The sequence below is a fragment of the Lycium barbarum genome, chromosome 7, assembly GCF_019175385.1.
Source record: "Lycium barbarum isolate Lr01 chromosome 7, ASM1917538v2, whole genome shotgun sequence".
NCBI lineage: Eukaryota > Viridiplantae > Streptophyta > Magnoliopsida > Solanales > Solanaceae > Lycium > Lycium barbarum.
In genome coordinates, this window is record NC_083343.1 from 14,991,880 (window position 1) to 15,124,024 (window position 132,145).

General features: G+C 36.0%; 6 protein-coding genes and 2 long non-coding RNA genes across 17 annotated transcripts; 3 read left to right on the plus strand and 5 right to left on the minus strand.

Moving 5' to 3' along the window:
* Positions 1 to 11,021: 11,021 nt before the first annotated feature.
* On the plus strand, positions 11,022 to 11,633 carry LOC132601311 (uncharacterized). The gene has a single exon (XM_060314411.1). It carries the CDS (start codon positions 11,022 to 11,024, stop codon positions 11,631 to 11,633), a length of 612 nt encoding a protein of 203 aa, XP_060170394.1.
* A 5,692-nt stretch (positions 11,634 to 17,325) lies between these two features.
* LOC132603191 (purine permease 3-like) lies at positions 17,326 to 21,892 on the minus strand. Its single transcript, XM_060316128.1, has 2 exons — positions 21,089 to 21,892; positions 17,326 to 18,185 (listed from the first exon to the last, which is right to left on the minus strand). The coding sequence occupies exons 1-2, from the start codon at positions 21,833 to 21,835 to the stop codon at positions 17,838 to 17,840; spliced, it is 1,095 nt and encodes a 364-aa protein (XP_060172111.1). The 5' UTR covers positions 21,836 to 21,892; the 3' UTR covers positions 17,326 to 17,837.
* Positions 21,893 to 26,008: 4,116 nt separating this feature from the next.
* Positions 26,009 to 26,671, plus strand: LOC132601312 (uncharacterized). The gene has a single exon (XM_060314413.1). It carries the CDS (start codon positions 26,009 to 26,011, stop codon positions 26,669 to 26,671), a length of 663 nt encoding a protein of 220 aa, XP_060170396.1.
* Positions 26,672 to 37,624: 10,953 nt separating this feature from the next.
* On the plus strand, positions 37,625 to 40,686 carry LOC132603192 (uncharacterized). Of its 5 annotated transcripts, none has more exons than XR_009567999.1 (5): positions 37,625 to 38,067; positions 38,376 to 38,441; positions 38,709 to 39,886; positions 39,997 to 40,059; positions 40,184 to 40,686. It is a non-coding gene; the product is annotated as an uncharacterized LOC132603192 (long non-coding RNA). The 5 variants fall into 5 exon arrangements; XR_009567997.1 differs by having other exon boundaries at positions 37,628 to 38,067; positions 38,709 to 38,798; positions 39,341 to 40,059; XR_009567998.1 differs by having other exon boundaries at positions 37,628 to 38,067; positions 38,709 to 38,798; positions 39,397 to 40,059.
* A 3,201-nt stretch (positions 40,687 to 43,887) lies between these two features.
* Positions 43,888 to 78,037, minus strand: LOC132603193 (uncharacterized). 4 transcript variants are annotated; one of them, XM_060316130.1, is made up of 26 exons: positions 77,856 to 78,036; positions 74,056 to 74,210; positions 73,458 to 73,707; positions 73,307 to 73,374; positions 73,083 to 73,152; positions 72,621 to 72,944; positions 70,521 to 70,600; positions 70,317 to 70,368; positions 69,871 to 70,024; positions 68,139 to 68,226; positions 59,552 to 59,654; positions 58,269 to 58,359; positions 57,837 to 57,934; positions 56,226 to 56,399; positions 53,801 to 54,049; positions 51,791 to 51,886; positions 51,591 to 51,685; positions 51,161 to 51,224; positions 50,982 to 51,072; positions 50,825 to 50,889; positions 50,460 to 50,711; positions 50,244 to 50,317; positions 48,877 to 48,983; positions 47,909 to 48,027; positions 46,749 to 46,826; positions 43,888 to 44,913 (listed from the first exon to the last, which is right to left on the minus strand). In XM_060316130.1, exons 2-26 carry the CDS (start codon positions 74,178 to 74,180, stop codon positions 44,707 to 44,709), a joined length of 3,174 nt encoding a protein of 1,057 aa, XP_060172113.1. In that variant the 5' UTR covers positions 74,181 to 74,210; positions 77,856 to 78,036; the 3' UTR covers positions 43,888 to 44,706. The 4 variants fall into 4 exon arrangements, 3 of the variants coding, with proteins under 3 accessions (XP_060172113.1, XP_060172115.1, XP_060172114.1); XR_009568001.1 differs by having other exon boundaries at positions 44,868 to 44,913; positions 47,928 to 48,027; positions 77,856 to 78,037; XM_060316131.1 differs by lacking the exon at positions 47,909 to 48,027 and having other exon boundaries at positions 44,721 to 44,913; positions 77,856 to 78,037.
* A 15,125-nt stretch (positions 78,038 to 93,162) lies between these two features.
* Positions 93,163 to 97,112, minus strand: LOC132603194 (uncharacterized). The gene is made up of 3 exons (XM_060316133.1): positions 96,855 to 97,112; positions 94,290 to 94,490; positions 93,163 to 93,510 (listed from the first exon to the last, which is right to left on the minus strand). The coding sequence occupies exons 1-3, from the start codon at positions 96,963 to 96,965 to the stop codon at positions 93,475 to 93,477; spliced, it is 348 nt and encodes a 115-aa protein (XP_060172116.1). The 5' UTR covers positions 96,966 to 97,112; the 3' UTR covers positions 93,163 to 93,474.
* Positions 97,113 to 98,367: 1,255 nt separating this feature from the next.
* On the minus strand, positions 98,368 to 105,901 carry LOC132603195 (pentatricopeptide repeat-containing protein At3g14730-like). 3 transcript variants are annotated; one of them, XM_060316135.1, is made up of 4 exons: positions 102,518 to 105,901; positions 100,771 to 100,896; positions 99,080 to 99,307; positions 98,368 to 98,941 (listed from the first exon to the last, which is right to left on the minus strand). In XM_060316135.1, exon 1 carries the CDS (start codon positions 104,747 to 104,749, stop codon positions 102,836 to 102,838), a length of 1,914 nt encoding a protein of 637 aa, XP_060172118.1. In that variant the 5' UTR covers positions 104,750 to 105,901; the 3' UTR covers positions 98,368 to 98,941; positions 99,080 to 99,307; positions 100,771 to 100,896; positions 102,518 to 102,835. The 3 variants fall into 3 exon arrangements, with proteins under 3 accessions (XP_060172118.1, XP_060172119.1, XP_060172117.1); XM_060316136.1 differs by having other exon boundaries at positions 98,368 to 99,237; XM_060316134.1 differs by having other exon boundaries at positions 98,368 to 99,307.
* Positions 105,902 to 109,044: 3,143 nt separating this feature from the next.
* On the minus strand, positions 109,045 to 114,867 carry LOC132603196 (uncharacterized). Its single transcript, XR_009568002.1, has 3 exons — positions 114,421 to 114,867; positions 109,840 to 110,004; positions 109,045 to 109,467 (listed from the first exon to the last, which is right to left on the minus strand). It is a non-coding gene; the product is annotated as an uncharacterized LOC132603196 (long non-coding RNA).
* Between the last annotated feature and the right edge of the window lie 17,278 nt (positions 114,868 to 132,145).

Below are 132,145 nucleotides of genomic sequence, written 5' to 3' on the forward strand. Positions count from 1 at the left end.
TTCATGGGTTGTGATGGATGACTTTAAAGACATTCTGAATACAGAAGAGAGAGGGGGAAGGCTTGTGAGTTGTGACAATGGCTTAAATTAGAGAGTCCATGCAGTGTTTTGATGTTTGTATGTTGCACACGGATCTTCTAGCGAATTCTTTACATTGAACAACAAGCAAATGGCAAAAGACAGAATTCTCATTAAAATATGGCACAGTTCTACAAAGCTCATGCTTGAGTTTGTAAACAAGTGTATACTGCCAAGATCTGAAAGAAGGCATGAGGCAAACTCTAGTAGACTTAGCAGTGATGCAGCTTTTAGATATTAATAAGCCTATCAATCTTAGTACTGGCCTTATGATCAAATATATGGCATGAATTGCTTACACCAACAAAGATTATCATGGCATGCCTTTGGAATAGGCCCTATAACATTCAATCCTTTGTTGTATTTGGTGACTCTGAAATGGCTAATATCCTTTAATTGATGTTTGATTAATATGCATTTTTTGGGCTTGTGATGTAGTCCCAGCGGTCATGAGTTATGCATTAACTATGTTATTCATGTCTAGCTCTCAGCTTTGCAGCTTTTTGATGATGCCAAAAGGAGGAAGAAATATTGTAGGTGTACTTCTGTTGGTAACGATTGTAAAGCTCCTACTATTTTCTTAAAGGTGAAATCAACTTGTATGTGTCTTGTGTGCGTCTATACAAAAACAACTTTGAATTTAATGATAAAAGGAAGCATACAAGTACATGTGTTTGTCATCATCAAAAAAGAGAAATATATCGAGTATTCTTATATGTTGATGATTAATAAACACAATGTATACTCTCTGAGTGTGCTGAGAACTAGATCCTTAATGCTTATGTGTAACAACTGCAAAGGCGTGACTGTACAAAGATATTTTAGGTAAAATATGTCTATATATCTTCACTGTTATATTTGCAATATATTTTGAATATTCAGAAGATCTTCCTTAAGTAATTGAGTTGTAAAAGACTGTCTGACCAATTTTGGAGTTAGTTTTGGTAAGACACGGTTTGAGAACCCTTATCGGTAAAAGTCTCTAATTTGATTTGGTTTTCTCACTTGATAAGACATTAAAAATAATGATTTCTTTTTTTGTGCTTACCAACGTGTTTAGTAAATATTGTACACTACTTTGCAGGATACTCATTCACACAAATTTAGAGATTGGCAATCAGTTTAGAGTTTTCAAGTCACTCATCTAATTTCTTGGAAGTATGAAGGTTGTTCATCTAAGAGTGCGTGAAGAACTGGACTGAAGACTCTGGTCCTTGTGTCGTTGTTTTTAAGTCGTTAAATCCAGTTCTAATAAGTCGCCTGTAATAGGATTTCGAGTTGTAACTATATGCTTATTAAGAAACACTGTTATGTTGTTGTTTGATTGTTAAGAGAAACATTTTTGTTGTGTCAAGTCAGTGTGACTTGACGGAGTCAAGTGACTGTTGATGTTAAAGCTTAGAGTTAAGTCTTAAATTGCAAGTATTGTAATATGAATTTTTGATTCACTTTGTTTTTGCACCTTTTGAGCTGGATATTTTTTTACGTTAAATCCAGTGTTTTAACTGAATATCATAAGAATCCGGTTCTTTAGTTAAATTAGCAAATTTTAGGAGGTGACGAAAATTTGGAACGACCCAATTCACCTCCTCCTGAGTCGGGAAGGTGCACCAAACTAATAACGAGACAGAGCTAGAAAGATGGATTGAATCCCCTAAAACTATACATAAATTGATAAAAATATAAATAAATTGATTATATATAAATTGTTGGACCACCTAGGCATAAAAGAAAATTTTAGTGTACTAATAAGGGGGGTTTTCAAATGTTGTTTTTTAATCACAAATTCAAATCTCAACTATAACATTCTAACATTTTTTTAATTCACTTGTAAAAATTCCCAACTCCGTCACTAATACGCAGAATAAACATTCCTAATCTTTTTGTTACCCTTCAATAAGCACAAAGAAATTTCAATGTATTACATGTATTGGTTTTTTTTCAATCACGGACTACAAGTTTTTTCAATCATCTCTTGTTCTGAAGATTGATTTTCTGTCTTCTTGCTGCCTTTTACATCGCCATAGATATAAGAAAGGCAGCCCATATAGAAAGTACAAGAGAAATACCTTTTTCTGCTGTGAATTCTTCACCATAATAAACAACACCTAAAATTTCTGTGATAGGAAGTAGAACAATAATTAAAATGCCAGACACCAATGATAAGAAGAATAGACAACTCCAATGGCACCTAAGAAGAAGCATTGCCAAATTATTGCAGAACATACTATAACTATATAATATCTGCCTTCTCCAAGTTCAAATCTTTTTGCCTCCCTTGAAATAGCCTTTATGTTTAATTTAAGTTATTAGGAAACACATTTAAAATAATTGGCATGTTCAACTAACGAATTTAGTTTTATAGTATCAGGTTATCTGAAAAATGACGACTTGTAACTATTCATAATAAGTGAAACTAGTAAGTTGAAGAATAAGACAAACAACCGGCTATACAACATACAAATGTCGGTTGTAGAGCTTGAATTATCACCAAGTGATGTTAAAATATAAAAAAAGAAACACATGAAGAAGTGTATTATGTACACATGAAAAAGTAGGAGTATTTACCTATCTAAACAGTGTAATTTTCCAGCAAATGGATATCAATTGACACTTAGACAAGGATGGCTCCGACAATGACTAATTAAATTAAACTGTATATAAAGTAAATCCTTAACTTGTATATACGACTTTAACCTTAGAAGTATACTCTACTTGTCATGCGTATTAGCCTATATGATCAAATTTTATTGTTTGATGTCTTGACTCTCTATTTCAATTCAACCAAAAATTGGAATTAGCATATTGGTTATTGCCAGAGGCGGATGGAGCACTATAAATTGGAGTTCAATTAAACCCCAAACTTTCGATGAGGGATATAAATTTATGTGTAAAAATTTACTAAAATTATAATAAATAGTAGATATGAACCCATAACTTTAGAAATATAATGGTTTAGTGCTAAAAATTTAAGATGTTGAACCCCCAGAATTTAAATCCTAGATCCGCCTCTGGTTATTGCAGCTCATGATGTCTTCAAAAAAAGGGAAACTAAGAAACGAACTTCACTACTGGAAAAAAAAAAAACATAAATTGAATTAGCTCACAATTCGTTCTAATTTGTTGTTAAATATCCTATAACTAACATGAGTTTTTATAATCCATCATTAATCTATTGTTAAATAGGAATAGCGATGAATTTTTATTTTTTAGACACAAAAATTGTCAATCTTTAATTATGTTTTCTTTTTGTCGTTTTTAAATAATTGGTATAAAGGCTAAAAATAATTTCTCTCTCTTCACAAATGCTCTCGGTGCACGTTAACAAGTGAAGTGCTAACTTGCGCAGGTGGCCGTGAAAAATGGGGAAAATTCGAACACGGAAGCAAGCTAACACCAATACAACACCGGTAAACATGTAGCGACTGGCGGCGATCATCGAGCAACCACAAAAAGCAAAAGAAGTAAGTAAAAAGATGACCCAAAAGGGAGCGATACAAGACACAACGCCGGAAAAAGGGGAAACTCCACTGGACGTCGAGGTCATTACAGACCAAAGGGAACTGAACCTCGCACATGCAAATGGCAATGGCAGCAAGATGACGAGCCCAACACCAAACCCCAAGGAACAAGGCAAACAGACATCAGATCTGCAAACACCAAAGGAAAACCCTGCTCAAGTGGCTACGCCGACATCAGAAAATTCGCCACCAGGAATAAAGCAGACCTGGGCTAATGTAGTAACGGGTAAGATGGCATCGAAGGGAATGGATCTGAACTACTTTGCACCCACAATCAACGAAGGGGAAAAAATAGTCACACTCAAAGAAGAGGACATCGAAGAAGAAGCTGAAAAATGGAAGTGTGCCCTTATACTATACGTCATCGGTTACTCACCAACAATAGGAGCAGTAGATCGATTCCTAGCTAGTCAAGGTAATTTTGATGCAAAACCCCTAATCTTCTATCACAACGACGATTACTTTATTATTCGATTCAATAATACGGAGGATAGAAACAAAGTGCTACTAGCAGGACCGGGTACAATAAACAATCGACCAGTAATAATGAAAACTTGGACGAGCAATTTTCTGTTCAAGGAGGAAGTATTGCGCATTGTTCCGATCTGGGTAAGGTTCCCAAACCTACCATTGGTATGCTGGGGTAAGAAAGCACTTGGCAAGATAAGTAGTGGGCTTGGAACACCAGTCTATGCAGATGACTGTACCACGACTGGGGCAAGAGTGTCCTATGCTAGGGTACTGATAGACATGGATGTCACTAAGCCACTACCAAAGTGCGTAAAAATTCATGTACCCCGAGAAGGAATAATCGAGCAAGAAGTAGCCTATGATTGGGAGCCTGAGTATTGTGAGAGATGCTTAAAAATTGGGCACAATTGTGCAAACTCTCACCATACACAGTCAGTAGTACAAGGACAAACAAAGGCAAATGCTGCAGTGCAAAAAACAAGGCCTCCCAGAGCTAGACAACTGTGGAAGGACAGAGGCAATGGGAATCATCAAAATGCTGCAAAGAATCAATACAATAAGGACAAACAACAGGATGAAAAGAACAGGAAACACACACAAAATATGCAGCGAGGAACACAGATGCAACAGAGAGACACCACAAATGCAACAGAGGGATGGGTAGAGGTCAGGGGGAAATCCCCTACCAAGACCATGCCAGCAGCAACAGATCAAACAGTACAGACAGGCAATACTTTCCACATCCTAAATCGTCAAGAAGGAAATGCCAAGAATAATGATGGGATAAATAATGCAAATGAGAAAGGTAGTACAAGTAGGCAGAATTATCATGAAGTTCCCCCCCCCCCCCCCCCCCCCTCTCATATCTAAATGAAGATAGTCGCATGGAATGTGAGGGGTATAAATAAAATGTATAAGCAAAAGGAGATGAAGGAGTTTATTAGGAGCAACAAGCTATCTGTCTTGGCTATACTAGAACATAGGGCTGAAAATAGTAAAGCTAGTGCTACCATAAATAAAATAGCACCTGGATGGGATTGGCTATCAAATGCAACAACAACAAATAAAGGCAGAATTTGGTTGATATGGGATCAAAGGCAGGTGACTATCACAGAAATTGAGAACAACACCCAGTTTATAGTAGTAAACATAAAATATCCTAGTGGAATGCAAATCAAACTGGCAGCTATCTATGGCTTACACACTGTTCAGGATAGGCAAAGCCTATGGGAGGAATTAAGGGAGCTAAACCAAAGGATCCACTCACCATGGCTACTGATGGGTGACTATAATGCAATCTTGAGTGTAGAAGACAGAATCAATGGAAATGCAGTACAGGACAGTGAAATCAAAGATTTTAGAGAATTCACAATGGATACAGGAATGACAGAACTACCTACAAGGAGGAGGAGCTTCACATAGACAAACAACCATGTGAGTAGCAAAATTGATAGAGCACTGGTAAACACTCATTGGATGCTGAATATGGAGCCAATGGTGGTACAAGTGCTAGACCCACTGTTCTCAGATCATTCACCATTGGCCCTGATACTAGGGAATGACACAAAGAAAGGAGCAAAACCATTCAGATTTTTTAATTGCTGGGCAACTCACCCATGCTTCACAGGAATAGTCCAAGGAAGCTGGAACACTGATGTAACAGCAACAAATATGCAGGAAGTTTGGGCCAAATTAAAGGAGGTGAAGAAGGGATTAAAAGATCTTAACAATAAAGAATTCAAAGGGGTTGCAGCAAAGATTAAAGAAGCAAGGGGTCAGCTACAAGAACTACAAGGAAAAATGAGGGATCCTACATAAGCCATCAATACATATGACACAGAAAAACTGTTAAAAGACAAACTAGAAAAATGGAACATCATTGAGGAAAGTATATACAAGCAAAAGTCAAGGAACAAATGGCTGAAGGAAGGAGACAGCAACACTGCCTACTTCTTTGCTAGTGCTAAAAGCAGGAAAGCCCAAAATTTGATCGTCACACTCCAGAATGAAAATGGGGACACTGTAAGTACAGAAGCAGGCATAGCAGAAGAGGTCCTGGGCTTCTACAACAATCTCCTGGGGACAACTAACCAAGATATACCAACTATACAACCTCACATGCTGAATAATGGACCAACACTGACCAGAAAACAACAAATAGAGCTCATCAAGCCATTCAATGTTGTAGATGTATACCAAGCCCTCAAATGCATAGATGACATGAAAGCACCTGGTGTGGATGGGTTCAACTCATGCTTCTTCAAAACAGCATGGCCAACAATATGAGATGAGGTAACTAAAGCAGTCCTACAATTTTTTGATACAAACAGCATGCCTAAAGCCATAAACTGCACATCTGTTACTTTAATCCCCAAAGTCCAAAATCCAACCTCCATAAAACAATACAGACCTATTTCTTGCTGCACCACCATCTATAAAATTATCTCAAAGATGCTAACCTCTAGAATGCAAGGAGTAATGGACAGTATAATAGATAAGGGGCAGGCTGCTTTTGTACCTGGGAGGGTGATTCATGATAATATCATACTTAGTCAGGAACTAGTTAAAAGGTATGGGAGGAAGGGAGTATCACCTAGATGCATGATCAAAATTGACATGCAAATAGCCTATGACTCACTAGAATGGGTGTATCTAGAACAAATTTTGTGTGGGCTGAATTTCCCTAATGTCTTTGTTAGATGGATCATGACTTGTGTGTCAACAGTTTCCTACTCCATAGTGATAAATGGAAACCCATCCAAGCCCTTTGATGCAAAAAGAGGGGTAAGGCAGGGTGACCCTTTATCACCATTTCTCTTTATAATTGCAATGGAATACTTGAGCAGGATCCTGAAAAAGCTCAAACAAAACCTTGACTTCAACTGTCACCCCAGATGTGAGAAGCTAAACCTTATACAGTTAGGATTTGCTGATGACCTTTTATTATTCTGTAGAGGGGAGGTTGGGTCTGCTAAACTATTGATTGATGCCTTCCAACTGTTCTCAAAGGCATCAGGTTTAATAGCTAACCAAAGCAAAAGTTGTATCTATTTTGGGGGTGTAGACCCTTCTGACCAGCAAGACATCACCCAAACATTAGGTTTCACCACAGGCACCTTGCCTTTTAGATACCTAAGGGTCCCTCTAAGTTCTAAAAGACTTACCATTGGTCAATGCCAACCCATTGTCACGTCCTTAGTCTTCAACTAAGCGCACGTGCAGCACTTGACAACTCGCTCACGTTCTTGCACAACTTGCTCACGATCTTGCTATGCCAAGTCAGCCTAGATTACTACACTTAAGATCACTAAGGGAATAGTAGGTGAATAAGACAAGAGAAATTTGCTAGAAGGACGCTTTTTATTATAGAAGAGTTGATTGATTTTTTCTTGATGGTTTACAAATGAATGACCCTCCTATTTATACTACTCACCTAGGGACTAGTATGTAAATAATAATTATTATACAAGTCCCTACATATTTACAAATAAGCCCCTATTCTAGAAATCTCTACACAACTAGATTATTCTAAGGACTTTCCATGCAATTCTATAAGGTTCTAAGGTCTTCCATGAGAATCTCCATATTTCTCTAGAACCTTCTCACATAAGCTAGGCTCCTCTCCATGTAAGCTTCCTACATGGCAAAAATAGTTCCACATGGCGCCTAGGTGGCATGATGATGTGGCGGGTCATCACACTCTCCCCCACCCGATGTTGCGACGACCGCGGCGCAATGCTACTGTATAAACTCTCGAATCTTGTCTTTAAATTGCCACAAGTCTTCGTACCGCCCCCATGCGGCCTCCTCCGGTGATTTCCCTTCCAATATATGAGGAACATGGCAGTGTCCTTTTTCCCTTGTTTTCGCATGGCCTAGTAGTCAATGATAGCCTCAATCTCGCTATCGTGTGAGGCGGTGACGGTAATCGGTGCATGGCTTGACCCTTTTCCGGTTCATGATCCAACTCAATCTTGTGATCCTGCTCACGCTTAAGAGGCAAGCTCTTAGGTAGCTCTTCGGAAATACCATCTTTTTTTTCTTCGAGCAAATTATCTATCCAAGGCGGCGGTGTCTCTTGGGTACCATTATCTTCCTTCGGACTTGTAATGGTTGCCATGAATGTTGGCTCCTCTTTCTTGAGCCCCTCGACAAGCTGCATAGCTGAAAGTTGTGCATGGCCCTGTTCATGCGACATAGTCACTGTAGGCACCATGCAAGTGCCTTCTCTCTCCATGACCAAGAGACGTTGGAGGTAGGGATCGATCATCGTGTGGCAATGTCTAAAGAATTCTTGCCCTAAAACAATGTCAAGGATATCCATAGTAGTGGCGGTAAAATTTGTCGTACCTTTCCAATCGCCCAATTTGACACCAACGCCATTAGCTACACCACGAGCATTTTCTGGCTTAGCATTCACGGTCTTGACGAGGGCGTTAATTGGAGTGAGCTTCAACTCTAGTCTCTTCGCAGCGACCTCGGTCAAAAAATTATGAGTCGCCCCAGTGTCTACCAATGCACGAGCGGGCTTGTTATTGATGGTGAGATCCACGTACTGGTTTTTATTATCATTGGTTTGACTATCTTGCTTCGCGACAACGCCACATAGTCTAATCGTCCCCAACTGTGCGATTCCCGTACTCTGTGTTTGCGTCTGCTCGTGACTTGCACGTACCATAGCGCTAATGTTCTTCAGGTCAGGGCAATTTTTGAAGTTGTGCAGCCCTCCACATAAGTAGCATCCCTTCTTCTCGTTCTGCTCCTTCTTTTCAACATAGCCCTGACGACCACCTGACTTCTTGCCGTCGAACTTATTTGCATTTTGAGTCTTGGAGTATTGTTGTTGCGACTTCTTGCTCTCGCCACGGTCTCCCCCATCTTTGGCATCGCTACCCCTTGACTCATTGCCTTGGTCTTTGCCGTGCTTGTCATGCCTGAAGTCTATCAAAGACTCGGCCTCCACTATGGCTTGGTCTATGTCTGTGACTTGACGGCGCTGCAACTCCTGCTTAGCCCAATTTTACAACCCGTCTATAAAGTGAAACAACAAGTCATCACTAGTGAGATTGGGAATTAGAAGCATAAGGGTGGCGAACTCCTTGACATAGTCGCAGATGCTCCCTGTCTGCTTCAACTCTCTAAGTTTGCGCCTTGCCTCGTACAAGACATTATTTGGATAGAACTGTCGCTTGAACTCATTCTTGAACTGATCCCACGTGTTGATTGTGCATAGACCTCTGTCAGTATCTGCGACCTTTCTTCTCCACCATAGCATAGCAATATCTGTTAGGTACAACACAACGGTATTGATCTTGGCCTCATCGTCCCTTACTTTGCCATGCTTGAAATAGTTCTCCAAGTGCCAAAGAAAGTTCTCCACCTCTTGTGCATCACGAACCCCTTTGAACACTGGTGGCTTAGGAGCCTCGATCTTAGCCTCCCTCATCATGACAACATTGTTGGCTGCCTCGGTCACACCAACGTTGACCTGCTCTTCGAGTGCCACTATCTTTGCCTTCATGGCATCAATAGTACTCAACGTCTCCATGAGTCTGCACTCTAAGGCAATGATGGTTTGCTTTACCTCAATCTCAGCCTGCATGTGCCCTTCCAAGTCATTTCGGATGCTTTCAATCTCTTCAAGAGTATGCCCCTCAAGAACGCTAAGAGTGCCCTCCACCTTGCCCAAACGTTGGCCAAATATATCGATGGCGTCCATCCCCATGTTAACCTTCATAACCCACTCTTTACCGAGCGAAACGTCCTCGGACAGGACCTCCACGTCATCCTCGCTCGCCTCAGTGGTAGATGGTTCTTGGGATGTAAGCCCTTCATTTGGCACAACCTCTGGCGGCACCTCCTAGCTTTTGTTGACGTCATTCCTCTTTTTGTTATGTCCCTTCTTGCCAGCAGCATCCTGGATGACGTTGGCTTGGGTTTTAGCAGCGTTGATTTCTCCGTCGTTTGCCATTCCCTCAGTCGTAACCTTCGCTCTGATACCACATTGTCACGTCCTTAGTCTTCAACTAAGCGCACGTGCGGCACTTGACAATTCGCTCACGTTCTTGCACAACTTGCTCACGATCTTGCTATGTCAAGTCAACCTAGATTACTACACTTAAGATCACTAAGGGAATAGTAGGTGAATAAGACAAGAGAAATTTGCTAGAAGGAAGCTTTTTATTATAGAAGAGTTGATTGATTTTTGCTTGATGGTTTACAAATGAATGACCCTTCTATTTATACTACTCACCTAGGGACTAGTATGTAAATAATTATTATTATACAAGTCCCTACATATTTACAAATAAGCCCCTATTCTAGAAATCTCTACACAACTAGATTATTCTAATGACTTTCCATGCAATTCCATAAGGTTCTAAGGTCTTCCATGAGAATCTCCATATTTCTCTAGAACCTTCTCACATAAGCTAGGCTCCTCTCCATGTAAGCTTCCTACATGGCAAAAATAGTTCCACGTGGCGCCTAGGTGGCATGATGATGTGGCGGGTCATCACACTATGCTGGATAAAATGCTAGGAAAGATCACCAGTCAGACTGCTAAATTCCTTTCATATGCTGGTAGACTACAACTGATCAAAAGTGTCCTGCTAGCTATATACAACCTTTTGGTCCCAAATCTTTGTCCTTTCTAAAAAAGTCATCCAACAAATAGAGTCAACCTGTAGGAAATTCCTCTGGACTGGAAAAGCAGAACAGTCAAGGAAGGCCTTAGTTGCTTAGGAAACACTATGCCTACCAAAGACATCAGGAGGCCTAAATATCACTGATATACTTACATGGAACAAAGCTGCTATTCTTAAACACCTATGGAACCTGTGCAAAAAGAAGGATAAAGTATGGATACAATGGGTACATGCATACTACATAAAAGGAGGAGACACATGGTACACAGAAGCAAAACAGGCATCATGGGTCATAAGGAAAATCATGAAAGCACACAAGTATTTAGAGGCTGCTGGCATCAGTCAAGCTGATTTTTTACAAGGACCAACATTCTCCATCCGGAAAACTTACAACAAACTGAGAGGTGATTTCCCAAAAGTGCAATCGAGGAAAATGCTATGCAACAACCAGGGATGCCCAAGGTGGATCTTCATCCACTACCTAGCTATATATGGCAGGCTAGCAACCAAAGATAGACTTATCAAATGGTCCATTAACTGCAACCCAACCTGCCCACTATGTGAGAACTGGCCAGAAAGCAACAACCACCTATTTTTTCAATGCCCAGTAACACATGAGGTGTGGGAAAAGATACTAACATGGCAGGGGATCCAGAGGCAGATATATACATGGGACCAAGAGCAAAGATGGGCAAACAAACATGCACACGGAAACAATGCAAGAGCTGAAATCTACAGGATGGCCCTATCAGGATGCATATATTACACATGGAAGGAGAGAAATATGAGAGTGTTCCAACAGAAGAAGAAGACTACAGCAGTACTGGTCAAACAGATCATACAAGACATACACACCAAAGGAGAGAAGAAGCCAAGAAATGCAAAGAGACTGAGAGAATTGAATTTTTATCCATAAGCTATAGCTAACAGGAACATGTAAAAGAGCAGAATTATTTCGTTTTTGTGGCTTGATGAACTAGAAGTTGGGGCTCAATGTCCAACTCTAGAGGGTCCTGATCATGAACTGTGTAAATATTTACCCTGGTAATATAAATCAATAGTTACCAAAAAAAATAAAAAATTGGTATATCATATCTTTACCTAAAATATAGGTGAATCTTAAGATTTCTTCATCTGGTGTTTGGGTACCCTTATAATAATAGGGTATTTCAAGAAATATATAAAACCAACCAAATAAAAAAATAAAGGGAAAAGGATAGATTAACCAAAAAAAAAAAAAAGATGAAATAATAAAGTTGTCAATTAGCTGGGAGTCTATTTTGTTGAATCAGTGCTTTAACTTTTATATGACCAGTCAGCTTATTTGTTAGCAGTCAACAATGGCTTGCTAGTTCAAGCACTGACTCAAGCTCTTGGATATCATCAATTTTCTTGGTATTATTCTTAATATTTTTAAAAGGACAAATTTGCATTTGAAATAGGTAGTTGATATGATGATGTCAATGAATAAAATATCTGCTTGTAGGTATTGATAAAAACAAAGACTTAAGGCACAAGCTAAAAGTTAATAATGTCACATCAAAAATTATATAGACTTTTTTTTCACAAGCTAAAAGTTAATAATGTCACATCAAAAGTTATATAGACTTTTTTTTCTAAAAAAAAATAATTTTTATTACATAGGCGGTAGGGGAAGGGGAGAAATTACAATGTGGGGATTCGAACCCTCACCAACAACGTAAAAATTAGGTAGTCAACCAACTGAGCTACTAAGTCTCTACAAAATTATATAGACTAAATTGTAAGCGAGGATGTGATTTACAAAAGTGTTATGAAAATAATGAGAACCAAGATTCAAATCCCAAAAGAAACAAAACATGCTAGGCATTTATATTTTCTATTTGCCGATATGTAGTAGACAGAGTTAGTGGGCCAAATCAAGATTTTCACCTGGGCGAGATTCAAAATATAAAAAAGGTAACCAACACAAAGAAGTCATGAGAATTAATGCATCTACTGTATATACTCAAAAAACTAATTTTAACTTTGTTTAATATAATTTTCTAGCAAAGAAGGTTTGGACGAACACTTTTTCTCCCCTAATTCTATGCCTAGAGAGAATTATCTAATACATGTGCTAATGAAAGGTAATAAGTGACAAGTAAAATAGTCAACGTGCATGTAAGTTGATCTGGACACTATATCATTAAAAGAACATAGATAAAGTGCAACGCAATGAGAAGTGACGATAACATCACCTAAACGTAGGCTGTATGAGTCTTTGTATAATTGTATGCATGTCACTCTGGTCAAAACAATTCGATCCAAAATATTTGTCATTTTAGAAAATTGAGAAGACAGTTGGATTTTTCTCCACCGTTACTATCTTAAGATAACATATGATTTAGTACTATGTAGCGAAGCTAGAGATAGCATAATTTAGTCAAATATTCCTTTTGCTTAATGTTGCAAAATAACTTTTTTAATAGGTATGTCAAAAAACTGAAAGATAAAAGGGCAGTATATTGCTAGTGATCTATAACCAAGTTTATAATTCTGTCATAAACGAACTAACTTATAAACCTTAAATTTTCACGAACATCACCTACTTTAGTTGCCAATGATGATTTCAATGACTTAAAGCAAGCACAAAAATCTTCAGAAAGGGAAAAAAAGTTCAATCACAACAAACTAAAATGATGAGAATTTCTATTGTGAGATAACCTATATGGTAAATGATTACTTTAAGAGGTCCGGTCTGTTTAAGGTTGGTGGACAGAGTTACCTAGTATTCCATCTGCGTTGGTGTGGGAGGGAGCATGCATGTACCTCATGGATTAGTCGAGGTGTATATACTAGCTGGGGCACCACGATTATAAAAAACAAATAATGTGTTAAGAGGGAGGAAGAGACAGACCTTTTTTTTTTTTTTCCAATCGGCCTCTAAGTTCCATGACTGAAACTTAGATGGGTTTTCTTATTAATACTGCCAAACTTAGAGTTGTTCGATAACACTTCTTGATCAGAAGTTTATGGAAAATATTACAAAAGTTGTACAAGCATTCAACCATAATCTAAACTATAACAACCCTTCTTTGGTTTGACCCGAAAGTTTGGCCATTCTTCTTGGTCCTTCTTGAGTAATGCTATAACTCCATTTGGTAGAGAAAAAGCATCATTGAAGATGGTATGGTCTTCATCTGCTCCCCTTTGTTAGCCATGAAATCAGCTGGTGTATTCCCTTCCCTGTAGCAATGTTGAAACTTATAATCTGCTTGTTGCGCTATCTGCCAGATTTGAGCAAAAATATCCACGACATCCCATGAGCATTCAAACTCTTTCCTAGCACTCTTGAATCTTGATAGAAACCATAGAATCTGATTCAATGATTAGCTGGTTGATACCATTATCAAAACACCATTTAACTCCAAACAATAGTGCCTTAGCTTCAGAAATATTGCTTGTGGTTACCCCAAAGACTACAGCAAAAGCCGTCTTCATATCTCCTCTATGATCCCTAAGAACTCCTCCCCCACTTGAACTTCCTGGATTTCCTTTTGTACACCCATCCACATTAGGTTTCCATGCTGGTACCATTGGTTTGACCCATTTGATAACCTTGACTTCAATGATTTGCTTCAGCGTCTCCACCTGATCACAGAAAATTGTCCATCCACTATGGATTTTAACCTCAGGAATTCAGACCTCTTCAACAAGTAGATTAAGCCCATTATCTAACCGCTAAGTTGAGTCATTGATGACTTATAGTCATCAAACCTGCAGGTGCATCTCGGTTTCCATAAGCCCCAACATATCACACTTGGTAAGACCGGCAAAATAAATGCATGAACTTTGTTTTTGGGCTTCATAACCACCATTTCATTATGTTTTGCCTCAGCCTTAATTCCATATAGTTGTTCCCCAACGAAGCATGGAAATATTTCCAAGTTCTACATGCAATAGAACTGTGAGCAAAAAGATGCTTTAAATCCTCTCCACAGTTAGGCTTATAGCAGCAGCTACAAATTGATGGTCCTTCAATTCCAATTTTATTCACCTTGTTATCAGTAGGGAGTCTATCCTTTAAAAGTTTCATCATGAAGAATGAAACTTTAACTGGCAACTTTCTATGCCATATGTTCCTTCCAGAAATTGTACCATTTCTCTTCTTTCTTATATTCCACCATGCAGTTTTGCAAATAAACTTACCATTTTGAGTTGGTATCCATCTGCATTTGTCCTCCTTTTTTTTTCCACTTTCTTCACCAGATTAACCAAATTCCTTGGCAATTTGGTATTTAATTTATCTATGTCCCATTTGCCATTCAGAATGAATTCAACAACTTTCAGTTTAGCATTTTTGGGAGCATCTTGAACTCTTTCTGCTAAGGCACCACTTCCAAGCCAATTGTCCCACCAAAAGGACATGTTTCCACATCCCACTTGCCATTAAATAAGTTTCTCACATGTGACTTTGCTTGCCAGCATCATTTTCCAATTATGAGACTGGCCAGATATCCATTTCCTAGCTACAGAATGTTGCAATCTGCAATACTTCTTCATCAGTAAATCTCCAAGTAGTGACTGCTTGGATCTGAAGTTCCACCACAACTTTGCTGAACTACATATATCCTGGATTGATCTAAATCCCACCCCTTCTTCTTCTTTAGGATAGCATGAAAGTCCTTGTTTATTATCATCCTAATTGTGCAAACCACAGTAGTAAAAAGGCAATACACAGCCTGAGTTTCCAATACAAGTGTGTAAGTGATACTTTGCTTTACCTTTTTGTACAACAACTCAAACAAAGGTAAAATAAGCGAATACAAAGCTGCAGCTCCAAGTGTCAAGATAAACCCTAGAGCATACTCCCTCTTTGCTTCCCCTTTCGACCTGTCACCGTTCGCGTGGAGGTTCAATACCACCGCGCCAAGTGTCAATAGAAAAATGGAGTTGATGGAGTAGACCGTAAACTTTTGCTTCACAAAGAGGAAGGCAAAGCCCGCGGTGAAGGCAAGTTGAGAAGCAATAAGAAGTGCTGACGTGGAGACAGGTAATTTAGTCACGCCGTAAGCATAAAGATAGTTTTCGAATCCGGTTAGGACTCCGATCCCGATCGAAGCTATAAGAATCCTAGGAGTCATTAGAACTATCTTTATATTATTGTTATTGTTATTGTATTATTATCGTCTGTTGCTAACATTTTGTCTTGGATTTGCAACGGTTGAAATAGGAGATGGCTAAAGGGACGAAAATAATTGGCCAACCAGCTGTCTCTAGCCCGCTTGATAGCCATATTCTTTTGCCTCCTTTGATGAAGTAAAGGCATGTGATAAAAGGGCCACCACAATTTCCTATTGCTAGAATTATACAATTTATAACTAGAAGAAGTTTCTTCATTCTTGATCTTACTTGAGTTTCCATTTTCTGTGGAGGATTGATTTTTTTTTTCTTTTGTTGAGTTTATAATATGTTTGTGGAAATAATATAGTCATTTCGTCTTGGAGTTTTCGACTGGGTCAACGTCTTTTCTGTTAGGGTTTTGTCCTGATTTTCTTATCATATTTGAATTTTACCTTTTCTTGAACGAAGGATAAAGAGTTTATCATAATTGATTTTACTTTTTCCAAAAGGAAAATATAAATCTTCCATATTTGAGTAACCCTTTTTTTGGTGGAAAAGTTTTGGACATCTATAAATTGACCTCCTTCTCACAACTAGAGAACACAGAAAATCATTCACAATGTAATCATTAAAATAGTTTCATTTAGGGGGAGATTATTCTCTCATAGTTTTAATATTTTTCTTTTTATATTAGTTTTTCAATATGTAGGTCACTTGACCAAATCATATTAAATATTATGCCTATTTTCTTTGTTGTCCGATTTATCATCGTTCAAGGTTTACAAATTATTAGCTTCTGCATGACGCCTTGATTATTTCGATCCCAACATTGTCTTCAAATTCGCTTAAGATATATTAAGGAATAATAACTATTTCCCTCTAATTTAATATATGTGTAAACAGTAAAATATTTATTTCTTTTATCGTTTAGAAATATCTACAAATTGTGAGTTCACTGAAAAAGAATAATTTTTAACCCATGCTTATTTTTAACACTTGGGTTCCAATACCAATTTTCAACCTATGCTTATTTTTTAACACATGACTATTTCAATCAATATCAATTTTTAACTCGTGCTTATTTTTAACGCAAAGTTATTTTCAACAAATACCGATTTTTAATTTATTTTTAACCAACATCTATATTTAAGCCATATGATTTTTTTTTATTTTTTTTTACCTATTTTGAACTATGCATTACAAAAGTATCAATATTGAGAACCTTCATCAATGAGAACCATTAGATTTGGACGGCAAAAATGAAGCTAGAAAGCAATTTTACTAGGCATTTGCTCATGCACATTTTAACTCGAAAAAGAACTTGTTGGCAAATTCTAAAAATAGACTTTTTACCATAATTCTTACCACCATAACAAACCAAATTTAATGACCAATACCCAAAAATCAACCCCAACAAGAGCAAAAACTTGTCACTACCTAGGGGAGTAGGGGGGACGGGGGCACGGATAAGGGGGAGATAAGGGAGGAGGACATCGAACAAAGAAAAATACTAGATAGGATCGTACGGAGAAAATATGTTGAATTATATTTCTTCTTCTATGTATTACAATGGCTACTCTACATCCATTATATAGAATGTAAGCTAAGGACTGAATATAAATACCATAAAAATAAATTGTGTAACATAAAAGATACACCCATACTAGTTCTAGAAGAACCTACTTTCTACTATGCAAAGATCATTATGTTTAGGACTTAAAACCAAAGCTGTCACACAAAGATATATCAAGGACTATACGTGTCAATAGGATTTATCAGGGTCCAAAATGATCGTCTCCATACATGAAGGAACATTTTGGCCATTTTCTAAGAAGTAATGTCAATATATTCATAACATCACATGTACTGGTCTTGGCAACAATTATAAATGACTCTTTTAATCTGAATCCGCCTCTGGACTCTTAGGGAACCCCACCCATACAATCTGTTTGCTACCTTTCAATAAGTACAGTGAAATTTGATCATAAAATTACATGTACCGGTCTTGGCAATAATTATAATTGATTCTTTTTAATCATGGAGTACAAGTTTTATCAATCATTTCTTGTTCTGGAGATTGATTTTCTGTCTTCAACTTGCTGCCTTTTATATCACCATAGAGGTAAGAAATGAAGCCCCATATAGAAAGCACAAGAGAAATACCTTTTTCTGCTGTGAATTTTTCACCATAAAAAACTACACCTAAAATTTCTGTGACAGGAAGTAGAACAGTAATTAAAATGCCAGACACCAATGATGAAGAAGAATAGACAACTCCAATGGCACCTAAGAAGAAGCATTGCCAAATTATTGCAGACGATACTATAACTATATAATATCTGCCTTCTCCAAGTTCAAATGTTTTTGCCTCCCTTGAAATGGCCTGCAAGCTTAATTTAAGTTATTAAATAACACTCTTAAAATAATTGGCATGTTTAACTAATGAATTTAGTTTTATGGTATTAGGTTATCTAAAAATAACGACATGTAACTGTTCATAATAAGTGAAACTAGTAATCTGAAAAATAAGATCCATAACTGGCTGTATAACATGTAAAGTTCAGTTGTTGAGGCGTTGAGCCCAGTTTTCACTAAGTGATGTTAAAATATAAAAAAGGAAACACATGAAGAAGTCAAGGAGATTTGACGTATAGTATGTACACATGAAAAAATTATTTACCTATTGAAGTAGTATAATTTTCTAGCGAATGGATATCAATTGAAACCTCTCAGACAAGGATGGCTCCGTCAAACTAAATTAAACTGTATACTATATAAGTTAAATCGTTAACTTATATTATACGACTTTAACCTTAATATAAATGATACTCTACTTGTCATGCCTATTAGCCGATATGATCAATTTTATTGCTTGATGTCTTGACTCTCTCTTTCAATTCAGCCAAAAATTGGAATTAATATATTGGTTATTGCAGCTCATGATGTCTTCAAAAAAAGGGAAATTAAGAAGCGAACTTCACTACCAAAAAACAAATTGAATTAGCTACCCAATTCGTAGCTAATCTGTTGTTAAATAGTCTATAATTAACATGATTTTTTATAATATGTTGTTAATTCATTATTAAATAAGAATGGCGATGAATTTTACGGTTTAGAGACAGAAACTATCCATCTCTAATTCTGATTTCTCTTAGTAGTTTTTGGATAATTGACATATCATATGTTTACTCAAAATACAGGTGAATCTGAAGACTTCTTCATCTAGTGTTAGGGTACTCTTGTAATAATAGGATATTTCAAGAAATACATAAAACCAACCAAATAAAAAATGAAAAAGAACGAGAAAAGGACAGATTAACCAAAAAAAGAAAAAAAGATAAGGGAAAAAGATGTAATAGCAATAAAGTTGTCGATTAGCTAGGAGTCTATTTTGTTGAATCAGTGCTTTAACTTTTATATGACCAGTCAGCTTATTTGTTAGCAGTCAACAATGGCTTGCTAGTTCAAGCACTGACACAAGCGCTTGGATATCATCAATTTTCTTGGTATTATTCTTAATATTTTTAAAAGGACAAATTTGCATTTGAAATAGGTTCTCATCCGTCCAAAAAGGTTATTCTAATTCAATTTGGCATTGATTTTAAAAAATAAAAGAAAACTTTTAAAATATATAATTCAAAATAAACCTTAGATATTTATGTGGTTATAAATTATTTAATAAATTTAAATTATTTTTAAGTATAGAAAAATATCAATTTTTTTGAGATAAACTAATAAAAAAAATAGAATAATCTTTTTGGAACGGAAAGAATAAATAAAATGATGATGTCAATCAATGAAATATCTGCTTGTAGGTAAGATGACAAGAACAACAACTTAGGCACAAACTAAAAGTTAATAATGTCACATCAATAATTATACAGACTAAATTGTAGGGGAAGATGTGATTTACAAAGTGTTATGAAAATTATGAGAACCAAGGTTCAAATCCCCCAAGAACCAAAACATGTTAGTCATTTATATTTTCTATTTGCCTATATGTAGTAGATTGAGTTAGTGGACGAAATTAAAATTTTCACCAAGGAGATTCAAAATATAAAAAAGTAGTCATACGAAGAAGCCATGAGAATTAATACATCTACTATGTATATGCAAAAACAAATTTTAACTTTATTTTGTACTATAATTTTTTGGCAACGAAGGCTCACATGAACTTCCTAATTGCGCCCCTAGTTAGAGTTATCTAATGTGCTAATGAAAGGTATCAAGTGACAAGTAAAATAGTTAATGTGCATGTAAGTTAGTCTGGACACTACTATTATTAAAAGAACATAGATAAAGTGCAAAAAAATGGGTAGTGACGATAACATCACCTAAATTTAGACTATATGAGTCTTTGTATAATTGTATGCATGTCACACTCAAATTGTGTGTTTGTGGGAGAGGAAATAGTTTTCCTTTACCATCTTATACGGACATAAAGTATAACCTGTAACATCTAGATACAAATTTAGCTACCATGTGGTGTGGGCTTATGTGCGCATAACTAAAAGTAATTGATCGAAATCGAAAATTATGCAATTATGAAATTCCGTTCAAATAAAAGGTTTTTGGCAAGAGACGAAGAGGATTTATCATAGTTAATTTCTGTCCATTTACTATATACATAACTGTTAATACTCCCTCTTATCTGTTTTATTCGTTACTCTGGTCAAAATAATTCGATCCAAAAGATCAAAATATTTGTCATTTTAGAAAACTAGAAAGACATTAGGCTTTTTCTCCATCCTTACTATTTTAGATAACATATAATCATTAGTTACTCATTTAATGAAGCTAGAGAGTTAAATATTTCTTTTGATTAATACAATTTTTTTTTTTCAATAGGTACGTCAAAAAATTAAATGAAAGATAAAAGGGAAGTATATTGCTAGTGATCTATAACCAAAATTTATAATTCTGTCATAATAGTAAACGAACTGACTTATAAACCTTAAATTTTCACGAACTTCTCCTATTTTAGTTGCCAGTGATGATTTCAATGACTTAAAGCAAGAAAAAATCTTCAGACAGGGAAAAAAAAACTGCAATCACAACAAACTAAAATGATGAGAATTTCTATTGTGAGACAACTTATATAGTAATTGATTAATTTAAGAGGTCTCGTTTGTTCAACCGTTGGTGAATAGAGTTACCTAGTATTCCATCTATATTGGTGGGAGGTGGCATGCATGTACCTCATGGATTAGTCGAGGTGTATATACTAGCCCAGACACCACGGTTATAAAAAACAACGATTGTGCTAAGAGGGAGGAAGAGACAGACCTGGAAGTCCTTGTTTATTATCATCCCAATTGTGCAAACCACAGTAGCAAAAAGGCAATACACAGCCTGAATCTCCAATACAAGTGTGTAAGTGATATTTTGCTTTGCCTTTTTGTACAACAACTCAAACAAAGGCAAAATAAGCCCATACAAAGCTGCAGCTCCAAGTGTCAAGATAAACCCTAGAGCATACTCCCTCTTTGCTTCCCCTTTCGGCCTGTCACCATTAGCGTGGAGGGCTAATACCACCGCGGCAAGTGTCAATAGAAAAATGGAGTTGATGGAGTAGGCCGTAAACTTTTGCTTCACAAGGAGGAAGGCAAAGCCCGCGACGAAGGCAAGTTGAGAAGCGATAAGAAGTGCTGATGTGGAGACAGGTAATTTAGCCACGCCGTAAGCATAGAGATAGTTGTCGAATCCGGTTAGGACTCCAATCCCGATGGAAGCTATAAGAATCCTAGGAGTCATCAGAACAACCTTGATATTATTGTTATTGTTGTTGTTATTGTCGTTTGTTGCTAAAATTTTGTCTTGGCATTTGCAACGGTTGACATAGGAGATGGCCAAAGGGATGAAAATAATTGGCCAACCAGCTGTTTCTAGCCCGCTTGATAGCCATATTCTTTTGCCTCCTTTGATGAAGTAAAGGCGTGTGATCAAAGGGCCACCACAATTTCCTATTGCTAGAATTATACAATTTATAACTAGAAGAAATTTCTTCATTCTTGAGCTTGCTTGAGTTTCCATTTTCTATGGAGGATTAGATTGAAGACTTTTCTTATATTTGAGTAGTGATTTACAATGTGTGGACAAATATATATAGTCGGTTGTCTTGGAGTTTCCTACTGTACCGTCAACGTCTTGTGTGTAAAATGTGTTAAAAATATACTCATATATTAAGGAATACTTTACAATAATTATTTTTCTTCTACTTTAACATCTACAATAATGATTTTACCAAAGCCGAGGGCCTATTGGAAACAGTTTCTCTACCTCCCAAGTTGGGGATAAGCGCTTTGTACACACTACCCTCTTCAGATCCCACTTATCAGATTACACTGGGTATGTTATTGTTATTGTTGTTGTTGTTTAATATAAATATATATTTCTTTTATAAGTTTAGAAATATTCTATAGATCTATAAGTTCACAAGAAAGAAAAAATTTAACCCTTGCTTATTTTTAACGCGTGAGTCTCAATACTAATTTTCTCAACCAATATTAATTTTCAATTCATGTTTATTTTTTAATGCAGGGCTATTTAGAACAAATACCAATTTTAGTCCATAAGAATTTTTACCATATCTATATTTGAACCATGACAAGTATCAATATATTTTTGATGCCTCCACAAACATTCATCTATAAAACCATTAGATTTAGTCAGTGAATATGAAGTTATAAAGCGATTTTACTAGGCACGAGAAGAAGCAGGAGAATCAAGTGCATGTTTATAATGATTAATTCTCTTCTACTTTAATATCTACGCTAATTTAGAATTTCTTTTAAGTTTAGGGATATTCTATAGAACATGAACTTTTTTTCAAGTTTAGGATCTACACTGATATAAAATATTTATTTTGATTTTAGGTTAGGATCTATAAGAAAAATAACATATTATTTTATTTCTGTCCTTGAATTCTCTATAAATAGTACTGATGTACTCTTCTATCTTGATTAAATGGAAGGAAGAATTGAATACAATAAAAAATATCTGGAACAAGGTCCAATCGATTCGAATCGGTCAGTCAAACAAACAAAGACTATATAATTTGTGATCAAGTCGTTCACTTGTATAGCGGTTGGAAATTTCTATTTTTATTTATAAAGTTGCTCAATTGATATAAGCAGGGGCTTCTTGACGGAAAAAATCCGTGAAACACTGGTGATTTAGTGAATTCGCGTCTACCTTATTTTTATAGTGTTGACAATTAAATACGGTGCAAAAAAGGGCATAATTTTGCCTTTCATGGTGTAAAAAGGAAAATTGACGTACAGTATAATCTTTTGCCCTTCATTATTAATTTCAGCTGATGCTGACTACAGCGCTTAATTATTTAAAATTTGATTATTCAATCCTTTTTTCCATAATCATATAATCCGTGTGTATGTTTTTTGTGCCGATTGAAGGATCTTTTTTAACGATAACTTAGAACGTGTTAAAAAAATAATTAATTAATTAAGACAAACAAAGAAAACAAAGTTCAAAATGCTTAAATTGTACTCTATCACTCTATGTGCGCAACAATAATCTTCACATAATGTTGAATGCTTTTACATATATATAATTTGTATTGTTAACTCTGAACATGAATTATGAGTATGAACGTCGAAAGTCATACTTTAACTTGTAGGAAAGACAAAAACAAAATGAAAAATATACTTTAACTTAAGGATATAACAACATCGAGAAAATGTTCACTTATGACCACTTACAATTTTGAACAGAAGAAAATGATCTTTTTAAATTTTATGTGTGTTATTATCGAATATCTTATATGCAAAAATGAACATCGACATAAAAGTAACAATAAATTTGCAAAGGATTACGTTACCCCTTGGCCCCCAAAATCAGATGGCATACTACAAGGTAATGTTTTTTTCCTTTTGTAGTTGAAAAGAACGTAAGAAACCAATTTATTTCGTAGATTATCACAATTCTAAAAGCATATGAGATGTGGCAGACAATCTATCTATATATTTTACTTTAATATCCCATAATGGTCTGAAAGGATGAGATAAACGGACTAACAGAGAGAAAATGACACATGGGCAAGTTGGCAAGATTGAGCAACTAGATCAATCACAAAAAGTAAGTACCAAAGAATGAGTCTACTTAAAATTTGCGTCAAATATTTAAAGAGAAAAAACACACCACGTTCAATTTGAAGAGGTAGGACCAATTTCAAGATTTGTAAAATGGTGGTAGCCGTTCCAGAGTGTAACCTATCATGACTTCATGGAAATTTAATAGCTTCTTTTTTAGTTATTGCAATATCCATAAATATTTGATTGTGAAGGCAGCTATTATTGTATATTAACTGGAGGTCCTACTACAAACTCGTAAACTTCACTTAGATTGTGTGCGCATAATGTTATCTTATCTTTGAATACTTCCTTTAGACAACGAGAGAAAGATGCTATTTGTGTGATTTGTTCGAATGACAACATTTCAATTCTATTGTATTTAGCCGTTGTTTTTGCTTAATTTGTTTGCCGATTTGCTACGCTTTCTTTTCAAAAAATCCTTCCTGTTAAGTTTGTGGGCTGACTGGGGGTTGCAGGGGGCGGCAACCCCCTGCTATGGACGAAGCAAGAGGTTGAAGACACCCTAAGAAATTCTAGGGCTAGGGTTTTTTGGCAGCCGATATAATTTTAGTTTTTCGCTATATTTTGTAATTATCTTTCATTGAGAAATAAAAAGCATTGGTGATTGGCCGTGGGTTTTCTTCCCCTTGAGGGTTTCCCACGTAAAAATTGTGTGTTTGTTACGTTCGTTATTATTGCTTTCACTTATCGTTATCTCAGAACACTTTTCTCATAGGTCGTTACATTTCAGGCCATTTATAATCGTTTAAAAGGATCCTAGATTTGTCGGATATTGTATAATTAAGACATTCATACTTTATGATAACGAGTCATGACTCGTGAGACTCTCCCAAAATTTATGTGGCTATAACGTTGAGCATTTCTTAGAGTTATGTGAGTTTTTTATGAATAACAAACGAAATTCATGACTTGTAAAATAATTTGTGACTTAATTAGGCCGAGAGTAAAATTTTAGTTACCAAGTTAATTGGGTAGTAAGGTTACAGAGAGATATGTATATTATATAGGTAAATAATTAGCTCATCCGACTGATAAATTAATGGATGTAGTTATCATGGTTACCAACATCACCACCTTTAATACAAACTATCATCCCTTAGTGCACGATAAATATAGATATGCTCACGTTTATAAAATGTTAAAAAATTTGACCGCTCAAATAATTTGTCATTCCTAAAAGAAGAAAAAGACGTAGAAAAAGTTATAAGCTTACTTTTTTAGTTCAATAATTATTTGCTAAATTGACATGATTCTAATTATTCATGTTTATTATTTTTACATCGTCTTGCTAAATCACTTTCAACAAATCAGAATTGCTTTTAGAATATCATCTCAGACAAATTAAACGGACATTAACTTTATTATGTTTCATTTTTTTTGGTCTTACATTAACTTTATTATATGCTATCTCTTGTCATGACACTTGATTTCCCTTTCATCTTCGCCATCTTTATAGACCAAATAGTCTTATCATACAAAAAGCAAATTAAGAAACGAAATTAAAGTTAACATTTAAGGAAATGATGTTGTCGTTAAGTTATGTTTGTAAAGGATGGCCGGAGAAAAGAAATTAAAATTGGACAGGGTTGAGAAAGAAATATTGTAGATCTAAAATATAAATTTAAAAAGGAGAGAAAACTGTCAAATCAAAATTTTGAATTTATACGTATCAACTTTAAGTATTTGGCCAAGTAAAACAATGTCAACATAGTATAGATTAATAAAAGGTTATTGATAGATTATGTAAATATTAATTAGAATATTTTGTAGTCTACTATTTTAGGTTAGAAATATTTTGTATATTGTTTAATCTCCTATTTAAGATTAGAATATTATTCTCCTATTTTGTATATAAACCAATTCAAGTAATGAAAGGACTCAAGGAAAATATTTCATACATGGTATCAGATTAGGGTTTCTTTCTTCTTCCTCCTTCCGCTACGCCCTAATCCCTATTTTTCCTCCACTAAGCCGTCGCCCCCCTTCTCCTCTTTTTCCCATGGCCGACACACCTACCACCCCGGCTAAGCCCACGTTCTACCCGACTCTCGCGGTCTCCAATATCAAGAATCACATCTCTGTTACTCTTGAGATGGAAAACTCACAATACGGTACATGGGCAGAGCTTTTCAAAATTCATGCTCGTTCTCACAAGGTCCTTCATCACATCATTCCTCCACCCAAAGGTAAGGAGAAGCCGGCTCCCAAAACTGATGAGGAAGTTGAATTATGGACCACCATTGACGCCACCGTGCTTCAATGGATTTATTCGACAATTTCGAATGATCTGTTAAACACTATCATCGAACCAGACACTACTGCCATGAATGCTTGGGATCGCTTGCGTGATATCTTTCAAGATCATCAAACTTCTCGTGCGGTGACGCTTGAACAAGAATTCACAACGCCTCGTATGGAGGATTTTCCCAATGCCTCCGCCTATTGTCAACGTCTCAAGAGCCTTGCCGATCAACTGAAAAACGTCGGGGCTCCAGTGACGAATAGCCGCCTTGTCCTTCAACTGGTCTCGGGTCTCACTGAAGCGTACAAAGGGGTTGGGACACAAATTCGCCACGCAAAGCCGCTCCCCCCATTCACTGAGGCTCGGTCTTCCCTAGTTTTGGAAGAACGTGAACTTGCGGCTATGGTGTCTCACGGGTCTAGTTTGGCTATGGTGGCCTCGGTTGACGACGCGCCACTCCCCTCAGACAACACAAACTCACGCCGAGGGAAATCAAAAAATTCCCGCGGCTAAAATTCTGGAACTGGCCGTAAGGGGGGCTCGGGCCGCTGCTCAAGTAGCGGAAAAGTCACCAGTGGCCGCGGTAATTCTGCCCGAAGCGGCGGCGGTCAGCAGTAGTGGACTGCCGGCAGTGGCGGTCAGCAGCAGTTTGGCCACTGGCAGTGGGTCCCCTAGCCCCGCTGGGCAGCTCCTCCCCCCTGCCCGTACCCGACATCCTCTTGGGCTCGTCCGCCGCCAGTCCCGCCACGGCAGCAAGGTATTTTGGGCCCTCCTCCAGCTCAGTAGCTCTACACGGCGGCAGTGGCTTTTCCCGGGTCGTATGTTCCAACCGACATTGAGTCCGCAATGCACACAATGTCATTGAACCCGCCCAATCAAAATTGGTACATGGACACCGGGGCCACTTCTCATATGACATCCTCGGACGGTAATCTCTCGTCTTATTTTAATTTGAGCAATCAAAATAATGGTATTGTTGTGGGAAATGGTCATTCGATTTCAATTTGTGGTTGTGGTCATACTAGTTTGCCTCCCCCAAACCCCCCTTATCCTTACGAAATGTCTTACATGCTCCTAAACTCATTAAAAAATTAATCTCAGTACGGAAGTTTACTACTAATAATTCTGTGTATGTTGATTTTGATCCATATGGGTTTTCTGTGAAGGATTTCAGACGGGGATGCCACTAATGCGGTGTGATAGTCGGGAAGATCTTTATCCGGTCACCACCATCAAATATCCAACCACTACTCCATCAACCTTTGCGGCGTTGTCCTCTCCTTTTTGGCATGCTCGCTTGGGTCATCCGGAAAATTCTATCTTAGATTGTCTTAGGGTTAATAAAAGCATTGAATGTAATAAATCTAGTCTTTCTAGTATTTGTCGTTCTTGCGTTCTTGGTAAACACATTAAGTTGTCGTTTGATTCTTCTATTTCGGAAACTTTGATGCCATTTGATATTATTCATAGTGATTTGTGGACCTCTCCCGTGTTAAGTTCATTGGGTCATCGATATTATGTTCTGTTTATGGATGATTTTTCGAAATTTTTATGGACTTTTCCTTTGGCTAAGAAATCCGATGTTTATCCGAAATTCTTAACTTTAAAAACCCACATTCATACCCAATTTGAACGTCATATTAAAAATGTCCAATGTGATAATGGGAGGGAATATGATAATGGTCAATTTGGGAAATTTTGTGAGTCTAATGGGATGTCATTTCGTCTTTCTTGTCCACATACGTCTTCACAAAATGGGAAAGCCGAAAGAAAAATCCATTCTATCAATAATATCACTCGGACTCTTCTTGCTCATGCTTCTCTCCCCCCTTTCGTTCCGGCATCACGCCTTACAAATGGCAACATATCTTCTTAATATTTTACCAAGTAAATTATTAGGTCACGTTTCTCCTCTTCAAGTGCTATACCAAAGAAAGCCATCTCACTCTCATCTTCGGGTTTTTGGGTGTTTATGCTATCCCCTCTTTCCTTCTCCAACTATCCACAAATTGCAAGCCCGATCTACACTGTGTGTCTTTTTGGGGTATCATACGAATCACAGAGGGTATAAGTGTTATGATTTATCGTCCCATAAAATCATTATTTCTCGTCACGTGATTTTTTATGAGAATGTCTTCTCCTTTTCCAATTTCCATTCTCCCACTTCTATTACTTATGAGTTTTTGGACGATGGCATTTCCCCATTGTGGTTGCATCACTTGGCTTCATCTACCCCCCTCCCACCGTGACCCAGCCCGCTGCCCAGTCCCCTCCCACCGTCACCCAGCCTGCTGCCCCTCTCCCATCCGTTGGCAGTCCCCTCCCACTGTCACCCCAGCCTCCCCCTTCTACCAATCCGTCCCGAATGGTGACCCGGAGTCAGCATGGTATTTTTAAGCCAAAACGCACGTTTAACTTGAATACCATGGTTACGAAATTCCCTCTCCCTCGTAACCCTGTGACCGCCCTTCGTGACCCGAATTGGAAAATGGCTATGGATGATGAATTTGATGCTCTTATTAAAAATAAGACGTGGGAGTTGGTGCCCCGTCCACCTAATGTGAACGTTATTCATTCTATGTGGATTTTCACTCATAAAGAAAAATCTAATAGTGACTTTGAGAGGCATAAAGCCCGTCTTGTAGGTGATGGTAAGACTCAACAGGTTGGCATTGATTGTGGTGAGACATTCAGTCCAGTGGTCAAGCCAGCTTTGATCCGTACCGTTCTCAGTCTTTCCCTATCAAAGAAGTGGCCTATTCATCAGCTAGATGTCAAGAATGCTTTCTTACACGGTGAGCTCAAGGAAACAGTGTATATGCATCAACCTCTGGGTTTCAGAGATCCTACTCATCCAGATTATGTATGTTTACTCCGTAAGTCCTTATATGGGCTTAAGCAGGACCCGAGAGCATGGTACAAGCGTTTTGCAGATTATGTCTCTTCTCTTGAATTTTCAAATAGCAGATCTGACAATTCTTTGTTCATCTACAAAAAAGGGTCCGATATGGCATACATGCTACTTTATGTTGATGATATTATTCTTACTGCTTCCTCAGATTCTCTCCGATGCTCCATTATGGCTCTCCTTGCCTCGGAATTTGCTATGAAGGATTTGGGTCTTTTGAATTATTTCCTTGGCATTCATGTCACTTGACATAAGGATGGCATGTTTCTTTCGCAACGCAAGTATGCCGAAGAAATCATTGATCGAGCTGGGATGTCTTCTTGTAAGGCTACTTCTACTCCGGTTGATACTAAACCGAAGGTAAGCGGCACATCGGGTGCTCCTTGTGATGACCCAACTCACTATAGCAGTCTCGCAGGTGCCCTTCAGTATCTTACTTTCACGAGGCCGGATATCTCTTATGTTGTTCAACAGGTATGCTTACACATGCATGCACCGCGACAGGTTCATATGCATGCACTTAAGTGTATCATCCGTGACATTCAGGGTACACTTGACTATGGTTTGCATCTTTATCCGTCCTCAGTTACGGACCTTCTTTCCTAAACAGATGCGGATTGGGGGGGCTGCCCTAACACACGTCGGTCAACGTCTAGTTACTGTGTCTTTCTTGGGGATAACTTGATATCGTGGTCTTCGAAACGCCAACCTACCCTCTTTCGTTCGAGTGCTGAGGCGGAGTATAGGGGGGTTCCTAATGTTGTCTCCGAGTCCTGCTGGCTTTGCAATCTTCTGTTGGAATTACATTGTCCTATTCATAAGGCTACTATGGTATATTGTGACAATGTGAGTGCCATTTATCTTTCGGGAAATCCGGTGCAACATCAACGCACCAAACACATTGAAATGGACATTCACTTTGTTCGTGGGAAGGTTACGCGCGGACAGGTTCGTGTCCTTCATGTTCCTTCCCGCTATCAGATTGCCGATATTTTCACCAAGGGACTACCACAGGTCTTATTTGAAGATTTTCGGGACAGTCTCAGCGTTCGTAAACCTCCCGTTTCGACTGCGGGGGTGTGATAGATTATGTAAATGTTAATTAGAATATTTTGTAGTCTACTATTTTAGGTTAGAAATATTTTGTATATTGTGTAATCTCCTATTTTAGGTTAGAATAGTATTCTCCTATTTTTTATATAAACCAATTCAAGTAATGAAAGGACTCAAGGAAAATATTTCCTACAGTTATCACTCTTGTTTTTGTCTAAAGACAAGGATTCATATAACCGACCTAAATCACCTTGTTAACCCGTAAAATCCGTACAGTTAAATTTGTATATGTGGTCAAGGACACGTGGATCAATACGATCAAAATAATGAGATAATATGTAAAATTAAGCAAGATAATTATAAAGAAAGCTAAGCCTGAGCCTTGACGAAATGATGAGCTAGAGTATTCAGGCAAGCTATATGTCAACGCCTTCTCTAGAACAATCAATACCAAGAATAAAGAAATTGCTTTAAGAATATTTGTTTTCTATTAGATTTCAGACGCTCCTTACAATGAAATAAGAATCTTTATTTGTACTTGAGCTATGGGATACAAGTTTCATGAATCGCGCCCTCTTTACTACGAGTCTGTTGCATTTTCGACCCATAATTATGTCCTCTTTTGCAATTGACACCCTAGCTATCCTATTTTTTTTTATGATTTGCACCCTAACCTCCTTATTAATTTTTCAAAACAACGAAAGCACTCTTTAAAAAAAATCACAAGGGCAAAGTTGAAAAAATAGATAATAAAAAGAAAAGGCACAAAATTAAACTACATTCTTGTGAATTTACTTGTTGAAGCTGCTTGAGCAGCTCAAGCAGCTGATCTATGTTGGATTCAAGATCGCTATCTTAGCATTACCAATTTTGTTTGAAACGAACTTACGATACAAATGTATCTGGTCATCCAGCCAGAGGCGAATCCAGGATTTTTAGAACATGGGTTCACTACACACAAAAATAAAAAAAATAAAAAAGAGAGAGAGAGAGAGACAACATATTAAGTGGGAAATGATCCCTAATCCTCTAGGTAAATAAGTCAACATTTAACCAAGTCTACCAGTTATCTTTTTGTAGCATGGACTCCAACAGATAATATTATATTAATTTTAGAAAATATATACATAAAATAGATAGTTTTACAGAGATACCATGAGTTCGCAGGCTCCAAAATTACTACACAAATTCGCCCCTACATCCAGCTGAACTTCAAGCTTCCTCGAGGCATATATATATATATATATATATATATATATATATATATATAATTTTATTTTTAATTTTTAATTTTTTTTTTTTTTACTTTTCAAGGTAAACTTTTAGTTATGCCTTAACTAAAAGTGTGCCTTATAAGACATAACTAAAAGTATGTCCCATAAGGCGGAACTTTTCCTTAAGGAATAACTAAAGTTATGCCGGACCCGGCATAACTATAAGTTCCGCCTTATAAGGAAAAGTTTATGCCTTAAGAAAAAGTTCCACCTTAGGGGCATACTTTTAGTTATTCCTTAACTAAAAGTCTGCCCCATAAGGCATAACAAAAAGTATGCCCCATAAGGCGGAACTTTTCCTTAAGGCATAACTAAAAGTTAGCCTTATAACGCAAAGTCTATGTCTTAAGGAAAAGTTATGCCTTATGAGGCATAATTTTAGTTATGCCTTAACTAAAAGTCTGCCCCATAAGGCATAACTAGGAAAAGACTTTTAGTTAAGGCTTAAATAAAAGTCTGCCCATAAGTATGCCGCTCCGGCATACACTTGTTAAGGAATAACCAAAGTTATGCCGGACCCGGCATACTTATGCCAAGTCTGCCCATAAGGCATGAGTATGCCGGGTCCGGCATAACTTTGGTTATTCCTTAAAAGGTGTATGCCGGGTCCGGCATACACGCAACCCAAACCCTGCCTTGTGATTTTTTTTAATTTATGCTTGAGCGAGGGTTTGAACCCAAAACCTCATGATTTCTGCGCCAGGGTTGCAACGTGAAGGGCAAAAAATAAAGACAACAATATGGGGGGCAAAATTTAAAGACCACCCCAAAAGAAGGGCAATCCGCGCAAAAAAAATGAAACTAATTCAATGAGGGGACCCAAGTAGGTTTGATATTAAAAGACAAGATGGCGACAAAATGGAAGCATGCAAGAAAAGTCAACACTAACAACACGTGTAGGGGAATATCTAATCCAAATCATCAAAGAATGAAATTACTATTTTAACATTGTGAGGACTACAAAAAAATTTATATCGTCACTTATATATAGTAGTAATATTATATTAAAACACACTTTGACATAGAATACAATAAATATCAAATACAAGGACAAAATTGAAAGCGTAAACCATTTGGTTAGCAAGCTCCCTAACAAGAAAGTTGAGAACTAACTAAGGACGACAAAACACATTACATTGTCACTTATTATATATACATATATATATATATATATATATATATATATATTGTTGTAAATAAACAAGTGGATGTCCATGTGGGGCCGTTTCCACTGTAGCACACATCTTCCCCCAAGCAACTACACTATGTACCACTGTAGCAAACATCTTCCCCCAAGCAACTACACTATGTAAAGGTTTATAAATAGCCCTATGTAATAGATGAGAAAAACAGATCAATATGGAAAGAAAACTTAGTACTTTCTGTTTCTCTCTCCCCTCATTTTTGCTACTTTAATTTATTGCACTGCTTTTATTTTATAACACGTTATCAGCACGAGACTCTGTCATTTTGAGTTTAATTTTCTATCTAGCTCGTTGTGCAATTAATTTCACAAGTGAAAGATTATCAACAAGATGTTATGATATTAGCGAAGAAGCTCTGGTCTTAGTTAACTGTAAGGCTCGGAGGTATAAGGTATGTGGATTTTTAAAGAAATCACTACCCATGTGAGGTATGGACACCTAGCACCCTCAAATATGTGCTTGATAATATTGCCTTTGCTGTAAGTTCGTTGCTACAGTTGTTAGCTTATTTTGCAAGCATGCATATTTTGGTCAAATATTTAACATATGGGTACACTCCATGTTCTTTATTTCTAAGAACTTGTGATCCTTCAAAAACGTACTTGCTATTAATTTAGATGAATATATCAAATCATATTTAACATTAGACATATGAGCTTTTGGTGCTAATTCATATTTCAAAGAAGTGTAGATCTTGCAGTGCTTCATATTGGCAGCAATTGCTCCGAAAGCCAGGTGAGTAAATTATTACTCCACTTGTTTTTAATCTTGTTATACTAATGATATCACTTTGTTGGATTCATCGGATCTAAGAGAACCTAATTAGTTCTAGACCATTTATGCCTCAAAGTGTTCCTGAAGACCAATATTGTTACAAGGGATTATGGTGTTAATTTTATATCCCTTAAATGACTAAGAATGAGAGTTCACAAGACACTCGAAGTGATAATATTTATTAAATCTCGTTATGATTAAATTCATTTATGTCTATAACCACCAGAAGTGGGATTATTTTTATAGGCTTATTGTTGGGACTAAATATGTATGCCTTAATTTGCTCCAGAAGTAGCAATATCTTAAAAGAAATTATAAGCTATCACGATTTGATATGCTTAGGGTACGTTCCGAAAATTATGTTTTATTCCTGAAGAATGAAAACTTCTGATAAATGTTGTAAATACAGATCCATTCTCTGAAGTGAATGCGATAGTATGTAGTAAGGCCTATAAATATGAACATGCATTTGATTATGAAAGCATCATGATTCATCTCCAGAAGAGGTAGAATAATTGAGAAGAAATACTCTGAATATTGTACTAAACTCATAAATTTGTTCCTCGAGTGGCAAACTTTGAACTCTACTCCCGAAGCAGTAAAACTTTGAGCTCTACTCATGGAATAGTAAGACTCTGAATTCTACTCCAGAAGTAGTAAGCCTATGAATTTTACTCCTGAAGTAGTAAGGCTTTTAATTCTACTCCTGAAATAGTACAACTCTGAAATCTACTCCTGAAGTAGTAGAATTCTGAAATTTACTCCTGAATTTGTAAATATTTTTAAATCACTCCTGAAGCAGTAAGGCGTTGAAATTTACTCCCGAAGTAGTAAACCTTTAAACTTTACTCCCGAAGTGGTAAAACTTGAAACTCTACTCTTGAAGCAGTAAAACTCTGAAACATTACTCCTGAAGCAGAAAGAATTAGTAAAATATCTGAGAAATATCCTGAAGCAATGTCTTCTTGTGTTTGAGCAAAATAACGAGCTATTGATGAACGTTGTATTTCAAGCACATTTAAATAATCAGGTTTCGTTCCCCGAAGTGAATGAACAAATACCACAACCTACCTCCTGGAGGGATAAAATACAAGGAATGTAGATGTTATATTTTTGTGGTATGAAATTCAGACATTGCTACACGTACCTGTCGTACGTCGAAACATATTAAAGTATCATTCTAAGGCAAACGGAAGCAGAGTAGAATGATTTCTCCTATAACCACATTAATACATTATGGTTAGTTGTTATTGATTTCCTTGAAGGAAATAACAATTAATGTATCTCTTTATGAAGGATTTGATTATTATGTGTTTGAGCTTAGATACAAAATACTCAGTTAATGATGAATTTCCCTGAAGGAGATGTTTGAAAGATTGAAGTTTAGAATTCAATGTTTATTTCGTGACACCAGTAGTGTCGAAATTTGCTTTCATGGTACCAAAAGTATTTAAGAAATATTTGGTAATAGAAATTAATGATCAAAGGTTCCAGAAGAGCTAATTATTTATTTGCAAGTATCATGACACTAGCAGTGTCCAAATAATATCTGATTATGATAAATAAATTGAAGTCTCTTGAAGATGTTATATATGATAATACCATTCATCGTAGATCGTAATTGGTACGATCGGAACACTGTAGTAGACCTGAAGTTTACTAACAATAAAAATGGTTATCATATTGAGACTACAAATGATCGGAATACTAAATATCTTCGAGCATGATGAGATCACATACCACGATAAACCATAAGTTTATTGATATACAATTTCATGCAATAGTAAACCAGAAGTTTATTAAAAGAAATAACACTCGTCATGGTAAACTTGAAGTTTACGGGTACAGATAATTTTATTAGTTGACAAGACCATTTTGATCGTCCTGATTTAAATCTGATGTGCTAATTGAGTATTAAAAACATATTGAAGAACTAGAAGATTCTTCAAGAATTTGTTTGTGTTGCTTGTTCTTATGATAAGTTGATTACACCAGCTAATGTTGGGACTGAATCCCCAAAATTCTGAAAAATATAAAAGGTGAATGTGGGCCCCTTCACCTGCAATGTGATGTCTTAAATAGATGCATCTATGAGACGGTCACATGTATGTTTATTGTCAACTGGCAGTTTGACATTTACAAAGTTGTTTGCTCAAAATAATTGAGTTGGAAGCACAATTTTCAGAATATATAATCAAGACAATCATTTTGATAATGCTGGTTTATATCTAAGTTGGTTTGGTATTAGATGCCTCCATAATACAGCTAAACCATTGCTTATGAGAACAGAGCTTCAGGTTGGTCTGCGATATGATATATTGCATACAACAGCACTTGTATGTTTCAGATCAATAAATTTTGATAAATTCTCCCCTCATATTTGGTTCAGGGTCAGGAACTAGATATTTCCATCTTTTAACATTTGATGTGCGGTACATGATTAATGGGTATACCATGATGCACACAGATGAATTTTCCCAAAGAAAATGGGGACATATGTCACTAAAATAAGGGGGAGAGAATAAGCATCTAAGAAATATGTTGTGAATTATCATCAGTATGATCCTCAAATAATTCAAGTTAAATGCTGGAAGCATTTGCTGACCTAACTATTTCATATTTCATCTGCAAAATGCTCTTAATGTCCCTGAAGGACAAAGTCTACCGCGTGCATGGAGCATGATAGACCAATCGGTTCCAAATATAATAATCCTTGAAAAAAAGAGGAGCAAATGATCATAATAAGGAGGCAATGTGCTCTTGAAGAGCTACGACATAACACTTCATAAACCTTATGAGAGGTTCAGGTACCTGAAAATAATGAAGTGTTGAGATCTCAGTAAGTTATGTCGAATTGCGAACCGATACGAGATGATATCTCATCGACGATATCTTTGATATGGTATGGCGCGCAATATTATATAAGATTGTGAGGATATGAGTTATACGTCTCTTAAAACATGCTGACGTAGAAATAATTACCAAGTGATATGATGCATCTTGGTAAGCGATTGGACCTGTAGTCCAGATATTAAAAGATGTCACAATTTATAATGATGGAAGTTGTCATAGCCTATAGGGCTTACTTAACAAAATTTATACGAAAATTTTTGAAGGATAAAAAAAATGCTTGAAGCATATATAAATTCTTGGGAAACTGGTTTATAATCCTTAAATGGATTAAATGAATCAAGGTTGATGTACTGAAATCGCCTTAATGTATATTCATTGACAAATGGTACAAATATACTATGTTTACCCCTGTCTCTTTATGATAGTCAGAACCTTTCATATGAATATTATTGGAGCTCTTGAAGAGTTTACAAAAGCAGTACATTATCTGCTGAAAGAAGTTGAAATAAAATTGGTCCTGAAGTACCATATCTTTATGCAATTGATGCACTTATATATCTCGCTATAACTACAGGCATAATATAATCCAACATGGAGTTATTGAAATCGATCAACTGCATATTGCAAATGAAAGTCCTGACATGAATGTATTTGTCCTAACCAATATTGTCAAGTGTTTTGGACGTACAGGGCATTCATCTGATCGACATAAGAGTTCAATCCAGATGTGTTATCTATTTCCATGAAGGATTATTGTCATGACAGTCAAATCATAGAAAGACAACAACAGATTATGAAGCAAGTCATAATGTACTTGTCCTGATTGCAACAATATTATACGGCGATGATGCAACTCTATCTGAGAAAGGAAGATGCAGATCATCAACCAGTTCGTCAAATGATCATCTGACAGATCTGATAAAGCTCTGTCAATCTCAAGATATGATAAGTTGGTATACAAGATTTGTTACATCATCGTCAAGAATTATGTGATGCTTTAATCAGAGGGAGCAAATACGCACTGTACTCTTTTTCCCTTGACCAAGGTTTTGTCCCATTTGGGTTTTCCTGGCAAGGTTTTTAATGAGGCAACTCTCAAAACGTGTTACTAGATATGTGTACTCTTTTTCCTTCATTAGGACTTTTTCCCACAGGGTTTTTTTCTAATAAGATTTTAACGAGACACGTCATCTATTAATGAACATCCAAGGGGGAGTGTTGTAAATAAACAAGTGGATGTCCATGTGGGGCCGTTTCCACTGTAGCACACATCTTCCCCCAAGCAACTACACTATGTACCACTGTATCAAACATCTTCCCCAAAGCAATTACACTATGTAAAGGCTTATAAATAGCCCTATGTAATAGATGAGAAAAACAGATCAATATGGAAAGAAAACTTAGTACTTTCTGTTTCTCTCTCCCCTCATTTTTGCTACTTTAATTTATTGCCCTGCTTTTATTTTATAACATATAACTCAGGTTTCGACCTGTCTAGTAAGTGGAATTTCAAATTCAAGCTGAGGGCAAATTAGTCAATTTTTATACAACCCTGCATACGTGTAAAATACCCTGCACTTAGAGGCCACATATCACCTCCACTAATCTTCTACGGTTTCTAGACCTATCGCTTATCACTTTTTTGTTTTCCTGTTACTTCTCCTCTGTTTGATCATCATTCTTGCTTCCTTTGGCTTAGCTTTTCTTCTTTATGCCTTTGATTATCTTGGTGTGGTATTTCCATAAGTTAGAAGAATCAAGTTAGCTTTCTGAGAAATCTTTGAGACGTGAAGTTGGGTTTTAGCCGGTTACTTTCAAGTTCCATTTTTTGCTCTATTCAAGGTAACTTCATAGTTTAAAGTTAGTTTTATGATCTATTTTATCGCTATATATTGAACCTGATCTGCTGACTTCTAAAGAATATATAAAAGCTAATTCCCCCATATTAGTTCAAAATTTTTGGTTAGCTATATTTCAGCTTATGAAGCTTGATTATCATGTGAATATTTTAGATACAATGTTCGTAATAACCTCTAATGTAGGGCTTCATCATCATTGCATTCGTTAACATAGAGTCGTTTTCAGCAACTTAGCTTTGCAATTGTGATTTAAGCCCGTGGGGTGCCTAATGCATTGCCTTTCCGTTTCAGCTTAGAATAGGAAAAACAAACTAAAGAGTTTGGCGCTTACAAGACATTGTTCAATGATGGTACGAGGTAACTTCTTCCGTTTTTTTGGTTGATTTATTCCAACTCTTGAATGATGAAATATACAATTTTCCTAGAGTTAAACAAATAGATTTTTACTTTATCAGTTTTCTACAGGGTGGCTGCAAACTTACTATTTGCAAAGTATATCCTATCCAGATTTTATATATGCATGTTATGTTAGCATATTGGAGTTGTATTAGTCACCTGTATTCTTACATGCACATGTGCTCTTACTTTCTGTGATTTGTATTATATTTTCATTGTTTGGTTTAGGCTTGAGAACGAAATAAGAAATAAGAAGATGTAAAGACTTTCAGTTGAGTGATTTGTGAGATGCCACCAGAGAACCCCAGAGCACTCCAGGTAAGGCTCGTGGTCATTTTGTTCGTTATCTTAGAGTCAGTTCAGCAACTTAGCATAGCAATTTTAATCCTACAAATTTCTAGATGTGCTATTTCTGTCCATCATGTTTATGAAATACTATTTACAAGTATTCTTGGATAAATGTAGAAATATATTATTCAAGAATCAAGATGCAGACCTTGATAGCAATATTGTAGATTTGGTAGAACTCTTGCCAATTAGACGCCAGATAGTTGAAAGAATGAAGAAATAATTTAGGACTACTTAACCTCATATGTCGCTACACTGTGATAGAAAAATTAAAACATCATGTGATAATAGCTAAAGTTTCACACAGCGTTTACGTTGTAACAAAGGCTGCAGAAATAGTAATAGCAAATTCTCTACATTGACATCTTAAGCCACAATTGATGTCACAAAATTTAGACTACTCTATTATGGTTCAAATCTTTCAAACTTTATAAATATTTTTGCACCATTGATATAAAATTATCTTGCTCATCGCAAAGCCCAGATTGATACTACTTTAATGTATTTGTCAGGCTGTTACATTTAGCTATTGCTAGCAGTTTGACTATTGTGATCAATTCTACTGTAGAGACCATGGTTCTTGACAATATTATGAACTATGAATATGGGATATGGGAGCAACTTGGATTGCGTAAAAAAAGGTTTGTCAGCCTTTTCCCTTTATGAATTAGTGTATTGGGGAGGGTATAGGATAGTTTTAATTTTACCTTCACTTCTTACTGTAAGAACTTGAGATAGCAATAACGACATGGATTATGTTAAAACTTTTTTCTCCTCTTGTATTTCATTTTTTTTCCTTTTTGGTGTTCAATCTTTTTGCCGCGTTAAATCAGATTTTAAGTGCAAGAGTCGTAGCACATGAGCCCTATCTTAGAACAAGTGATAGAATTATTATCATCATCTCTGGACATACATATGAAACACAAGCAGCTCAAAATCTATAATCAAGTAATTGCTATTTTTGTTTAATCACCGTGTGTTTACTCTGTTGGATCTTACTATCATTGCACCAAGTTAGACGACATTGTGTATGCTGGAACTCGAGCAATGTGATTAAGGTATGGCTTTAATCAAGCTTTATAAAAAGATATGGTTTAATTAAGGTGGATTAAGGTCTAGCCTTACTCAAATTTAACGGTGTCCTAACTCTTTATTCTTACAATCCCAGGATTTTGGTCGTTTCTGGTTTCAAGGTCTTTGAGTAGAGAAGATTTAGACGACGATTAGTAAGGTCTGGTGTTCAATCTTTTTTCTCCTCTTGAATTTCATTTTATCCATCGTCTCTTAATTTATGAGTGTTTAAAGCTTATAGTCTTCCATTGTAATTGCGTATTATTGAGCTCAATGTCTTGCAGTACTGTGGTGAGAGGCAAGGTCCTGGACAAATTTATTTGAACGATTGTGATCAGAAGATGCTCCCTTCCCTCCTGCAGATTTCTATGCTTTTGACTCTCTTTGCAAAAACCTTTCTTCAAGGGAAGTTTAAGGACTTACATCACGTAGCATCCCAATAAAGATTTTTTGCTACACACAACCTTCAAATATTAGAATTTACCTTCAATAACTCTAGCGTTATCTTCACTCAGTACCTTGAAAAAAGTTTGTTATCTTTGTTTATTTTTTCTTTGAGATTACAAGTCTAACAATTGATTATTACTTCATAATTGTACAGGTACTTTATGGTCAAAAGCTGCTAAGATGAAGGCTACAAAGAAGTCTAAATGCAGGACAGAATACGCACCACCATTTCCAATGTGTAAATACAACCATTTTCTGATATGTAATGCAAAAAATGCAATCATAGATGTAAACAATGTAACACTCGCCAACTATACAATATACAATATTCATGAATGAATACTTTTATCCCAAATGTGTAAATAATATTTACTAACAAGCAATTTTGTTAAGTTCATTAGATGCCAGCAGAAACAATTTGCTAAACACTCATACTTGCATGAAGAGTTTAGAATTTAGACTAGGGCTAACAGATACATCAATTGATTGTGCATATGCTTCTCACCATTGGGCCCGTGCTGGCACGGGCAATTTCTACCTAGTGTGTTAGTGTGTGTGTGTATAAAAGAAAGAAATAGAAGCAATTGAAATTGAGATTTCAACAACTTCATAGCATGACCAACAAATCATTTAAAATGATCCCACCACATGCAAACTTTTTGTCATGATTCTTGGCATTTAATTTCGACACCCTATGCAACTCCTCTCCAGTACCAAATCCGTCAAGTTTGTCCAGTGCTCTTCTACAATGACGGAGTCAAGATTTGCGATAAAGGGGTTCATAATATGAAAAAGTACACACACGAAGAAGCCCAAAGGGGTCACTATTTACACATAAAAAATAAATTTAATCATATATAAATAGTGTAAATTTTCACCGAAGGGAGTTCCCTTAGCCGTATGTGCCTCCACCCCTGCCCTTCTAATATTAATACACCTGTCACTTCAGAGATCTAAGGGTCTAAATTAATTTAATTAAAGAACCCCAAAACCATGTTTAAAACAAAGTTGGCTTTTTGGATCATTACAGCTTCTGAAAATATTGTTTTATCTTTAATTCGGAATTAGAAAAGACATTGTCTTGCCCTGGATAGAATTCATTTGAGAGATCCATAAAAATGGTGTCTACGGATTTTGCCCTATACAGAATTGCAATATAGTTATTGTTGTTATTGTTGCATATTCGAATGCAGAAACAAGTTGTATGATTATAATTAGAGTTAGAAACTTGAATGGTCACTCAACTTGGGTAATTGGCTATCATAGTCACTCAAATTTGTTTTGTCTCCTCCAAAATCACTCAATTTTGGATAATTGGTCATCATAATCACTCAGTTTTGTTTTGTCTTCGAAAAGCCACTCAACTTTGGTTATTTAGCTTACATGGTCATTTTAGCGAAAATATAATTTCCGGTACTTATTTAATGGCGTCGCAATTGTAAATTTTTATTACAAAAATACTTTTTAAAATTAAAATCACTAATTAAAATTATTTAGGATCTAACTCATCATAAGTAGTGCATATAATACTAAAGTTTAGAATATTATTCATCATTAATACGTAAAACTAATGATCAAATAAATATATGATTAGACGAGGTATCTCAAGTAATATTGCAAGGTATAAATAATAAAAGAATTTATTCTAAGAATATAAAATTTTATTGATTTCATAATAATATTATTTAAAGATGGAGAGAGGTTTCCCTTTGGGGGAACCCCAGAAACGACTTCTTAAACTTGGAAACTTATTCTTAAAACTGCTACTATTTTACAAGAAATGTTTATATTACAAGGTTGAAAAGTTGGAAGGTGATTTTTGGCATTAGTGAAAGGAAAGGGAATATAAACATTCCTATATGAAACAAAAAAGCACGAAATATCGGCTATGTTCGAGGTGTGGTTAAAGAAGAGAGTTATTAAGAACAAACGCTAAGAAAAAGAGATGAACAGAGTAAGTAGAATCCGGGCTTAAAAAAAAAAAAAAAAAAAAACTGGAAGTGTCAACAACATTTTAGTGGAAGAGGTGAAAAATATCAGCGACATGCAATTATGTTTTATGTATGTGCAATGTTTTAAGAGGCGGGGTCGCGAGGCGAGGCGTTTTACGCAGCACGGAGAGAGGCGTAAGCCCCGAGACACGGAGGCATAAGCCCCATGGATCTACGGGGCCTATGTCAATCTTATATATCTTCAATTTTATAATTTTATTACTAAAAATCAGCAAAAGTTAAGTTTTAATTAGTATTCTGCAAATAAATTCAAATAAATCATCAATAATATAAAAAGAATTACTATAAATATTATTTGAGAAAGGTAACAATACAAAAAATGATAATGTCCTGGATAATCTTTAAAATGAAATCTTCATTCACTTCATCATCAATCTCCGGATCTCTTAGTCCTTCCCGACCTCAACTAATATTTGCACCGACTTTTATTTATATATTCAAAGAAGGACAAACGCAAAATGTATAAAAGCAATGACAAAAAATAGATAAAGCTGCTTCAGGAACATAGTGTCATGCAATCTCTATCATATCAATTTTAGGCATAATCATCTAATAAAACTATTAATAGCAGCGTTATTTTCTATGAGAGTTGCTTTCTTTATTTAAATATTTTAGGAAAAATCACTACGACATGATAATATAAAGTATAAATATCATTATACCAATAATAAAACTCATAGTTTATAGCAAAAATACCTTTAAAACAATAAAAATCAAATTTAACGCCGAGGGCGTACCCTTTTGTGCCCGAGACTTACGCCCCAAATTCTAGGGTGTAGGCCCTATGAATCTAAGCCTTTCATTTGCGCCCCGGAGCGTTTTTGGTACCCCCGAAAACGCCTCTGAAAACACTGATCGGGTGTAAGTTATTTGTATGTCCATGTATTGGTGGGCATACAGTAACATGCAAACGGCATACAAAATACATATAACATAATTACATTTTTTTATACCAATGGTATGTTTTTACCGAATTGTATAAATTTAGTAAAATAACCGTTATTAATTTTTGGAAAATACGTTGTTCCTCTTAGTCGGGTAAGTTTGCCTCTAGTTTTGCATTTTTAGGTAAAAGTCCCTTTATTTAAACCCTTTTACAATTTCGATCAAGGTAACACGCGAGTATATAAATTTCTCCCCAAACTAATTTCTTCTTCTATCCTTGTATTCTATCTAGTTCCCTCTTTACTTGTTTGATTTCCTTATTTTTGCATCTTAGTTGCTATCAACCACAACTTCAGATCCCGAAGTGTGAAGTTTCGAATAGAGAGACAATGCTCAGTTTCAGTCTCTCGAGTCTAAAATTAATTTTGACGTCGTTAACTTTATAAACTTCAGCTATTCTTTAAACAAGAATCCAAAATACAGCTCTTTCTGCAATTGGCCTTAGTAACTCGTGTAGCATTTAAAAGATGACTTCCCACAAGAAACATTTTCTTAGATAGTAATATCCTTACCAACATACCTTTGAAAATGACTGACATTTAAGTTTAACGATATGTACTTTGGGTACCACAGCCTATCGTTACACAAGGAAAAAGAGGGATCACATCCACGAGAAATGTCTTTTGCAGGTCATGTTTTAGCTGTAGTTAATTCAATACAAATAGACTGCACACCGTACTTTATAGATAATATATATCACGGCGAAAACTACGCGGTGCCAGTCTTAAATAATAAGAATGGAAACTGACATTGCTACACAAAAAGTACAACAAATACAGGACTATCTCCAGATGACTAACATTGCTTAAATAGATTAGCATATGACACAAAATATAGAGAACGTACAAGTTTCTCCTGCACACCTACTGAAATGTCCATGTATTGAATAGCCAGCCACTCAAATCTCTTCAGCAAGTGAAAGACCAGAGGATACTGGGAACGTTTCTGTTCATCCTGTTGCTATAGGACCATTCAAGCATCGGATGAGATGCACATCCAATGATAACTTATCAAGTTGTTCATCAGGCTAATTTACAGGTTATCATACTGATTTTTTGTGCTCATAACTTCCATGGAAATGCACATCCCAAAGAAGACGACCGCTTTGTTCTCACACTAATCTACACGTAATCATTGGGAGCTTTTGCGCTCATCCTTTTGTTAAAGGCAGCCATTTTGGTAAAATGCACATCAAAAGACAACCACCACTTTGTTCGGCAGACTATTCTGCAGGTCGTCATTTGTGTCATTCAGCCTGAGTGAAATGGCAAAATTACAGAGCTAAGGTATAGCGTCGACTGGACAGGGGCAACCAGCTCAAGCAGCAGCAGCAGCAGCAGCAGCTGGAGAAAATACACACAAGACCGACCAAGAAAAAGTAGGAGCCAAAACTGGAAAACCCGTTATAGGATGTTGGTTAGCTTGTGAAACCTTTGTACAACAGCGTGAAGATCATGCGCTTCATACACCTCAATAAGTGATCTAACCGCTCTGAATATTACATCTTTCTTGTGGTTAACAGAAGAGTAATATTCGGCCTCAAACTGGTTAGGTGATTTCTCAAGAGACATGCAGACCAACTTAAACCACTCCTCGAAGAAGGATGATTTCTACATGAATATAGACAGAGAATGAGACACGATCTTAGGAAAGAGATAGTAGAGCAAATACAGATTTTTTAAGGACTAGAAGCCTGAAAGAGAACATATACAGAAACCTCCACGTTAGCAACTCAAGTATTTCGGTATAACCTTGTTATTCAGATTCTTCATTTATTTAAGTTTTCTTTGTGTTCTCAACCCCACTGCTGCAATTACATATCACCCTCACCCCCCCCCCCACCCCACCCCAACCCCAACCCCCCCAACAAAATAATTTGGAAATCTACAGAAAAGACACTAAGACATCTATTGTATATGTATTTATATGAGAACATAGATACTACTGGGTATGAGTGGAAGATTCCAATGTAAACTTTTAAGTACTTGAGTCTTTAGTGAAGTGAAATACTACATTTTGAGTAAACATATTGGAAGACACTGCATGCAACACAGTATAAATTTATGAAAGGTTAAAGGGCCAAATATGTACATGTGCATGTTTATCTGCTTCCATAATAAGGACTATTCTCGCAAAGCAGTTATCACCATAGTGCTTACTCTAAACTGATGAGTCTAGTGATTGTTACTAACACATTTGACCAATTTTTTTTTATGTCCACCCAAAAACGAAAATTCATGTATTATGGGCATAAAACTTTTTGCTCCAATACATTTCTCAATCATGTCTGAGGTTAGACGCTAAGCAAATTCATGAACAGACTGATTCTACCATCTTAAGAAAATTCAAGTAGCAAGAAGACCCAATTGGCAACCCTCACTTGGTTATTCATGAACAGACTGATTCTACCATCTTAAGAAAATTCAAGTAGCAAGAAGACCCAATTGACAACCCTCACTTGGTTAAGATAGACATAGAGAGTCAGTGTATCCACCATTCAAATATTGGGAGGCTGCAAATATAGTTTCAGAGGCCTTAATATATAGACACTTTTAAGCAAACAATCCTATCTATCAGTGAAGCTGCTTTATCGAATGAAAGCAGATAGAAGAGAGCAATACAAGCATCGTGTTGCTAGGTGAAGCAGCCTGCATGCTGCACTCTAGATAGCGAAAGTGCAGTAGCCGAAAGCATCACAAGCTTACGCTCTTACCCGAGTAGCAATGGGCACAGAGCTATTTCAATAATTCCCATTTTTGTAGATCGAAAGAAAAGGGATTCCAGGAAATTTATTCGAACCTAAGTCTTCCTAGATTTTCTATTCCAATCACGGCTTCTTACTAGGTGATACTTGTAATAGTCCAATTTATGATTCTGACGAGTCTTATCGGAATAATACAGGGAAAACAGAAATTATAAACTGCAACTGCTTGATAAACCTGGGCACAACTTCAGACAGAACAGTTAGAAAAACATGCCCATCATTATTTCAGTCTGTGAAGAAAGGTTAGAGGTGGTGGAGTAATCGTATAGAGATTTGGCATATCAAAAGAAACTCAAAATGTGGCAGAAGTAGTGGGAAATTGGGGATACATTATGGAGATTGGAGAAAGACAACGTAGTGATGCAGGAGCATCATGTGGCATTCCAAGTGAACACCCAAAAAGAGCAAGCATGTCAGGAACTTTGGGAAAGCATAATTACAGCTCTCAATATTGGTGCAGAAAACTTGAATTCTAAAACCTTTATACTGCATATACAAAGTAGCAACAGCTATACACAGAAAGAAGCAAAGTGGTACAATATCACCACATAAATCGTCTGCCAGGAAGCCTCTTTAGAATACAAAGTCTTTTAAAAAAAAAAAAAAAAAAAAAAATTGAGGTTTTCTTAGGAGAAACAAATTGTAGAATCTTAAGCACTGAATTAAGACTAAAAGTCTTACCTTCATTAGGAACTCATGGACATGGCGATCATCTGTTTTCGAAGTGAGGCCAAGCAAATGCAACATAGTTGAGGTCAGCTGCAGAAGAAAAATTCAGTAAAAAGCTGTTCGTGAAAAATAAATGAAATGCGAGTGATCAAGTTTGATTAAGAGGAGCGAGTTTGTCAATACATTGAATTCATGACACAAGATTGCTGCTATCCACCAAACACAGGGTGAAACACTTTTAACAACACCTATTAATCTCAAGTTTAAGAGGGTGTTTGGATGACCTCTTTCTTTTTAATAACCGTGGTGTCCGGGCCAGCTTGCGCGCACCTCGACTTATTCCAAGGGATACCTGCCACCTCCCACCAGCACCAGGTACTAGGTAACCAAGGGTAGAACTGATGGGAAGAAATTACCTAATGTTTTAAGTGCTTTTTGGCGAAAATATTTTTTAAGCTCTTTTGTGGTGTTTGGGAAACGTAAATAGTGTTTGTAAGCACTTACTTTTAGGCTAAAAAGGTTCAAAAATAGGCTAAAAGCTAAAAGTTGGGTATCCCCAACCTATGGCTTTTAGCTTATAAGCTACTTAAAAAAAGCCAATCCAAACACCCCCTAAGAAGATAAGTGTTCAGCTTATTAATTTAATATAATAACCCTTTAACTGGCAACTTCAACATATGCTTCGGAAAAATTCCAAGTCAAGAAACTACACCACCAAGCTACTACTGCAACAATTTCATATCGCAACATTAATATATGAAGGTAGTCGGGACAAGAAACGGTACACAACTTTTTCATTTTCGGTAAGAAGGGGTATAAAACTTGTACTTCCTCTGTCCCTATTTGTGTGACAAACTTTCCTTTTTACTCTTACCACAAGAAGAATTTCACCTTTCTATATTTAGAAACAATTAAACTTTATCATATGATTTACAGCCACACAAATATCTAAGGCTTGTTTTGGACCACAAATTTCAAAAGTCTTCCTTTCTTTCTTAAACTCCGTGCATAGTCAAATGGTGCCACACTAATTGGGACGGAGGGAGTATCTGTTTTATATGAAAAGATAACAAATGTTCGGACATTTCAAAGCATACACAGATATTCGTAATCTCCTTGTTGGCTATACTTCTAATTTCTTGCTTGTCTAAGTAAATGGTTAGGAGCTCAACCTGCTTTTCAAGTGCCAACCTATATTTCAAATTTGATGGTGATGAAATTTCATCAGAACTCAGACTCTCGACAACATGCTGCACACCTTGAAGGACACTAAAGAATGATCTGCCATAATCTGCACCAAAAGGGTCCCACAGACCATGAAGTCAAATCGAAAATAGGCAATAGCTTGAAGAAATACAAACGAACATGACCGACAGTTGACTCCAAGAAAACAAGAAGAACCCCCCCCCCCCCCCCCCCCCTGACCTTTCAACCTCTATCTGCACCGGAACTAAATATGTAAAATGACCACAAACTTCTCCTACTTTAATAATTTCTTGCACTAACTGTTAGCATGGGCTTGTCCTATAAGAAGTTTTTTTTTGGCTCTGACCTATTGGGTTAGTCCTACTTGTTAAGTGGCTTTTTGCAGTGCCAATGAGCAAGTTTTAAGCAGTGTTATCAAAGGCGCGCTTAAGCCCTGAAGCGAGGCTCAAAACATGTTGAGCGCTTCGTCTCACTTTATGTGCGCTTCAGTGTCGTCATCAAGGCTCTAAGACATACTTTTCCTTGCCAATGAGCCTCTCTTGGAGAGGTGACACTAGATGATTGATATTTCACTTCATCGTAATATTTTTACAATTTCTTTGTCCATATATTCATTATTCATGCTTATTATTATTAATCTTGAACTAAACATATATATATATATATATATTTGTATTCTTGCACCATTGCGCTTTTTTTCATTAAAGCTCACGCTTTATTTGCGCTTTGTGCTTAAAGCCCCAGCTGACCTAAGAGCTGTTTTGCGCTTTTCGCTTTTCATAACACTGATTTTAACTACTACCACTATGCCTCAATCCCAAACTAGTTAAGAGGAAGAAATGCAAACATGTTCTAAAGGAACAGAAACAAAAACCTTTCTATAAGCCAACTGTAAGATGAGATAAGAAAACGAAAGGTTAAAAAGAGAATTCACCATTTAAGGTTGCTGGAACAGCCAAAGCTGCAGCTGCTTGTATCCTGATCTTAAAATTAGAGGAATCACGGAGGAGTAGCAAAAGAATGCTAAAAACTGATGACGCCCTGCAATATTAACTTGCTATTCAATATATATCAGACAATATATATGCATAAACAACATAAACTCAAAAACTGCAAACATATAGGAGTAGATTGAGGCATGTCTGTACATGGGAATACCAGGAAAAAATTTCAAACTTATCAAAATCAATGCAAAATGGAGTAATGCACCACTCAAGAACCGAATTCAGTTGGTGGATTGCATTTTGTGACTGTAGCAACAACCCCGCAATAAGAATTTTCCAACAGTCAAAATAAAATAAACAAAAAAGAGAGAAAAAGAATTATGTATGCATCACGCAACAACCCAGCTATTTGTTGTTTACATAATGCATCTTAAAACTTTGTCAATAACTGAAAGTGTCAGTATCCTTCCGAATCCCTTCCTATTTTCTTTTTGAAACTGTAAGCATAGTTTAGTAAGATGACAGCTCCTATAGTCCTACGCAACCTATCTGCTTCAGACTATCCTATTTTAAAACAAGTTGTGAGTGAATATTAACACGGCAAAGGCAACAAAGATTACAAGGCGGCAGGTAATATAGTTTTATCAATGGTATGTTTCAATGTAGCTCTTAATAGAAAGGGATTGCCATAAATCAAGATGCAACTATTGCTAGCTGGACTGCTAGCTGGACTGCTAGCTGGACTAGGTTAATATAGGTCTTGAACTGGATTTTTCATTTGTCTCCCAAAATGTTTTCTTTCCATATAATGTCTTCATATTTTAGGGAATCGAGGATATCACCTCTCTCATTATGCAGTCTGTTCTGATCCTCAGACATGCCCCTGCACCTGCATCATCTTTTTACTTTTCTTAAATACTTTTTAAATGGTGCTTGAATTTGTTAATGTCCACTTATGTGATCAGACCATGTAAGTAACCAGGTTCTCTCTTATGCCACTTGTATACATTATTTTCATTTATACTCTCTTCTACTTATGGCACTGCAAACCCAATAGGAGCCCTTGGATGAGATTGATTAAGCAACCCAAAAGATGAGATAATCAACTTGGTCCTCATCTTCATCCTCTTTCGCTCCTCAAGTTGGATATACCCAAGTAACTCCCAGAACTTGAAACAATTTACCTACCAATGCTTCTTTTAAGTTGACATGGATTTCTGAGGACCAGGATTTCACATACTGAATCATGTAACAAAAGCCATCCAACATCTCCAGGCACAACGACATGGGCATCCAACATCACTAGAAAACAAAGACGTGCTAAATAAGGACTGGAACAAGGTTAGCAAGTACTTACCAAACCATGTTTTCCAGCTTCAACGTTGGATTGGAAAACAAGTTGCTCAATGAGTAGCAAACATTCCACTGTACCTGATAGCAAGGCCGATCTTTTAAGTATGCAGTTAAGGTGTACTTGAAGGACCCGTGTAAAATTCAAGGTTTGATTTCTACAATTCCTCTTTTTTCCCTTTGCTTTTTTGTCTGATGCACGCTATGAGGGAGAAGAGAATACCTTAACGTTTCCAGTTGTAACACAAGAAATAAATGCCTGCACCATCTTCTCGAGCCATTTAAAATTTTCCAAGGGAGCGGCATGTGGACTTCGATTTTCTCCCAGATCCTCGCAAATGGACAAACCTTTTGTGGGCTTGCCCCCAGAAGATCCGACCATTGAATCTGCTTGCCGGGCATAAGAAAATGATTGACTTGAAAACCTAACAACTCTTGAAAGGTTACCCAATGCTCTCACAGCATTTGCTTTGACCTGACATCACAAACATGAGAAGTAAATTATAGAATACAATATCTAACTTGACCCCAAAAAAAAAAAACAGAAAAAAATGGGAAGTAGCCGATATAGCTAACAGCATGGCTTACCTTGTCATTATCGTTCGTAAGTTGTAAAGCAGAGTCAATCAGCAAGGAGATACACTGTGAGCTCACTGTTGAATCATTCATATAGAAGAACAATAAGACATATGAAAGTATTTTACACAACAAACAGATCTAAAATCATTCAGAAGTTTCATAGGACCTGAAGAGAATTCCTCAAATCCATGTACATCAACGTGGTGGCGAAGTGCATCACATATATTAGCTAAAGCCCACGAGGCTGTTATGCGAACCTGAAAGTTATCACATCAAGATTTCATGTACCTTTTTTGCTAGGTAAATATGTTGGAAATATACGCAAAAACGAGTATTGAAACCAACCGATACTGAGGAATCATGACTGTTGTCCACAGCAGGAGATATGAACTTGTCAAAAATCTCTGCACTGCCATATTTGAACATATATTTACTCACTAACAAAGAATTGCCTGAAGAGTCAGCTTAGACAAAATATAATTAAGTAAATAAAAAATATTCTCATTAACAGTTTAAGCTTAGCTTAAGCTTTTAGATGAGGTGGGCACACAATTCAACATCGTATCCACTTAAGAAAAAAAACATTTTCACGTGTTTGGCCCACGAAAAAGAATCAGGCTCACATAAGGGAGCATGTTGAGATAAAATATGATGAGTAAATTAAAAGTGTGCTCTGACATTATAAGCTTAAGCTTTTAGATGAGTTAATCACACAATTCAACAGAGTCCAAACAATGCCTCCAAAGAGAAACTAAGGCTAGATGAATCTGCGTACCTTTGGAAAATGTGTGGAAAACAAGCAATTACACCAATAGCACGACAAGCAGCTGATCTAACATTCGGAACCTCATCACTTTTTGCAGTTTTAACCTGAGAAGATTTCACAAGTACAACGTAAATCCATGGTATCATTCTGTACACGTGAGAAAAGAATAAAGCACCAATGCACTAATCAGTTATGTAGCAAAAACATACACAAGAGCTCAGGATGAAGTCTTGTTTATCCTTTGGCAGAGAAAAGAAAACTGTGGAAGTTATTCCAGCAAAACAAGTAACTGATGCAGCCCTCACCTAAAGGAGCAAAGCAAAGTAATAGAATAAATGAGTCATATAGCAGCAGGCTGGCAATACCTATGAGAGAAACCAATACAAGATCTCTATGCATTAATTGATATTGAAGATTAGCATGCATGCTCTACAATATTCTGGGAGAACAAACATTGTTCAATTGTGTGGTCTCGTTAAAGATTGTATTGTTAGAAAGGGAACACCATTATGTATTTCATTATATCCCAAAACGGTCCATCACGTATGAGTCGGAATCTTTTACATGGCCAAGAACGTGACAATATTTTGTTGATGATTCATTCTGAGAAATGAAGCTAGAATTCTTGCTTGCTCTGTTACCAAATTATAGTTTGTGAAGCGCCTCAAGTAAAACCTTGAGCAGTTAAGAGAGTAGATACATAAACATTTATTTAATTCAGATTTGCAGTATGCATCCTCATATGAGGGCTGATATGTTCTTGAACCAAGTACTTGAAATATTTTGTATGTGTATTTCGTTAAGGCTAAGCATTGAGACCACTTTCTGATTTGATAACACCTTTATTTGTGTGGACTGCTGCATCTAAAGTTTAAACTGTAAAAGGGGCCATATTTATTAATGCAATTATGTCTTTACACGCCCTCTCAAACTGGGCCAAAAAAAAATTCTTCCAGCAAGCAGGTTGAAATATTTTCTAGAGGCTGGTAGTAAGACTTGAATCCAGGACCTTTGCATGCACATACTACGCTGACTTTTGTGAACCCTCAACTAAAAGCTTATGCTGTCAAAGCGGACACTTCTCTTTACTTAGTAGATCTTAGGATCCAACATACCAGGTTTTTTTTAATAACCAAGACATCCATCGCTTCTAGCTTCAAAACTCGATAGAATGTGGGCCTGCTCATCTATCCTTCTTCACTTAAATACTAAACTTGGTTCACCAGCCAGAATCTACCACACATCCTGCACTTGCTATCTTTTCCCTTGAACCAAAGCCCTGGGCACACACAAGTATCTTCAGACTAAGCTCAAACATAAAATTTCACTTTCTCCTTTTTACCCAACCGGAAGAAACTCAATAAAGAAAAAGAATTGCTTAACACCGTAATGAAGTAGAGTATACGGAGATCAGATATCATGACTGTGAGAGCAACATGTGAAGACTCATCTAAATTTACTAGCCATAAGAATTCAAATTTTCTCCTTGTCTAAGAAAATGTAATGAACAACCCAAGAATTGAGATCTTTCCATTTACCAGGAAAAGATCTGTGAAAAAGAGAATTTGAAACTATTTTCTCCTCGTCTAAGAAATTGTTACTAAGTGAATATTTATAAAGAAATTATGTATATTTTGGAAAATTACATGAAGTTGTTTTAGGTTCAACCTCTATTTCTATTGGGATCTCTCTTCCATCTCCTTTCACTTCGATTCGAGCACAGTGCAAGTGATTTTTTAGGGTTGTCCTCCTCATTTCAATCCATCCTACACTTTAGTCTCCAATTTCTTTGAAGACTTTTTGAGACCATAAGTTTAATGGTATATAATTTTAGGCATATTCAACTTTGGGAGCTGGCGTTGTGGGAATATGTATACATCTCCCTATGAGAGCAGCAAACAAGTCCCTTCACCACCATTCTGAACATCAACAACTCCAATTCATACAGTTACCTAGCAGCTTTTATCGGTTCTCCAATAACAAGGCAACAATACTAATAATGAGTTGCTTGAATTTTAAGAACCGTAACTTATACATGAATTCTATAAGTACTTGAGTAGGCAGTACACGTAATTCAGGGGCTACTTTTGTAGCAATCACAATTTAAATAAACCTTTGAAATGTGCAACTTATTTTCTTCTTTTCTCTACTTCACTAACTTCTTATTTATGGAAAGTAATAAAATCTAGAGAAAATGGAGAAGGTATCTACGAACTAACCATTGGAGAAGAATGCTGAAGGATAAGAGGCAAATGCCTAACAATTGCTTCCAGCCACTGCTCACTTCCTGACAGCTTTTCAGCTCCATCACTATTTACAGCACAATCATGTCGCCCATAAGATGGAGCCGACGAGATTGTTTTTAACTTGACATAGTCAGATGTAAAGGGGCTATCAAGTGATATATCACTCGAAAGATCTTCAGTTCCCTTAAATCCAGAGACTGCACGAAGACATTCATCCAAAACCTGCAGAACAGTCATGTCACAGTAACATTCAAATAACATAGGACAATTACAAAAATAAGAAATAGACCCCTTCTAAACGAGCATTTTCTTCTTTCTTGTTTTAGGTAGAACTTAGAGCTGCTAACGCTAAACATTTATACAATAAAATGACAAATTACAACTAACAGATTTCTGAAACAAGGATCAAAATTAACGAGCACTTAGATTCTAATTAACTGCACATCCTTTTATCAATTCAAATGTAAATGGTTTCACAAAGCCTCATGCAGATTGATGCCTTCTCTGACTATCCTACCCAGCTGTGCTTTTTCACCTTTTGCGCTTCACACCTACAAGCGTATAGTGTTACTTCTTCTATCCCAATTCATGTGAAGGGGTTCGTAGTACGAGGGTCAAAACACTTAATTTTCTATGTGAATTTGGGTGCTAATTCTTCAAACTATTTAATATAAAATTTACATATTTGAAAACTACATGAAAAGTACTATGAGTCAAGATAGCTAATGATTCAAAATATTTTTAAAAGGTTTGAGAAAATCGTAGTCAAAGAAAAAACTGTTCAACTCCTCAAATATTAACACCTTCACATAAAATGGGACGGAGGGAGTACATTATTTGCTGGCAAGCAGAATGGGAAGAGAATGATCATCATGTTCTTGCAACACAGCCGAAAGTGTAGGAGGAAGAAAGAGAGGTCAGACTATGTTGAAACCTAAATTGGACGAACAGCAACCAAAGAAAAAAATTACAAGGGAGTAGACCATGAAATCTTTCAAAAGAAGCCAAAAGCATCTGCAACCTGGAATTTAAGATATGCAACTAACAAATGACATGTTAACAAGAAAAGACAATTGGACCCAAGCAAATAGGAATTCTATTGCTGGAGCACATTAAGCAGTTTTCCCATTGCTCATCCTAACTGTCAAGGAAAGGTATAAAAGCACCTGAATTGGGAGAGGCCAAGCAACAGAATCTTCACAGTAGAGCCCTATAGAGCTTCACTAAAAAGAACTACCAGGACTGTTTCCTAGGTCAAGGTTAAAGTGTAGAAAACCCCTATAAAAAGAACTTTGGTGTGCCATATAAACAGCTGAAAATGTATGAACGATAACTTACATATGTTTTGGTGCGTCATGTGCAAAGACGGTGAAAATGTGATCACCTTCAATTATATTGCAGCATAGCTAATTGCACAATAGCGATTGTGAAGAAATGGACCCTAGGCCCAACTCAACCCCAAAAGCTAGCTCATGAGGAGGGAATTTTCCAAGTTCATACGAGGAACCTCAAACAGACCCTCAACCAACATGGGACTTAACACCGATAAAGATAACTTCTTGTATAGCTGGAATGTTAAGAGTCGGGAGAAAACAGAAACAAGCACTGCTGGTATCACTGGAAATAATTTTAAAATTTTGGAGAGAAGAAAACGGAAAATAAGAGCACTTGAAGGATACAAAATTCTTCTTTTCGAGATTCAAAGATTGTCTTACTTTCCCCTACATAAATTTTTGGAACACCCATGATATCCCTATTTACTTAGAAATTGGTTGAACTCTCAGCTCAGAACTACTTATACGAAAGATTCTCAGATAGGACCTTCTTTGCCGTCTTGCTTATGCATATACACCTTGAATCTGGGATTCATCCTATGTTTTCTCACAATAAAAAACCTTACTAATCATCAAAAAAAAAAAAAAAAAAAAATTCTAGACTAAAGTAATCAAGTATATTAAAAGCCACCAATGGCTTACCAAAGCAAATAAACTTCGTATTTTTCCTTAAAATGTACAAATGTGAATATTGCTTTTAGAAAATAATATCAAAAGTGAATATTACCTAACGATTGCATTGCGCAATGAAGTGGTAACCCCAAAAAAGGCGTATCATTTGTGACTCTAGCCTATAGGTCATTTGCATCACATTAAATTTAAGGAGAACAAAGGATTGGGATAAGTTACCTAAATTCCTCGTCTTTTCATTTTGTTTTCATCCTATTGCAGGAAAAAATTACTTCAACCCCCAAATAAAATGAAGTAGAAAAAACAGAGAAAAAGAACTTTGCATTCAAAGAAAATAAACACACCAGGGCTTTCAGACCCATAGTGTAACACAAGCAAGATGGAAGAAGCACAAAAGAGGGTTAAAGAAAACCAAAACATAAGCAGGCTCTCACCTTGATTGAAGCGGTTATGACTTTGTCTCCAATTGGCTCATTTGAGTTTCCAACATTATCTCTCCAAGACCTTGTCTCAGGAGAGAATGTCAAGACTCCATGAACTAATTGGGAAATCTTTTCCCAACACAGCACCATCACGCTAGGATAATTGTGTGCCACAGCTCTGATGGCCTAGAAAAAGTACGAAATAGAAACATTTCAATGAAGTCAACTAAAGATTTCAATGGTGTTAACATTGTTTTCATTTCAATGCCAGAAGAAACAAAAAGTAATCAAAAATAGAACCACCAAACAGGCTAGTTGCAACCACCAAATGACAAATGAAAACCTTTATGCATGTCAAAGACAGAAATAGGGAAGAGGATTATCTTTCATCACTAGGTGTTTTGCTTTGGTATTGTTTCTTTTTTCTTTTTCTTTTTCTATTTCTATTTCTTTTTTTCCTTTTTTACAAGGAATATTATTTAGATGCACAAGAATTGCATTTTTGCTACTACATTTGACATTACTTGTTCAGCATCTTCAAAGTGGTGCTTCCCTCAGCTACTCCTAGATCAATTGATTGTGGAAGAGTCCTGATTGATTATATAGTAATTGCATACAGAAGATAGAGCAAATATTTCATAATAGAAGACCAACGGGACAATCAAAAGACAACATTTACAGATTGGACCCCAAGAGCTCCCGAACTGGATGTCAAAACATCAGCCTGCAAGTCATTACAAAGGAGGACAGACAGTCTTGTAGTGCAATTCACAAAAGTTTGTACAGAGTTCACATGTTCTATACACGAGACGAATGTAAGCAGCTGTAACAGTAGCCTACCAGAAAAATAGTAGTTGTAACAGCAACATGTTCTGTTAATGTGATTGGAGGGTAAGAGTATAATGGAAGGTCCAAAAGCAAAGAATATATAAATTTAGCTTTTAAATTTTTTTGATTACTCAAAGCTGCTATAGCAACCCGCAGTCTGCCTTTCTTTTTCCCTTTTTCTTTTCTATTTTGGTTTGGGTGAGAGGAATAAAAAGCAGAAGAGTAATGAATGCTAGTTGAAAGGGGCCAATAATACTCGGTTTACCCTCTAAATGCATGGATTACACATCAACAATTTGCTAACTTCACAGTGAAAAAAAAAAAAAAAACAGATAGCACACAAAAGTGTGTCAAAAGAAAAGCCGGCTTACATGAAAGATGTATGCCTTGACATGGGGGATACCTTTTGAATTAATGGAATGACTCCACGGGGATGACGCATTCAAGCATCAGAAAAACAGTGCCAAACAAAATAAAACAAAAATATAACATCTTTAGGGGACTTTAATCTTTTATAATTATCTTTAGGATATCTTTTCTCTGTTTTGGATTATATTTATTAAGTAAAATTAGAGGAGACAACAAAATTAACCAAAAGAAGAAAAGAAAAGGGCGCAGAATTCGTAGAATTTCATACAGGACAAGAAAACCTAAATATCGCTGATGCGTGAACCATTCTCCAATGAAGCACTTATGGTTAGGTTCAACCGTGAAAAACTTATTTCTGTTCTTTTCCTGCTACTCCATCTTTCTTGAAAGACTTTTGGATTCCTTATAGCTTGACTGATCCATTACCTGAAGTGCCTCAAAGCCTACTGTTGGGCTTACTCCTGGTTCACAATACCGAAACAATGTAGACAAAATGCCCGACTTCGATTGAGTACTGATAAAACCTGAAAGGCCATATACAGAGGCATACTATCAATAGTCGAATTGATAACCAGCCAGTTAACTGAAATTAAAAAAAAAAAAAAAGGATATCCTGAGCGATATTCGACGTCAGAAAATACATTTTAGCCAGGTAGAGGTTTAAACAACGAATTAGCTAAGGAACCACTTGCACTGTCTAACTTAAAACAGAATTTCCAATATTTTAACAAATTAGATAGCCTACAATGTAAAGCTCTTGATTATAACGGATTGTAATAAAGCATACTACAGTAGTTACCACCTGAACCCATGCAGATTGTTTTACTGATTATTCAGCCAAGGGAACAATGAGATTACCTGCCGATACTTCTGCCACAAGCATATCTTTGACTTCAACTGAAAACGGTGAGACTGACAAGGCTGCACTCAAGCAGTTGATTGCAGTTGCCTGCAGACAAAACCGTGCATTTGATTTGAATAAAGCAGCTACATCGACACATTTGTTTTTTATTCTGCAATATATTATTATGATAGCCACAGTTTCAGTAGACTATAAAACAACAAGACGCTCAAATAACTCCATGAAGCTGTCTGTCTCAACCTTAAACTGGATTCCAGATAATGCATTTAAGGAGCAACAGAGCGTTATATATCAACAGAATATGTCCAACTGAGCTTCTAATATAGCATACTGTAACAAATTTGAGAAAAGGAAGAATCTGGGGATGCTGCGAATGAAAAAATAATGCATGCAAAGGTTAGAAAAGGTTTACTACCACCCTAAAGAAATTTGATTTGAAAGAGCTTCACTATTTTCTTCAATTGGGTTAACAGGTGACAAGAAACAAACTGAAGAACTTAATTGTCCAAGGAGGGGGGCCACAAACACCTGGGATCTCAAATTCTGTTAGTCTTTGGAGTAAGTCTAAGAAGGTAACAGTAGAACTTAGAGAAAATGCACTATATGGTCATTGGTAAAATGTGCATGCGTGAACGCAAACTAATAGTATTACACAATCCAAAAGAGCATAAACCAATAAGTGCAATGGATAATATAAGGTGCCAAAGCTCGAATATTAATTCTCAAGTGCCACTAAATCATGAGGGTCACAATAATCCGTACATACCCTTAGGATTGAGGATATTGTAAAGCAGAAGAATCCAGTAGAGTAATTCTATCTGAAGGTGAATGTGAATATCAAAATCAGAAAGGTACATTTTGGAATCACTTGTGTGCGTTGATGGGCATCAAACAAAGTTAAACAACCTACGACTTTAGAAGATTATAGAACGAGACATGACACTCAGGAATACAATAGTACCCCTTTTTCAAAAATAACAAATAAATAAACAAAAACCCAGAAAAGGATAAAAGGGGAAAAAAAAAACACATAAATACAACTTTGCAAACAGAACTACAAGATGCACTAGGTTAGAAATGATTGAAATAAGACGCTCAAGCTCCAATATTCAACTAAACAATTCCTAATTGTTCCTTGGATATCATTTTTGGCAAAGCCTAGCTGAATCTAAATTATTCATCATCAGTGCCTGTAAATTGACATCCCGTAATTGATTTTCAGCATTCTTGGATAAGCAGATCCTCAAAAATCTACAGCTCACAACTCAATGGGACTAACCAATAGGATATTCTGGTCACTTCTGGACAAAAAGCCTTCTTCAATCCTAGCTTGAATAGAAGAGATAACTGTTGGCAACAATTCACGAGGCATTCTAGAATACCTGCAAAAGGATCACACGGACAAATTCAAGTTTCCACATATTAGAAATTCCTTGGTGTTAGACACATATACAGATTCATGAAGATCTCCTCATAGAGAATATGTTTTATATCAACCCAAAAGGGCAAAAATGCTAACCACTTCAATTTCCTAGACTTCAAATATTCACAATTGCACATTGAACAAAGAATAACACCATGACTGAACTCCTGCTATAGGTTACAATACCCTCATTTTTTCCAGGATAGACACTAAATACTTTTTGATAAATAAAATATTAATGCCTATAGTACTTATTAAAAATTACCAATCTCCTTATGTGAAATTTCCTATTTCAAAAGCACCCTTTAACTAAGGACATAAAATATCATAGGAGGACCCCATGTATATAGGCCTTAACTTAGCAGACCACTCCCTCTCGGTTGCGAAGTGGCGGTTTGATACTCCAACCTGGTTTCATTATGAGGGCAAACAAGATACTTCCACCAGCATTTCTTTGTCCATCTTTTTTCTATTTCCTCCATCATCCCGCTGGTAAGCGTAGTGCGCTCTCTCCAACACCCCACCCCACCCCAACCCCCACAAGAAACACCCTCTTCTCCCCAACTCTGCTGCCATCCCCAGCTCCACCCTCCTACTAGCTTCTTCGATTTCTTATTTCCCTACTCTGTGCCCACACCTATCAATAAACCCTCCTATTTTGCCTCAGCATCAAATCTTCTTACACACTCCTCTCCAACCTCCATCCTCTCAGCATTCAGATGTCACCTCTCCCTCCTTCCCACTGCTGAGCGTGAAGAAGAAGGGAACAGAGAAAAACAAAAATGAGAAGGAGATATTAACATTTATGTTACTAGTACGAGAAAAGGCTAACGAAAGAGAAAATGGTATGCGAATAGAATGTATGCCTGGACAGGAAGCAAAAGCAGGATAGAGTGGAAGGGGTCAAATTGCAAAGAAGAGAAAATACACAAGGATTATAGAACTTGCCACTCAAAGAATTTGGTGTATTACAGCAAAAGAAGTAATCATAGCGATGGTGTGAATGCTATTATACACCAGACATGATGCCATGGCTGTTCTGAAAACGCTATTATGCACCAGATGTGATGTCTCTCTGATGGAAAAATAGAAGGATGGGCCTTGTTGCTATTTGAGGCAGAAGGGTCAGAGCAAAGAAAAAAGGTTTGGGTTTTAAGTATCATATTCCAAAGAATCAATAACTAGAGGGGCTCTAGAGCACCTTATTATAAAAGGCAATGTAATATAAACAAAGACAAGATAACATATTTATTATTTTATTTTTTGATATCGGTAACGACTTGTATTCACAGTAAAATTCAGCTTCAACTGAAGCTGAATTGTAATCTTTACAGCAAAAGTATAAGGAGCATCCAACAAAAGCGTACACTTGTCCTATTAAATCTACCAGGTCTCCTATCTCCCCCCACAAATTTTGTTTACACCAAAAATAGAAGAGATTTAGACAATTTATCCTAATTTCCTGGATAGAGCTACTACTACAACAACAACAACAACCCAGTGAAATCCCACATCGTATGGTCTGGGGAGGGTAGAGTGTACGCAGACCTGACTCCTACCAAGGTAGGACGGCTGTTTCCGAAAGACCCCCGGCTCAATAAAAGCATAAAACGAAGTCAGATACTGTTAGATAAGGTTAAGAGATTCGGATTCGGATAAGAGATTTAAAGCGATATGGAAATGAAATAATGCAAGCGACACAGATAATACAGGATAATCAGAGCACAGAAAATAACCGATAATAGCAGAAATCAGAGCAGATGACACAGGATAACCAAAGCACAGGAAATAACACATAATAACAGATAATAGCAGAAATCGGAGTACAAGAAATTATATTGCAATAATGCGACTACTACTAAGAACGGATAACGAGACTATCTACTAGCCTTCTACCCTAATTTGGGTCCTCCAAACCCTCCTATCTAAGGTCATGTCCTCGGTAAGCTGTAATTGCGTCATGTCGTGTCTAATTACCTCTCCCCAATACTTCTTCGGCCTACCCCAACCTCGTCTGAAACCATCCATGGCCAACCTCTCACACCTCCGCACTGGGGCATCTGTATCTCTCCTCTTCACATGCCCAAACCATCTCAATCTCGCTTCTCGCATCTTGTCTTCCACCGAGGCCACCCCCACCTTATCCCGAATATCCTCATTCCTAATCCTGTCACTCCTGGTGTGGCCACACATCCATCTCAACATTCTCATCTCGGCAACTTTCATCTTTTGAACGTGAGAGATCTTAACTGGCCAACACTCCGCCCCATACAGCATAGTCGGTCTAACCACCACTTTGTAGAACTGGATAGAGCTACTAGTGCCCTCAAAAATTCTAGCGTTCCTTTCCTTCCATATTGTCCACCAAACACAAGCTGGGATGATCTGCCACCAATCTTCTTCTCCACCTCTCTTCCCTACACTCTTCCAGCATCTGAGAAGCTCAACAGTAGTATTAGGCATAGTCCAATTGATACCAAGGATACAAAAGAACATGTTCCACAGATTTGTAGTTATCTTGCAGTGTAAGAAAAGGTGCTTATTGGTTTCACCATCTTGGCCACATAAGAAACATCTTGAACAAATCTAAAAACCTCTTCTTTGTAGTTTCTCATGGGTCAGGCATGCCCTCCTCACAACCAACCAAACAAAACAAGAGACCTTGAAAGGGATTTTTACTTTCCAAATGAGTTTCCCAGGGCCAAATCTCCATCAGGATGGTACTATGGTTGAGCTTCCAGTAAACAGACTTAGTAGAGAAAGTTCCTTTGTTGTTCAATTTCCATCTTAGTCTATCAGGATAAGCTGAAGTTCCTCCAAAAGAGGCTAGGAGCTGGAGCATATTGATTAAGCTTTCAATTTCTCAATCATTGAGAGCTCTTCTGAAAATAAGATCCCATCCTTGAGGGCTCCAAACTTGACTGATTTGTGCTTGAGCTTGGAGGCTTATTGAGTATAAGTCAGGGATGGGATCTTTGAGAGCTCTTCTGAAAATAAGATCCCATCCTTGAGGGCTCCAAACTTGACTGATTTGTGCTTGAGCTTGGAGGCTTATTGAGCATAAGTCAGGGAAAGTCGATTGAAGGTTGTTATGGCCAATCCACTGATCTGCCCAAAAAGTAGTTTTTCTGCCATCGCCAACTATGATATTTACATTAGCCCAAAATTCATTCCCGTGGAACCTAATAGATTTCCATATACTAGTACCATAAGGGCCATTAACTTCTTTAGTAATCCATTGATCTAGCATCCCATATTTCTGGGAAATGAATCTTTTCCATAAAGCATTGTCCTCTGAATTGAATCTCCATAGCCATTTCTGCAACAAACTTTTGTTGTGCAACCCCAAGTTCTTAATGCCCAGCCCACTCTCCTTCTTGTTCAAAATGATTGAGTCCCATTTGACCAGGTTCTTGCATCTCCTTTCATCATCAACTTTATTACCTTGCCAAAGAAAGTCTCATCTCAGTTTGTCAATCTTTTTCTCTACTCCTCTGGGAGTGGGAAGAAAGACATCATGTATGTAGGGAGGGCATCCAAGACAGAATTAATGAGTGTAACTCTGCCACCCAAAGAGAGGTATTAGGTAATCCACCTTGCCAACTTCTTGTTAGATCTCTCCAAAACTTCATCCCAGATTTCTTTGGATTTGTTTTTGGCACCTAAAGGCATCCCTAGGTACTTAGTGGGGAGGGTTGGGGAGGGAGCCCACTTGACAGCCTAGGTTCCATGCTAGATTCTGAAGATCATCAACTTGATTAATTGGATAGAGTGAACATTTGCTCCAGTTGACATGAAGACCAAAGAGGGCTTCAAAAATGGTCAGGATTGCTCTGAGATGTCTGATCTGCTCCACTTCAGCATCGCAAAAAACTAGTGAATCGTCAGCATGTAGTACATGAGTGATCTCCAGGTGGTTGCTAATGGTGGACTGAGAGTCGAAGCCCCTAATCCAACCATTAGATTTAGCTGTCCTAACCATGTGATTAAGACCTTCCATAGCAATCAAAAATAAGAAAGGTGACAATGGGTCACCCTGTCTGAGACCCCTCTGAGATTGAAAGAAACTTGCTGGACAACCATTTATCATAACAGAAAATTTGACACTAGAGATGCAAAATTTGATCCAGTTTATCCACTTGTGCCCAAAGCCCATGTCTTCCAGGATCTTCAGCAAATAGCCCCAATTTACATGGTCAAAAGCTTTTTCGATATCCAATTTACATAGAATTCCCGGCCTTCCTTATTTGAATCTGGAGTCCACTAGCTCATTAGCTAGTAAGGCTGCATCCATAATCTCTCTCCCTTTCAAGAAGGCCATTTGGTGTTCATCAATCAACTTCCCCATGACTGTCTTCAGTCTTTCTGTGATGATTTTAGAGATGATCATGTAAACCCCTCCGATAAGGCTTATAGGTCTGAAATCTTTAAGTTCTTCTGCCCCATTCTTCTTTGGTATCAATGCAATGAAAGTAGCATTGAAGGATCTCTCAAAGAATTCATTGTGATGAAAATTAAGAATGGTTTGCATTAGGTATTCCTTTAGAATATCCCAAAATTCTTTAAAGAAACCCACTGTAAAGTCGTCGGGGCCCGGAGCCTTGTCAATTGCACATAAATTGATGGTATTTAGCACTTCTTCTTCAGAAAAAGGTCTTTGCAACCATTGACTTTCCTCCTCAGTTATCTTGGGACAGCTAACATAATTCAGAGAAGACCTCCATGATTCGATTTCTGAATACAGCTTCTCATAATAATCAACCATAACTTCCTTGATATCAGCCTCAAGTACCACTTCTTGACCTCCAACTATTAATCTGTCAATTGTGTTATATCTTTTGTGTGATGTTGCCATTGTTTGGAAGAATCTAGTATTTCTATCACCTTGTTTTAACAATAAGACCCTAGATTTTTGTCTCCAACTTGCTTCTTCCAATTCAGCCATAACAGTTGCCCTGATCCTCTTTTCCTCTTCATTAAGCTCCCTATTATCCTGACTATGGTCTAGATCAGCTAGTTCATTCAATAGGCTGTTCTTCTTATTGACTAGATCCCCAAAGTTTTGCCTGCTGCATTCTTTAAGCTTGTACTTCAGCATCTTTAGCTTGCTGCTAAGTTTGAAATCTGGATAGCCATGTACCTCAAATTCAGTCCACCATTTTGAAACGAGTTCTTTGAAACCATCAACCCCAAGCCACCAATTTTCGAACTTAAAGGAAGAACCTTTGCGTTCCCAGATACAGCACTCGAGAGAGATTTGAGTGTGATCAGATTCAGTTCTGGGCAATAGTCTTTGCCATATATCCCTAAAAGCCTCCTCCCATTCCTTAGAAAAAAGGAACCTATCAATTCTGGCAGCACTGTTGTGATTTAGCCCCCTGAACCAAGTATATTTTCCTCCGTTCAAAGAAGGATCATGAAGTTCCATGTCCTCTATCCAGCTTGAGAAATCAGTCATCACATTGCTGATTCTGTGACAGAACCTTCTTTCAACCATGAGTCTGCTTGTGTTAAAATCCCCGCAAGTGACCCAAGGGCCATCCCATAACCCTCTGATTGCTGAAATTTCCTCCCAGCATTCTGCCTTAGCCATTCTGGTGTGGGGAGCATAGACCCCTGTAAGACACCAATTCAAAGAATGATAAACGGAAGCAAAGCTGTAAGTGATTGAGTAGGAGCCCTTTTCAACTAATACACTAGTCCACACTCTACTATCCCAAAGGATCATAATACCACCACTGCTGCCTTGAGCTTCAAGAATTCCACACTTCATCCATCTACATGCCCATAATTGTTTGGCAATAAGATCCCCCTCTTTTTCAATTTTGGTCTCCTGAAAACAATAGGCATCTGCTTTCCAGTTCAGCATCAAGCTCTTAACAAGATTTCTTTTTGATAGCTTGTTAAGTCCCCTAACATTCCAAGATAAAAGTTTGACTTTCATTGATGAGTCAAACTTAAATTCTTCCCCCTGTTTCTCACCCATACCACCTCTTTATTGAGCTCTGATTGCAAATTCTTCAATTCATTTCTGCTAATCCCCTTGTTCCTAGGTGTTTTGATTTTGCTTGGTGCTCCTTCCTTTTCCAGGATCTGTTTCCTTTTGTCGAGTTTAATGAATAGTGCTAGTGCCTCTTCCTGACACCCTTCGAAAGCAGCCCCATATATGTTGCTTAACTCCAAAATATTGGACTTCACCGAATTGGAGGCCCTAGTTTCAACCTCAGAATGTTCCAGATGCTCACTGGTTCCACTTCGTGAACTTGCATAATTTGCAAATTTGTGCCATCTTGTTCTGCTGAAATTACTTGGTCCGTCTCATCCTCGATAATTGTCATTGCATCAATATCCTTTTCTTTTCCAGTTTCTTGGGGTTCCTTGTATTCTTCCTGGTGATTCAGAAAAGAAGAAGAGGGATGATAAGATGGGGTGACTTCCTTGCACGTCGTATTGGCAGACTCCCAAATTGCAAAGCTTTCCAAGAATTTAGAGGTATTCATATCTTCTAAAAGGTTCTTTTCAGTAAGTGGAGCCTCACGTGCTGCCTCACTTAAAGGCTGAGGGAAAGTTTCTACTTCATCAGTCTCCTTTAGGCCCAAACAATTAAATTGATTTGGGCCCAACATAATATGGGCCTTTTCCCTATTAATTTTCAGGTCCCAGTTTGAATTTGAAATTTCCACTTGAACAGCTGTCTCTTGAGGCCCACGTGACGTGCCCACTTGGTCAAAGAAAATCCCCTTTTTCTGCATCATATCTACACATGGACCCTTTGTCGGGGTTTTAGATATCTGCTGGACAAAACCTTGTACTCCTTTACCTTCTCTGATGGAAAAACTTGCCGGAGTTTCAACCCAAATTTGGATGGTGAAGAGGATGCCCCCTTGCTCCAAGGTTACTTCTCTGGGAATCTCTTTCCCCTTTCCTGTAATTTTGATTCTAGCCCATTTTAAATAATTACGGAGTTGTGTCTCTTCTTCCGTCTCAATCCAACCCCCGCAGTAGTCTCCGATGGCCTTGAAGACATTTTGAGACCAAAATTGAAGTGGTAAACCAACTAGTTTGGCCCAGACCGAGTTGGGCAACTCATTGTGGTCAACAGCTGGTGTCCACCACTGGAACTTGACCGGTGATTTCTTCCAACACCATTTCCCCTCCATGATCTGTTCAACAGTGGTTCTAAAAGAAAATTCAAAGAGAAATTTTCCATCTCCCGTCTCATATATGTTCAATCCATGAGCTTGCTTCCACAGAGAGCTGACCCGACGCCTAACTGTTAGAAGTGTGGGAATCTCCGATGAGTTCATAGGGAAAGTACCAACTAGACATTTATTGAGGACTTCATTTTGGAAGTCTGGGGCCTCTTTAATATGGATGGGTTTTTCTTTCATTAATGACTTGCCATCAATAACTACTTGATTAGACCAGTTAATGTTTCTGAGAGCATCTGTATATGGAAGATCCTTCAATGCCAATCTTGGCTCTACAGCAGTGATTCGGCGTCTCTGACTGCTTAAAAATCTACTAACCTTGTCAGCCAAAAAAGTCCAACCTGCATTAAAAGCCACTTCTGGAATAATAAGCACTGATCTTTTCATGGTCCTTTTCACTAATCAATTCATCCAGATACTGCTCAAGAAAAGGTAATCACTTCATCCAGATTGGGAATATCAAACTGTGAAGCGTGGAGTAGGTCGGTTTTACTTAGGACTCCTTCACCTCCTGCACATTGAAGTGAAGAAACGGAAAGTTGTTCCCAATGTCCTTCTCAGGTCATTTGATTGAATGACATGGCCACCTCTCCCCCACCACCTTTCTTCTAATCTCCAACCAATAGCTTCTCTCAGTAATTGCAATTTTCATAGCAGCTAGCGCAAGCCTGCTCTCTTCTTCATCTTCCCCTCATCCTCTGTTCATCTCTTCATTATCATCTTCAACTTCTATGGATTATTATAATCTTCAACTTCTATGGATTATTATAATTGAAGTTAGAGCCAAATGAAAGATCCAGAAAAGAGGATGAGTGGGACTGAGGGACAGTGAGCGTCCTGTTAATTAGTTTATTGCTCGATACCTGAGGTAGTTCATGGATGATGTCTACTTGTTGATCTGTCTTATAAATATTCCCATTTCCTATATCTTTACAGTTCTTATTGTTCAAAAATGGTAGTGCTAGAGAAACATTTAACTATATACAGACTAGAAATTGAAACCCTGCATCTCAAATCAACTTGGCACCTGAAGTGTGAACTTTTATGCTTTCATCTTTTACAACACTTGTGTTCACCAAACTCTATTAATTCAAGACGGCATAGCGGATCAGTTTTATTGGTACTAAATATTAATATCTTCCAAAAGACGTAGTGAATATAAGAGCTGATAAAACTGAATGCTAAGGCAGAAGAAAATTAAAGGCCGTGTTTACATTAGAAGAGACTCTTACGGTGTGGATGTTATCAAAAGCATCAAAATTTTGAACAAGGACGCTAGCAATCCACTGTGCGTTTCACGTTTGATTAAGTATAAAGTCCCTACCATCAGACATTGAAAATAAAATCAGTTAAATTCAATTAAAAAGGGATGCCAAGAGCATCTTGAAAAGTTGAGATAAAAACAGAGACCTCCCATAAAATCTCCTTAGTAACATGAAATTTGGATAATAATCCACTTAATTTAACTTTTTGCCCACCCTAAAAGGATAAAGCATTCACCCCACACCCCCCGCCCCTTTGGTTCAAATCTATTCTTGAAGTGTGGTGACCGCCTCATTTAAAGCTTAAACTGTTAGAGAGAAAACACTTTCATTTACTGAATTATATCTTCCACAAGCCCCCTCATGTATGTATTGATAAGCACGTGTACAGTCTAATTCTTTTTGGGAAACTTACGTAAATGTATCCTTCGGCCATCCAGTTTACCAAACATGGCCGAAGTATACACTGCCTAAATACTTCGGCTGTATATGTTGTGTATAGGTATGCATAGGTATGTACATTATATTATATGTATAGATATGTCTATGTTGTGTATAGGTTTTCTTTAAATTGGTAACATGTATATGTTGTGTATAGGCATGTACAGTATATGTATACTTAGTATAAAGTATACACTCCCTATACACTATACATATTTTGTAGTAGATGGCCGAGTGGTATAATTTTCCCTTCTTTTAATGGGTCAAGGACGTGAAAAACATTCCTAGCGAAGGGTGATGGTGAAACTTGAACTCAGGACCTCTGCTTGTTTAGATAGCATGTTGAAGTGTGTGAATTCTTAATCTTAAATGCTAAGCTTTTAGAGAGGGCACATACTTTTATTTAGTTAAATATCTTCAACCTTATAAAACCCTCCCTTATTTTGAATTTTATGTAACCAAACTTATGTTTCTTACATAAATTGACTGCTTCCTCTTTGGATAACAATAATTTAGAAACTGAGAGGACAAGAAGATTTGTTGAACTTCGCTGCATGTTTAAAAAACTTCTTTTGTTTTATATAGTGGTCAATGAAGTAGGTAAAAACCTTTGACACCAGGGTTCAAATCCCAGCAGAGACGGAAAAACTAGGTGAGCTCTTCTCATCTGTCAAAACCTTGGTAGGCAGAGTTACCTAATACATGTGCTTGTAGGAGGTAGTAAGTACCTCATGGAATACTCAAGGTGTGCACAAGCGAGCCCGACACCACTATTATCAAAAAGTTATATATAGAAAATTTGTAAGCATCTTTTTGGTTACACACACACACACACTCTCTCTCAACAATGTAAAAGTATGTGATATCTCATCGAAAAGCTTAACCTTTTAGAGAGAGCAGACTTTTAATTAATTAATTGTGTTATATCTCAACAACATACATATGTGTATGTATGTGTACGTGTTATTGGGTTCTCTTATTTCTTTGCATATGTTTTAGAACAAATTTCCTAGAGATATTTTCTATTAAATCCAAAGGGCAAGTTTTTCAATTCATGTAAAATGCCTTTGGTTGCTGAATTTAAGAAGGAAAAAAAAGAGAGGGGGTTCTATAATATTTAAGACGACATGGGAGGTATCTTCTTATAGAAAGAAGCCTTAGAGAAGTTCGCTAACATAACCTAAACAGTAAAAAAGAAAACAAGTCGAGCGCAAATCCAAATCAAACTGAAACCCCAAACCAAGCAAAATTTATGATGTACCTGAGTGCAGTTGCACTAAAATCTGTCCAAGGGAGCTGGAGAGCGCCATAAATGAGCCACATTTAGTTGATTCCTTGAATTCTGCAACCTGAAGAAAAACAGATGATGGAGCATCCAGCATAGCCCTGATGGCAGAGGCAGCTGCAATCCGTGCCTAGAACAAACACAGTACGCAATGTTAGTAGCAAACACAGTGCTAAAATTCAGTTGATACTTTTTGTTTAATAAAAATTCAGGTGATACTTTGCTGTACAGGTTATGAGAAACTAAATTAACATGTAGCTGTAAAATAATTATATTTCTTTTACAAGAATAAATTATACTTATCCTTTAGTTGCAAATATTACTTCTCCTTTTGAGGAACCCCTCCCTCCTTAGCAGTTAGCATAGGACGGAGCTGGTAAGAAGGATAAATGATAGCAAAAAGTATAATAAAGTAGAAGTACCTTTGGAAATGGATCAAACAGCAAACAACTCATCAATGTTGCCTCATACCTCCTACAAATAGCAACAGAAAAGGGGTAAAGCAAGGGCAGGTACACCAAACAAATTAGGAAAGTAAAGACAGAGACATGAGTAGACATAATTATATAAATTACTTGACGGGATATATCAACTCACTGAGCAGATGAAAAAACAAAAATCTTAACCTTGGCTGTAGGACATCACTAGATGGTAAAAGCATTGTCCACTGAGCCGTAAATGATTTGGGATCAGCAAGACAAAGGTCCTTCAAAAAAAATTCAATTATTCAATAAAAAGCATTATGCATAACCCAAAGAAAAAAGATTCATGCTTAATTGCCAAATTGCTCATTGTGATGTCCCACACACAAGGCCTTGTGAACAGTACATCAATTAAATAGGTACTAGCAGACTTCATACAAGAAGCAAATTCACCTTGGAGATATCACCAACTTATATGAATAAAAACACATGTCTGGAAACTATTGCACAAGCATACTAATTACAACATAAGATATTGCTGACTTACTCTTTACTTATCAAAGAAGAAAAAATGATATTGTTAAACTTACTCAAATAATTACATGAAAGAAAGAATTTTACAAATAGGTGATACTTTGACCCATGAAGCACTTGAGCCATCGCATCGGCTAACTTGCGGAACAAAAGTACATGTACAAATCAGAACTGTCAAAAATAGTCTGATTAACCGGCCAAATGCATCCCTCATTCACACACATTGGCACTTGTTCACCAACAAAGAAACAACGAGGATTAAAGAGGGGCATAACTTAGGATTATGTGTTCCAAAACCTCTTTTTTATACATAAGGCAAAGTTTTATATAAGCATCAATGCTGACATATACAACAGAGTACATCAAAACAAGAACTTACAAGTTGTGTAAAGAATGTGCTCCAAACTTTTAATAGTGGTAACCTGCTCAGTTTTAGTGAATATTAGATTTGCAAATTTTTTAGTTAGAGGACTAACCAGAATTGTAACCTAAAAGGGTTTGATAGAAATTGCTAAATTGAAAAAGAACAAAGGAAGTCTGAATTAAAGCAACCTCGTAGAGGTAGCAAGACAGTAAAGAAGATCAAGAAATCCAAAACGCTAAATTAAGAATAATTACACATACCAATTAATTTAAGGAGAATTTACCAAGAAACATTTATTGATTCATTTTGTAGTTATCAATTAGATGTATCCAAACAAACCCAAAGGATGTATCTTTGTATGTATAATAGAAAACAAAATCAACGGAACAGGTCTGCCAAGCTATCCCTAATACTAACACTATCCAAATTGGACTTCTGTTAATAATTACAGGTGCATTGTACAGTAGTTAAGTTCTATTTCTCCTACTTTATGATCCGATCAAGTTAAGCTTTGGATAGAACTGGTAATCATAAATGCTTAGGACACCCTGATACAACAACACTCCAGAGCAAAGTTCCACAGGATGCTGATCTTAGTCAATGAGCAGCACATCCGGGATCTTGAAGGTCAATCACTATACAACAACAACAACAACAACCCAGTGAAATCCCACATCGTGGGGTCTGGGGAGGGTGAAGTGTACGCAGACCTTACTCCTACCAAGGTAGGACGGCTGTTTCCGAAAGACCCTCGGCTCAGTAAAAGCATAAGAATATTGAATAAGTTAATAGCCAGAAACTGAATACAGTTTCCACTGTCAAATTACTTGTAGATTTTCTTTTCAATTTTTTTGGTACGTAAAATATTTCATTACAATACACCAAGTTGGTGTCAGAAATATATATCACTCAAAACTAATTGATCCATTGGACTCTCTAATTTTCCAGCTATCTGTACAATTTAATAGTTAAAAAATTTTGCACTGTCAAATTCCATGTAGATTTTCAATTTTGGGTAAGTCAAAATTTCATTACTATAGACGACCAAGCTGGTGTCAGAAATATATACAAAATTATTTGTATGACTCGAACCGAGTCATCTACATTCCACTGGCATCTCACAAATCTGCTTGCACCGAAAACATTGCTGTGTAGTAATTGAAACTGTTTGTACATTTTCTTATTATTACATAATAGCTATAAACATGCAGATGATGCATACCTTCCATGTATTCTCACTTATTACTTTCCAATATCATTAATATATATGTTCTTTCATTCTGTTCGTTAGCAAAATCTAGTAAAATTATAAGGTTCCAGAAGTAGAATATGAGAATAAAAGAGTCTCTTTCACAAATTTAATTGGAATTCAAACCATTCAAACAAGTAAGTTAGTTTGGAAATACCTGGATACAGATGATCGCAGCTAATCTAGTCTTGGCATAGAGTGTATTGCAAGCACCCCGCCCTGATCCATCACTATCACTGTTTTCTGAATCAGATGACAGTGTTAGTGATTTCTCATCCTCCAACTGCAAACTTTTTAGATTTTTATTCCGTAAGTGTGGAGGCATATATCGACCGGTCTGTGATTTTGTTGATTCTGTCAAATCGGGCTTCATGCTCGCAGAAGTAATCTGCTTCTTATCAGCGATGGCAAACATTTCGTGTGATTTATTCGTAAGGCCATAATGAATAAAATTCCTCAAAGCCACAACAAGACCTGCCACCTAAGAAATAGAAGTACATGGATTACACCTTCGAAAGTCGCTATCTATTAAAACGTTGTCTTTGTCTATCAAAGAAAGGGGGAAAGTAAAATAAAAAAAGAATGTCTTCAACATCAAAGAACACAATGCAGTCCTTACATGGCCAGACAACGGTCCCTTGGAATCTGTAAGAACCAAGTGCATGCAATGTAGAAGCGAGGAATAAAACCTGGAGAAAAGATCTACCATCATGTTATTGATAAGAAAATCAAGACATTATATACACATAAGCAAATACTAAGCAAGGAACAAACAACCCAGCCCTGCACCCTGGTCCCCCTGAAACAAAGAAAAAGTAAAAAAACAACTGAATAAGAGGATACCTGGCAGTGGCTCCATCTTCCTTAATAAGGGCCTTAGACGCCACCATTTCCAAAATGTCTCTAAGGATCTAATTCACAACACAAAATCCCAAATAAAAAACTATTAGTGAATTTTAAGAGGCATATAAAGCAGTATAAGTAGAATACCCACCTCAATTGTTGATTGCCAATTGTCAACTGGTAAAGAAGATCCAAATCTCGAATATAGTTCGCCAATCATAGTAAAAGCGACCATTTCAACTTCCCATAAACTGCTGGAACCAGATATTTTTTTCTTGCCTCTTGAATTTGACAAATTACTTGCCTCTGGTTGAAGACTGGAAACAATTCTGAGCAAAAAATTTAGCAGCTGCATGTGATCAGCTAACAGACCTGTTCTTTCACTTGCAGCCAAAAGGCATCTGAAAATAGTAGATGGCAGATCCAAGAATCAGAAACATCAACAATCAAAAGCTCAAATGTGGTGCATTCGAAATAACAGAATTTGTATTAATGAATAAGTGAATCTCTACACAACCCCTAAAAAAATTGGAAGTAACAACGGCACAGAAGAAAAAGCAAGTAACGAAGGCACAACAAAGCATTCATGCAGAAACCAAATAAGTAAAACTAAGCAAGTGCTTCCTCTATTCCAAATTTGATAAGTGACGAAACTGAGTATCTGTCATTTGAAAAGTACAGATTAAGGGATGAAAGAAAGATGGAAAATTCAGAGAATGGACACAAAAAAGGAAAGACAGAGAACAAACCTTGAAGTCTCAGAACATTGTTTTATGGCTCTAACCACAGAAACATCAGCAGTATTAGCTTTCTCAAGAGTTTCAACTATGCTCCTTAAGGAGTCAAACAACAGAGGCCAAGAACTAGAACTCATCTTCAAACCACGATTATTGACATAGTATATCTGCAAACCAGCAAAACATGCTAGTCAATATAATGTAACGTTTATCAATCTTTGATCAAAGGAACATTTCTTTTTATGATAAGATGAGAACAAAATAAAAAGAGAATTCTCATAAGTCGGATTCATGGTAATGAAGATTATTTTATCTCTTGATAACATTATCCACATTATTATGAGCTTTCCGAGTTAATCAAGCACCAATTTTCTTCTGCATATGGGGAGAATCTCTGGGATTTTTCATTTCTTCGAGAATCTTAATGGCGAGGCAGTAGACCTTGCAGCCCTTTCCGTATGTTAAGGTCCATGTCCTTAGATTAACTCCCAGAAAAATTTTAGCTAACCCCTTTTGGTCTTTGAGCATCTATAGTTTTGCCTTTCAGCTTTATTTATTTATTTGAAAAACTAAATGCCCCTTCATAAGACTTTCAGCACAGTGCCTTAGTTCATGAAAGACTCAATATGACAGACATGTTGAACGTATAGGCCTAACAAGGCATTATTTCTTGACAGCTGATTGGCTCTGCTGAGCTAGCAGTATGGAAAATTAACTACCATTAGTTCTCACAATGCTCCTGACACATTATCTGTGGCAACATTTACCGGGCATATGTGGTGACAACTAGTGTCCCCAAACCATTAATCGTCGCCGTGTTGTCACAAACTTATAGGGCTTCGCTTATTAGGAAAGAAAGAATTATAAGGCTTCAACTTTAGATAGGACTTGGAGGCCCTTCATGGATCTTCATATACAGAACTTGATCTTGCTCCTAGAAAGTGTGTCGTATAGACTGGTTCTTTTGGAGGCACAAAGACAAAGGTCTTTTCAGACATCACTTTCTTTCTTTCTGATGATGATGATGATGATGTCGGGGCTAGCTTGCGCTCACCTTGAATATTCCACTGGGTACCTGCTACCCTCCACCAGCACAGGTACAGGGTAACTTTTCCCACCAAGGTCTTTTCTGACATAACTGACAAATTCAGTTAGCAAATCATTGACTTTATACAACTAATCTTACTTTCCCTGCTTAAACAAGAAGATTTTCTCTTCTTCGTACCACCTCTTCTTCTCTCCATTAATCAAGCTTCTAAAATACATAAGATATAATGGGGCAGTTGAGCTGCACAGAATACCTCATTACTCAATTACAGATCCCACAATCACCCCATTTTCAATGGACATATAAATATATAATACATCTATAAGTGGGGTATCCTATAATCTAGAAAATTAGCGGCCCACTTCATCATAACATAATCTATTCAGATACTCCCTCCGTCCCAATTTATGTGGCATCATTTGACACAAAGTTTAAGAAAGAAAAGAAGACTTTTGAAATTTGTGGTCCAAAACAAGCCTTAGATATTTGTGTGACTGTAAATCATCTCATAAAGTTAAATTGTTTCTAAATATAGAAGGGTGACATTCTTTTTGGGAGAGACTAAAAAGGAAAGTGTGCCACATAAATTGGGACAGAGGGAGTATAACTCATGTATACCCCAAACATGCTCAATTTTAACATGTCACTGATTGAGATGAAAATCCAATTGCCTCTTTAGTTTTTCCTCTACCCAAACTCTGAGGTGAATCAATTAAGCATCAAATTTAATGATATATTCGAAACATGCACTATAAACGTAGCAGCAGAAAAAATATTAATATAATAACTGAAAGCTAGTTTGACAGATAATAACAATTCTTTTCAGTTTAAATAGATAGATGAATTTGGATTCCTGAGACTTGTAGTATTTCTTTAAAACAATAATATTACTAAAATGTGTCAACCAAGAGTGCCACATAAATTGAAGTCGAGGGAGTAATATACAACCTTCAATCAATCAACTACTTCTCAATCTCATATTAGTGGAATCGCCTTATATGAATTCTCTATATCCATTTCATCTATGTTTCGGTCCATGTCATTCAAATGCTGAATGATTCAGCTTTTAATGCACAGCAGCATTATCAAAAGCGAAAAGCGCAAAAAAGCTCTACAGTCAGCTGGGGCTTTAAGCACAAATAAAGCGTGGGCTTTAAGGAAAAAAGGCGCAATCGTAAAAAAATACAAATATACATATATATATATATATATATATATATATATATATATATATATATATATATATATATATATATATATATATATATATGTTTAGTCCAAGACTAACAAACATAAGCATGAATAACAAATATATGGAAAAAGAAATTGTATAAACATTGTGATAAAGTGAAATATCAATTATCTAGTGTCACCTCTTCAAGAGAGGCTCATTGGAAAGGAAAAGTATATCTTAGAGCCTTGATGATGATACTGAAGCGCACATCAAGCATGGCGAAGCGCTCAACATGTTTTAAGCCTCGCTTCAGGGCTTAAGCGAGCCTTTGACAACACTGATGCACAGCTCATGAAAAATGGTTTCTTAAAGCAAACTACAGGTTTTGAAGGTTCTTTAGATGTCATACATATCCCTACAACATACTAATTGTCTGAGATGTCAATTCCAAAGCTCTATAACATACTAACATAAACTCAAAACCCAAAATGGATATCAATCAGAATTCGGGAATTTTCTCTATGTATATCGATATGTATAGTGGGATCGTATTAAATAAATAGTATGTTATTATTTTAGATTTAACCAATTTGATGAATTACTCCTAAAAGGTTGACATCAAACTAGTGCTAGTTCACCTCAAATTAGTGTTAATTGATGAGTTACATCGAAAACAAAAAAGTAAAGTCACATTTACATATATCAATTCCAATAAAATGTTTCACATCTAATTGAACTCATACTTCCTCTGTTTCAATTTGTTTGGCTTACTTTCCTTTTTAGTTCGTTTCGAAAATAATGCCTCTTTCCTTTTATGGCAACTCTTTGATTTCAACTTTTCACGTGGCATGTTTAAGACCACAAGATTAAAGGGCATTTTGCTTCAGTATACATATCTTTAGTTTAAGACCACAAAATGCAAAAGTCTTATTTTACTTTCTTAAACTTCGTGCCAAGTAAAACCAGACAAACAAGTTGTAACGGAGGGAGTATTAATCCAAATCTTGAATTGGACACAGACACATATTTTGCTGCATTTGAACCTAAAATCTTATGGTAACTTTACCTTAACCATGACAAATTATATCAGCTATGCAGATAATTGACTGCAAAATTATTATTTCAATCCCAATTACAAAAGCACCCACAAAATATTATGATAAAAATTTCATCTTTATCATTCCAAATAATCTTTGTGTTTTTCTCTTTTATTTAAATTATTAAAAAAGGACCACTATTATCTCAATCCCAATAAAATGTCACAAATTTAATTAAATTCTTGCTACTTCCTTATATTTGAGAATGTTACAAATATATATATGTGTGTGTGTGTGTGTGTGTGTGTTACTTTTCTAAACTGTACCAATTGTGCAAATAATTGACTGAAATTTGTTACTTCAATCCCAATTATTAAATAACCCACATAAAGCTTTGATAAAAATTTCAATCTTTATCATCCCAAATTATGATTGAATTTTTCTTTCTTTTTTTTTTCTCAAGACAATTTTCTCAGAAATTGATAAGTAATATTGTTGCAAATTGGATATTTAAATTAAAAATAATTGAAAAAAGGAGAGAAAAGGAACTTACATGTGGGATTTGGAAGGGAAGTACACAAAGCCAAGCAGAATTAGTTGCTACTTTGGTGAAGAAGAAGAAGAAGATGCTGTGTCATGATTTGAAATGGGTCAAAAAGGAATATGAATTCGGGTTGGGTTAAGTGTTGAACCCCCATATTGTGCTTTTGGGCTAGTTTGGGACTCTACGAGGCCTAATTCTTAGGAAAAATAACATAAGGCTACTGCTTTAAGACTCCTATATTACAAAACGCATAACGATATTTTTTCTTATTTATAAAATATGACGAATTTTTATCTTTCATACTTTGTAAATTGAAAAGTATCGTGATATTTTGTAAATGTAACATATTCTTTATGTGTATATAGGTCATTCTTCCTAAATTCTTTTGTCTAGCTAAGGCCCGTGGTTCGACCCAATCCAACCCGCTATTTGATAAGATTGGCTTGAATTTTGAATCCCATTTAAAAACTAGGCCTGTTAGCCCAGCTAGAATAAGCCTGTCAGCCTGTGAGCTTGAGCGCGCGTAGGTTGGACCGACTCGTAGGCCAAATTAAAAAATTCAATTAAAAAATAAAAAAATAGAAAGAAAGGAAAGATGTTAAGACCATCTTGTCACCAGCAGATTAGATGATGTGTTTTTGGATATGCCGTAAGTGTCATGAAAGTTTCTTTAAGGAGTTTATTTGTACTTTTAATGGATGGAATATTGTCATTTTCTTTTGTGTTTTATTGAGTTGTATTACACAAATCTAGGTTAACACCCCTATTTGGCTATTTGTATTGCTATTCATTAACCATTTAGTTTGCTTATTAATATCTCTATTGGTTCGAGTGATATCAATTATTAATATGTAAAGTGTTAACAATGTCAAAAGTTATTCAGTTTCGCAGAAGGTTTTGTCCTACAAGATCGTTTTCTTGTGCAGTTGTACCCAAAATATTTGCATAGAATGGTAGAGATTTCATATAAGTCATATCATCAAATCTTTACTTGAAGCCAAACCTAATAGGAAAATTTACTTGTCATAACTACCTCTAGACTTATTTATGAATAATAACTATCTTATTTTTCATTTAATTTTTGTAGCTTTATTTTTACAAAATTACATTTCATAACTAGTTTTAAAATACATGTGCCTCTCTATATTCTCCCTCACTACACATTTAAGATTTATCATCTTCTCCAAACCCTAAAAAAAATTATCTCTCCTCTCTCTCTTTCCTCTCACTGGCGCCTCTCTCTCTCCCTTTCTCTATATCCGACCTCTCCTCTCCTTCCTCTCACTTACCCTTCCCTCTCTTCTCCATCTCCACCACCAACGCCGCCATCAGCACCACTACTACCATCTCCATCTCCGAACTCAAAAAACTTAAAGTTCTAGTTCTTCAAATCTGAACTCTATATGTGATTTCTCGCTGATTCATAAATTTGTTGCTTACTAGCCCATGATAACTTCATTGTTACACATTTATATTCGTGATGAGTGCTTTGCTAATTAGTAGAGCATATTACTTGGTTATTATCTTGTTCTGTAGGTAATGAGCAATGTGGTGGAGCCATTAGTTGAATCATGCATTCGAGTATCTAATAAGCAATTTGTTACACAAGAGACATTTTTGGCTGAATTTAAGAAAGTTGCAGAAAGTGTTGCTCAACGTCTGAAGGAGCGGCCTGTGATTGTTGCTCACGGAAAAACAGTGGTCATGGATCGAATTGCCTCATTTTTCCTTAATTAGGTTTGAGACTGTCACGATGGTTGTCGTTTTTGCGAGTTCTTTCACGTTGGTCTTTGGTGAGGAAGATGATTTTCATTTTGTATTTCGTTGTATTTCAATGTATTTATTTTCTTTGTGTGTAAATATAGTGAATGTTCCAAATATAGAGCCTCATTTTTACTCTACTTTGTTGGCTTTCATTTTATAGTTCGTTGTATTTCAATATATTCATCTTTTTTGTTGTTGCAAATATAGTGAATGTTCCAAATATAGAGCCTAAATTTACTCTACCATGTCTCGCGTTCTTTGTATTTCTCTGTATTTCATAATATTGAAATACACGTGTTCTTTGTATTTCTCTGTATTTCATAACTAGTGTCCTATTATGGAAGTTATGCGTGATTTATGAGAAATTTTAATTTGATTTCCTAGAATTTTAAAAAAATCTGTTCAAAAAATAGAGCCTAAATTTACGCAAAAAATAGAGCCTAAATTTAATTTGATTTGTGTGAAATATGGTTGATTTAATTGGACTTACTATTTAAAAACGAAAAGAATATTATGTTCCAAAAATATAGCCTATTTTTTCTCTCAGATTTTTTTTTTTTCAAAAATATGTTCCAAAAATAGAGCCTAAATTTACTCTAACGCGTTTTGTATTTCTCTGTATTTCGCTATATTTCACTGAATTTCAAAAATGCGAGATACAACTGAAATACAGCCAAAAGCAACTACGAATTGTAAATCTTCAACTTGTAGCTATAACTAGTTAGAAGTTATTAAACTGTAGCTACTTGTGTAAGTTTTACAACCTAATAAGCATTATTAGCATCATTTTATTTGTGGATTTGAGACTTGGTTAGCAAGTAGTAACACCATGTAATATTGTCTTGTAAGTATTTATGTATTGTTAAAATTTGAATTTAAGTTAAAAGATTTATGAAAAATATTTTTTTAAAAGGTGGGCTGGCCCGGCTAGGCCCCCAACCCCCGTAGTGATGGGTTGGGCTTGTTATTTTAAGACCCATCAAAATGGTGGGCCAGCTAGGCCTGGCCCATCAAATTCCAAAGCTTGCATGAGCTGGGTCAGCCTGTTTTGACAACTCTAAGCATGGCCCCTTTCTTGAAGTTTTTGCAAGGGTTTCCTTCAAACGCTCCGGTCTTTAATTCGTTCCTCATGGGCTTTAATTTTTCCCTTGATGCTTACTTGATGAAAATATCCAGACCTGAGTCGCTCGGCGTATTTTTTTTTTTTTTTTTAACATTTTAATCTTTGAAAACTGAACTTTTGTCTCGTTCGGCATAAATTCTGTAGGAATTAAATTGTGCGGCATAAGTTTTGTAGTATTTTTCATATTATGTCGAGTGTTGAAAGTTTTTGCCTTGTCAAGTATAGTTTGTATGGATGTTATGATACATATGCCGAAGTTAAACGTAAACTATGGCGAGCGAAACATAAAATTATGTTGTTTTCCAGATTATGTTGAATATTGAAAGTTTTTCCTTGTTCGACATGACTTGTGGATGTTATGATACATATGCTGAAACTAAACGTAAATAATGAGAGCGAAATCTAATTTATCTCGTGCCAAAAATGCTGGAGGGAAAAAATTAAAAAAACACCCCGAAACAGGGGCATTTGTGCGAATGACCCTTCTTAATAACTATTGGCATTAAATTAGCAAATAATTACTTGACAACTAACACTTTTCTAACAGGGAGATTTGTATGCAACAAGGATCCTATTTCGTGTACTCAATTTAGCAAGATATGCTTGCAGTTTTTTTCATCGTAAAGGCGTATTCTCAAAATTCTTATATCTGCGCTTGTGACATTAGAGACGTAATTTGGTAATATTACAGTTTGACCATTATTAATACATAAAATATGTCCACTTATTTTCAGACACACAACAACATCAACAACAACATACCCTGTGAGTCCCACAATGTGGGGTCTGGAGAGGGTAGATTGTACGCAGACCTCACCCCTATTTTAGGTAGGGAGGCCGTTTCTGAAAGACCCTCGACTAAAAAAAAGCATAGGAAAGGTTAGATACGGGTAAACAATTCAAAGCAATTATGAAAATAAAAACAACAAAAGTGAATAAGCCATGATAAACCATTCTATGCAAACAGATACTCGCAGAAATCAAGGGACAAGAAACTAAAGATCAATGCAACTACTTGCAAGAAAGGATAAACGCAACTATCTACTAGCCTTCTACCCTGATCTGAATCCTCCATACCCTCTTATCTAAGGTCATGTCCTCGGTAAGCTGAAGATGCGCCATGTCTTGTCTAATCAATACTCCCCAATACTTCTTCGGCCTACCTCTACCTCTTTTGAAACCGTCCATAATCAGCCTCTCGCACCTCCGCACTGGGGCATTTTCAGACACACAACATCAAAACAAATTCTCTACACATGAGTTTTACTTCTGTTTTAAAATGTCAGCTATTAAAACATGCACATTATCTAAAAAGGCCCATTTGGGCCATTCAAAGGCAAGAAGCCAAGGCTGAAAAGTTTGGGATTTTGACATAGGCTTCGACTTGTCATCTTTTGCGCTCCAATTAAGGGCAAGTTACACATTTGACGGTCAGTCAAAAATAATTATATTTCCTTAGTTAATTTTGTATTTGTATATATTCAAAAAGAAGGTTTCGACATGCCTGCTTATATGTCAATAAATTCAAAACTAAGGGAATATTGGATTTTCATAATTTTCCAATACGTTTATTTCATCCTTAACAGCAATAGCTACGTAGCATATCCCCATCTTCTAATCCTATGACAGAAAAGTGTTAGAGTCATCCTCTGTTTCATGTGTGGCTTAGTATCTGCTTTCCTTTAAAGGAGATTATATTATGTTTAACGCATTTTGTATTATTTTACCGTTTGCACTTCATCTTCTTAGTTTCTACTACTTGTTCTGATTTGTGTTCTTTTCGTCGCAAAATAATGGAAGAGTTAAATTTCTTAATGGGTAAATTAATAATAGTATAGCACTAGAAGAATATGCAGAAGGAAAAGATGAATATGATGCAGATTTTTGGGTACATGACAAGTCAGATGTGAAAGAAGATGTGAAACTTCATGCCTTCGGAGGATTTATTCAATCACATAGTTTGGGCTCTTAGAATATGGCGCCCTTGGGGCTTTCTATTTGATTGTATCGAAAGGCCCAATGAATTGGGATTTCCCTATTGATCTAGGTCATTTCGGGGCAAGCGGATCATTTATGATGAAGATGATGCACTTCAAGATCCTCCTAGCCATTATCCTACTGCAATAATTCTTGCTAAGAAGAATGCCCATGTTGTGGCAATTCCACTCAGAAGGTAATGGGTTACTCCTACAGCACGTCCTTGTATAATGCTCAGTATATCTAGTTCAGAAATTAAAGTGAAAGGGCGCAAATGCTCAGATAAAGTTGAAGGACCCATCCTGAACAAAGGCAAGCATTCAAACCGGAAGATGGTTGAATGTCCTCTATCTATTTTGTAAAAATTTAACAATTTCACTTTGCATGAATATGCTGCTGAACAACTTTATGATTAATTTTTCGGAGGAAGGTTTGATGGATTCCCATGTGAAACAAGTAGACAAAATAATGTTTGCGAGGTATGTCATGAATATGAATTTGAAAAATAATACTCCGTCCTAATGTTTCCCAGTTTATGTGAAGGCTTTAAGGCACCTCTACTTGTAGAATTACAATAGTGGAAGTATTTAGCAGTTTTTGATCTTTATATTCAATATTCAATATGTGTAGTTCTTTATTATTTAGTTTAGAGTACTTGTTGCTTAATTTCTACAATGTGGAATTTCTAAGTTAAGAAAGGACCTTGATACACTTAACTATTGTTTAAATTATTTGTTAATCTTTCTATTGTGCCTTTGCTCTTCAGATTTTGCTAATATTGAGATACAGTACTAGACACTACAATTTATTTTATGTTAAATTTTTGTAAATACTTGATACTTTGATGCTTTCATAAATGCAAGTCTGCTGGGCTAGCATTTGATATTGATGCTGCAATTAGCAAGCTCATGGTGGCCTTATTCATGGCGATTTGACCACATCGAACATGTTAATCCGCAAGAATACCAATGTGAAAGGTCTCTAATTTGAGTCTTTGTGGGTCTATTGGGTAGTATCAGTAATTGAAAAACTCTATTACAATTCTTAAATAGAGTGGAATGGATAAGAGATTTTGATATAGTATGCACAAAGTAGTTTGGGATTGACGCATAGTTCATTGGTTGATTTTTAACCTGTATCTTGCTAAATAAATTGTAATTAGTAGAACAGTATTTTAACAAGTATTTATTGATTTTGATCTGAGCTTTACGTCAACCCTTCTAGAAGATGAAGCTTAAAATTTATATGTTCTTGAATTGCTTTAACACTGAACAATCTTTCCCAAGATGTGTATTCTACAATTTGGTAGTCATCTTCCCTTTAATCTTCTCGAGTTGGCAGTAATGTGATGTTTACATTAATTGCCAAGCCGACTTCTTGTGTGTTTCTGAATTACAACTCTTTTTAGTGCAAAGAGGTACAAAACATGTCATGATTGGATGAGCTGGCTCAGCAATCTACTTCATATCTAGGTAAGTTGTTAAATTGAAAATTGTTCGTTAGATTGTTGCTTAATTTATCACCTCTATATTGATTCTACAGCTACTCCAAACATTGCAGGACGAAAATCGAAAATCAAATATACTACTGGACAAATGGGAAGATGGAATACAATAGTGTTATAGTTTAGCGCCGAGACAATTATCATGATGAAATATTTGTATTTTTTCAGTTATGCAATTTCGTTAGTTATTTGTGTGTATCATTGTATTTGATCTTTTATGCACTGAATACGACTCCTTTTCAAAGTGTATCTGCCATCAAAAAGTGCTAAAATTCAGTTTAAGATGATGTAAATTTCACTTTGATAGCTTGTTTCAAATAATGAGCTACACTGGTATTAATTTTAGAAAAATCTATTTAATTTTACAATACTCAAGTTTTAGCAAATAGAGTTGATTCTATACCCTTCAGTTCTCTCACTTAGTATATATAAATTATATTCTTATTATATATAATTTATGTATATTATACATATCATATATTTGCTGGCTATTATTTTGGTTGGCATCTATAAAATGTAAATATCCTAAAGAAAAAACATTCAATTTTGTTTATATTTATTTATGTAGTTGTTAATTGTTCATTACAAGGTAACACTTGCAGGGCCGGCTCAAGGCCAAAGCCACTAAGGCAATGGCTTTGGGCCCCCATTTTTATTAAGTTTTATAGTTAATTTGTTTGAAAAATTATTGTGAATTATAGTACTTTAATGTAGTTTCTAACTATGTAAATTCTTTTTTAAAAAACTTAAAAATTGTATGCTCCGAATTCACAATAGATAAAAAAAAGTTTGACTTCCGAAATCCGAATTGTGTTACATAAGTTAAGACAGAGGGAGTACACAATTTTTATTAAAAAAAAAAAAGAGAAGAAATTTTTTTAGTCACGTGATTGATTAGCTATATTGTCAGTTGAAAAAAAAAATAGAATAAATTGATTTGGAAAAATTGTTAACAACTTTGCATTGTTCTTGACGATTATAAAATGGTAATTAATGATTTCGCATCTAAAAAAGCTAGATAAGTAGACTTTACATAAAAAAATATATGATGATCTTTTTTTTTTTTTTTTTTTTAAAAAAAAATATATATATATAGGCCCTCTATCTGAAGTTTGGCTTTAGGCCCCAGTCTTGTTGAGATGGCCCTGACACTTGAAGCTTTACACCCACGAAAGAAAATAATATAATTAATATTATGATAGTCAAGAAAATACTTTCTTGAATAAAAAAATTAACTTATAAAACTCGTAATTTGTAATATTTTCAAGTCATTTCTAAACAAGTAAATTTTATTACAATTCAATTCCAAAATCCATATTCAAATTTATATTAAAACTTAAATATCTTAATTCTCACTTTTAAGCTATCGTTCTTTTTAGAACAAAGTATGTAATATGGTCAACAACGAACTAATCCAGGCTATTTAATATGTGTTTTATACCTAAAAAAAAGTTGGTTAAGTGATTTATCGATATTGGTGGTACATTGTCTTCCAATTTGTGCATCTACATTTATATTTCTTCCTATCAACTATGTATTCGTACTCTATAAAATCTAGCATAACAAACACTACTTGTCCAAAAGTTCTACTTCTATTGGCTTGATCATTCTTCTTTCGTTTAAATTAGGAGGGTATATTTTGTAAGTTCTCATAAGTATTTGGTATGAAATTCTGTGAATGCTTTGATCCACAAAAGACAATGACATCATCCATGACAAACTTTGCACACCTAATCAAGCCAATTCTTTAATGTTAGATAAACCTGAGTCAATCCTGAAGCTAAAACTAGAAAGCTATCTTTGACTATTTCTTCTAAAGGAAATGAATGATATTCAATAAATATTTATTACAATTATGGTATTAACTTATTACAACTATGGTATTAACAAGAATAAATAAAAAGAAAAAACCCGCAAGTCTCTTAGTTATGTTGATCAAAATAATTAAATTGAATGACTTGTCATTAGCCCTCGAAATATAAATATTGCACTAGATTGTCCCTCACGTATATTGATGTAATGGATAAACTTATAGGATAGATGTTCGAATAAGTGAAATTAGTTAAAAATCGTTTTTATTTTTTCACTCATTCCATACCAGAAAGTGCAAGAGAGGGGGGATGAATTGTAACATTTTCAATATTTCATTCGAGAGTAGTCGACTGTTGATAAGAACAGTACTGAATTAATAAAGTATGTTGATGTCCTTCAAAGTGAGCCTTCTAATATTCTTTAAAAAGTACATGTTAGGCTCTTTGATAGAGATGGCAACCCAAGAGTATTGATCTTTGAAAAAAAGAATTTGATTGGTCCTATTTCTAAGAATAAGGTTGAGCTTCTATTGATGGCACGGTAGAGATCTTCAAGTCTTGATTTGCAACGATCTTTAATTGCTATTGCCTTCCTGACTTTATTATTTGTATGTTTTTTCTTTATTTCTTTATATCTTTGTTGTTGAAAGACTTCTTGATTTATGTGAAGTTCTTTGATGGCAGATTTTCTTTGTTTTCCGCTTGATTTACTTCAAAAATGAGTAAGTTGATTTTCCATATGTGGTTTCCGCTCTTAATGTTTTGATTTTTCTTTTTTCTCCTTTTTAGCTTTCCATAAAGGTTTTCTTGCATAATTAAATTGATTGTCATTAAAATCTTAACCTCAACATTTTTTTTTTTATGATGACAATTTAAAAGTCACAAATGTAGTCAATTTCCCAAAGTTGTAGTCGACTATCATCAATTTGAATTTTGGATTCTTCCTAATTTAATCAAGTCTCTTTGTCTAAGCAAGAGTCTTGATGATGGCATCCTTCATAACATCAAACTTCACAGTCATGAAGGTAGCAAATTCTTCAAATTTGGTAGAGATAATAATGGAGAATTCCTTAGTGCTATTTTGAATCTTGGGGCTACCTTAGCAGCCTCCTTGATGACCTGGTGCAGTTTAATATGGGTGCGAGTAACATCAACATCAGCCTCTTTTGTGACAACTCGAACCTTCTCCATCTAGAATTGAGTGGCAACCAGGACATCCTTAAAGGAGTCCAGCTTCTCATCTAAGCAGTCAACTTAGCAAAAATTTCGGCAGAGTGATTGATTAGAGCAGGATTGGAAAAGGTAGAGGGCTTAAACTTGGACATGGCAAGGGTCAAAGAATCATTAGACTCATTTTTTAGAACCCAAGAGTCCTCAATATGAGTGTATCTCATTATGAAAAAGGCTCTAAAGTTATAACAATGCTTGACATGCAAAGAAGGATATTCATTGAAACTTATATTATTTGCTTCTATTATGCGAGTTATCAACACGCCTTAAGGAAGATTAGGGGGATCTGAAGCATTTTCCAAGATATAGTTAATGACAAAAACAAAACAAAAAGAAAGCTTGATTTTGCATTTAGTAACCATAAAATAAGTGAAAAGGGTATCACGTTGAGTAAGGGTGGAAAGAGAACCTGCTCTTCATTCCTATAAATTTAGAGGTGGCAAAACCAACTCATTTTTTAGTAATCTGTTTAACTCAACTAAGTTTAAACAAGTACTTGACCGAATAAGTTGCACTTGAAATGATTCATCGATTTATTGGGTCAAAACAGGTCAAAATAATGTGATCCAGCGGAATGAAATGCAATCCAAACATAACCAATTTTAAAAAGAAAAATAAATGAAAAAATGGATCATATCGAATGGACTGAGTTATGATTTATTACCTGAAATTCATGTTAAAGCCACTAATCATGACAACTACAGGATCATAAAACAAGCCATTCGGTGAAAAATGCCGGCATGAATAACTCAGTATTGGTGCAAGTTGATCGGCCCAAGCGGGGTCGACCGGTACTTTTTTCTCATTCTAGTTCTTCTTTAACAACATGGATGCGATAAAAATGGTACAACTGTTTCAGCAATTATATCTAATAATCAACAGATCGCCGAGAAACAAGGAGTTTCTAGTGATGGATATGCTCTGAAAACGATAATCGATCAGAATTTACTGAAATTAAATATCAATCCGAAGAATGATGTAAATTCTCTGAAAAATTCACCCCCAAATGCAATCATGAAAAGAGTAATTTTGCTAATAGGATTCCAAATGGGCATTGTTCTTGCACAGATATGGGATCTAGAAATAATGGAAGTAGTCCTAATTGCGTATCACATTGTTTCATCTCCACCCCATGATGATCATCATCCAGATTTTCTACCTCTTGCACCAATCACTCCGTTGGTTATGATTTTGTCGATTAACTATGCACCAACACCAAGTTATTCGTCCCTCCATTTTTCACTGAATATGTTGTTTTATGATCCTGCAGTTGCCATAATGAGTGGGCTCAACATGACTTTCAGGTAATGGATTATAACTCAATCTGTGCGATGCGATCCAATTTTCATCTATTTTTTTAATTAGATATGTTCAGATTGCATTTTGATCCATCGGGTCATGGTCTTAAGCTCCAAGAACAAAATCTGGATAAATTAACTTCGAATCTTGATCTTCAGCTGTAACTCTAAGAATAGCAGCACTTTGATTCTCGTTGGCATGAAGATCGAGCTCCAATTTTGGATTCTTAGCTCGATTACCCTTTCTAAATTAGGTTTTCATTTATGTCGCTTTCTTTCTCTTTCTAGAAGTAGGTTTCCTTTTCTTTTTATTTATTTGATACTCTCTTTTCATTATATAACCAGTGGGCGGTTTTTTTTTTTTTTTTTTTTTTTTTTTTTTTTGAAAAAGAAATTAGTTGGGTCACACTATTTTGATCTGTTTTGACCCAATAAATTAATGGGTCATTTCAAGTGCAACTTATTCGGTCAAGCACAAGTTGATCATAATCAAATTGTTTAAACTTAGTCGAGTTAAACAGGTTACTAAAAAATGAATTGATTTTGCAGCCTCTAAATTTTAAGGAATGAAGAGATGATGGCAAATGATAACGGTCCTAATCATGATAGAAGATTAGTAGGTAGTTGGGCGTTGTCTTGCTTTTCGGCGGGATTAGGCTTGGTGGTAGCTAGGAGCACCGTGTATGTTGTATGTCAGCCTTATTCATGTCGTTTCTTACTTTTGATATATGTTACCATATGTTGTTTATTGTGTTTCGGTTATCGCACTGTTTCATTGTTGTTACTATTCCTTTTCTAAACTCTCTATTGATTTTCTTATTGGTTGCTATGTTTTCTTCATTGTTGTATTTCTTTTTAATGACTACTTTGATTTGGTGCACTTAAGCCGAAACAACACGAGGTAGGGGTAAAGTCTGTATACGCTCTACCCTTCCTAGAGAGACAAATCTAACATATTGTGTGGGGGTTCCCATAAGCATTGGGCATGAAATTTTGTAAGTTCTTATGAGTATGGATATGAAATTCTATGAACGCTTTGAGCCACAAAAAATAATGACATCATCCATGACAAACTTTGCACACCTAATTATTTAATGTTAGATAAAATTGAGCCAACCCTAAAGCTAAAACTAGAAAAATATCTTTGACTATATTTCTCAAGGAAATGACTGAAATTTCTGAATTATTTATTACAACAATAGTGTTAACAAGAACAAATAAAAGGGAAAAAACTCGCAGGTGATCTTATCCATGTTGATCAAAATAATTAAATTTTATGACTTGACTAGTGTGTGGATTTGATGGAATGTGGGTCTGTCTCACCATCTCTTATATTTGATGTTTTCGTTTTTATTTGAGTAATATTTGAGAAGACACATTTTCAAATAAAAAAACTTATAAGCTGTGAGGCCAAACCTCTAAAATCAGCTTATTTTGAAAAGTGATTTTCAAAAAAGTACTTTTGGCAAGAATCGGTTTGTGTTTGGCCAATTATTTAAAAAACAATTTTGAGCAGCAATTAATGTTTGACCAAGCTTTTAAAAAATACTTCTAAATTTATTTTTCTCAAAAGTGTTGTTCAAAGAAGTGTTTTTGGACAGAAGCAACTTTTTCTACCTTCTACAAAACAGCTTCTACTGCTCCTCAGAAGTACCTATTTTCTCCTAAAAACTTGACGAAACACCTCACTTTTTTAAAGTAAACATTTTTTAAAGAAAAAAACTTTTGGTCTCCCAAAAGCTCGGCCAAACAGGTAATTAAGGTCAAAAGAATAGGCACCATATAGCCGCCGAATCATCCAAAATTGTAGAATCTGCACTCTCTATCACAACACCAACCCCCCTTCCCCCCCCCCCCCCCCCGCCCCCCTCCCCACCACACATTTTTCCTTCCTCTCATCCTTTCTAATCTAACTTCAGTTTATCCTATAACTTCTTTAATACCAAATAAAGTAGCTTAATGATTCACTATTATAAATCAGTTCAGTTTTGAAAAGTTTTAAAATTAAAGTAAGAGGGAGATGAATCTTAACAATGAAATGGATGTTTTCTGTATAACTTTGAGAAATGAAGGAGATTCTTGAAAGTGTTGTGGAAGTGAAGATGAAGATTGTGACAGGGTGGTGGTTACCGAAATGATAGTGTATCACTATGAGAAGTGTTAGATATATATTATATGTGAAATATAAGTATTTGTATACATTGTGTGATATACATTGTTTGATACACATATAACGTGAATCGATATTATATACATTGTGTGGTATACATTATTGAGCTATTAGAGCTAAAAAAGTTCATTGATTTGCAGAATTTTAGGACGTCTTAAAGTTCGAACTTATACAGATGAAATTTCAGGACAATATCCTGGAATTCCAGGAAGAGAATGAGAAGATTAAGTGTTTTTGTGTGGAAAAGTGGTTGTGTAAAATTCTTTCACAAAATAATCCATCTTTTTCCGGTTTATTAGTTTTGTAATGAAAAGTATAGAGTTTTGTTACCTCTCCAACTATCTCTCCATTAGGCAGGATTTTAGTGGGCCAAGCACTTATTTGTTGAGGAGAAACTGATCTAATTCGGAGTTGTTGATGTTTATATCGATCGATCATAGAAGCAAAATTCTTATTCATTCCGATGTTGCTTCCTTCCTATTAATCTGGAAGTTCTTCTCAGATACAAGGAAATGATTCAGTTCCAGAGCTAAAGATCGTAGTTCTCGAACGAGCAATCGAAAAGATTATGGAGCATCTTCGGGATTAGGTATTGTTCCCCCAATGATCGTAGTACCAAGTACTTCCTGGCGAGCTCTAATATGATCAGCCTCTGAGCGAGGATACTCCAACAGAAGAGCCTAACCAGGCCCTTGAGATAACAACCCATACCATAGGGTAGCCCTACCAAAATGAAAGGATTTCATCTCCTAAATTCTTTTTTCTATGAAAAATATACCGGATTCGATTGGTCGATTCGAATTGAAATTGTCAAGTCATCCATAACTATTTAGTCAAAACAAGAATTCATTTTTGCACCCTATTCAACTCTATGAAACATTGATCTGTAAGGGGTTATTAGCTACATATTATTTACTTATTAAAAATGGCTTACTTTCAAGGGAAAAAGTGCAAATATACTCCTCAACTTTGCGATTCAGAGCTAAAAAAGTTCATTGATTTGCAAAATTTTAGGATAACGTCTTAAAGTTTGAACTTATATAGATGAAATTTCAGGACAACATCCCGGAGTTCACGAAAGAGAAGGAGAAGATTAAGTGTTTTTGTGTGGAAAAGTGGTAGTGTACCATTGATCTGTAAGGGGTTATTATCTAAATATTATTTACTTATTAAAAATAGCTTACTTTCAAGGGAAAAAGTGCAAATATACTCTTCAGCTTTATGATTTAGAGCAGATATATCCCTCATTAAAAAGTGATGCATATATATCCATGCCCTTACACCAATGGTGCAAACATACTTTTTTCGCTGACAATTTTTTTTTTTTGAAAATTATTTAGCTTTATTTTTAATGAAAAAAATGTCACGTGACTTTTAAAAAAAAAATCTATCCGTTTTAGTAGACTTATTTTTTAAAAGCCACGTGATAATTTTTTTCTAGGGGGTTGTGTGGTTCGGTTAAAAAGAATATCTTCGTGGCTTTAAAAAAAATAAGTCTACCAATTGTTTTTACCATTTGTGTAATAACAGGGGGACGTATGCATCTATTTTCTAACAAGGGGTATGTCTGCTCTAAATCGCAAAGTTGAAGAGTATATTTGCACATTTTCCCTAATTTCCATTGTTTTTGAAATAGTGATTGAGTTCAGCAACCATAAAAGTTAATATAATTAAAAACCTATATGAACGCAATACAAATTAAATTAACCATCAATTTTGAAACTTAAAAAAAAATGTTTGTGGGGAAGTACAAGCAGTGTCGGTTCTTTGGATTAAAGATAGATGGGAAATGTAATTCAATCTTAGAATATAAATTTTATAAATTCGTAGCAGTTATAGTGAATGTTAAAGTCAACCACTAAAATATAATGGTGAGGAAATTAATACCTTTTCACCTCTAATCCGAGATCTTGGGTTCAAACTCAAAGAATAGAGTCGATGATAAGGAGCGCTTCACCCCAAAGTCAGATACACGAATACATATTAGTTGGGCCATAAATCAAGTACCGAACATCGGCGAGGAAAAAAAATAAATTAAATCCTTAATATACAACAAAAGTTTGACATGATTTATGTTTGATGTTACTTTCTTCCTAGTTTGATTTTAGAAGCTTCTAATATTGCATTTTATGTTTCACTTTCTTTCTTACTAGCACAAAAGGGAACTGTAATTACCTTCATTTGCTTAGCACTATTATCATGTATCTATTTCCTCCCAATCCTGCATTGAATGACCACTCAGAAGAGTAAAGTAATTCTGAAACAATATCACATTGGTATGTTCTTCAAAGTATCCTGCTGGCCATTTGACATTACATTCCATGGAACTTATGTCATTTACAACATGGTTATTGTAGGTTTGAACTTCTTTAACTTGTAAAGTAATCCTCAGGTCAAGGCGACAATACATACAAACTCATAGGTTTGTACTTCTTTGACTAGTATAAAAAGTATAATAGAAATCTATTAAGAATGATTTCATTTTAAAGTAGAAGACAGCAGAAATTAAATTTGGAAAATAGCCCTATGTTGGGCATTTGTTAATTCTGAAATATGCATTACATTTTCTATTTCTTAGCGCTACGAAAAGACCTTGCACAATCAAGTACAAAATATGTTCATTGAACATGTCGGAAGGGTTTTCTTTTTTCCGTGAAACAGTCACAGTTGAGAGCAGATGAAGTCTTGAGCCATTGAACCCAAAGAGTCACCAATAAGTTCCTTCTCCAGAGCAGTTATTTTGAAGGACTGTCAAAAAGTTGAGCCATTGAACCCAAAAAACGGGCGCTGCATGCAAATAAAAGGAATTCTGGTTCAGATATAGCATCGACAAAACCTTTACATTGATGTAAAGACGGTCGTACTAAAAAACATGAATTGACAATGCAAGATTAAAGCACAAGAACCCAGCTAAACTCATCAAGGTTGAGCATAGAGAAATGCAACCAAATAGTAGGTTACAAGTACAATGTCTACTTATTATGTTTGGATTAACATTCTATTAACTTGCTTGGGATTGAGGTATAGTTGTTGTTTGTTCTTGTTGATTAATTCCATTGAAATAGAGTCAATTCCAATAGGATTATAGCATATTTGTATCGATGCATCCCAAGCTGGCCAGTACATAGCAGGATGCAATACATGGTGAACAACCAAATTCCAATCGAAAGAATATCTTAGGGATATGCCGTTTGGGGATAATCAATGCAAGGACAAAACTATGCAACCTCAGTTAAAATTAATGTGAAAGTTGTTTTCAAGATGTACACTTTTAAGTAGTTCTTCTCCAGAAATTTGATCTAATGAACAAACTTTACAGATAATTCAATTTAAATGCAGAGTGATCCGTACTATTAAACAACCTACAATATGCTCAATATATTACACCAACTTTAAAAAACAGGGTCTCAACTTCGCTAGGGCTGATTGAACTGGCTCCAATTGAATTCAGGCATCTAAAAGGAAAGCAGTAGATGATTCCTTTAGTTGCTCAAGACAAAAGGAAGCGCCTTGCACAAAACCTAATTAAGAAAATCATTTCCTTCTTTGTTCTTGTAAAGACTTACCGGAGAATCATAAAACTTTATGTAGAATCTGCCGCTGTCTATTGACAGCTTTGTTTGAAGAATCTCTGCAATGGTTGAACAGAGTTTGCCATTCACACTAGGTCCAAGACCCCCAATGGAGATTAATTCTCCGTAGGCAGCAGGAGCTTCGGTACCAGCAAATGCAATAGGAACTCCTCCATTCAACAAGATCATCACATACTGAAAAAAAAACAAGTAGATTTAGGTTAAGCTGTTAACATATTTTCGCAACAGTACAGTCACTCTACAATAGAGTGAAACTATAAGAGATAATCAGATTACTGCTAGTTGCACCTGTATTTAAAAATCCATGTTAGGCATTTCCATCTTCAGGAAACATTTGATATCAAAAACTCTTTTGATAGAGAGAGGCTTACTACACCACTTCATTCTAAACAAACTAAACATTGCACAATATAATTCCTCCCTAAACCAACTCCATCTTCATATATTGAAACTCTGGTCCATACAATCAGAATATCAAAAAATAGCCCCTGTCATTTAAGTCACCCACAATTGCTGGAAGCTAGTAATCTACTTGCGGGAAAAAAGGGTATTAAACTTACTTCTACTACTGCTTTGGAACGAAGAAATGCTTAGAGTGCACTTATATTTCCCTTATACTAGCAAAAAAGAAATAGAGTAGAAGGGCCAAGACTTAAATGAAATCAGTGAACCCCCAAAGTTTTCCATGCCACAAGAATTGGCATCAAAATATTTATTGGATTTGCATTTCCAATCTACCAAAAAAAAACGTAATAGCAAACCAAAGAAGAATTCCTTTCAGTTGTGACCCCAAACTAACTAACAATTATCTGTAAGCTATAAGCAATGGTTAAGGTGGATGTGCTTGGTCTCAGGTTCAAATCCTATCAAATTATGGGATCGTGTCTAATTTAAGTGTCGATATTCCCCCTACTACAGTGTGCTAGAAGATACTGATTTCTTCCTGTTGGTGATGTAAATAGTTATTGTGCTAATATAGTCTCAACCCAACTGAAAAACCACCTTGGTCACTCATAGCTAACCTGCTTATTCATGTTTTTGAGTAAAAAAGCGCAAATTTGTCTTTCTACTCATCCCACTTTCCATATCTCCTCCATTATAACTATCTTCTTCTTAAAGTAAATATTTCCTACAAAAGTTTCAGTTTATATCTAACAAGAAACTTAAAATTTCTGTTAAGAAAAGTATGAATATGCATAGAACTTTCTAGTTGTAAATATATTCCTATCACTCGTAAAAAGAAGGGAAAGAAAGAAAAGAAATATAGGTAAAACAAAGAAAGATGTCAACTACATTCTCAACCAATGTTTTGAAGGAGAAGCCAAGGAACGGATGAAACACAGAGAATAGATAAGCCCAGGTGAAAGTTCTTTTTTTTCCTCCCTCTTTTTATTTTTTATTTTTTAAGGAATGATAAACACAGGTAAAAATACTTTTCTTTTACCCCATCTCTAAACATGTTCCCACTTAACCTCGACATGACCACTAAGGGATATGGTGAGATGGATGGAATTCCTTCACCTTTAATTGAGGTCACATAGGGAGCGCTTCCCTCTTTACTGGGCCCTATGCGGCTTGACAATGGAGAAAAGAACGTAAGAAGAGCTTCCCCTTTAATGGGTCCTATGCGACACTAATCTGAATTAGTCGAGCAGCGGATTCCAAATAGCATATGGTTATACCGACAAAAGAAAAAGCTCCACATGACTCAAAGCCTATGTTAACCTCCACATGACTCAAATTATCGACCTACTATTTAACCAATATCTATCACGCTTGATAGGCGTTTGGACATGAATTGAGCGATATTTAAAAGAAATATTTGAAGTTGAAAAATAAAACTTATTTGAAAGTTGAAGTTGTATTTGAACATGTATTTTACTTGAAAAATGCTAGAAGTTTTGTGAATGAGAAAAAAAATTCACTTAAGAAACTGGTCAAGACTAAGACTTATCTTCAAAAACTAAGCAGAAAATCATTCTAATGTATAAACAAACAATATTTTGGAACTATTTAGAACAAAAAGAGAGAGAGACAAAAGAACTCATGTCCAAACGAGGACTCGAATTTCCAACCTACAATTAAAATTGAAGATGACTTATAGTTACCACTAAACACAATGCCAGTCTCTTTAGTTGATAAAACTTTTCTTAGGGGAATTTCATCAAGCAGGTATCAGTCAATGTGTAACAACAACAACATAGCCAGTGTAATCCCATAAGTAGGGTCTGGAGACGGTAGTGTGTATGCAACTCTTACACTTACCTCGTGAGATAGAGAGGCTGTTTCCGATAGACCAAAAAATATTTCAAAGCTGTTCGAGAAAAGAAATAATGAAGAAGGCCACGGCAAAATACTAAAGAAACACTAACGACAACAAAATAATACTAGAATTTAAGTACAAGAAATAATAGATAATAACATAAATAGAACAACAAGAAACTACAAAAGTAATACTACGGCTACTAGTATGAGGGGAATATCAGTCATTAATGTGAAATATAAAAAGATAAAACCCAAATGGACAAAAAACTTAACTGACTCGGGTTTGCCAATAATTTTAGCAACAGCTTTAGTAGCATCTTTAAGAATATCAGAAGCAACTACTGCATCCACTGGCACATTTGTGAACAGATTTAGAGTTGGCATTTTTTATTTAGCACTTTTTCTTTGAACTTTTTGTCTTCTTGATTGTTCTGAAAGGGCAAAATAATTTACACCTCTGGTGGGGGTGGGTGAGGGAATGGGTGGTTTACAGTTAAGAATCTGTTGATAGATATTGTTGAAGGTGGAAAAAGTAATTTCCCTCTTGTTTTTATATTTTAGCCCATTCGAATTCCTCTTTTTTTTTTTTTTTTTTTTTTTTTTTTTTTTTTTTTTTTTTTTATGGAGTTGAGTTCACAAATAACCTCCATAATGGTGGTTTTGATTTATAGGCCCCCCTCAAGAAATGTTTTAGAAAAAAACCTGCACGTCAGATAAATTCGCTAGGTAAAGCTTTTGTTGTATGTCATTTATAAGTTGTAGACATAAATTAATTTTGTCTGTAAGGCAGAAGTTTAACACATTTTATTTTGACCACATATTCTACCTTATAAACAAAAATTAAACCTTATGTCGAACGGGTAAAAGAGGCAAAACTTTTGTTACCCATCAAACATACGCTCTAACTTTTGCTTATAAAACAGAAGTTCAGGATATTTAAAGACAGTAAACCTACTTAAAAGGCAAAAGCTAGAACTTATGCACGATGAACAACAAAAGATCTTCATAGCGATTTTTTTCAAAATATAGTCAGTTTTAAAAGATTTGTTAAGCAGGGATAAACATTCAAGATTGGATACTTTTAAGGACACCACGCGTCATTTCCTTGTTTTTTTTATCCTTGAAAAATTTTCTGACCTTTTTTTCAAATTTTATGCCGTTCTCGAAAAAAGGTAGCAATATATTTCCTTACAATTTGCAAGCTTTTATGCTGTGAGGACACTCGAATATTTCTGGCAGAACTTTGCTTTAGACTTATTTTCAAGCAAAACTATGTGTTTTTTTTTAATTTGATTTTGGAATAACTTAATGTTGTAGTGTTAAAAGATTATTCCTCAAAAAAAATTTAACGGGAAAAAGCATCTATTTTCGAACTACAGAGACAATAAGACTGTTTTTCTAGAAAACAAAACAACTGTTTTTCAACGCACAATATTTTCTTTCAACAGCATCCTCTACAACAATAGCATGTTTAAAATTTTTGAAGAACATTTACTCTAGAAAAATGTCTTCTTTATTGAAAGTAGGGAAAACAAATTACATAAGTAACATTTTATATTGATCGTGTCCTCTCCCCCCTCCAATAAACCTCATCTTCACCTACACCCCTACCCCTACCCCCACGCCCACCTCCCATAGTATTTGTCTAGATTATATACCAATGATTTTAGGATAATATTTTTAACGTACCGAATACATTTTCCTCGGTAATGGACACACCAAGTTTAAAAAGGAGAAAGTTGCAATAGCTATATAGAGAACAGGAAGGTAACAGTAACTCAATAAGTTTAATTTTAAAACAAATGCTTATCATCAAGAAGAATAGTCTCTGTAACAATATTTCTCCTTTTTTTCTTCTCCAAGTACAACAGCACATTGCATGCTAACACTGCCTTGATCTTATTAGATTAGTGATTCTTGCTTTCAGGACACCTATAGGCTGCAAATGATCTTTATACCAACAAAATAATGAGAAGGAAGGCCAAAATCAGCCTTTGGCTTGGAATAGACGAACATTATTTCTGATCAACTTTCGGATGCGAGAACTTTTTTTTTTTTTTTTGGATAGCCATGGTGTCCGAGCTAACTTGCACGCGGCTGGACTAATTCCACGGATACTTACCACCTCCCACCAGCAACAAGTACCAAGTAACTCTGCCCACCAAGGCTAGGACAGATGGGAAGGAATCACCTAGTATTTTTTGTCTCTGCTGGGATTCGAACTTGAGACTTTCGGATACGAGAATTTATCTTGTACACAGCAAAAGAGGTCCGGCATTTCCACAAATTTTTCCCACTCATTGTAGAACCTTTGCAACAGGTGCTCCATCAAGAACTCTATAATCTGCACCTATATTTATCTGAAAAGAACAACACCGTCCTATATGAGATACTGAAACATTTTTCATGGACGCGCCTGGTTTTGATGCATTGCACAGGTAGATGATTATAACAATGTGAGAAGGGTCCCTCATGGAGATCTTTAAATTACATCATACCGTCACGACTGATGCAGGATATACATTCCCATCTTCAGCAAAGTGCGGAATTTTCTGGATCTGGCCCATTCCTATGATGGCAACTTCAGGTGAATATATAAGCGCGGAACCAAGCTTTCCACCAATTCCTCCAATATTGCTTAAGAGTAATAGTTCCCCTGATATATCATCAGGACTAAGCTTATTTATCTTAGCGAATTGCAGTAGCAGTGACAGTTCTTTTGTTATCTACAGCAGAAAGCATACATCAAGTTGACACCTCCACTCGAAAATACAGACATGTATTTAGTAGTATATAGATATATACACATAAAAGATAAAGAGGAATTGATCCTGGACTATGAAAATAGTATCAGGGGAAGGGGAGGTGGAGAGGGTCACGTTCGAGATTACATCATTAAAAGTTTTCCCAGCCTCCTTTCACGCTATAGCAAGACAAATCAGACACGGAAAATGGATACAGGTTACTTGTATTGAATAGAACGAGCATGATACTATGAGAAATAGTGTCAGCAAGGGAAAGAAAAAGGGAGGAGAAAAGGGAAAAGTCCAAGTGCTGGGCTACATCAGTCAAAATAATTCCTCGCCTTACTTTCACAGTATGGCAAGAATCAGACGCAGAAAATATATACAGATTGCTAGTGTGGAAGAAAACGAGCAAGATACTGCACCCTATGTATTTAATAATCAATGTACTTCTTTTGTGCACAGATTTGTGTATCCTCTCCTCTTTTCCATTTTTCAAAGATTGGAGCATATATAAATAGGGAAATGAAGCTCTTTCATCACTTGGTCAAACTAGTGATGGCAGATTCATCTTCTAGCTTTGTATTCCAAGACCATAGAAAAAGAGAAGGACTTCCCCTGTCATTTTCATTTCGATACAAAATGATCTTTATCAATTAGAAACTGCTACAATTTGAGCTGAACAAAACCTCTACCAGGACCAAATGCCCACATTTTAGACCCTCCCTCCTATCATAACTTTATTCTCTCTCTTTACTTCGCACCAGACTGTTCTTCCACCTCAAAGGAATTGTACATTTAACAACTTGCTTAAAATGAGGGAGTTGCAATTTTTAACATGTAAAAACAAATCGATTCAAGGATAATACAAACAAGTATAAATAAACTAAGCTGGTGGAATAGTCGAGGTGTGCTCAAGCTGGCTAAGCTTTGCAGGTAGAGTTACCCGGTACCTGTGGTGGTTGGAGCCTGGAGATAGCAGGTACTGGTGAAATAGTCTAGATATGCGCAAATTGGTCCCGGCACGAACCTCATAACAAGTACTCCGTATATAAATAAACTAGCCAAGCTCTGGTTTCTTCATGTGAACAACATGATTGCTCAATTTTTCCTACAAGCATAGTTCCAAACACACCAGACAAAAGCTAGTTTTCTATATGGCCTGATCTTTTGAAAAGTGAGTCTATTTTTCGTGTCCTTTTCTCATAAATTTGAGGGTATCTTTGAACGGGATGAAAATTGCTTTTTTCCTCTTTGAGAGTAGAATAAACGGAATTTGATCGTGAATTTCCCACTTCAAGATGTCATATTGTATCTCCAACTACTTGCTGATGTCATCATTAAAGTGCAGTCAAGCAAATAAATCCTCAAGACAAAGATTAAATACCAGAAGAATTTCAATGTGGTCAATACACGCCCAATATACTACAAATATGGTGTTGTACCTTGACGATGTTAGCAGGAACATGAAGAATTTGACAAATTTTTCCTTTGCAACGACTTGTTACTTCAATCGTTGCCTTGTCACTCTAAACTTCACAAAGAGGTTGGAATTCTTCTACCTGGTCTCCCTGCCCAAAAAATAAAGTATCAGAATGAATTTTATAAAATGCTGCATAGACTATATGGCATTACAAGTACATTAGCTTCTAACAAGAGAAGATTATGAGGACCAACTGGGTAATGGCCAAAATCATGAGGAGCAAAACATCAATTGCAGATTGCTGTACACGTATGGGCATAGAGATACATGTAAATTCTACTTCAAAGTATAATTGTCTAGAAGTTCCACCATGCCAGGGAAAAAAGCTAATGCACCTCACATCAAGTTAAAATTTTAAAACAAGTCCCAGTTGGGCATCTAACATAGGCACATAGCTGAAAATTTATTTACTAAAGGAGAAAGTATGGCAGGAAATACCCTATATATTTACAGGAAACATCCACTAACCTCCTGAACAAACCATTTGAGAAGTTCACATTCAGCAATACCTTCAACAGCCTGGTGCACTAAACTCCCGCTATATGCGGTGTTCGGGGAAGGGCCAGACCACAAGGGTTTATTGTACGTAGCCTTACCCTGCATTTCTGCAAGAGGCTGCTTCCACGGCTTGAACCCGTGACGTCCTGGTCATATGGCAGCAACTTTACCAGTTACACCAAGGCTTCCCTTCCCAGCAATACCTTCAACAGTTGGCTAGAAAGAGACAACGCTTGTTTTGATGGGCAAAAAGACCATATTTCTAGAGTTAAAAACAAGTGTTTACATAATTTGTTTTGTTGGTGTAAAAGTAGTTTCATTGATGATATAGATCAATATATGGACTTTCAGGAGTTGGTAGGGAGATGTTGTAATTGACTGTGTGAATATTCCCAGCAGTCTTTTGTAACTCTTGGTACCTTCTTGGTAAGTAGTCAATAAACCTTTACCTTATAAAAAAAAACAGTTTGCGCCACAGGTCATTGTCATGTATGTATTTGAAGATGAAGGTAGTTACTGAAGTTGAACAGTAGAATTTCGGGTTCCCACTATTTTAACTTTGGCTAAGAGATTATTTTACAGGTTTAAGCAAAAGATCCAAAATTTAATCCTAAAGGAGAGACATATCAACTGCTTGATAGAATCGACCTATTGTAGCTTCACAGTCAGTGTCAAGGTAAGGTTAATAACAAAACAGAGTTGGTAGGACGAAGAGAAACAAATGATTTCCATAGCTAATATTTAGTATTTGAAAATCTGGAAAAGAAAACAAGCTATAGCCGACCAGAATGCTGTCAATTTTCACAGAACCTGTACTTCAGCATTTTTCCTTCACCATTTTCAATTTTATTTAAGCCAGAATCCCCAAGGGCCAGTGACGTACGGTTCGACACTCCATGAATTATGGGCCCTCCCTACTATCCTTCTCAACTTAAATACCCGGCTTTTGCCGGCAATAGAAATTAATGGCATTTACCTGGGATACTTCAGCATCTCCTTCACCATTTTCAAGTCTTATTCTTACAAAGAAGTGGATGACCAGAATTCATATATAAATGAGGTACATAGCAAAAACTTATACTTCAAAAGGAATGAAGAAACATATTGATTATGATCAAGAGCAACAACATTCAGTGTGCACATTTTTTAAATACCAAATAAGCCTACAAAAAACCTGCAATGGAAATGCCAATATGATAGAGAACACTTACGTTCCATGACCATCTCCATCAAAAAGAGAAGCATAGTCCTTAGTTGCATTAAATACCCCCCTGGTTAGAGCAGATGCTGCAAAATGGCGGGCACCAACAAGCTTCCAGTTGCAAGATCCAGATGGAAATCTAGAGTGCACATGGGACTCGTATATCGAAAAAAATGAAAATACGGTAACTTTTGCTCCAAAATTGAAAAGCACACTTTTCATTTTTCAATGGAAAGTCTATCTGCAAGTTTTCAAAGCATCAGCATGTACATTTCAACCTGTCCTTCAGGAATATTCATCCAGGACGACGGAGAATAAGTCTGAAATATCATGGACTGCTTTCCAAGGCATCAGATTCAGGTGTATAACCATGCTCACGCAATCGAGCAGTTAAAGAATTCAATCCAGCATAAATAAGGTTTCCTTCAGGATGTGACTTATCAGCAGTAATAAAGACATGGACACCATTGCGAAGTTCAATCCAACTGCAACCAGGTGTCTTCCTTACATTTTGTAGCTTCATTGCATCTCGTACCTCTAAAACCTCTTCATAGCGACCAGTCTGTCCATAAACATTTGATAATATGACATAACTTCCACAATGCTCTGGTTCAAGATCAAGTACCTGATTTGCAGCAACCTCAGCTAGATCAGAATTACCATGGAGACGACAGGCAGCCAAGAATGCCCTCCATACTACAGAATTGGCCTTAATAGGCATTGTTAATAACAACTCATAAGCAGCTTCAAGCTGCCCAGCACGACCTAGCATGTCAATCACAGAGGTGTAATGTTCAATAGAAGGCACAACGCCGTACTTCGGCTGCATTTGTGCAAGAAATTCTCTCCCCTGTTTTACAAGGCCTGAATGGCTGCAAGCCGACAAAACCCCAACAAACGTGACATCGTCAGGCCTCAATTCTGCCTTACACATATCACAAAACAATTCTAACGCCTTGACGCCGAATCCATGCATGCCATACCCCTTAATCATAATGTTCCACGACGCTACATCTTTGAAATTCATCGTATCAAAGATCAGCTGAGCTTCACGCATGCTTCCACATTTGGCATACATGTCCAAAATTGCATTGTCAATGTAAGTATCATTGTATTCTTTGTCAGCAGCATCTTTCCTCAGACCGTTAACTATCATGTATGCATGCATCTCCCTACCATGCCTCAATGCAGCTAAATGAGCACAAGCCGGAAGTGTAGTGGTGACAGACACCAAATCAGGACGAACTCCAGCGGACAACATCCTTTTGAAAACCCTCAGTGTTCCCTCGTGATCACCACATTGTTCATGCACACAAATTATCGAGTTCCATGAAAATATATCCTTATCATACATCATCTCAAAAACCTCGAAAGCATCAGCAACACAACTACATTTACCATACATGTCTATTAATGCATTTGAAATAGCAACCCCCAAATCAAATCCCATTTTTATCACAAACCCATGTATCACCTTTCCATTATAAAATTCCCCATAATTTGCCAGAGCTGAAAGTACGCCCGTTATGCTAAACTTGTTCGGAACAACCCCATCCTCAATCATCCACCTAAAAACCATCAAAGCACTACCAAACTCACCTGTTTGTGCATAGCCATTTATCATGGCATTCCAGAGCACAACATCTTCCCTCTCCGGTAAATCCTCAAACACATCTAACGCAAAATCCACCAACCCATACATCAAATAACTATGCAACAACGCACTACCGATGAACAAATCATCCTCTAGCCCGAGTTTAAAAACCAACGCGTGAATCTTTTTCACATCTACTTCATTTATACAAGCCTTAAGCACACAAGGGAAAGTGAATTTATCAGGCATGACACCAACAACCCTCATTTGGAAATAGAATTCAAAAACTCTTTTAGGCAAGTCATTGGCAATTAACCCTGCTATTATAGCATTATAAGCAAACACATTATGATCAAGTGGTGAAGTAAAGAATACCGATAACGCATTGGATATCGAGTTGCATTTCGAGTACATGTTAATAAGGCTAGTTGTAGGCATTGGAGATAAATTCAAATGGCCACATCTAAGCATATGGCAATGGATTTGTTTCCCTCCTATGATGTTTTTTTCATTAGCACTTGATTGAAGTGATACAATTAAAGTCTTGATATCAAAAGACTTGTAAGCAATGGATGAAAAACTGATTGAATATTGGCATTGTGCTTTAAATATTGACAAAGACTTCATAAGGAAGATTCTTTGGCTCATTTAGGAGTGAAAGAGAATAGAGATAATGGTCAAAAACACACCTGAACTGTCAGTTTTTTGCAAGTTTCCTACCTGAACTTTATTTCCTACCTGAACTATCACCAGATATTTATTAAAAAACACCTATAAAAGAAAATTATGCAAACATGGGTATTAGAATTTATTAATTTTCTTTATACCCTTTTTTTTTTTAATCTCAGCCTATTTTTCTGTATGTAATTTGTGAAAAAGTAACAATCTTTACCATGAATGAAGCTGAAACTCCTGATACATTCTGAGAAATAGAGAAAACCCAAGAACAATGATATTTTAATTAGTCAAGAGACTGAGAAAAAAGGGTAGATATGGTAAATGGGTGAAGGAAACAAAAAAGAAAAATAAGAATCAAAATGGGTATTAGAATTAATTAGGTATTTTTCTTTATACCCTTTTTGTATCTCAACCTATTTTCTATACTTGTGTATGTAATTAGTGAAAAAGAAACATTATTTTTAGAGGAATGAAGTTGAAACTCATGATATAATTTGAGGAAATTCAAGAACTTTGATGTTTTAATTAGTGAAGAAAGTGTAGAGATATTAAATGGGTGAAAGGAAAAAAGAGAAAACAAGAATTAAAATGGGTGTTGAATATTACTTGCCATTGAATGAAGAGGATGAATGAATTATATCATAAAATTCACTAACTTTGTTGTTGGTTTGAATTTCCCAGGGAAGTTAGAAGGAGGGTCATAAATCTAGCAAGGCTTGAATGGGAGGTTTTAGGAGGGTTTAGATGAGAAATTTCACTTTGTGTGAGTTATGCCAGCTAATACTTGAGTGAGGGACGTCCATGTATCAAAATCTTTACTCCTTGGATTTTTTATTTTTTTTAGGGATATTTATTATTTATAATTTTTTTATATATTTATTAAATATTTTAAATTATTAATTATGATAGCTTATAGTAATTTTTACTTCAGAATGTCAAAATTAAAAAGTTTGGTATTTTCACAGAATGTTACTGTAACTGTACTTGGCACTCGTGGAACTGCACGAAGTCCAGTTTAGGACATTTTAGTACAAGTAGCGTTTGCCGGCTCAATGCTAACACCAAAAATTACATTTTCAACTTTTTTTTTTACCCATTTCTTACTATTTGTTTAATTTTGTACCTCATAAATATTGAGAAGGGGTTTTGATGAGAATCACTTCAAATACTTAAATAAGAAATAATTTGAAGACTTTTTGTGCAAATTCAGAATTATACTCCCTCCATCTCAAATTATTTATCGTGGTTATTAAAATTAGTTATAGTTTTAGAAGTTCAAGGCAATTAATTAATTTTTCTATTTTATTTTCAGTAGAATTTTGTCATTAATGGAAGATGACACGTAAAAAGAATAAACATTTAATAGAGAGATTATAACATAGATATAAATAAGGGTAAAAGTAGTTAAATATCACTCCTAATTAATATTTCTCAAGGGGTTTGTAATAAATAAAAAAATGACAGATAATTTGAGAAAGAGGGAGTATCTTTAAAAGAGTTTCAAGGTCGATTCTGATTAGGGATTAAGCCAAAAAAAAGTTACTATGACTAATTTAACGTTTAGAGGTAATAGTCAAAATTTTAAAAATATTGGTTCAAAAGCAATTAAAGATTACCCCTGAAGTCAAATTAAAGCTCAACTTCAAATATAAAAAGTGCTTTCCTAAACCTTCTTTTCAGTGTCAAACGCCTAAACTATTGTATCAAAATAAAATGATATGTACATGTCAAATTAGGAGAACTAATCATTAGTTGAAGGAATAAAATATCGAGTATATGCTTTGTGTACAAGTCCTCTTTTTGTGCGATGAAAAATTACAATAGCAAGCTTCTCACTGCCAGAAAGCCTTAAAACAATGACCGTCATCAACTCTAACTCTCGAAGTTCATATTGATCAATAATCGCATCTATTACTTCACAAAAAAAACTCACTTTAACTCCAAAACAATACTGCATTTTACTTCTTTTTGGGTTATATGTTGGAGAATGAAATGAAAAGCTTCTTGACTATCTAAATGCAAAAGGCATATGAAAGTGCTACTTAAGGAATCAAACGGAAGAAAAATATTTCAAGGGTTTATCTAACAGCCACGTAAATTATAAAGATTTTCTCATGTTCACCAAATATTTTGAGCTAATTGAAGGAGGGGGGTTGGATTGTCTGTGTGTGTGTGTGTGTGGGGGGGGGGGGGGGGGGGGGACTGAGCTTATGAAAGAAAAGATCTAAGTAAGAAGCTTTTTATCCCTCCGTAGACCTACTAATTTTAGTGTACATGTATTGCATGTGCAAACTAAGTTAATAAGAATTTATATTAAAAAAAGATAATCATGAAAAATAGCTTAAAATAGATGTTAACATTCATTTGAATGACAAAAATAAATATTATTACATAGACACAATAATTGAATTCAAGGTACTATATATATTTTTCTAATTTTAACTATGTAAGTTATACTATATCATATGTAATTATAAATATATTGAAGTATGGTATATTAATAATACGTTATCTTGCATCTCACGTAATATCTCTTCTAGCCTTTTGGCCAAGCTTCTAAAAACAGTTTATTTTAAAAAGTATTTTTTTCAAAAATACATTTCAAAAAAATACTTTTGGCTAAAAGCAGTTTGTGTTTGGCTAATTAATTTAAAAAGTATTTTTGAGCAGCAATTAGTATTTGACCAAGCTTTTAAAAATGGGCATTTTACATAAATAGCAAACATTTGGGGTTTAATCAAACTGCATAGCTAATGTTTCAATATTTACGTTCTGTAGCAAATCAGTCTAGCTTCCACATGTGTATTCATTTTTTTTTTTTAGCTGTATTCATGAACACAACAATTTTTTTTCACTGTATTCATGAAATAACTATCTGTATTCATAAATTGGCTTGTTGTATTCATGAATACAACGAGTAAAAACTGAATACATATACACCAATAATTACATAAATACATCATATTTCGGGTATGTATACAACAAATACAGGCGAAAAATACAGTATAAAACATTCATACACCAAAATATTAACAAAGATGCCATATTTTCCGGTATGTATACAACAAATACAAGCGAAAAACATTGTATACACGATAAATATACAACAAAATAAAGCGAAAATCTGGATTTTTTCCAGATCTGACAGGAAAAAATTCCGGCGAATCCAGATCTAATCGGAAAAAATTCCGGCGAATACAGATCTGACCGGAAAAAAATTTCGGTGAATACAGCGAAAATCTGGACATCTTTTTCCCGACGTAGATTTGAGTTTTTTTTCTTCATAGATCTTAGTTTTTTTTCTTTTTGCTTCCAACAATGCTCAGATCTGTTGTATCTGTTGTATTCCGACGACATTTTGGCATTTTGGCATTTTCACCGGAGAAGATGCATGGCATTTTCGCCGGAGCAGTGGAAAAAAAGGCACGGCATTTTCGCCGGAGCTCCGACGGCGGTGGTCACCAGCGGCGAAGCAGTGGGGAGAAGAGGGGGGAGAGAAATGGGAGGGATGGATTGGAAGTGAACAGTGGGATAGGTATTCTATTTTGTGTGTATATATACATATAGTTACTAAATGGTATTTAATACACAAATGTTTGCTATGAGAAGTAATTAAGTTAAACTAAATGTCAATACCCACTATATGTTTGTTATATCATGTAGTTATCCCTTTAAAAAAAAATGCTTCTATATGTATTTTTCTCAAAAGTGCTTTTGACAAAAGCTATTTTTTTAGCTTCTGAAAAACTGTTTCTGCTACTCCCCAAAAGTACTTATTTTCTCCCAAAAGCTTGGCCAAACACCTCACTTTTTTTAAAATAAGCACTTATCGAAAAAATAAATATTTTTGGAGAAAAAATAAACTTGGCCAAACAGGCTATTCATCTTCATGTTTTTGGCATGATATCTGATTAGTCATCTACTCTCAAGTTAGTAAGTTCCAAATACCGGAAACCTTAAGGAAAAAAACAAAGAGCATAACGTCCACCTTACAAAGATAAAAAAATCCAATTCTATCACAGTTCAAAGTGGATATAAAAATGCTCTCAACTTTACAGACAACAAAGCAAAAAAGAAACACTAAGAAGAACAAAATTTGACGGGGTTCATTCAAGGGAAAATATGTGAAACGCTAACACCATTCCAGCGAGGCAATTGCAACTGATCATTTTTTTTTTTTTGTGAAGTGGCAAGTTGCAATATCATTTACAAAACAAAGGTTAAAAGAAATTAAATAAACTAAAGATTATACTTTGAGAGAACCATACAGAACTTGACCATATTACACTTCCAAGATTCAATCATATTGATACACATGTAAGAACTACAAGCTATGGTGAGCAGCTACTGAAAAGCTATCAATACATTCCTGTAACTGACATCCGACTAACAAAGCATGAACCACATGCAGTTCCTTAGGTATTTGCTCTGGCACCAAATGCACAACAAATAGAGGATGGGAAGTACAAGTGCTAAGACTCAAGCTAATCTGTTCATGACCTGTAACTACTGTACCCTCCTCCGCCTGCACCGAATGATGATCCATAGCCACCACCATATTGCTGTCCACCGTATGAAGATGAGGGGTAGGACCCACTGCCTAGGTTAGAGTAAGAAGACTGCCTCAAGCCTGTATCTAACTGGCCATAACTGCTCGGAAGTGATTCTTTGTGGCTACCCATAAATTCCTAAAATTAGGATTCATTCATCAGTTGCTTTGCATTTCGGAAGGAACACTATGGGAACTCCTCAAAGGCATATTATTTAGGGATAATTACATTTTTGGAGCGCTCCAAAAATTCCAGCCGGTAAATGTATATGCCTATTGTGTGTGTGTGTGTGTATATATATATATATATATATATAATACATAGCCAGTGTATAGGTTTTGTATATTTTGGCCAGCAAGCGTATTTAATTTTGGCCAACGGGCCAAAAATGCAAAAAGCCCTATTATGTACAGGTTTTCAATGCATGCATAAAAGATGTGGAGGAAATACATATCAAGTTGATGTCTTTTTGATAGCTTCTTTATATAAAAAAAGGAAATTGAGATTTACCTGCATAAGTTGCTGGGCTGTCTGAACTTGTGATGATGTCCCTTTTATTTCAGTGTGTATTTCACCAAATGCAGATTTTCACTTAACAAGTGTGTATCAAAGAGAGGGCAGAACAGAATAAGGAGGTCGGAAGCCTTCACAACAGCAAATATTGAATAATGATAGCTGGAAAGAATGATAGCCAATGAAGGATTTTAAGAGCGACAAATGAAGAATAAAATGCAAACTTCACAAGAAATAATTAGCAATCACCTTTCCCCTTTCAATTAGTCCTATTACAGGGGATGGACAGTAATTTTTAAATCTAAAACCTACGTCTGTCACACATATCTTCAACCGCTTAATTGTTCCACACCACTAGCCCCTTAAAGTAAAAGAGAGAAAACACAATAGGTCAATAATTTACAAAAGGTCAATAAATCTTTTTTTAATACGTACAAAAGATCAATAATCTTTCTTGTAGCTCAAGCGACATCCCAAATATGCTGCATGAAACTGACTTTCTTTTGAGCATGGAACTAATTTATGGTGGTACATATGTAAGATATGTAAGAATTTGTTTCTCATGCGCAATAGTTCAGTCATCTCCTTAAAAGCAACATGTGTTCCATGTCATGACACGTGTTTGCACTAAACAAGTCATTTCGAACAGAACTTTTGGTTCTCCTATGTGAAGACTTGTTATTCCTTTTTTTGAAAACTCAATACTTCTTGAAGTCGGAAGGGATAATTAGAAGGTTAATGGATCTACTGTAATTGGCTGTTCACGCTGCTTCCAGTAATTTTTTTTTTATTTTTTTTTTTGGTATCAGGTCGCTACTTCAAGTGATTCATATGATATCTAGAACTAGGATAAAGCTTATCAAAGTATCTTACTAGAGAAAAAGAAGTGTCCACCCCTTTTGCCATGAAGAGAAGTTCTATTGATTCTTTCCTTCGTTTCTTTTGGGATAACATTATTACAACTTACCCAAAAGGATTTATGACAGATCATGCAGATACAGGAAAAGTTCTTACTTCAACATCAAACCACAGATCATACTAGTCCCATTTTTACAGCCATAGCAGAGGAAAACAATTCAAAAGAACTCTTGGAGTGGTCGTCCACTGGCCCAACCATTAAAATTTGCATAGTCTAAAAGAATGTGTCTGTATATGGATGATGTTTTGATTGCATATACAAGTTGGCACAAATCAAGGAAGTCTATTGACTCAAGATTTTTTTTTTTTTTTTTTTGATCAGTTCTATTGACTCAAGATATAAAAGAAAGTACATACCAGGACAGCATTTTGAAGATGCAGAAAGCAAATACTACACAGAAATGACACCATCAAACTAGCAAATAAAGCAGTTGGCAATGGCAATGTTCTCATAATAAGAATTACAAAAGAATCCAAGAAAACATTAATGTTACAATAAGAGCAAGTCCATCTTTTTTCTTTGATAAGCGAGAGAAATCCACAGGGACCAGAGGCGCATGGTTCGAAGCTCAGTGAATAATGGGTCCATCCCTCTGATCTTCTCCACATAAATACCAAACTTTTGTTTGCAGTAAGATTCAAACTAGTGACAAGAATTCTATCTTGTCAAAGCATTTTGTGCTTCGTAGATAGTGTACGATGTTATTTGACATTTATAGATTGCTTTGTCTAGACAATTGTTTCCTTAATATCTCCCAAATTTCAGGTAATCTATTCTTCTAAAGAGCAAGCATGCAACATCTACCCATTATACAGAAATTGACACCTCCACTTGCAAGGTTTTGTAAGGACGACACCCTAACTTCACAGTTTCCCAGCTAAATACCTCAAGTTGGTTAGAGCACATGTTTGACCAGGCTTATGCGATGTTAATGACACTTGTAAGGAGAGTAAATACATGTTGGTTTCTCTTCTCACAGTAAGATTAAGAAACCAAATGTTCACGATCATTGCTCTGCCTTTTGCTACACCTCTCACACCCTCAATCTTTTTGCTTTTTCATTATTTCAGTTTTCCGTCTAAATCTTCCCTTAGAATTAGCTTTGACATTCATCTTCAAAGACATTCATTGCACTTCAAATGGATGCTTTACCGAAGGTTTGAAAGGGGAGCAAATAGCGAATCTGAAATTTCCCACCTTGGCAAAGCTTCTTCTCATTTTTAAACTCTCTATTGCCTGGTTTTATTTTTGTGAACTTCCATTAGCTTAACTTTGTAAAAATCTCCACCAAGTACTTCCAATAACTCGTTGGTGTAATACTTAGACCTCTCTTCATTATCATTCTGAGAAACTTCATCACTAAAACCAGATTATATTCAACATGAAAAAAACAGTTGAGCCAGTTCCTTACATCTAGCATTTTCTCTTCTTCCTTTTGTGTGGCAGGTGCCGGGGCACGGGATGGAGGGGCCCACATAGGAGTCATGCCACGAAAAATAAGGCAGATCTACATAGAGGGATTAACTTGTGTATTAAGTTGTACTCTAGTCACACGACTCAAACTTTCTAAACAATTAATGCTTATTACGGCATAAAAATCAAATGTATAGCCCAGCAATTAATTAGTATAAGATGTTCATTCAACTAGTGTAATATGCCAATGGCAGTGGCAGAGCAAGGATTCTAGCAAGGAGATACAAACATATGCAAGATTGCACCTTAAATTTGAGTATGTTACCTACAACATATTCCATTAGATAGGGCTGGCAAAATGGTCAAAAAGAACAAGTAACCATCCAATCCCATTAGACATGGGTGGATAACTGACTTTTTTAAAAATGGATCAAATATGGATACTACCAATATTATCCACTAAAGAAATGGATAGCCAGATGGAAAATATGGATATTCATATTACCAATCCATGAGTTCTTGCTCTCCGGGAGTCTAAGCTCTCACCTAACTATTCATGAAGCCATGTAAAATATGGATATCCATATTATCTGTCACTTAACCTATTTCCTATAGGTGTTAAATATGGGCAGGTCGGATATTTTATCCGTTCTTAACCCAATCTCGACCGCCATATTCGATCCCACCTGGCCGTTTGCCACTCCTATGTCAAGGCCTCAAGGGAACTCAAAAGCTCATATATATTCACAAAAGAACTCTCTTTTCTTCTTATTTGCACACTACTTACAATTTCAGGGTAAAGGTGATTCAATTAAACCTTACTTCGCCCTCTGATCACTGGTGAAACGAAATACTAACATAATGTTGAAAAGTTATTTTAATACACAAAATATGACATCAAAATCCAAACCTTGCTAAGATTAACACAAATCATGTGAGTAATGTAATTGTGCATTCTGCAACTTCCTAAAAAGAACAACATATGCATTGGAATATGTGACGAAAAGTGGTGAAACAAAATATTATTCCCTCCGTACCAATTTATTTATGTGATACCTTTTGAATTCCAAGTTCTTTGATAGATAAAATATCACATCAAAATCCAAAGGGTAACTTACAATGCGATCAGGAGAAGTAGCTGGTCCATCAAGAACGCGAATCTTCGCACCCATTTCTTCACACATCTTTTCAACAAGCTCACCTTTTCTCCCTATAATACTTCCAACTTTAAGCACAGGTACAACCAACCTAAACACATAACTCCCAGGCCACTTTGGTTTCTCTATTGGAATAACCTCTGTATTACTAGTGGCTAGTTCGGGTTTTACTGAACCACTTGGGTCTGTTTCTTCTGGTTTTACTTGAGGATTTTAAGGTTCTTGGTTGGTTCCCGTGGTTGTTGTAATAAGGTTTCTGGTTGGTTTAATCGCATCGTTGCCTTATTTTTTTTCTCATTTTGTCTTTGCTTATTATCTAATAATCTTATTTTATCCATAACCCTCCCTTCTTATAATAAATAGCCTTATCCCCTACCCTTGTATTCATCAGAACAATAAAGTACAATACAACACAATACATTATGAAACGATATATAACAACCATCCAAACAAAGTGTAATGATACGCGACGAAAAGGGTAAACTTACAATGCGATAAGGAGACGAAAACGGGACCATCAAGAACGTGAATTTTCGCACATCTTCTTAACGAGCTCACCTTTACACCCTATAATACTACCAACTTTAAGCACATGTACTACTAACTTAAACACACAACTCCAAGGAAATCCAGACCACTTTGGCTTTCTACTGAAACAACCACTGTAGTAGTAGCTAGATTGATTTTTACGGAAGTTGGGTCTGTTTCTTCTTGTTTTATTTGAGGATTTTGAGGTTCTTGATTGGTTTCCATGGTTGTAATAAGGGTTTCGGGTAGGTGTGATCGTGTCGTTGCCTTATACCTTTTCTCATTTTGTCTTTCCTTATTATCTAATATTCCTATTTTTACCCTTTACCTCCCTTTTTATAATAGCTTCACCCTGTAGGCCAGTACCCTATTTTGTTTTGCAGGTTTACCCTTCAAATTACTTATGTGTTGCATTATGTAACGACGGGAAACGATACAATCTAACATTGTATTCATTAGAACAATACAGTACAATACAACAAAACACAATACAACACAACACATTATGAAATGATATATAACAACCATCCAAACAAAGCGTAACGAAAAGGGGAAACTTACAATGCGATCAGGCAAAGAAACAGGCCCATCAAGAACGCGAATCTTCGCCCCAGTTTCTTCACACATCTTCTTAACAAGCTCACCTTTTCTCCCAATAATACTACCAACTTTTAACACAGGTACTACCAACCTAAAAACACAACTCCCAGGCCAACCAGGCCACTTTGGTTTCTCTACTGAAACAACCTCTGTATTAGTAATAGTAGTAGCCTCTTCGGGTTTTACTGAACCACTTTGGTCCGTTTCTTCTTGTATTATTTGAGGATTTTGAGGTTCTTGGTTTGTGTCTGTTGTTGTTGTTGTAATAAGGGTTTCTTGTTGGGGGTATTACAGTGCCATTTTGGGTTTGTTCTGTGGAAGCAATTGATAGAATCTAGTAGGAGTTTGAGGGAAAATATTAGGGTTTAGGGTAAGTTTTTGCTGTTGCGGGAAAAGAAAAAAATGTGGAAGATATGGAGGATTTTATAGAAGTAGAGATTTTCATGTGGATAACACGTGCCTGAGCCTTTTTTTTTTTTCCTTCTCCTTTAAACAAAAGAAAAATTACGCGACGAGACGACTAGACAACCATTTAGATTGTATTTACGAAATATAACAACTTTATATTTATGAAACGTAGCTATAAGTGCATATCAGAGTTTGATACAATAAGAAAGCCCATCAAAAAGTTGAGCCATTGAACCCAAAAAAGGGGCACTGCATGCAAAGAAAAGGAATTCTGGTTCAGATATAGCATCGACAAAACCTTTACATTGATGCAAACACGGCCATACTAAAAAAGATGAATTGATAATGCAAGAAGCACAAGAAGCCAGCTAAATGCATCAAGGTTGAGCATAGAGAAATGCAACCAAATAATAGGTTACAAGTACAATGTCTACTTATTATGTCTGGATGAAGATTATTTTGACTTGCTTGAGATTGAGGTGTAGCTGTTGTTTGTTCTTGTTTATTAGACTCCACCGAAATAGAGCCAATTCCAATAGGATTATAGGATATTTCTATTGATGCATGCATCCCAAGCAAGCCAGTACTGAGCAGGATTCAATACATGGTGAACAACCAAATTCCAATCGAAGAATATCTTAGGGATATGCAGTTTGGGAGTAATCAATGGAAGGACAAAACTATGAAACCTCAGCTAAAATTAACGTGAAAGTTGTTTTCGAGATGGTTACCTTCAAGCAGTTCTTCTCCACAAATTTCATCTAATGAACAAACATTACAGATAATTCAATTTATATGCAGAGTGACCCTTACTATTAAACAACCTACAAGGGGTGAGTGACAATGATTCTATGAGAATTAGGCAGATTTATGTTTAAAGGCTTTGCAAGGGGTGTAAGGGATAGGAAAGCATGTGAGAAATTTGTTTCCTGTTGAGGTGTTGACTGATGAAATTGATGTCCATGTTTGTGTTGCTTGCTTCTTCTGAATCTTCTCCCGTCATCATACCATTGCTTCTGATTGGTGCCTCGATATACTTTGAATTTGTGAATTGGAAATCATCAGGAAATCCAATTAACCTGTAACAGTCATCCACAAAGTGACCTGTCTTTTTGCAATAAGTACAAGTAGCATTAGGATTATACTTAGATTTTCTTCCTTTGTTTGGGTGAAATTTCTGATTGTTGTTTCCTGTTCTTTGATAACCAGTATTTTGACATTCCTGGTTTCTGATTCTGATGAAAAACAGGTCATGCATTCCTTTGTATCTGTTTTCCTAATCTGAAATTCATGTGTGATTGGTTTCTAACCATAAAGGAAGAGGAATCTGCAAGGTTTAAGGGGTTCACATAAACCTCTCTTTGGTTTTCATCTTGTAGAAGTAGAGAGTAGGCATGACTAATATAATACCCCTAGCTTGTGAGTAGATGTCATTTAAACCCATGAGAAACTGAATGAGTCTCTCATCCTCTAAAGATTTCTGTAGTTTGTCTTTCCCTTCACAGATGCACACACAACTACATTTCACATTAGCATTTAAAGAATCAAGCTCATCCCATAACCTTTTTAGTTTAGTAAAGTAACCTGCAACATTAGTATTACCCTGCACTAAAGTAGAAAGTTGTTTTTGCAAGTGTAGAGCTTTGCTCCATTAGATTGACCAAATCTGTGCTCAAGGCTTGTCCATAGTTCCTTTGCAGATTTGGAATAGATCACAGAATCAGCAATAACCCCCGTATTTACAAGAATGGCATTGCAGGTGGATGGTCTTGAAACTTTTAATCCCGCTTGCCCCATAAGCACAACTTTAAGGGCAATAAGTTTTGCCTTTTAACCTTTAAGGTTTGCCCACTAGACAATTGGGGGTCAAAAGTTTAAAACCATCCATTTTCAAAGTCATAGGGTGTAATTTCAATGTTATGGATTAGTCGGGACAGTGAATTCCTAATAGCATATGGCTATACTGACCCAAAAAAAAAAAGGAGGGGGGGGGGGGGGGGGGGGGACTCCTCATGAAAATTCCCAGTCTCTTGAGTAAAAGAAGTTGATAAACTTTTCTCAGGGGAATTTCATCAAACATATCAGTCAATGATAAAACCCAAATGGACAAAAAACTTAACTGACTCGGGTTGCCAATGATTTTGGCAACAGCTTTAGTAGCATCTTTAAGAATATCAGAAGCTATTACTGCATCTACTGGCACATTTGTGAACAGATTTAGAGTTGGCATTTTTTATTTATCACTTTTTCTTGGACCTTTTTGTCTTCTTGATTGTTCTAAAACAGCAAAATAATTTACCCTTGTTTTTAATATTTTAGACCATTGGTATCCTTTTTTTTTCTCTTTCAAAAAGATACTCGTTCCAAATTAAAAAGAGTGTCTGCTTATTCATTTGCACACCTATATATATATATATATTGTCCGCTTATTTATTTACACATCTATTAAAAAAATATTAAATTTTATATAAAAATAGGTAATTTGATTAAAATACCTCTCATTAAATAAATATTGAGATTTGATTACTTAACACTTAATAAGGATAAATGTAAAGAAATAAGGTTAATTCTTTTTTAATTTGATAAGTAAATACTCTTTTTGAATAAAAAAATATAAGTGGACAATTTTTTTATTTCGGAGAAAGTATTAATTGTGTTGGGCAATTGACCCGTGAACGGATGAAGCAGTATTAAATCTCGTTACTTTATTTATGTTATGAAACTTGGATAGCCAGGCCCCTTAAGCTAGGCGCCTTTTAAGATTTTCTCCCCGCATTCATTTGTTATATACTCTCGCCATTTCAATTTATGTAAATTTATTTAATTGAGCAAGAAATTAAAAAAAAAAAACTTTTAAACTTGTAATTAAATGAGTCACATATATTTTGTGTGGTTATAAATTATTGCATAAAAGTAAATTATTTTTAAATATAAAAAGGGGTCGTTCTTTTTTTCACGACTAGTAAAGAAATAAGTTCACATAAATTGGGATGGAAGGAGTAATATTTTTTTGTTATAATATGCTTTGGTAACTATCCGCATCAATAATTGAGGCATTATTTGTATAACAGAAGGTATAAAAGCATGTAATGATGAAAAAGTCGAGTTAGCGTCAATGAGGCCTTATTGTCTTTTGGGTCGAATTCAAGTCTGAACAAGTTTAGAGATTGGGCATTGATTAGTAAAGGCCAAGTCCTTCCTTTATTTTATCTGAATTCATTTTTCAATTTTTGGTGCGGAGTGCCCTTCAAATGCACTGGTCTTAGCTTTTTGCCCTCAAATTGGTGGTCGTTAATTTTTGTCCCTTTCATTTAATACCATGAGGTTTGGTGTTCGAACTCAGGCTCAGTTAAAAAAAAAATTCGCAAGGCAGAATTTTATAGTAAAATTAGGCCTTAAGGCAGAGTTTTGCCTTCAGGTTAAGACAAAATTTTGGCATGTCTGAAGGCAAAACTCTACCTTAAGGAAGAGTTTGAAACTCTACCTGATCAAGCAGAGTTTGAGAGTTTCAAACTCTATCTGAATGCAGGCAGAGTTTCGTCTTTAGGTATAAGGCAAAACTCTCCTTAAGGTTGCCTCAAAACTCTACCTGAATGCAGGCAAAATTCTGGCTACAGGTAGAGTTTGCAGGCAAATCTCTGCCTTCAGAATTCAAACACTAACTTACAATTTTTTTTTAAATTTTTGACTGAGCAGGACTGCGAACCCGAAACCAAAGGGTTCTAGTGGAGGGCAAAAATTAAAAACCACCAATTTAATAGGCAAAAATTAAAGATCACCCCACAATAAGGGCATTCCTGTGAATTGCCCTTCATTTTTTTTGCGCGAATTTCCTTCATGTGCATTGGTCTTTAATTTTTTTCCCCTCAAATCGCTGGTCTTTAATTTTTGTCCCTAATTCTCATTTAATAAATATTTGTACGCCAAAGTACCCCAATTTGCTGGTTTATAAATATGAGATTCTGGGTTCGAACCCTAGCAGAAAGCAATTTCGCAAGGCAAGATTTTCATAGAAACTATGTCTATTGGGGATAAAGTTATACCTTGTGGCATAGTTCTGTATAATAACTTATTTTCTACAGAATTATGTTAGAAAAGTCATACTTTCTATGTAACTTTGCCCAAATAGGTATATTTGCTATGAAACCTTGCCTCGCGATTTTTTTTTATTCTGCTGGGGTTCGAACCAAAATGTCAGGGTTATTTTCGGCCACTTTCGTATTACTTAAAGTGGCGAAGCAAAACAATTAAAGACCAACAATTTGAGGGACAAAAATTAAAGACCACCCCAAGATAGGGAAATCATGAGAATTGCCCATTTTGAATTCCCTAAGCCATTTGTGGCAACTTAGACTATTCTAGAATTTAGCTGTGTCCAATTCTAATAGGTTTGTTCTTAGTAGGGACCATTGTACAAAGTAGTAGTCTCTTTTTTATATTCCTATATCGCATTTGGTGTCTTTTACGCTACGAAAATAAAATCCCTTCTCTTTAAATGAAATCCCTTCTCTTTCTCTGAATTTACTTCTCCTTTTACTGTTTTATTGCAATTTTTATTAGCTCATTTGTTACAAGTTGGTACCAGAGCAAAGATCTTGGCATGCAATGGTGAGGAGAATGCTGTCGGAAACCTCCATGGACGAAGGATTGAAATCATCGAAAGAAAAATTCCAGGCATTTGCTGAAGAAATCTCGAAGAAATTGGACACTATGGAAGTAAGACAATGTTCCTTTAAATAAAAAATGATTGAGTTCGCTACTTCATCGAACAGAGTAAAGAATATGGTATCGAATACATGTTCAGGAAATCGATAGGACCCACTGATGTGGCGTGATTGTACGCCACAATTGATGTTTTTTTGCTATAAGTTTTACTTATTTTTAATCAAGTCTATGTGATTTTACGTGGTTTTTATTATGTTTCAGGTAATACAAGGTCCCTAGAGCCTAAGTGTGAAAAACAAGCGAAAAAGAGGAAAAAAAGTTGATCACTGGAAACAACTGGAGATTCTGGAAATTTTGGTCGAAAAATACCATGCGCTTTCGAGCAGGGAAGTCATACGTTCGCGCCCACGCGCGTAATTGACTCTACGCGTTCGCGCCATCGTATCACGCGTTCGCGCTAAAGAAGAGAATTGTTGCTGCCGTCATCCACGCGTTCGCGCTGCCACGTGGCGCGTTCGTACTGAAGGTTTTCCAGCCCAGTCCGAGCAGAACTTGGATGTTGACGATTTTTTCTATCACAACTCATTTAAAAGCCAACCGGGAGCATTGTAAAATTATCTTTGGCATAAAACTCAAGTTTGGAGGCTAGGGTTCCTACATAAATATTCTTTCTTTTATTTGAACATTGTTTATCGAAATTTCTTTGTGACAATTGAGATTGATACTCTTGTTTGATTATTTATTCATCGACATTATTTTTTAATCAAGTAAGTTCTTGTCATTTTAATTATTCTTACTCTTCAACGTTGTCAAGGGAGTAGCTAACCCTAGGACTTTCTCATTTACTTTGTTTGAAATTCGGAAGAGAAAGAATGGGGTTGGGATAGAATAATTAACATAAATTTGGGGCGTTAACCCTCATCTAATGGAAATTGACATAGGAATAGGCGATACCACTTGTAGCTATATTCGGATGTTCTTAATGCTCCTAATTGCTTGAGGGATCTTCAATTAGGTAGCCTAGTTAATCTTCGGGAGAAGTTAATTTAGAGTCATTATCCGAGGCTAAATAACATATATATAATTCGTGAAATAGATTGGATCGTTACTTGAGAAATAGATTCCTTAATTCCTTACTTGTGGCCATTGATCGATTTACTCGCTTTCTAGATTAGAATTTATATTTTCGTATTTTATCAAAACCTTATCAAAAAACCACCTTTTATGCATTCGGTCTAGCTATTGTTAGTGATAATTCGTAATCTGGTTAAATTGCCTACATATTGTTCTCTGTGGGAGTCGACCCCAACCTTGTTGTCACACCCCGACCTTACTAGGGTGTGATGGGCACCCGACCCCATATTCGGAGCCGAGCGAACCCGCTGACTCTTATTACGTACTTAACCTCTCTAGGATTTAAACCAAATAATTATGAAATATATAATGAAACTTTAAAAAAAAAACTTTCTTTCTGTTAATCTTAAAATCTGTAATCATATGAAACGTTATAGTATATACATAAGACACGTCGGCTGATGGAGCCGCTGACAGACTAACTCCCGATACTCACGACTCTGTCTGCAAAGTCTCTAATTTCGAACAAGACGTCATAGCACAGTACGCCGACTCGGCTACACTCCAGGGCCAAACGGAGCTCGCCAATTTCGCTGGAACATCTTCTATAATAGCTTTGCTCATCTGGGTGTACCTGCGCGGCATGAAACGCAGCCCCTGAAGAAGAGGGGTCAGTACGAGCAATGTACTGAGTATGTAAGGCATGAATAGTAACATAGTAAGGGATATAAATATAAATAATAACAAGATGGAAATATAGAACATATTGTGAGGTAAAAGAGTAACCTGTACATATGAGTGCCCCTTAGGGCAGATGCCATGCATGTTTATCTGGTCATATGGTATCATAGCGCCGAACAAGTCGGCTCGCCAACATAGCGCCGAACAAGTCGGCTCGCCCACATAGCGCCGAAATACGTCGGCTCGCCCATATATCCCGCGTCCGGGCATCCCGCGTCCGGGATGATAACGCAGCTGACCAGGTGGCAATGCAACATATGTCCCTTTCTCTCCCCCATATATCCCCCCATATACATGTGTAGCATGCATGAGAGCCCATGGTATGTCACATATCTATCGGAGTGACGTAAGGTCGATAACCTCCGATCACATTATGGAATAATCATGGTCGTTTGTCTCACCTTGAAGGAACAATCATTATAAGATGAGACTATCAACGAAGGACAATATTAAGAGAACATAGAATAAGATCATATGAGCGTTGTACTTCATATACATATGCACATAAGACATGCTGCCCACTATAGTGGTGTGTATATAACTGCCCCCCCATATAGGTGCGGTGTAATACCATCGTCACTTCATATACATATGCACATAGAACATGCTGCCCACTATAGTGGTGTATATAACTGCCCGCTCATATAGGTGCGGTGTAATTCTACCATCATATATTTAGCATAGGACATGTAGAAAGACACAAGAATGACTGTACTTTATCGGGGTGACGTAAGGTCGGTAGCCCCCGAATATATTATGGAAGACTCGTTGGACAAGTATACTTACCGACACTTGGAGACTCAGAAACAAGTTTCGGGACGATCGGATTTAGTATTAGAAAGTTATGAGCGTTTAAAGTACAGAACCTTCCATGAACGTTTCGGAAGCTATTTTTGGAAAATCCTTCTTATCATAGTCTCCATAAAATATTCTCATCCTTGATATCATCATTATCGTTATAAAACGTATCCATCGTTATTGTCATAAAAGCTTGCAATACCATGACCTTCATTTTGGAAAAATATGGACATTTTGAAAAACATTTATGGTTTGTCGGAAAAATAATCATTGCCTTGGGATCATCGACTTCTAACTTTTGAAAACGAAGAACATATGGAAACAACTATGGAATCATAACACCGAAGTCATGCCTTGAAAGGAATGGGTAAGCCTTACATACCTGTGTCGCGCCTTACTAGCTACGCTTATTCGTCCAACTTGTTAGTCTACATTCAAGAAGATTGACACTATCGTTAGATTCATTGACATATACCTGTCTTAGCCTTTCAAGTACATTCACTTATGGTCTGCCGAAATTTTGGCAGCATCTCCCCAGTAAATACACCATCCCTGAGATTCTAACTCGGCCAATTTATCAACACAATCCGAGAATTCAACTCGGCCAAACCAACAAGCATTCTAGCAACACTACAATATTCAATTCAATTCACATAACTTTAAAAAACGATTCAATCAACATACTACTTCGTCCAACACCTTCCAATTTCAACGAGAACAATAACAACTTAATTACTTCTTCCAAATTTAATCACAACAACCCAACTTACAATCTTCCAAACTCAACAAGAACAATGTCAACACATTTCTTTCTTCCAAACTTATAAACTACATCAACATCCCACACATTGACAACATTAACCACAAGAACACAAGAACTATATGAAAATTACATTATCTTCTCCAACAACCTACAAACGATTCCAACTTCATTCTAAATCATTAAACCTTCATTTTCATCATAGAATCCACACAACAACAACCAAGAATATTAAATAAAGATTAGTTCATCATTCCAACACAACCACCCCCTACACGGCCCATCTTCAACATTCAAAATTTCATGACTTTCATTCATTCTCACACACTACAACACACATGAACCATCTATAACACATGAGAAGAGGATTAAAACTTACCTTCTTCACTTAGTTCTTCAGCATGACTTGAGTTGAGAATTGTAAGGATGAATGGTTTACTTGCTACAACAATTACTCCATGTTGTTTAGCACCTTCCATTTAGTGGAAATACTAGAAGAAAATATTTTTTTGATCAAGAATTCAAGGAGCTAATTTTCCATAGCCTTGGCCGAATGACCCTCCAAATTTTTCTTCTTCTTTGTTTTCTTTCTTTCTCCAAATTTGTTGAATTAAAAAGATGACTTCTCATATATATATCTTCCACCACTTCTATATATTTATGCTTAGGTCCCTCAAATATGGTCACATGTCCCCCTTCTTTCTTTTCTAGAGTTTTCTTCTCTTTTCTTGAAATTTCTTAAAATTCAACCAAAGAAGACTAAGTGTCTTCTTATGGAAGCTTTGGGTCCATACATCTTTATAATTTGCAATTGGCCCCCCATTTAACACAAATGTGAGCACATGCCACCCATGCCACACGGCCATCTTGGAAGTTTCAAGAATTTCTTGAATATTTGTGAAATTACCATTTTACCCCTAGGCTTCCATAATATTACCATGAACCATTTTGCGAATTTTCCTTTTTGCCCTTAACCTTTCCCAATATTTCCACACTAATAATGTTCATAAATAATATTCATAACAAACTTGTACATTAAAATATTTTGGAAAATGATCTTGTCCAACTTGCCACGACTACCTTGGAATATCCGAACGTATAAAATACGGGATATAACACTTGTTGTGTTACTATATTTGACAACGTTCGCGTTATACCATTAACAGGTGTAATTTGAGCGTATCAGCCACCACGACTACTCACCCACTCGTAGCTCTGATTCAGTTTGGGTCTCGCATGGAACATAGTCAATGATCATTTATGCATACTCTAAGGTCCAATACACCACCTTTTTCTCCTCAAGGTATATCAACATTCAGGGAGCTGGTAATGTCACTCCTCCTCTTTCTGGTAATCCTCTACTGCCCCATTTCTTTTTTTCTGAACCAATTATTTCAATCCCTCTTAACCCCTCAGCTAGGGCATATAATCCCCCTGGTTCAATCCCACTTTCTTTAGCTAATCTTATCTTCACCCACTCCAGTAATCCACCTTTCACATATGTTCGTACAACCTTTTACAACCCAGCTATAACATTTGGCTCTTTTAACCCATTGTCCTCGGGTTGGTTTGTGGCAACATCAGCTCCGCCAGGACCTTACCAAAGTAACAACACCTAAAAAATTCCCAAAGTCAAACTATCCTTTGCAGAGTTTGATGAGCATAGCCCGACCAGTTGGGTCATTCCTTGCCAAAGGTTTTTTGATCTTTTCCAAGTGACATATGATGAAAAAATGTCTGATATTGCTATTCATTTTAGGGAATTTGTCGATAATTGGTTTCGCAGTTATGTGATGGATAAAGAGGGAAGTATTACTTGGTCCCAATTTTGAGAGGATTTTTTCCTCAGGTTTGGAAATACGAAACTCATGCAAGTAGTGTTGGAATTCAATAGTCTGGATCAAATCACAAATGTGGAGAGTTATCAACAGAAAGAATGAAGAACTTCAATGCCCGGTGGTAACTGTAAATCCATCCCTTAAGGAATCCTATTTTTTACATGTTTTATTGGTGGTTTGAAGTCCGATATTCAACCATTAGTAAAGGGCTAATCCATAAACACTAATGGATGCTTATAATTGTGCTAAACTACATGGAAAAATCCTTTAATAGCTTGTATAAATAACTATCCTCCAAATTTAATCTGAGAACATCTTTTTCCTCACAAAAATCAGCCTTATTATTACCACCCGCTAGGGTTGCTACTATGTTCAACACAAGGCTATTGGGAGGGAAGAAATTGTCCTTTAAAAAATGTAGAGAAAAGAATACAGTTACAACTGTAATGAGAAGTATACATCAGGCCACCAATGCAAGTAACCAACAGACTTCAGGGAGTTGTGGACAACCTTATTGACAGTGGCAGGTTGTATTTGTGCCAGAGAGAGCTATAATAGATAACATATTACTTAGCCATGTGCTAGTTAAAGGATATGGTAGGAAGGGAATATCCGCAAGGTGTATGCTCAAGATCGACATGCAAAAAGCATATGACTCAGTGAAGTGGCCGTTTATAGAACAGATGTTGTACAATCTCAATTTCCCTGCAACTTTTGTCAATTAGATCATGATTTGCATTAGGACAATCTCATATTCTACAATAATAAATGGTTGCCCAACTGGCCCTTTTGAAGCAAGGAAAGGTTTAAGGCAAGAGGATCCATTATCCCCTTTTCTATTTGTTATGGTGATGGACTAACTTAGTAGATTTCTCAAACAGTTAGAGAAGATACAAGATTTTATTTCCACCCAGAATGTGCCAGGTTAAAGCTTATACAACTTATATTTGCGGATGATTTGTTACTGTTCTGTAGGGGGGATATGTCTTCTGTGCAACATTTATATGAGTAGTTCCAGAATTTCTCTAAGGCATCAGGACTCATTCCTAATCAAAGAAAAAGTTTAGTGTACTTTGGAAGGATGTCCCAGGAGGAACAAGATGAGGTACTATATGTTCTAGGATTCAGCAAAGGGGTATTGCCTATCAGATATCGTGGTGTTCCCTTAAGTACAAAGAGGGTTTTAGTGGTACAGTATCAACCACTTCTGGACAAAATGCTCAATAGAGTTAAGCCCTAGACTACAAAATTCTTGTCATATGCAGGGAGAGCTGAATTGATTAAGTCAGTATTATTCTCTGTACAAGTATTTTGGGCACAGATCTTTGTGCTCCCAAAGAAGGTTATAAAGGTCATTGAAGCAACTTGTAGGAATTTTTTTGTGGTCTGGAAGTACTGAACTATCAAAAAAAACTTTACTAGTTTGGGATAGAATATGCTATCCTAGATTAGCTGGGGGATAAATATCGGATATAGCCATCTGGAACAAGGCAGCAGTTAGCAAATTACTATGGAATATCTGCCAAGAGAAAGATAAACTATGAGTGAGATGGATCCATGCCTACTATGGAAGGTGAAGGAATATTTTTATGGATGTTCTTAAACAGGCTTCTTGGATCGTCCAGAGAATACTAAAGGCTACAAAGTATTTTGTTGATGCTGGGTACTGTCACAGAATTGCTGCATTTGAAAGAGTTCTCAATTAAAAACTTTATATAAGGCTTAGGGGGCGATTTTCAGAAAGTGCACTAGAGGAGAATGATTTTCAACAATCTAGTTTTGCCTAAATGGACATTCATATTTCGGTTGGCTGCACATAAGAGACCTTATACAAGGGACAGGCTACATAAGTGGGGAATAACAAATAATAAAGTATATCATTTATGCAATCAAGAACCTGAAAGTGTTTCACATATCTTGTTCGATTGCTTGGTATCAAAACAAATATTGAAGAAACTTTTACTATGCCAAGGCATTACAAGACCACCAAGGGATTGGGATGCTAAGTTAAACTGGGTAACTCAAAATGCAAGTGGGAAGTGCCTAAGGGATGAAGCATATAGGATGGTGTTGGTGGCTGTTGTTTACTACATATTAGAGAGACGAACAACTGTGTGTTTCAAAACTCGGTGCAAAATCCTGTAGCAGTGATTAGGCAGATAATTCAGGAGGTTCATTACAGAGGAGGGCTTAATGCAAGAACCCACTTGAGAAACTGAATTTCTACCTAGTTTAGCAGAGTTAGTTTATCGATTTTTGTATTTTATTTATTGTTGTTTGTGATATTGGTGAGATGTTAGAATTAGGATGACTGGGATATGGATCATGTTGCTCAAAATCATAGTATTTTCCTGTACATAAGTCCAATTTTAGAAATTAAAAGCTAATTCATTTCCAAAAAAGAAGAAGGACAATTATCGGTGATGGCCTTGTTGGGCCATAGCCAATAACCTTCCACCATAAAAAATTTCGAATGGGCCAGGAAACAAAAAATTGATGGTCTTGATTGATAGTGGATCCACCAACAACTTTGTGAACCCACATGTAATTAAGATCCTCGCAGTCCATGTGGAGACAATGGTTCGATCTTTAAGAGTCTGGGTGGCCAATGGTTAGCATATTCTATGTGGCCAGATATGCAAATTTTTTCAGTGGAAAATGCAAGATCATGAACTCTTGCTCAATTTAAGATTGCTATATGTCGGAGGTTGTGATATTGTCCTTGGAATGGACGGGATAGACTCAGTCTCGCCTATTGCTTTGTGTACTAAACCACCGAGAATTTCCTCAATAAGGAAATCACAAGTTATTCCTTTTATTGAGTGACCCTAGTTCCGACCTTTTGTCAACAATGCAAGCAAAAGATGTGAGGAAGCTATTAAACAAAGGACAATGCAACAGTGCTGCACAATTGATGATAATTGAGGCAAAGCAAAATGAAGAACCCAACCCTGAAATAGTGGAATCCTTGTTGGGCCTCTATTAAGTTTTCTAGGAGCCCAAAGAATTACCGCCTATCCACACATGTGACTACCCAATTGAGTTGCTGCCAGGATCCAAGCCCGTAAATCTTAGGCCTTATCGATATTCATTTGAACAAAAAAAATGCAATTGAGAGCATTGTGACAGAGATGCTTAAAGCCCAGACGGTGACTACCAGTGTGTGCCCTTTGCTTCGCTTGTTTTGTTAGTCATGAAAAAGGATTCAAGCTATAGACTTTGCGTTGACTATCGAATAATCAATGAAGTAATAGTTAAAAATAAATACCCAATATCAACGGTAGAGGATTTGATGGACGAATTACAAAGAGCACAATATTTTTTCAAATTGGACCTAAGGTCAGGTACCATCAAATATGAATGAAAGAAGGGGATGAATACAAAACAACATTCATAAGTTGCCACAATCTTTGGGAGTTCAGGTTGATGGCCTTTGGGCTCACTAACAGTCCAGCCATGTTTCAGGACCTTATAAACAAGATATTTAGCACGTATCTCAGAAAATTTGTAATTATATTTTTTGATGATATTTTAATTTATATTAGAAATATTGATAAACATGTGAACCATTTAGAAATTATATTTGATCTATTAAGAGCTAACCAACTCTTTGCCCAAAGATCAAAGTGCAATCTATCTCAGAGAAGGGTGGAATATTTGGGCCATCTAATCGGTGTTGATGGGGTCAGTACAGATGGAGCGAAAATTGAAACAATGTTGCACTGGGCTAAACCCAAATTTGTCAAAGATCTGAGAGGGTTCTTGGGCCTTACGGTTAATATCGTAGCTTTATTAAAAAAAAAATTGACTAGTAAAATCCTTTCAAGTGAAGAAAAAACATCCACGGGTCCAAAGCTTCACTATATCAAATGAGGGTTACAAATTTATCCAAAATGAAAATTTCAACCAAATCCAATGGTTGGATCAATAGGGATCGTCAAAACAACGAAGCTTGTCGCATATAATTTTCAGCAAAGACAAACTCTCTATTTCTCTCACTTGGTTGCCTCCTTTCTTTTGTTGGAAATCTTACGGAAAACACTTAATCGATCACGAACCTTGTCGGAAAATATTTGATCATGATCCTTGCAGAAAATTTTTGAACAATCTCATAGCTTGAGGCATGTCAATTAAGACACTATCCTTAAGGATATTTCACCTAATATGGATGTATCCCCTGAATTCAATAAGCTCTTCTAGTATAAAATTAGGAGCCGGAACATAATAGGAGAAGAATTACAGGTGAACAAATGTACTTTTAGAATGAAGTTTCATCCACTCAGCCACGGTTAAAGGAGGATTATTAATCTTTGTAATGAAAGACAAACGTTAGGAAATTAAATGGCTATTAAAATCAAATTGAAGAGTCTAACATCAATGCAATATTCCATAATAAGAATTGCACGTAGACTACGAACCAGATTTGGATAAAATAAGTTTAAACTTACAGAACAATTGGTGAAGTTTAAAACTTCTATCAACCAATAGTTCTTTTGTAAGCTGGAGGACTTACTCTATTACATTTTACTCGCACAATTTTTGTCGTTATCGCAGTTTTGCGCTAAGAGGCCATGCGCGTGTCCTGATATTCATGAATGTTCTAGAAATTCGTCACAATTTTATAGGAGCGACACAACTCCACACTCATATAGTTTCAATCATCAAGTGTGTTCTGCATAGCAACGCACTACCTACAAAGGATATAAATTGGATTAAGAGTTTTAACTCAAGTTCACTTTGCCTTGCAGTATTACACTATATTCACACACCGTAGGAAGGGACATAATTTAATAATGCACCTTTGATCTACAAATGACTTGTTATTACCCATATGAACCTAATTCATGAGATCTTCAATCATATAGGTTGGTTACCATCATTGTTGATCTTCTCAATTGGCAAATGTTATATCCCGCATTTTGTGTATTCGAATAATTCAAGAAAATTGCGGGAAAGTAAGAGCAAGGCTATGTTCTTGATTTTGTTTAGCACACAAGTTGTCTATGAAAATATTGACGTGGAAATATTGATGAAGGCTAAGGGAAAATTTGGAAATTAGGAAAATAGTTTTTCATGAATTACAAAAAAAAAATAAAAAAAAAATTGGTCATGAAACAAAGTGGGCTTGAAAAAAAAAGATTTGGGCTTGAAAATTTCTAAGTGTGGCCGTCCATCTTGTTGGGCCAAGGCCCATAAGAGAGTCCAAAATATGTTATTAAAAGATGACCAAGTCATCTTTGACATAAGATATATTGGTCAAAATTCTCTACAAAAAAAAAGAAAGAAAACTCTAGAAGATTGGAGAAAAAAAAAGAAATAAGGGCCATGTGACCATATTCTTTTTTTAGGGACTTGTTTATAAATAAAGATAAGTGGAGGAGAGAATATATAATACATAATATCCCCCACAAGTTCATGAAGCTTCAAGAAAACAAAAGGAGAGAAAGAAAAAGAAGGGCCATTCGGCCATGAGAGAAAGGAAAAAAAAAAATTGAGCCATCCAACTTTGATCCAAAAATTTGTCTCTCCATGCATTCCTACCAACTAGAAGGTCCTCTTTAACATGGTATAGTTGTTGAAGCAAGAATCTCTCTCTTTGTTGCAAGTTGACAACTTTGGTTAAGTGAGGAAGTTGAAGGAAAAGGTAAGAATTCATCTCCTTTTATATGTTATGAAGGCTTTGTTTATGTTGTGGAATGTATAAAGGAGTAGAATTCATAAGAATATGGAAGTTTGCATGATGATTGTGTGTATAGGTATGTGGCCGTGTGCATGGGTGATTGTAGGAACAATGATTCAATGATTTTATGAAGTGTTTTAGTTGTTGTTGTTGTGAATTCTATGTTGACAATGAAAGTGTGATGATTTTAGTTGAAGTTGTAGATGTTGGGTTGGCCGTGTGGTGTATATGTTGTGTAGGAAAGATGAACAAATTTATATATAGTAATTTAATTGTTGTTGATATGTATCCTATGATAGAAATGAGAATTTGATGATTTAAAGTGGTGTTGGAAATATTATGGGTTGAGTTGGAAGCCAATGTAATATTAATGTCGTTTCTATATTCACGAGTATAATGTTGTTAGAATGTGTGTTGTTGGAGTAGTTCATGAATTTGGAAGCGAGAAATGCATTAAAAATCGTTTCTAGGGAAGTTAAGGAGTTTTCGGGCAAATTATGGAATTTGGTGGAATCTTGCCTATTTTGTAGAATGACATGAAAAGCTTTCGAATTGTGTTAGAATGATCTTGAATTGGTACATGAATATGAAAATGTTGATATTGACTTGGAAGTGCAAAGTTGGGTTGGAAGTTGTTGCACTATTTAGGAAAGGAAGCAATTTATGTTAGAATGCATTTTTGATTGACTATTGATGCTGTTGGTTTGTTGTTGATGTCTTAGCCGAGTTAAATTCTCGGGGATGGCGCATTTATAGGGGAAATGCTGCCGAAATTTCTATAGACAAATGTTACTTCAAGATTGAATTCCTAAAAGCTCTAATTAATATTTGGTAAACATGACCAATTGTAGATTTTGAAGGAAACGGGATCTGAATTTGGACAAGCGTAAAAGGCAAATAAGGTATGTAAGGCTTATCCTATCTTTCTCTTGGCATGTCCTAGATGTGATAGGTTATGATTCGAGTCTCGGGGATGACTCTACTCTTAGAAGTCCGAGCTTATGTTTGACCCTTTTTCATTCAGTATAATTGAATTGGGTATATTATGTTTAGTTGAAAAGGTAGTTTGAACATATGTAACTTCCACCAACGGAACTGGATTGCCCTGAAACTTTCGTAGATGACTTTACAAGACCAAATGTTTATAATTTACGTATGCCACCTCGACTTGACCCGAGGTGGGCCCACAATCCCCGAGACCTATATGTATTGTTTTATTTGCCCTATTTCCGTACGATAATTAAGGAAAACTTTGGCTAATGTTCCGAGTTTGCTATAAGTACCTAGTAACTCAGATATAAGTGTTCTGACTCGACTATTATGATATAAACACTCTGATACGAACGATCTGATTCGAATATTTTGATATAAGCATTCTGATGTAAATATTCCGATATAAGTATTCTGATATAAGCATTCCAATATAAATAATCCGATATAATATTCTGATATAAGTATTCTGAGTTAGGTATACTGGTACGAGTGTCTGGTATAAGTGTTCTGATATGGGTATTCCGATATAAGTATTCCGATATAAGTATTCGACTATGAACATCTGGATATGAGTCTTTTGATCCGAGTATTCTGATATGAGTATTCTCTGTAAGCCATAATTTTCTTCGTGTACGATCTCGGATCGCTTAAAAAGTCCGAAGAGGTTTCTGTATTTCAAATGCTCATAACTTGCTGATACTAACTTGGAAGAACCCGAAACTCGTTTCC

What these genes read in the sequence shown, in the direction of transcription:
- LOC132603191 (XM_060316128.1), bottom strand. Translation starts at nt 21,835, where the DNA reads ATGGAAACTCAAGCAAGCTCAAGAATGAAGAAATTTCTTCTAGTTATA. An exon ending in TAATAAACAAGGACTTCCAG is followed by an intron (nt 18,186 to 21,088) that starts GTCTGTCTCTTC and finishes TTAAGCTTGCAG; the next exon opens with GCCATTTCAAGGGAGGCAAA.
- LOC132603195 (XM_060316136.1), bottom strand. Translation starts at nt 104,749, where the DNA reads ATGAGCCAAAGAATCTTCCTTATGAAGTCTTTGTCAATATTTAAAGCA.
- LOC132601312 (XM_060314413.1), top strand. Translation starts at nt 26,009, where the DNA reads ATGGAAAACTCACAATACGGTACATGGGCAGAGCTTTTCAAAATTCAT.
- LOC132603193 (XM_060316130.1), bottom strand. Translation starts at nt 74,180, where the DNA reads ATGAGTTCTAGTTCTTGGCCTCTGTTGTTTGACTCCTTAAGGAGCATA. An exon ending in ATTGGCAATCAACAATTGAG is followed by an intron (nt 73,375 to 73,457) that starts GTGGGTATTCTA and finishes GTTGTGAATTAG; the next exon opens with ATCCTTAGAGACATTTTGGA. An exon ending in TTTAGTGCAACTGCACTCAG is followed by an intron (nt 68,227 to 69,870) that starts GTACATCATAAA and finishes GTCTGATGGTAG; the next exon opens with GGACTTTATACTTAATCAAA.
- LOC132603194 (XM_060316133.1), bottom strand. Translation starts at nt 96,965, where the DNA reads ATGCCAACTCTAAATCTGTTCACAAATGTGCCAGTGGATGCAGTAGTT. An exon ending in TTATTGGCAAACCCGAGTCA is followed by an intron (nt 94,491 to 96,854) that starts GTTAAGTTTTTT and finishes TTTTTTTTTCAG; the next exon opens with TATGTGATGATCTTGTTGAA. An exon ending in TAAAGTTTTATGATTCTCCG is followed by an intron (nt 93,511 to 94,289) that starts GTAAGTCTTTAC and finishes ATTTGCATGCAG; the next exon opens with CGCCCGTTTTTTGGGTTCAA.
- LOC132601311 (XM_060314411.1), top strand. Translation starts at nt 11,022, where the DNA reads ATGAAAGCACACAAGTATTTAGAGGCTGCTGGCATCAGTCAAGCTGAT.